The following is a 114,224-nucleotide window of genomic DNA, read 5'->3' on the forward strand; positions in this document are numbered from 1 at the left end:
CCTATCAAGATTGCTTTTGAATTCTATTTCTGCCTTCCAGGATGGTAGCTATCCTACCCATTTTTATGCCATTTGCAAGTTTGTTAAGTCTTCTCTGCACTTGCTCATCCAGCTGTTTAATAATAAGAGCATTGAAGAGCATTGGGCCCAGGACCGAACCCTGTGGAACCCCACTTGTTACCTTTTCTCCGGTCTGAGAAGGTGCCCTTGATGACTGCCCTTTCAGTCAATTCTGCCCCCAACTCTGCTTCCACTTGATATCCGTCTAGCTCACTTTTAGCTAATTTGCTCATCACTGTGCCTATAGCCTTCCCACAGTCCACCAGGTAGGTTACCAAATCAAAAAAATGACATCAGATATGATCTTGACAAATTCATGTTGGCTTCTAGTAATCACTGGTTTGTTTTCAAAGTGTTTGCAGATTGACTGCTTTATAATTCACTCCAGAATTTTTCCAGGGATTAATGTCAGATTGACTTATCTGTAGTTGCCAGATTCTTTTATCCCTTGATGGAGACAACATTAGTCCTTCATTAGACAACAGTTCCGAGAGTTCTTCTGCCAGTTCCTTTATTACTAGGATGGAGTTCATGAGGCCCTGGAGATTTGAACTCATTCAACCCAATTAGATGATCTTAGCCTATCAATCTTGAGCTGCCATCCTGCTCCTTCAGCTTGTACTTCCCCATCATCAAGGATGACTTGGATCTTATTTTGGGAAAAGACTGAGCCAAAGTAGGAATTGAGCACTTCTGCCTTTTCTGCGTCATCTGTTATTTTGTCTTCCACAAAGAATAGTTGAACAAGCATTCCCCCCTCTGTCTTTTACTATGGATGTATCTGAAGAAGGCTTGCTGCTTTTAGCATCCCTCACTAACCTCAGGTCATTCTCAGCTTTAGCATTCCTGATGCCATCCCTGCAATACCATGCTGCCTGCTTGTACTCTTCCTTTGTAGTCTGGCCTTCCTTCCATTTCCTATGAACATCCTTTTCTAAAAAATTAGAACATCTTTAAGCTTTCTGTAAAGCCACATGGGCCTCCTCTGTTGTCTTCTGTCCCTTTTTCCACCATGGAATCATAGAAAAGTAGAGTTGGAAGGGACCATGAAGGTCATCAGGTCCAAGCCCCTGCTGTTGCAGGGCACCAGTTTACACCAACTCACTCAGATGGCTGTCAAGTTTCTGTTTGAATGTCTCTAGTGTGGGAGAGCCCACAACCTCTCCAGGCAACAGGTTCCACTGTTGTATTGTTCTGACAGTGAGGAAATTTTCCTGATATCTAGTCTGAATCTGTGTTGTTGCAATTTCAATTGATTATTCTGTGTCCTACACTCTGGTATCAGAGAGAGGAGACAGCCTTTGTGACAGCCTTTGAGGTACTTATAGAGCGATATCATGCCCCCACTCAATCTTCTCAAGCTGAACATGGCCAATTCTTTCAATCTCTCCTCATAGGGCAGTGTTTTCAAACTCTGGATCATTTTTGTTGCTCTCCTCTGGACCCTTTCTAATTTTCCCGCATCTTTCTTAAATCTTCGTGCCCAGAACTTGACACAGTTTTCTAGATGAGGTCTGACTAGTGAGAAGTATAGAGGAATTACTACTTCTCATGATTTGCAAGTAATACTTCTATTAATGCATCCCAAAATAGCATTTGCCCTTTTTGCAGCTGCATCACATTGTTGGCTCATATTTAGCCTGTTGTCCACAATAACTCTGAGGTCTTTTTTTCCCCAGTTGTGTCAAGTATTATACATCTTGTATTGATGCATTTGGTTCCTTTTTCCTAGGTGAGGACATGGCACTTGTCCCTACTGAATTTCAGCCAAGCATTCAAGTTTATCAAGATCACCCTGGATCTTCATTCTGTTTTCTAGGGTGTTTGCTCTTCCAGAAATAACAAATCCATGTTATCTTTTATTAGTCACTGCATTTTCTTCAAGATCCTTACACACTGATTTTTAAGAATTTTGTCCTGAATTTTTCCAGGGATTGATGTGGGACTGACTGGTCTATCATTCCCAGGTTCATCTTTTTTCCCCTTTTTGAAGATGGGGACAATGCTTGCCCTTCTCCAGTTATCTGGCACTTCTCCTGTTTTCCAAGATTTATTTAGTTTAATTTAATTAACCCTAATTTAATTTAATTTAAACATTTCTACCTCATCCTTTGCACAACCCTCAGGACGGCTTACAAAAAATAAATTTATTGAAGATAATAGTCAATGGTTCTCAGAGTTCCTCTGCTAGCTCTTTTATGACTTTGGGATGGAGTTCATCTGACCCTGGAGATTTGAATATGGTGATTCCATAAATGAGCATGGCAGGCCGGATCTGGCCTGCGGGCCATAGTTTGAGGATCCATAGTCTAGTTCTTCTGCTTTTAACTGTCACCCTTTTCCAGGGAATTTCTTCCGCATTTCTCCTTAGCTCAGGATTCCCCTTTCTGCCCCAGCTTGCTATTGCTCTTCTAGCTCCTGCTGCATTTCCAATGCTCTGTCTAAAAACTCTTCATCTTCTCTTACTGCTTGAGGGTGAACACTCTCCTCTTCAGTGCCATTGCTACATTGGAACTAATGCATTTCACTTACTGATAAATGTAACTCATTGTCTCAATAGAGCTTTTGTGCTTCGAATCTGTTGGAAATTTCCCTTTGGCACCTTGCATGTTCTCTTTTTGCATTTTGTGCTATTAATGGAAGATAATCTGTCCTGCAATACCTGCATAGTATCATTTTTCCTCCAGGAAATTGCATGTTAATTTTATTAAAAGTTCTAAGGGTCCATCCAATGTGCATACCTATAGCCCTCTCACATAACATCCTATATCGTATCCTGCTCCCTCCCCTCTCCACCCCACCTCCTGAAACACCCACTCCACTCTGGCTCTGAGGTTGGCCACCTTCCATCCTCAAAGCCATGCCCACTGCAGTGGCAGAGGGACAGTGCTCCAAGATTGGAATTAAAAGCATGGCTTTGCAATGGCCACCTAGTATTTAGCGGTGATAAGATCATGCTCTAACAGTTGTAATGGTAAATTTTAAAGGGCTGTTGATGTAACTAGTATATGGACAGTTTCTTATAGTTGCAAAATTTATTGTACTTTGTTATGAGACATTAGTGTTGTGTTGTGTTGTGCTTTGTTATACTGTCCACCAATTTGTAATGGCCTTTGGCAAAATGCAGTAAATTACTAATTATCCCTTCTGCCCAAAAAATGGATAGTCTTGCTCTTGATGTTTGTAATTATAATAAAAATGTGCTTTACATTTATACAACACTTTTTTTCTGAATGTGTCATGTATATTCCCAGTCATTTATTTCCAAAACAGTCCTGTGCTAACTGAGACTAAACATGAATGATTAATTGCTCAAAGGCTGTCTGCGGAATTAATGGATGAGATGATCTTGCACTGGGTCTTTCCCAGATCACACTACATCAGTACTCATAAATTTCACAGTGATGGCAGGTTGTATAATTCTTCTATTTTATAAATAATGCACAGCACATTTAGGTTGCAATCCTATAAGCAGTTGGAAATAAGCCCCATTGAACTTTGCACATCTAGATATAGAAATGTGCTGCAAAATTATGTTTGTAAAATGTTAGTCCTATCCTACATTTTTGATAAGAAAATGGTAAACATAAAAAATTCAAGGTATATCTGCCTACAAGTTTAGACTTGCAAACTGTTATGTAGTTATGATTATATTGTGTGTGCATGTGTGCGCACATATTTATTTATTTATTAGATTTATATCCCACCTGTTTTCTTACAAATAACTCAAAGTAGCTCATATTATTCTCCTTCTCCTGTTCCCAATTTTATTCCCATGACAGCATCCCTGATAGTCTGTGACTGGCCTAAAGTCATCCAGTTGGCTCCATGACTGAGCAGGGACTAGAACCCAGATCGCCTGAGTCCCAGACCTGTACTCTTAACCACTACACCACACTGGCTCTTAGTGCATATAAATACACAATAAGTATATATAATATAAGTAAATATATACACTACTATATTTACATAGTAGTGCCTTGAAGCCACTATTATGGAACAGAACCCCTGTGGTGGTACATGTACAAGCACAACAAATTGACAGACTGTTTTTAAAGTGCACAGTCCTTGGCAATATATAAAAGTGAACTTCAGTGGAGAGATGCTGGAGAGCTGATGATCAATGTGAAAACACTGAAGTATGAGTCATTCCAGCACAGTTATTGTGTGTATGTGTGTATGTGTGTGTAAGAGAGAGAGAGAGAGAGATCATGCATATTTAAAACATTGCTATCATACAAAGGAACAATTGAAGAAAAGCTTGGCAAAAGACCAGCATGGTTTAACTTAGATAATAATAGCAATGGTTGCTTCAAACTTAATTGACTACAAATTGCATCATTGTCCGAAGCCACAACCCTCTTAATGTAGAATGCCTGCTTTTTATTGGGTCTCTGTAGTGAATGCATAACTGCATTTGTGTCTATAGCATTCCCTTCTTCAAATTACTTATGTATGACCAGATGTGTGCATGTGATCAGAATTCTGGGAATGAATGGGACATCCCTGAGACACAAATACCATGGGGAGAATAGCTTCCCTTCCACAACATCTTTGTGTATCACCTGGGTAGTCATATTTTAGCAAAAATGCAGCAAAAGGAAGGTTTACTTATCTGTCCCATATTGTCAAATAATTTCTTGTGTCCCAACATATCTGAAGCTTCACACTTCTTTCTCTGACTGAATTCATAAATACTCATCTATGCTCATCCATGACCACATGGAAGTATGGTCACTATCCTTGTTGGATTTTCTCCGTCCTTGCTGGGTTTTCTAAAACAATCTCTCCCCTACATCTCTCTTTAGTCTAATATATCTTCCTATAATTCCTGAATCCAACTTCCTACTGTGTCATCCCACTTAAAAGCCCTCAGTTCTTAGTCCTTTAGATCCGTAAGTGTAAGTTATATGGGGTTGCCATGCAAGCATTCTCTCTATTTGGACTTCACTGTGGGGCTGAGTCATATGTACATAACTCACGATAGGTTTTCAATAATATTGTAACTTTTAAGAATGAGTGCCTGATTGAATTTGTTTTCTCCTCATCTCTCCTCACACCTCTTTCCTTTATATCATGTTTTTTAGGATGTAAACTTACAAGGAGGGGTTGATACTTTTGCTCTCTGGAAGCATCTTTTTTGTCATACAAGATAAAAATGCTTAAAGCAAACAAAAATAAACATGTTTGGAACTGGACAACATAAAAATGCACATACTTTGCTGAACTGCATCCATTGCTATCTCAGAGTCAGAGCCATTGAAGAAAGGTAAAAGCGATTGAAGCTGAAAATTCCATCTTTTTTAGTCACTGTGTACTTAGCACAAATATACAGCTACAATTTCTTTCTGTATTAGATTTATACAGTATCCTGCTTTTTTTTTTGTATGAACTCAACGAGGCTTACATAATTGTTTTCCTCCTGCTCTCAATCTTATCCCCTACAACAACCCTGCAAGGTAGGCTGGGCTGAGACTGGTCTAAGTCACCCAGTTGGCTCTGTGATCAAGCATTGCTTGAGTCCCACTCCTGTGCTTTTAACCACTACACCACGCTGGTGATATCTGATGAACCAATGTAGAATACCACCTGCAACAGTTTTCCTGACTTGGCATCCTCCAGGTATTTGGATTTCAACTACCATCAGCCCCAGCCAGCATGGACAATAGCTTTGAACACTGGAAATTGTCATCCAAAATATCTGGAATGCACCAGGCTGGAGAAAGCTGCTCTAGAGTGCATGGCAATATATAAGCACACAGGATGTTTTGAGCTGTCCAGTCCTATATGCAAAAGGATACTCTTGTTAGTTTCTTGCAGGAAAAAAACCCGAGTTCTGTGGGATCTGAAAGATGGATACATGTATAAGACACTTATTGGATGTTATGTCATTATAGTACACGATTTGGGGGAGAGGAGTCCAGTTGATGCAGCGATACCCTGCGTGGTACAGTTGGGGTGGGTGAAGAACTGTAAACAGTGAAGTCTGAGCGAAAATGAAACGCTGAAAGTACGGACAGTGATCTATCACTAGTAAGCGAGTTGTAGTTCGGAGTTCGGCTTTACCTAAATACCCAAACTGCCCTCTCCTACGTGCCCACCTCTCCCAGATGCCTGTGTAGGGTTTCGCGCGGCGGGCTCCGGCTGGAGGTTCCCCAAAAGAAACGACGCCCTACGCTGTCCACCGCCATCCGCCCAAAGGAGCCCATCACGCGAGCCAACGGGGCTGCGAGGCGCCGCCGCTTTTAGCGCGCAGCCATGCGGTGGCCTGAGGAGGCTGGCCGGGCTTCGCGCTCGAGCCGCAGTGCAGTGCACTGCCTCTGGGGCCGGCCAGAGGGCGCTGCTTGCCGAAAGCTGAGGCGGCTTCGCAGCGAGCCAGTCCTGCTGTCGGGAACGGAGGGACGCGCGGGAGGCCGGGCAGGCGTCGTGCTGGCCTTTCCTTCGCTCGCCGCGTACAAGGCCCGCCCGGGAGCGGAGCGCTCGGCGCTTAGGGAGTCGCTCCGCCATGCAGGCCCGGGGGCGCCTGCTGCCTCCGCTGCCTTCTGAAGTGAGTAAGACGGCGGCCTCAGGTTTAGCGTCCCCGTTCCCTCCTCGCTTTCGATCCCTCTTCGTCGGGCCGCTGAGGCCGGGGCATCATTTTCCCAGGGCCCTATAGGGCGGCGTGAAGCTCCTGTGTTTGGGGGAGGGGGGCAGGGGCCGCTGCGAGGAGCCCGGGCAACGGGAGAGGCGGCGGCGGCAAGAGCCCTCGCTCCTCGGTGAGGTACGCGAAAGGGGTCTAGAAGGGGCTACGGACGCGACAGGCAGGAGCAACGTTTACTTCGGGAGGGGGAAACCTGGGAATTTGTCATCCTACAAGCAAGCGGAACTCCGTTTCGTAGTGACATGCGCTTCTGGGGCGCGGGGGGGGGGTGTCCCGGCCCTTCTGAGCTCGAGAAGAATAAGGTTGGCAGGAGCTTTTCGCCCAGGCTTATCTCTTTCTATGTTTGTCTGGCTTCTTCTCCTATTGTAAACCGCCCAGAGAGCTTCGGCTATTGGGCGGCATAGAAAATAAATAAACCACGAATTCTGTTGGAACAGATTCGTAAGAGCCTCCTTCCCTTTAATATAACTAGCCTGCCTTCTCAAAGAGTTTATGCCCCCCCTCCCGCTAGTTATAGTATCTTTCCCCTCCCAAGTTCTAGGATGCCAGAGAGAAGATCTGGCAACTCTCCTCAAAATAATCCCCTTTCACAGCAGCTAATTACTCTCATAGTCTTTTCGGTTAATTAGTGCGACACCCTCACCCCCTACAGCCAGGTCCCTTGTAGGAGTCTACCTCCTTTGTCACATTCCTTGCTTGGTTTTACACTTAGGGATTCTTGCACATTCTTCATTCTTTTCCTGCTTGTTTACAAGCAGCTACAAATGTTTATAATCCAAGTTTCTTTTACTAGAACTTAGAGGAATTCTGTATGGTGTTAAAATGGCTTGTTTTGTGCTGAAGTACCTTGATTACTGCCTTGCATTGATTTGGCTTCATTTGTAACAAATGGCCTGCCTTCTAATAAAATAATTTGAAATGTGTCATTGTTGCTGAAGGGGAGCACTTATCGGGAGGCAAGTTTATTTTAATCATGTTTCTGATTTTGCTTAATGAAATGACACTTATCTTGGTGATAAGATTGACTATCCAGGTTTCCAAACTATTTTTAATGCCTACAAATGTGGGTAAGTAGGTCTCTATGATGCATTACAAAAGGAGAACACTTGCTTACAATGTAACAGAGTTATTTTGATATTGAGATATTTTCATATAAGAAAAATGGCAATTGCCATGTGCTGAATTGGAAGCTTACATGAAGTCTGATTTCAGAATATTTTCATTAACATATTTTAGTAAGGTCAGGTTAAATACTAAAATTTCAAAGAAACTCTATAATGGTTTAGGTGGTGTTACTATTGATTTTACACTATGAACCTGCTATGAATTTGTGTGTCTTGAGACTGAGGAAGAAATTCAAACAGCTTAGTAGAGTGAGTAAGGGAAACACAGAGGTCATACTAAAGGTTATAAGGACAGCAGTTTGATTTTTTTTGTAGAGCATATATATTTAGAAGGACTGTAATGATTGATTTTTTAAAGTAACAAAGCAGAGATGTACAGCAATGGGTTTCAGGTTTGATGTCAAAAATTGTCAAGCTTGGTCTTACAAAATGGAAAAAACCCGCTTTATTGTTTGTTCAGCAGTGCAGTTATACAGTTGTTAGCAAGAGAATGGTTTTCTGATCTTACCTATTTTGAATAATTGTAATGCATTGATTTATAGTTTAGCAATACCAGCTCTCATTTAAAACAAAATTTAATGACCCAAATTTACCTGGGTAAAAAGTGTACTAGTTTGAGGTAGTTCAACCTAGTAGACACAAATGTTTAGATTTTGTATTCTGGCAGTTGTAGAGATGTACAGATCTCAAAAAAAAAAAAAAAAAAGGGGATTTTCTCACATGGCGTCAACATTTTTGGGAATTCTATATCTAATTTTGGTACTGTTAAGAGGGACTTACCTCTGTGATGTGGAAGCTATTCACAGAAAAATAGTAGGTTACAATGGTTTTTCAATGAACTCTATAATACTTATCTGGAGTAACTAATTGAAGTCAATGGACTTACTTCTGAGTAGATATGCATAAAATTCCACTAAGTGAAGGAGAGCTGATCAGTCAGTGTCCTTGTGTTTTGATTGGCTTTTTAAATAATAGTTCTATGCTTCCCTGTGACATTTATTTAAAAAATATACCATTCATTTTTATATAGGTTTTTCCTCAGGGCTCCCATGTAATGCTCATAAGGACCCTGATAGCTGCAGTAGGCTGTGGGTCCAATTCTGCAACTACCAGGGCTGTTATTCAGGCCTTTGTACAGAAGAGAGAGCCCTGAAGCTGCTTCAAATCCTGACATATATTCACAGCTTTTCTCTAGAGATAGTCATGGCTATTTCTAGGGAACTACAGAATATGTCTTGTGAGGTGTCTCTCAGTGGCCGCAGAGTTCCATAGAGATACAGTATTCAGAGCATTTTTGTTCTGTTGTGTCAGCTCAAGTGTACCCCAGTGTGTTTCAGGGCATATGTAGGGCCTTCTGGGTGAAACGGAACCATGGCAAAACAGTTTCTGGGAGGTGTAGAAGCAAAGGTGCCCAGGTGACTTCTCCCTCAGTTGTTGTCATCATCATCGTTGTCATCTTTTAAAAGTTTGAAATCCTGTTTTTATTCATAACTTCTTCATCCATGAGGTAACATGAAGCCTAACATTAACTGATGATGAAGATGTACCTGGTGCCTGGTTACAAGGGCAAATGCTAAAGGGTAACTAAATCAGTATTAGCATGCCCATGCTACAGATGGGGAAAGGATGCTGAATTGATGAGAGAGAGAACCTGTCAGAATAGAATTTGGCAGGCTTGATCCCCTCCAAAGTAGCTGACAGGCCTGCAAATATTACCCAATTCTATGAAAAGAAAGAAAATTAGTTCTAATTATTTTCTCTGTTTTGTTTTAGGCTTGGTTTTGTTTGGAACTGTGGCATTTTATTATTCTTATGGCTTATTGTAAATTAGCAGAGCAACTCAGAAATATATTCAGAAAATGAACAGATAAAAAGAACTAAGAGCATACAGTACTTTAAAGTGCTTGAAATGCTTAATATTAATGATCTTGTTATAATCTTTGCAAGAATGATAGTGAGCCAGCTTAACTAAGTTACTACTTTGAAAGAACATTCTAAACTGTTTTGAGAATGGTTTCTTATATTTGTTTTTTACAATACTGTATATCTACACACGTACAGATTCTCTCTCCCTCATTCTCTCTCTTCCCCGCAGTACCTGTAGTTACTTTATTATTACTGTATTATCTTTATTACAATGCTGTATTGTATTTATGATGTTTTAGTGAATATGGAAGTGTTTCTTAAGTGTTTTATATGCATAAAAAGGTAAAATATATACATATACTAAGACAAACATTTGACTTACTCATGATCCAACTTAAGGGTGTTCTCAAGAATGGCACTCGTTCCTGTACTACCTGTACATTGTTTTATGTAGTTATGAATGGTCCTGACTGAAGGGTTATCTTTTTGAATAATCCCTAACAATTAGGGGTACAGTCCAGTGGGATGGCCATAACCCCTGCACCTGGAGGATTATATACTTCCTATGTAGGGCAGGAGGAACATGGAGACAAAGATCACTTCCATGCTCTTCCTGCTGTGCAAAGCAGCTAGATGGCTAAGTACAGCTGTCCAACTGTGATAATTTGGATGCTGAGGCACCCCAGGATACTTTGCATCTGGATATCTTGGCACTGGTTTCCATCCCTCCCCTTCTCTGGAGTCATGTTTATGACATTGGAGAAGTAGCTGGCAAGGTTCTTTCTGTACCTGTGGGTGGGTAGAGCTTCAAGCATGGATTCTCAGCTCTGATGTCAGACATGGAGTTGGGATTATGAAAAATCCTCTGCCTCTGCCATACTGCAATCCTAAGGAGTAACCTAGGTAAATGCAGTGGAATTTACTTTTGAATAAATATGTGTAAGATTACATTGCTAGATGTATCCTAGGGTCAATTTGCCTCATCTTCCTTGATGTTATGTGGTTGTGACTGTCAAGGTCTGTGTCTATTATACTGGCATTTTTCAAGGTGCCTGTACAAAAGCAGCCTTGCAAACAAACACCTGACCATAGTTATTTAGCAATTTGTTACTTAAAAATCAAACAACCCAATCATTGTAAAAAAAAAAAATCTCTCCCTCCTCACCTGAGGGCAATTCCTACTTACCACAGGTGATCAGAAAAGTGGATCTTTAGAAGCCTATGCAAAAGTGTTGAAAATACAGTGTCAGCTAGTTTTAACTTCATAATGCTAAATGGCTCCTGAGAGTTGGGTGCAAGCAGTGTCTGAGCATGTAGCAAGAGTGCTACATTTGAGAACCATTTTGAATATTGGATAAAGAATAATTGTCTAAAGCAGTTGGATATATAGATGAGGTAGATAGAGCTAAAGTAGGTAACTTTGTCTTGTGTGCTGAATCACCATTTATTCCTTTAACAGAGATTTGTATTTGATAGTGTGATTGCAACCTTTCTGCATAGCTCATAATGTTGTGATTTTAAATTTGATAATATAGTTAAAATTCTAAAGGCCACACTCTGTATTTTTACCTAGCTTTCTGCTGCAACTCTTTACCTCCTCTTCAAAAGCTTCTAATAAGTTAGGTAGTCCTACAACACATCCAGATGACTTGCATTTAAAAAGGTAGATTGCAAGTACCTCTCCTATAAGAATTCCTTATTGGTTGCAAAGACAACCCTATGAATCCCAGCCTTATATCATGCTGTACTATACAACCTTAATTCTTGACTATTATGTGTAAGAATGATACACAGATACTGCAATAAGTTCCAAACTTTACACTTTCCAGATAAAATTACCAAAGTTCTTGTATTACATTGTGAACATTAGTTGATCCTTACAAAATGACTGGTATTTTATTTACCTTGTGGGTTTTGTTATAACATAGCCAACTAAACAAAAACAAGAATAAAAAAACCTGAACAACATACAAATTGAGATTGTTCTATTTTTTTCAGTGGAATCAATCGCACACACAATTCTTGGGTCTTTTCAAACTGTTAGATTGTATTCTGCATTGTAAGTCTCTTTTCCCCTGCCCCTCCCTTTCTGTTCACCAGTGTTTTTGTTCAAATATATGTTGAGTATTCTGTGCTTAATTTAAAGCTGGTGTGGCATGGTGATTAGAGTGTGGGACTGGGGAGATCTGAGTTTTAGTCCCCATTCATCTGTGAAACTCTTTGGGTACATTGGGTCATTCATTTACTGTCAGTGTAACCTACCTCATAGGGTTATTGTGAAGATAAAATGGAGCTATGTAGGCCACCCTGGGTTCTTCTCAAGAGGAAAAGAGGTGCCATGTAATAATAATAGTTAACTTGGACATGGAATACAAGAACATATTGTAGAAAAGGGATCTAATTGTGACATTTCCCCCCAAAATGTATTTATATATAATTCTACCGTAATAATTGAAATATGGTAATATACTTCTAACAATTAAGTATTGGATTTTTATCCCTTCTGTTTTCAGAAATAAAACCTCACCAGTAACAGTTATGTTTTAAGATTATACTAGATATAAGTTGTGGTCAGAGAACTGCAAGACTGGCAAGAAAGATAAATGTTAAAAATAATTGTTTAAGAAACTTGTTATGTAGAAAAAAATAAAGGAGACTGCTCAAGTAGTCATTTCAATACTACTATGTTCTGAAAGATAAATACATTAATCTTTTATGAATCTTAATTTTCATGTTAGAGCTAAATGACAGGAGTAAAGTGAAATTTAAGAGAGTAGCAATCTAGTCCTATGAATAGTCATGTTGCTGGAACATGATGAGGATCAGGCTTAAAAGTTCTATTGATATATTAAGGAATAAAAGTTGCTAGCAACTTCTGAGCTTGTTCCATTGACATGTCTAGTACATGTATTGCAAGAATATTTCAGTGTAGTATGTCAAAAGCTTCTGGAACATCCTAGGAGACAAACTGTCAGAACCATGTGATGCAGTTTTAACTGCTAGTAAAGTAGTCCAGGCAAAATACCTGGCTGCCCATTGTGGCAAGATACTTCCTGTGACCTAAAATAACATGATATATAATTATAATTAATCATAGTAAGTATATGGGAAAATTGTTGAGTCAGGTGTTCTATGACCTAGTCAGAGGATTTGTATCCTGCTGTTGTAAAATTGTGCGCACAGTAACTCACAGCATATTCAAAGTAACCACATCATATATTATTATTTATTACATTTCTGTACTGTCTGTAGGCAAAACTCTTTGGGCAGTTTACAACAGGATATAAAAACAAACAAAAACCACAATACATAAAACAGCATTTAAAACATTTAAAATTAATTAAAATATTTAAATATAATAGAAAAGGCCTGCCAAGAAGGAAGAAAAAAAGGTACCTGGATAAACCCATCAGAGAATCATCTCCCTGGATGATCAGGGAGATCTTTTAAAAGCCTCCCCAATGAGGGCTGTCTTAACTTGACATTGAAAAGATGGCAGATTTGGCACCAGATAGGCAATAGCAGGGAGGATGTTCCAAAGGTGGGGGGCCACGGTGAAAAAGGCCCTCCCCCAGTTGCCATCCTCCAAGCCTTTTAAAGGGTTGGCATTCATAGGAAGGCCTAGATTGCTTAGTTATTGAATACCATAATTTTTATTCTATTATTTTAAAGCAACTGTTTTACCATCCTTACATGTATTGATCCTGATTTTTTTCTCAATATCCAGTTTCCAATATCTTATTAAAAATTCTTAGAAGCCACCGAAATCAGGTGCAAGAAGCTGTAAAGGCTGTGTGATTTTTCTTGCTGTGACTGCAAGTCAGGTTAAAAAAAGTTGAAAGTTGGTTTTGCTGTCTGTTCTTCACATGACATAATACAAAGTAAATACCCACATAAGGTTCATTCTATCACAAAGAGCAGAATTGATAGCACTAACCAGAGACTGTGAACTGGTAAAAGATAAAACAGGGAATTTATACAGATCCCAATCATGGATTTAAAATAGGCAGATGATTTGAGGCAATTATACAAACAAAGAAGACTTCTCATCTCAAACATTCACATTTAGAAACATCTTTACGTAGGTGCATTATTAATAATTAGAATGGTTAGCTGTGTTTAAATCCATGGCTTAACAGATTAAAAACATAGGGGAGAAGGACCAAGTGGCTGAGTTGCTAAACCAGCAGTGGTTTCTGCTTCTCAGGATACCATTGTCCTTTTCAGTATAGCCTCGAAACACTAGACATTAAACAGGAAACATTGGAGACTTGGCACAGAACACAGAAAAGGGCAATTCAATAAACTTACCAGCCCAACAGGCCGAATTGCAGTTGGTTCAAAATAGAACTGTCAGCTTGCTGACTGGGACTGGTAGATGGGAACACATCACACTGGTCTTACACCAGATACAGTATATCACAGGAGTACACCCTTCACATTTTGTAAATATTTTATTATATCTTTTCATGTGACAACCCTGAAGAAATGACACTTTGCTACAATGTAAAGTAGTGAGTATACAGCTTGTATAACAGTGTAAATTTGCTGTCCCCTCAAAATAACTCGACACACAGCCATTAATGTCTAAACCGCTGGCAACAAAAGTGAGTACACCCCTAAGTGAAACTGTCCAAATTGGGCATTATTAGCCATTTTCTCTCCCCGGAGTCATGTGACGTTAGTGTTACAAGGTCTCAGGTGTGAATGGGGAGCAGGTGTGTTAAATTTGGTGTTATTGCTCTCACTCTCTCAAACTGATCACTGGAAGTTCAACATGGCACCTCATGGCAAAGAACTCTCTGAGGATCTGAAAAAAAGAACTGTTGCTCTACATAAAGATGGCCTAGGCTATAAGAAGATTGCCAAGATCCTGAAACTGAGCTGCAGCACGGTGGCCAAGACCATACAGCGGTTTAACAGGACAGGTTCCACTCAGAACAGGCCTCACCATGGTCGACCAAAGAAGTTGAGTGCATGTGCCCGGCGTCATTTCCAGAGGTTGGCTTTGGGAAATAGATGTATGAGTGCTGCCAGCATTGCTGTAGAGGTTGAAGGGGTGGTGGGTCAGCCTGTCAGTGCTCAGAGCATACGCCGCACACTGCATCAAATTGGTCTGCAGGGCTGTCGTCCCAGAAGGAAGCCTCTTCTAAAGATGATGCACAAGAAAGCCCCCAAACAGTTTGCTGAAGACAAGCAGACTAAGGACATGGATTAGTGGAACCATGTCCTGTGGTCTGATGAGACCAAGATAAACTTATTTGGTTCAGATGGTGTCAAGTGTGTGTGGCAACAACCAGGTGAGGAGTACAAAGACAAGTGTGTCTTGCCGACAGTCAAGCATGGTGGTGGGAGTGTCATGGTCTGGGGCTGCATGAGTGCTGCCGGTACTGGGGAGCTACAGTTCATTGAGGGAACCATGAATGCCAACATGTACTGTGACATACTGAAGCAGAGCATGATCCCCTCCCTTCAGAGACTGGGCCACAGGGTAGTATTCCAACATGATAACGACCCCAAACACACCTCCAAGACGACCACTGCCTTGCTAAAGAAACTGAGGGTAAAGGTGATGGACTGGCCAAGCATGTCTCCAGACCTAAACCCTATCGAGCCTCTGTGGGGCATCCTGAAACAGAAGGTGGAGGAGCGCAAGGTCTCTAACATCCACCAGCTCCGTGCTGTCGTCATGGAGGAGTGGAAGAGACTCCAGTGGCAACCTGTGAAGCTCTGGTGAACTCCTTGCCCAAGAGGGTTAAGGCAGTGCTGGAAAATAATGGTGGCCACACAAAATATTGACACTTTGGGCCCAATTTGGACAGTTTCACTTAGGGGTGTACTCACTTTTGTTGCCAGTGGTTTAGACATTAATGGCTGTGTGTTGAGTTATTTTGAGGGGACAGCAAATTTACACTGTTATACAAGCTGTATACTCACTACTTTACATTGTAGCAAAGTGTCATTTCTTCAGGGTTGTCACATGAAAAGATATAATACAATATTTACAAAATGTGAGGGGTGTACTCACTTCTGTGATATACTGTACACTGGCTATCAAATTAGAAGTCTAGGCCTGATTTAAGGTGCTGATGTAGGGCCTGGATAGCTAAAGGAGCATCTCCTTCTGTATGACCCTGCATGAAGATTATCTTCAGAGGTCCTTCTCTGAGAACATTCCTTGAAAGAAGTTAGGAGGGCTTGTTACAAGGAGAAGTGCCTTTACTGCAGTAGTGCCCCAATTGTGGAAGCCTCTGTTCAGAGCTGTGCACCTGGCACAGATGCTTTATTTGTTCTGGCACCAGGCCTAAACCTTTTTATTTGCCCAGTTTTTAAATTGTTTGACAGCATTTTTAATGGTTGTATTTAATATCAAGTATTGGCACTATGGGATGCCTTGAGATTCTTTGGAATAAATGATGGTACAGAAAAGCCTTCAATAAATAAAATGCCAGACAGAAACTTGTTAACTAGGTGTCAGAAAACTCTTAGAAATGGCATGAAATGAATCTCATTTAGGTAGCCTTCTTAGGCCTAAATGCAACTGCAGGGGAGGGTGTCTCCTACAGCCCAGCCACTTGCATCTCTGTCACTGGTGGAACACAAAAAAGTGTTTCCCCTGTAAATCTTGGGAAGCAGGCAGGCTTAGATAGGAGAGGCAAGATTCTTCAGGTTTCCAGGGCCCAAGCTATTTAGTCTTTAAAAGTGATAGCCAGCACTTTGATTTTACCTGGATATTAGGTGGAAGCCAGTGCAGCTGTTGTAATCTGGGTGTCACATGTTATGACCAATGCCTTATGGCAGCCCTCCCTAATTTGATTCCCTCCAGATGTGTTGGACTACAGTGCATCTGCAGGGCACCAGGTGGGGGAAGACTGCTCTGGTTTGTTTGTAAGGAAGATTGTAAGAGAACTGTTCCCAGCAGAGCATACTTTATCCTTTAATTCAGCAGTAAAACCATTTGAGGCTGACAATATCAATTATAAACAGGTGAAGCAAATTCCTGTCAATAGGACATAATTATCAATATTTAGGGTTGCTTCCTAGTTGCAAGTGAGTGTGTGAGTGTAGTAGAGCTGGACAAGGTGTAGGAAAGGGCAACAAAAATGATAAAGGGACTAGAAAGCTCTCCTATGAGGAAAGGTTACAAATGTTGGGCCTATCTAGCTTAGGAAAAATTAAGTAAAGAAGGCATGCTATGGAAAAGGTGGATAGAGAGAAGTTTTTCCCTGCTTTTTCCTAGAAGCTGGGGTCATCCCATGAAGCTGAATGGTGGGGGATTCAGGAGAGAAAAGGAAGAACTTTACATAATACTATTTAAATTCTGGAGCTTGCTGCCCCCCCCCCCCCCGATGTAGTGATAGCCACAAACATGGATAACTTTAAATGGAGTTAAAGAGATTCATGGAGGATAAGGTTATCACTACTAGTTAAATGGCTAAATATAAGTGTTATGCCAGTTAATGGGGTATACTCATTACTAACTTGTAGGCTTTCAGGGGCAGTTGGTGGCAACTGTGTGAACAGAATGTTGAACTAGAAAGGGTTTTAGTATGATCTAGCATGGTCTTATGGTTTATATTAAGAATTCACTGCATAGAAGACAATACCCATTTTGAATAATATGTAAAAATGCCATTTGTGGACCTCTATAGACCAACCCGCCCCCCCCCAAAAAAAACCACCTTGCTCACAGGCACAAGGCTGAGACTTGTCTTTTCATTCTGGTTTTGGCCAGTTTCTTCCTATGTTTAAAAAAATGGAAAATGAGCAAACCTGCACTGTCTTTCTCTTCTTCATACCAATTAAGTCAAAAGTAGAGTACAAGTTCTGTTTTAGTCGCAGCTCTCAGCTCCTGTGGTGACCTTGTAATTCATAAATAACTTTCTAAAAATGCAGATTAGGTTCTATACTTGAAAAAATGTATCAAGTAATATAGCAAAAGGCAGTGCAGCAGTTTTTGTTAGCTTTGTTTTGTGTTTTGCCTTAGAGCAAATGCCAAGATGCTGTCACATGAGCTGTTTCCTGGTGAGTGTACCTGAAGCAAATTTGTGCAGCAGAGGAAAGAGAAATCCAAACTTGTTTGGCTTATACTCTTATTTTTCAAATATATTATGGTTAAGAGGAATAACTAGCCTGCAAATGTTACTTTTCCTAAAGGCAGTATGAATGAACTTAAAGAGTGATCCAGTTGAAAATAATTTCATAAGATGTGCGTTTTTTCTGTTTAATGAGACACAATGTAAAAGTCCTAATTATATATTTATTTATTTATTCTGTTTGCAGACTAATCTGATTTTTTTAGATAACCCTTGATTACTTTTGAATTATCCAGTTCCACACTGGTAATATTGAAAATAATGGACCAGCCTTAAAGGGCAAGGGTTAAATGTATGCATGTCTCAAATACGGTAGATATTGTTTTGTCACAAGATTGGCAGATGGAAAGCCAGATCCTTTTACATTCCTATCTGCATTGATTACAGAGGCATCTATCATCAGCTGATAATATGTTGTAGTAACATTGGACTTTATTTGTGCCAGTGTTTCTTAAGTGTTGCGCAAGAAACACATTTAATGTGTTAATGAAACTTTAAACTGCTCTTTAATGTTGTATAAATGAGTTTTATACATTACACACATACTGAGCTAGTAATATAATGTGGTGTAGTTATCTTAGTCTAAAATGCTTAGAAGACACGAAGTAAAAGTATGATTGGGTCTGTTTTGACCTACACTATTCAAATATATAAATTTTCTGTATTTCTTCTGGTATATAACTAAGCTGTTTTGGAAAATCTTTAGCAGTCTTTCAAAAGCCTTTCTGCTGATTTCCATCCACCCTTAAGTAATATAGTGAGCATAAGAAACTGTATTATTCCATGTGAGAGGGAGATCAAAGTGCTTTCCAAATCCCTTAATAGCTGTTCTAGCTATGAATGACACTTTTATTGTTAGAAACTGTAAATTAAAGTTTGAAACAATTTCACAGTTTGTTTCATTTTGCTATGTCAACATTTTGCTTTGAACTCAATTCTAGCTGTGTATCACCGAGTTGTTTGTTCACTGTTTGATATAAAACATTCAGTGCAGGCTCAATAGGATAAAAGCTAATTTAGATGTTATGTTGCCATCTGTTTGCAATACTATTCATACCAACATTCTAACATTAACAAAATTGAAGTGAATTATTCTATAAGTCACTGTTCTCTTGTCAATCACTCCTTTATGCTCTATGATGTCAGTAAAAGGGAAAACACAGCTCTTATTTGCTTAGTAACATGTAGATCATCATTGACTGGTTTTCATATTTGTGCCAGGCCCATTGCTGTGAATGCCACAGCCTTGGTGTACCCAGACGTCTTGGACAGTTGGGTCAAAAGTCTGTACAGCGAATACTTTTGGAATACATCTGCTGTACATTGAAACATCAGATACAGTGCAACTACTGCTTCCTTTCTAGTAAACTGGCTCTTCACTATGAAATAAACACAGTTTTTGCCTTGTATTCACCCATACGTACCATCCATCAATCATTCTAACCTAATCTCCCTCCCCCTTTTCTATAATTGGCCTATTCGTTGATGAGAGAAAGAACACAGGGAAGATAATCTATATACCATGGATGGAAACAGGATCCAAAATACGCAATATTAAATATGTTACTAGCAATAGCAAAGGAGCATAAGAAAGGTGGTGGTGGTCCTGGTGATGGCGGAGGAGGAGAAAAAGGAAAAATTGGAATCAATGTGCATGTCTGTATCCTACTTAAACAAACTGAACTTTGAGGATCACTGTAGTTAACTGATTTACATTACGCCTCTTAAGCCTTAGAATACTGCTCTGTATGGAGGTGCTGAAAGAGTTGGGGTTTTTATTTATTTTCCAGTGGCTATAACTAATTACTTGTATGAAGTGCATTTTCTGCTTAGTAATCATGCTGGAGCCACAGATTCTGACTCTTATTCTCAGCTGCATCATCAAATGCATAGGAAGCAGCCCAGAAGGCTTAAGTGATGAGGTGATCTTTAAGACATACATTGTTTGCCACACTATAGGCACAGAAGAATTTTAGCAATGGGAATTTGGAGTGAACTTCCCCCACCCCCAGTTTGAAACTCAGCAATTCTTAAAGGGACTTAAACCCACTGTCTTTTTTTTCTTTGCTTATTGTACTTAGCATCAGTCCGTCCATCTTTCTTTCCCTCCTTATTGTATATATTGTTACCATATTGTGAGGAGTGGAGAAGACATCATCTCTTAAGCTGAAGGTTGTTTCCAGGCTGTTAGTGCAGACAACTCATTGGCCAGAAAGAATATAAAATGCACTTTAAAGTGATCCCTGGGCCACAAATGGTTATGCCACAATATGTGTTAGGTTTTGTTTTTTGTTTTTTTAACGAATACAAGATTTTTCACAGGCAATATTAGAAGTGTCTTAGACAAGTATAAAAGAAGAGAGAAATGTAGAAAAATAAATTAGCTTTTGCTAGTTCTTTTTATTTTTCCTCCTCTCTTCCTTTCCTGGCCACCTCTGATATAAGAAAAATATAAAATTGGCGAATGATGGCTGGGTCAGCCTGCAATTTTGGGGAATTCCTAGAAAATGCATGCATTTTTTCTGAGAACTCCCCCAAAAAGTTTAGAGCCATATTTTGAAATGAGCTGAATTTGGCTTTACTTATTTCTACTCATGCCTCCTTTATACTCTTTCCTGCAGACCACAGTCAATTTTTGCTTGAGGGTATTCTGTTCTTGTTCTGCCTCAAGTCAGTCTAGTCTTGTTTTGGAAAAAATGGCTTATGTCTTTGGTTTCCTGTCTGGGTATAATAAAGCCTTCCTTCCTCTGTGGAAGTTCCTGCATCCAGCTACTTATTTTTATTCCCTTTTAGTTCCTTAATAATTTTTTCAAGCCTATGCATTCCTGGACAGTATATTTCCTTCATCTGCTGTTCCAATGAATACCTATGTCTTTCCATTTCATGCAATATCACAATATTATAACCATTTTAAACATAGATATTAGTTTAGTCATACAGAATGGAGTTGTGCATTAATTCAGTTTCTGTTAGTAAACACATAACATTTTTTTAAAAAAAAACCCTTATTAACCTATGTACCCTTTTCATTATGTTTTTGTGTTTTTCTAATTTTAAGGTTGATCTTCACTGTCCTTGCATGTAATTATATTTTAATTAAAAGATGCAAAAGTATATTGCACTTGCAATATCCTTCATTTAGGACTCAAAGTTTTTTAGAACATTTAAATAAAAGCATCTTTTAAAAGGGAGTAATCTGCTATAATTAAATCATAACTTTTATTAACTTTGCCCCATTTTATGAATTAAGAATACAGTCTTATTGTCCTCAGGTTATGAGAGTATGTTGTATTGAACTTGTATTGAGCTTGGGTGTCCCAAAATTTTTGACATTATTTGAAATGTGAATATCTGAGTAACTACATGTTCTGGGCAAACAAAATTAAATAGGCTTCATGTTGAACAATAAAAGATTTATTTATCAAAATTCAAACAAGAGATTCAAAGGGATGTAGATTTTATAACCAATTTCACAAAGCTTCACAAATGTTCAATATGTGTACCGCCTGTGATACGACATACGTCAAGTCTGTAGTTCACCTCCTGCCAAACAGGCTGTAGCATGTCTTGCGTAACATTGAGTAACTAATATTAGTTAGTTTTTACCCATTTTGTTAAAATTTGAGATCATTTGAGCAAGTATTGGCTATGTTATTAAACTACAAAATGATGTCACTTTTTTTGGAACACCCTGTATATTGCACATATTCCAGCTATAATGTTGCCTTGTCATATCTAATGACAAGCTTGATCTTAAAAAAAAAAAAAAACTATTAGCATATCAAAATACTTGCTTTGTTCTTCTAAACTGCTAGTTCCTGCTAGGAACTTGAGAAGGGGAGAGGAATATATCATCCTGTCCTGATTTTTTCCACTGTCTTACTTCTACATATTTATTTTGGTATTGAATTAGACTTGAAAGTATTTGTTGTGACTTAAATGAGAATAAATGGAAATAGAGTTTGAATAGCTTGGATTCACCTTCCCTTTTAGATTTAGAGTCATCTGCAATCCCTGTTAGCATCAACTTGCACAAATAAGTTGATCAGTTCTACCATAACCTTTTTTCAGGGTTACTTGCCTATTTTCCTATATTTCCAAACTTGGATATTTATGCTAATAATCCAAATATTAACCCTATCTAAGAGACAGTCTAAGCACTTTTAAACAAGCATGCTTAACCTAAAGACTTTTATTTTGCTGAAAAAGCAGTAGCAGAACCCTGATCTGAAATGTGCCCTTGATCTGGATCAGGACGTGTTAACAGTACAGGCAGTCCCCGAGTTTAGGACCTTCCAAGTTACAAACAACCCATACTTACGAACAAACTGTCTCAAAATGTATTAAGAAAAATACTGCGTAAAATCATTTTCACCCTAGAGAAAGAGCAAAAGGAGAGGGAGGGAAGGCCTCCAAAACATGCCTTCCTGCCCCACCCATCTGGAGAGAGAAATCTCTCCTGCATTTCCTTGCTGCAAAGAGGCAGCACTGGTGAGTTTGGTCAGCAGGTTGGGACCTAGAGATATTTACGGTTTTTCCACTTGCATGGAGGTCCGGCACCCAACCCCTGTGAATGTGGAGGGCGTACTATATGTGATCTGACTTAGATACAAATTCAACTTAAAGACAAATTTCCATTTTCTCAGGAATGGAACTAGTTTGTAACCTGGGGACTGCTGTATTCTAATGAGAATTGCTTCCACTTGGCTGCTTTGTGATTCCAAAAATGCTGTTTACTTCAAGAACCAACTTTGGAGGAAATATTCAGGAGGCTGATGACTGCAAGAAATTGGCATAAGGTTTTTTTTTCCTGATTTGGGTTAAAAGCATGTTTTGGATCAGGGCCATGCAACTATTTTTACTGAAAATAAGTGACCAGGTTGAACATACTTTTTAAAGCAGATCACTAATGATACATATAGACTAGACTTACACAATCATGGAAGGGGAAATAAATCATGGTGGTTTATTTTCCTTATTGTGTATGCTGTGGAAATTGCAAAATCATCCTCATGCATATAGTTTGTTGTGTCATGCAAATGTCTAGGGTGGATTGATACCATTTTTGACAGGGCCCTCAGAACACATAGGCTCTTGTAGAATGCTTGGGTAGTTTGTTAATCATGGCAGGAAAACAGCCTTGCTGGGTTTGTATGATATGGCAAGCCACAATGATAATTATGCATATTCCTTTGCCATGCATGGCAAGAGAAATATACCACTGTAGTTTCTTTCCCCCTCTGTGATCATATCAACAGGCCTGACCCTGAAGTTCATGTTCGATATGGGGAAGGTACTTTCACCTTCATCTTAGGTAAGTGTTTTTGTGGATGGCTGAATACCTGAAAACAATCTAGAAAAAGGGATGGATTAAATTTCTGGCTTCCATATGTTATCGTTTCTCATGTACTTGTAACAAAACCTACTTGCTAGTACCCTCTTTCATCTATGGATTTATATTAGTTTCAAGCCAGCCAAAGAATAGTTAATCTTATCATAGAATACTAGATTTGCTTTAATTCATGGACTTAAGCAATCTAATGAAAATATGAGTCTACAAAAACTAAGTGCTATTAGACGCTCTAATGTTTATTGCAGTGTGACATTAAACAATATATCTTTGTACCATAGCTAAGGGCAGATCTCACTAGTAACTACTAAAAAAAATTACCTCTCCTTTCAGGTTTGCATGTTGCAGGATTGTATCATGATACCTTCATTATCTTAAAGCTTGGCTGTTCTCTAGCCGGAATGTTTTTTGACTCTGCTGCTGGCACTATATTACATATGGAAGTACTAGCTCACATAGGAATGAGATGCAATTCAGGATGATAATAATAAACTAATTTGACCCTATCCTTCCCCATTTTTCCTGTATCTCTTTACAAGGCTCTGTAAGTTCAAATGAGGGCCTTCTAGGCTTTAAAAGGGTATACTAAGAAAGCAAATATATGATGATAACCAATATGGTGTCCTTCCCTAGTGAATGTTGGTAGTGCTCATTTAGATATTTCTTTGAGTTTGCTTTTCTGGCTACCTGAACCAGTTTAGAGAAGGTTATGTTTATCAGGTAGTTTTAATGGGCTTTAAGAAAGAAATATTGCTATCTTATCTTAGTGAAAATTGACCAAAAACACCTACCTTTCCTATCACATTAGGAAATCTAATGTGTGGTGTTTGTTTCATTTTTAGGATCAAGAAGAACATATGGATTCAATTCAACCAGCTGATTGTGCAGTATATGCTATGGATAAGCATTGTCTCAGTTGTTTCTTAATGCATGTATAGGACAAAAAGGTACAGCGCTGTTTACTATTAAATCTATACAGGATTTGAATAAAGAGTCAGTCATGTAAGTTCTGTTCTTTATTCGTAACCTTAAAGTTTGTATCCTTGGGATGTCGGGATGTCACTAGCTAATGCAGTCCTATGCACGTTTATTTTCAATAAGTCTTATTAAGAAAAGTGGCACTTACAGCCAGGTAAGTGTTATAGGATCGAGCTTTCATCATCATCTTGTATTGACATTTTCCCTCTTGTGAGAAACCCAAGTCATTTTACATAGCCCTATTCTGCTTCATTTTATCCTCACAGCAGCAACCCTGTGATGTGAGGTTAGGCTGAGAGTGAATGACTGGCCTAAGGTGAGCTTCATGGTTGAGTGGGGACTAGAACCTGAATCCTCCAGATTCCCCAGTGCAAAGGTCTAACTACCACACCGCACTGGCTCTCTGGTTTTAGTAATCTTGCGTACCTTTTTCCTTAAACTGTGCTTAGTGATAATAAGATCATAGCTGCTGTGCAAAGCTGACTTAAAGAAATACTCCAGTGGAGTTGGCCCCTCCTCCCACCCAGGAAAGGAAAGGATAGTTCTGGAAAGAAATGTAAACTTGTTTGCTGGATTTTGGAAAAAATCCTGAGGAGTAATGGATCACGCAAATTCCTCAATTAAGGAATTTTCTGTATTCAATAATCATTTTTTCAATTAATTGAAGTGCTTGGAATCTGAAATGAAATGAAAATATAGCAAGGTTTAGTTTTGTTCCTTCATTTGGCAATATCAGGTTTACTCTTAATGCATGGAGTCCTCCAATAAGATTTACAATAAAAAATAATTTGTTTAAAATGTAGTAAATTAAAATATCTGAGCCTTTGCACTTGAAAATTATCTTTGAGATTATATTTGTCCCAGCCAAAACCCCCTTGTCCTGTCAAAACACCCTTTTAAAGGGGATCCTAGCTAGTAACCCGACAAAATTCTTTCCCCAGAAAAAGTATATGGTAAGCACTTTTGCTCTTTCCTGAGTTCCTAGACTCTAGTACCTAGGAAAAAGTACAAATTGTGCCTTACCCTCAGGACATTGGTGTGAAAAAGGGGGGGGGTGTAAATCATATTCCATTTTCATGGAATATGGAATCATATTCCATATTCATATTTCATGGAATCATATTCCATTCCATTTTCATGAGAAAAAATTACGGCATTGGTTTTTCTTAGCAGCTAACTTTTAAGAACTGTCAAAAGAAACCAAAAATGGGTGGTGGTGGGGAACTATTTGGAGCCTCTTTGGGGCTTTATCTAGGGCTGATACCTGCTACAACTTGAGCATTGGTCCATGTTGCCCTAGCCAAGGATTCAATTTCTAGCATTTGTGCAACTGTAAACCTCTGCATTTATGCAGGAATGACTAAAATAATTTTTACATATTTGCATAATATCATTGGGCCCCCCCAAAAATAAATATCCACTGACAGGCGAGATTCTGAAGGTTGACTATCAAGCTGGCTTTTGTGATTTCTGGTGGGGTGAAAGGAGTAAAAAGAGAAAAAGATATAGTGAGAGGAAAATGGTTATAAGCACAGCAGGGAGAGGAGAGACAAGTCAGTCTTGCCATGTTATCCCCTGGGTTACCTGTGGGAGTATCAAAGGAGAGAGAAGAGACCAAGAACACACTGGCTGTTTAGCTGGCCTTTATTTGACTATTTGTTTGCATAATAACCAGCCCATTGTGACTTATTGCTAAGAAGGATTATCATGATGGGCATTATGTCTCCAGTTAGCTGGATGGCTGAACTTGTCCTGATCCATAAAAGTGAAAACTATAAAAGCAAATTTCACTTGCCATGTTAAAGCTAGGAATGTCTCTGTGTTGTTGTAATATAATATATTTGCAGTGACATAGCTCCATCTATTTACTGTTGTGTGCATTCATGCACCTTTGGGTTCTTCCCCTACAACACATACACAATTGTATTTATATAAATATATCCACCTAATAGATGTTACTGGGCAGTATCTAGTGGGTGCAATGGCTAACTTACATTATGTTGAGCTAATAAAAATCCTAGCACTATGCCAATAGCCTTAGCTGACACGACAATTTCTCTGAGAAATAAAATCCTATGGCTGCTTGACTAAATCTAGAGAGGCATAGGATTTTTTGAAACCCCATTTCTCACCTTGGAAACTTGATCCACAGTTGGAGCTGGGACTCTGAACTCAGAACAACCCTCTCCCTGCCCTCACAGCCAGCACTACCCCCTCCTTGCACTTGAGCTGCAGTTTTGAGGTCATATCAGCAACCTCAGAGAGGCTTTTTTGGGTATCCTAGAGGAAAGGAGGAGCCAGGTGTTGTTACAATATGAAGTATCCAGGTCATGCCTCAGTTCTTCCTCCTTGCACTCTAAGATACAAAACTTGGATGTCATTTAAGCCGTTTAAGTGTTTTGCAGAGCAAGTGCAAAGGCAATCTTTGCTCCCTTCATAGGATGCCTATAAAGCTCAGAGTTTGGATGGTTATTGGTATTCATATTAGTTTGTACCCTAACTTTGTGTCTTTATCTTTATCTTCAATGGAATCTATGTTTTTATGTCAAATGTAAAATCATATTTATTTTAATATTTTTCTATTAATAATCCACTTTCTATTGCTTTTAGTCAGCTTTTGAACTTTATATACAAATATTGGCAGTATCAACTAACTCATATTTAATTGGCTGCTTTTAAAAGTAACTGGTTATATAAATCTCCCCCCAAATAATTTTTTAAAGAAAAATAAGTAACCAGCATTTAAATCAAACTTAAGCAGTTATGTATTAATTGCAAAAGTTATCAAATTTAATTTGTATCTGACTGATTCATACTGATGAGGAAATAAGGAATCGGAACTAACATGGTTTTATCACCTGACTTTTGAAATACTGTAACATGCTCTTGAATTTTTATTGAAAACAATTACAAGCTGGTTTAAATGTTAAGGTTGGGAGTAGTCTAAAAGTTGCACTCAAACTTCAGAATATTCAGAAGTTTGTAACTGGCTGTCTACTTGACAGGTTCAGACAAGGAGCTGGGTAGCATTTCCTGACAAATGGAGAACTATTTCCAGGCAGAAGCTTATAACCTTGATAAGGTTTTAGATGAGTTTGAACAAAATGAAGGTAAGTAACTTTTGACAGGGCTGAAGATTATCTGTGGCTCTAGTTGTATTTGTATTTTCTATTCCATTGTAGCTGCCATCTATGTACTTCCTAGGAAAAAATTGGAAAAGGACACTGAACAGGTTTAGACCCATGGATTAATTGCCCACTTTTAATCTTGAAATTCTAGAATTGCCCAAATACAGTCTAGTTAATGGCCAGCTAACATTGAATGAATATTGATTTGGATTTAGATATAGGCATGTACAACGAGGCTTAAGGAAGTGGATTTTCCTACCTCTTTTCCATGACAGTCCTTTGAAAAATGTTACACAGAGGGTCTGGCGATTCTGCTGACTGAGAGAGGCTGTGTTGTGGTGTAGGGATCTTGGTGGAGGGGGCGGGTTGCTTTCCTCTCAGTCCTATCTCCACCAGCCTGTACTTGTATCATTCAGCAGTGTCCTCAAACCATTTGTAACGTTTTCATGGGGCTAGAGGGGTTTCCATGGGGCTGAGCATTTAAGTAATATGCTTCTGTACTAATTAATAGTAAAATTAATTAGTACTATTTTATTAGTGCCAGAATAAAACAAACCCTGAATAATAAATAACTGGGTTTCAAAGTTTAATATAGAAACAGATATTACATGTGATGTGATCTTATACAGATTACTTGAGGGAGACATTGTGAACTCATTGTGCATACTGTGCATATGTATAGATTCTACACTGCAGAGCGAGGAATGGGGAAGCAAAAGTAATTGTTGTTAACTATGTTATGGTTGTAATTGTTATGAAGTGTCCAGAATGCTTAAGGTATTAGTATAGAAATGTAATAAGTTTTAAAAACTGTGTTTTTACTATATGCAGTTTTGCATCTGTTTTAGTAAAAACACAAATCACTAATATTAGATAGTTTATTTAATCATGTGACTGATGTCTTTATTAACTGTCTTGGTAGGTGAATCAAGAATTGCTCCAATATTATACTTCATTTCTAATTGAATTGTGCTTGGCCTCTTCACAGTACTTTAAGCTGGTGTTAAAAATGCAGCTTGTTCAAGATGTTTTTTTTCTTAAAGGGTATACATGGTTTCAGGTTCTTTTAAATGTTGATCTGCTTAAACTATGCAATACAAACTTTGTTTCTTCTGGTTGCATCTTTAAGCTGCTGGTAGTTGTGGCTGTTTCATAGCTATTTATGTTTAAATATATTGTAAATAATCTTATGAAAGCTGGGAGGGATAGACCATCAAAGTGACAACAAAAAACACCTAATACATCAAAATGCTCTTACAAGTTCCTTTTATAATAAAGATGTTAGCATGGGCAGGATGTATGTATTTATAAAGAGATAAAACCTTTTTCATATTACCGTTTGTGGAACTAGGGCATTCTGGTATATGAAAATAGTAACATTGGAAGTATACGAATCTAAATAGATCTGTGCTGGGATTAGGCAAAAGGTTAATCAAGTTCAACATCTTGTTTTCCACACTGGCCAGCCAGGTGCCTCTGGGAAGCCCATAAATAGAATATGAAGGCAATAGCTTGCATCTGCTTTGGCTTTCCAACAATTGATAGTGAGATATATACTTCTGAACCTGGTGGTTCCTTATTACTGTTGATGGCATTCTCTTCCACAAATTAGGCTAATCCTTTGTAAAGGCAGCTAAGCAGACACATTGTGGCAACAAACTTCATGCCTCTATGAAATTCAGTTTTTGGTATTTAATAAAACTGGAACTATGTAAGTGCTGTTAATTTGTCCTTTTTTGGTACTCTTTTGGGGGGTTAAAATTTATCCTTTTGTTTGACTAGTGTTAATTGTTAGGGCTTGGTCATAGAGTAGTTTTTCTTTCAATAACAAAAATATGGTTGACTTGTGGTAATACCTTGTAAGACCAATTGCTTCCCATCTGTTTTTTCCTCTTACAGTGCTAAAAGATGTTAATGCAAAAAGCATTTATAATGTCTGGTAACAATATGTGTCAAAGGAGAAAGTATAGCAGAAGCCTGAAAGGCAAGTGGTAGGGGAAGAGCTGTTGGAGAGAGAAAGAGAACAGAAGCTTGTAAGCAGAGGCACAGTGTGAGCACTGTGTTTGAGAGTGAACATTCTGTAGAATTGCTTTGCTGCTACTGCTATTGATTTATGTGTGCCAAGAAGAAAAACAGTGAAGACAGAAGAGATCTCCAGTTCTTTCCGTCATGGTCTCCAGTCTCATATTTTTTTGCTACCTTTCCCCAAGCATGCAGAACTCAGCAGCAGCAACAGGTAGCTTAGTGGGGTGAGCCTAGCCCTTTTATCCAGTTTTGTTTCTTTGTTTGACTGCTGTGACTCCCTGTACATTAAAGTTTCCCTGATCAAAACCACAACAAACAGTTCTTAAAGTGCCAGTCTTTTTTCCTCAAAGTGAAACAGAACTGCAAATTGACAAGTACGTACGTAGAACAATACTTTTAGGAAGATTGCTTTGACTGGTTTTGCTGTGTGTGGATAATAGCCCTTGGGTACACTTTGCCAAAATCTTGATATTTATGGCACTGTTGAAGATATGGAAGACTAAAAGTCCATTGATATTACACAAGAAATCTGTGTTTGCATTTCATACATCATAAAAAAGTAGTAGGAGCGTAGATTAGGATGGACTGCACAATGCACTCTTGATTGCAGGGAGGCTGACTGTTTCTCTGCAAACTGCAATATCATTGACTTACACCCTCCAGTTACTATTTGCCTTGGAAAAGGGCATTCTTATTGCAGTGAATAACAGCATCTTGGACTGGGGGTGATGGGTTTGGCCTGGTACTAATGAACAGGAGGGAGGGCTCCAATAACTGTAAGCAAACTTTCTTTTTTGCAGCCTGTCCATGTTTGAATGTGCGTCACAAAGTTTTGGCAACTATGCCAAAAACTGTACATTGATAATCAAAAACCATATTTATGCCAACGGCATGGAAAATCTATTTCTACAGATGTATATTACCCTGATGATGCTCAAGTGGCATCATACTGATTGCATTAAGTAAGCATATAATCATGCAGTAAAATGAAATTGGTAATGGATTACCTAAGATGTGTCAGAAATGCTAACTGTACAATCCTGTACACTTCTAATTTGAAGTAAAGCCATATTGACTTTACAGGGACTGGGTCCCAGGTAAGTGCATGCAGGATTGAAGCTTCAGCCATCAAATATGTTCTCAAAAGAAAATAAGCATGCTAGGCAGAACTCTTTTGACAACTTAAATTATTAAATAGACAAAAATGAACGGAAGGAAGTCGTTCAAGTAGCCTGCCTGTATGTTAGATTATTAATTATTGTCATAAAGGCTGTTGTTTAAATTATGTAAATACTTATTTAAATATTTGATGAGTTTGCTCTTATGTTTAATAATCAGGTATAATGTTTACAGATACTATGATCATTCATAAGTTACTGAGATTATAAACTGTTTCACATTTCATTAGTCTGCTTATTCAGTGAATACGCATTCATAGCTATTAATGAATTTATAATAAATACTGCACATTTATTTTATTTTCCCAATATTTTAACAGTTAACTGGTTTTATCTTTGATTTTATCATTATTTTTCAGATGCAGTATGTTGTTTGTTATATATGCGAGATTTGTTTTTTGGGGTGGTTTTTTTTTTTTTTGGTTTTGTTTTTTGTAAGCTGTCCAGAGACTTTAGTATTGGATGACATATAAAACTTTAAATAAATAAATAGTTATAATTGAATATTATACAAAGAACTATATAAATTATCCAATACATTGGCTTTACCTGCTATGACTTAAGCTGATTTTTTAGCTGTCATTTGTATCTAAACATGTAGGCTATCAAATCGAAACTTCATTTTCAACTCCTGATAAATAATTTTCAGCTAAGTATACATAGTCTGACATCTATGCATTTCTTTTCAAAAGTAACTTTAATAAAGAAAATGTAGAACCTATAGAAAACACAAGTAACATAGTTGTGCTAAATTTTTTGCATACTGATTTAGATAACTTATTTTTCAGATGAGGCTATTTCACCTACACTGTTGGATGCTAAGTGGAATCAGATCCTAGATCCTCCTTCTCATCGGCTGTCTTTTAACCCAGCTCTAGCCAATGTGAACGAAGCCACAATTCCTAATGAATGTCCACAGAAATTAAAGGCCTTCTCCTTGTCTCATTTAGTTGCTGCATCAGTAGGTGGAGGGGATTGTTGTTCTAACGGAAAGAATCTTAATATGAGCGAAGAAAGCCCAAACATGTGGATTGATGATCAAGCAGCAACAGATGATCAGCTAGTTAAGAGTAATAGTAATCAGAATGCTCAGTGTAATGCAGTGGGTGAAGAAGAAAAAAAATGTGGCAGTTTAGATAGTTTACCAGAGGGGAAAAATGTTCTGGTTGTAGCGGTCATGCATAACTGTGACAAAAAACCTTTGCAAAGTGATCTGTTGGACTGTAAAACTTACAGCATTCCCCCTATAATGGATACCGTTAGCTTTACACTGGATAACGAAACTGAACAAATTAATCACTTGGATGTTACTGTAAATGGGTCCACTGAGAAAGATACTGATACTGAAAAAGAAGCTGTACAAGCAAAGAAGCTGCATGTGGAAGAAGATTCTGTTCATCATTGTATTGTTGCCACTTCAGATGGTCTGTTCAGTGAAAATTCTTGTTCTCTGGTAAAGGACAAGGATAGTACAAATAAAGACTCTAATTTCTCAGAAACTGCAACAGCAGGAATAAATGCAGTTTCCTTGCAGAGACCACTTGACCCTGGCATGAAAGTACAAGAAAGATGTGCATCAGATGAGGGTTTTGATACAGATGCTGCTGCTCAGATGACAGAACTAGGAACTAAAAACTGTTTACCTAGACCACACAGTGGTGATTGTTCCACAGAGGCTTCTGTAGTAGAACAAACAGCCCACCAATTTGCGTCAGGGATACCCAAGCTCTCTGAAACTTGTCAGCTGAATACATTTGGAAGTGACAATTCTTGTGAACATTCTGGTGAACATTTGGCCTCTCAGGATGTTAGCACTGTTGAAAATGAAACTGACAAATGCGAGAAAGTTCTCAACACAACTGAATTGTTCAGTATGGCAGTTTGTTTATCAGACTCTCAGGAGATGACAAATGGGGAATTGACTAAACAAAATGAAAGGAGTAATAGGCAAACAAATGAGGACAATGAAGCTCAGTTGCATACAGCAAAGGATGAGGAAGCAAGTAATAATACTGAAGAAAGCCATGATGGAATGACAGAAGCAAGTCTTGACTTGAAGGGGACCACTTTAGAGGAGCTTGAAGACTCCTGTCTCACTGATGTCATGGATACATCAGCATCAAGTGGCCTGCCCAATTGTGATTCCTATGGAATACAGAACCCAATTCTTGCTCATATTCCAAAGACTTTACCCTCCAAGGAAGACTCTGTAACTGAGGAAAAGGAGATAGAGGAGAGCAAATCAGAATGTTATAGTAATACTTATGAACAAAGAGGAAATGAAGCCACAGACAGGAGTGGAGTCATTTTGAACTGCACTGGTGACTCAATTAAAAAAAAATATTTACATAATCTCTGCAGTCAGGTATCATCTGAACCAAGTCAAGCATCACAAAGTACAGCAGCTAACCTGCAACCACTTAGTGTTCCTTTTGGTGGTGCCCGACCCAAACAACCTACGAATCTTAAACTGCAAATCCCAAAGCCATTATCAGACCATTTACAAAATGACACGGTTCCCCCAAACTGTGGAGGTATCAGTAAAAATAAAAATGATATATCTGGAAAAGCAAAAATAGGTGAAAACATAGCAGCAAATGTATTTTCTGATGAAACATCCCTGAATGCCTTGGTGACAGATACTGGTGTGGAGCATTCAGAAGAGTTTGAGTCTGGGATTTCAAGTAGCTTGTGCCTTGCAGCAGCCTCGGACAATCCTGACAATGATCTTGGAGCTGGTCAGTTTGGAGTTCCTACTAGAAAGCCATTTACTACATTAGGCGAAGTGGCTCCAGTTTGGGTCCCAGATTCTCAAGCACCAAACTGCATGAAATGTGAGGCCAGATTTACATTCACTAAAAGGCGACACCATTGCAGAGCCTGTGGAAAGGTAAGTTTATTTTTAATGATAAATTCTCATAAATGATAGAAGTAATGGCCCAGGACTAAAATAGTTGATTAGTCATATCTAGCTCACAGGAGCTTTTAATGTTTTTTTCCTCAAAATGTTTGCAGGTTTTCTTATAAAACATATAAATCTCATACTTGCATTTTTAATAGTTATTGAGAGTAAAGGGTTACTATTAAAAGCAATAATTATTATTCTGTGTAGAGTATGTGTATGAAAATAAGGAATTGGTAGAATAGCTATATTGAGCTATATTAAGCCAATGAAAAGATCTCTTCATCAGGTAAGATGTCACAAAAAGCAGCATCTTTGGGAAGGAAAGGCAGGTGAGAGAAAAAAACTGTCTTGATGAAGTCACACTGTCTGCATGTTTAGAGTCTCAAGAAGTATAGGAGAAGAACTTTGTCAACCTTCAGATAAGAGTCTAATGGTTATGTTATGGTTAGGGTTTGGATCCAGAGTTTGCTTTAGGATTTCTGAAAGCAAGCAAGGGAAAAATGTTGGAATCCTCATTTTTGCAAAGATAAAATTCAAATGTTGCCAGAAATTAAAGAATTTCTTACATAGTAAGATTTGTGGTATATAAAAATTTTACCCATGTGTGGAAAGCCAGCTTACATAAATTATTGCGTTACTCGTATTTGTTAATCTATATGCTGGACTCAGATATATATTCCCAGTTTTCATTAATGAAAGTGCCTTATCACCATTATTCAATACCCGAGGATGTGTTTGCTGGTTACAACAGGTATGTTATGGTAAGCCTTTTCATTCTAGGAGGCATTTGGGAAGAGTCCCTGAGAGAAAACCAAGTGATGTTTTTGGTCACTGGTGTCTGAAGAACACTGGCGCCTGATAATGTCCCACACAGCAATAGCACACATTGCTTTACCTCTCCTACTGGAAAAGTTAGGAAGTATTTGGTCCCTGTTGCCTGTAGGTATGTGGAGTGCCTTCAGGTCTAACAGTGCATATTCCTTGCCTGTCCTCCTTGCCTGATTGGCATGGGAAGAGAAGGAGGCAATCTTGACCAATGGGAGTTTTTAGCTGGGCTAGCCAAAAAAAAAAAAAGCTCCTGAAAAACTGGTTTGCGCATGTTTGCATACATTGAGCATGTCAGTATTATGAAAAAGCAGTACCAGAATTCCTAGAAAAGTAACTGTTGGGAAGGATGTTTTGACATCCAAAAAGACACAGTGTGGATCATATGTAAAGCACTGATTTGTGTAATTATTCCATGCATGCTCGTTTGGCCTAGTGGTTAGAGCATTGGACTTAACCACGATGCTCACTGTGTGACTTTGGGCAAGTTACAGACTCTCAGCTTAACCTACCTCACAGTGGTGTTGTAAGGATAAAATGGAGAGTAGGAAGCCACCATGGGGACCTTGCAAGAGGAAGAAATGTAGGATGTAGATGTAAAACGACAACAGCAGCAACCTGTTGTCCTTTTACATCTGTAAACAGGTTCATAATAATTACATGCCCATAAAATATGGTCCAACTGCCTGCATATAAGTTATATGTAGTTTAAAGAAAACTATTATTTTGGAAAAGCTTTTCTGTCCATGTGTCTGGAATAAATTTTGTCTTGGCTCAGATAACCAGGCCAAAATCTATTCATGTGCTCTGTATGCAATTAAATTAAGATTTCAACTAAAAGTATGCCGAAGTTTGTTATCTGATGCAACCACTTTATTTATTTATTTATTTATTTATTTATTTCTGGACCATCCAATAGCCTAAGCTTTCTGGGCAGTTCGCAACAATATGGCAGACCTATTTCCTCAAAAAATGAATGTGTTTTAATGTTTTTATATATTAGCTCAAAATAAAATGTAAAATAAGATAGGTGTGGAAACTGTAGCAGAATACTGCATTTTAGAATGCTGCTGTTGGATACTCCATGGTGCTCCATTCCATTCCTCTACCCTTGCAGTTTTCCCTCAGTCAGTCAACATTTTATGCCCATCAAGCACATTCACACTTCATTGGGCTATTCTTGAGTTTGCCTCCTTAGGATTGTATTAGTTGATTTTTTGTAGTTTTGCAAACCTTGGGAGTAGCTCCCTCTTGTGCATAGCTGGTGCATAAGATTCATCACTTGGAGAATTGAATTGCATACATACAAACGCAGTAATAAATATATGATATGATAGCTTGAGGCCTAGTCCAAAATGCATACTTGTAAACTGTTTCCATCTTAGAAGAAAATAAATTCGGATGAAGAAAAGATTTGAAAACTATACAGCCCTGTGTAGTTTTGTCAAGGCTAAAATGTAATTTTATGTAGCTGTTAGCCATATTATTTACTGACAAGTTCTCATGCTTTCTTCTTTCAGTTGAATTCCTACTTTTACTAAAAGGCCTAGCCTTCTTTAACCATTGAAATGGTATATGCTTTGTGTGTGTGTTTCAAATTGATTTGTTTTATGTTTAATTTTTGAAAATTGTTTTGCACTTAAGGATGCTATCCACTATGGCTTCCCTTTACCTTCCACCTGTATAAATTTTGCTTTAATTTTTGTGAATATTTTTGATATTTTTTTGGAGTGGAAAATATATCCAAATATAATGACTGGGAAGTAAATGAAGTTCTCATACCTGCAGAAATGAAGCATTTAAGGCATGTGTGCAGATTTGCCCTGTGTATTGCCTTGACCAGCGGTTCTTGTGATCCCAAGGAAGTGAATATGCCAGCTTACAGGTGTACTTACAAGGAGACCCTTTTATTGTTACAACAAAATACAAATAAGCTAGCTAGCAAGTCACTTACACAGCAACCCCTGCAAGGTAGGCTTCCATCAGATGGGGTCAGTGGAGCCTCCTTGAAACAGTCCAAACAAGAGCTTCGGGAAATGGCTAGCCCATGCAGAGTACATGTTTACAGTAGCATAGCAGGCAAAGTTTATTGGGGGAGATCAGCCAAAAAGCATATGCTTAGCAGGGCCAATAAGGAGTTGGTTCAAGGAGATGAACATAGAGGGGTCATCAGTCTTTTGACCCATCTTATCAGGCCAAGAGAGTGCCCCCCCCCCCCACTATGAAGATACTCAGGTGGGTCCAGGAAAAGCTAATGAGGGCTTCATTTTAGACAGGCCAAACAAGGCCTACATTTTCAGGAGCTAGAGATCCAGGCCTTCAACTGGGGTACAGGTCAGCCACGCCCTACAGTTTTTCCCCCTGACCTTAGGTTTATGTAGAATTCCCCTGCTTTACTTCCCAAACTTTGCATTTATTCCTGCATTTTTATTAATTTTTAACAATTGTGATCACAGCAGTAACTCCTCCATAAAGGAGCCATGAAAGAATTGGTATCTCACCTTTCTGGAATAGTAGAGAGCCAGTGTGGACTGGGGACCTGGGAGATCTGGGCTCTAGTCCCCATTCAGCTGGTGGGGGGGGGGGGGATTGGGTCAGTAACTCATTCTCAGCCTAACCTATCTTACCGGGTTGTGTTGTGAGAATAAAATAGAGCTAAGTAAGTCTCTGAGTTCCTCATAAGAGGAAAAAAAGGTGAGATATAAATGAATAAAAATAATAGCGGTTTGGGGATTTGTTGAACAGGAAGAGGGTACTGAGACATATCAGTTCAATTCTGATACAAAAATGAGATGCTGAAATTACTAAGAGGGAGATATCACACTCTTCTTTCAGTGAACCTACTATTACCATGGTTTCTGACTTCCACTCCCCCCCGCACCCTGTGGTGTTTTTCAGTTGACAGTACTGCAGTTGGTTCAGTCTATACTGTCTTGCCTTGTTAATTTTCAAGTATGTTACTTAGTCCACTTCAGAGCTCCTTTTATGATAATTGAAATACACAAGCATATTGACCAGGCAACAGTATACATATCGGGTAGCTGTAAGAACACACTTCTGCAAAGCCAGGAAGCACATTTCTGAAATTTTCTGGGTCCATGGACATTTTTGAAGTTCTTCTTTGTTTAAAGCAGCAAATGAACAGGGGTAGTGGGTAGGGGGAGACAAGATGGGTTCTGCTGGGAAGGATGCTTTGATACCCATGGGGCACTACAAAGAGCCTATGCAGCATAATATATTTACAGGATGGCTTAGTGTGGCATGTGAATGTGCCTAGAGTTTTATTTTACAATGGGGGTTGTTGATATTCCACAACTGACTCCACCACCCTGGTGAATGTAGGCACGTCATAGAATAATTAAAATGTTGCTATATTATTAGGGTGTTTTAAATTTTCTGGTAAATTTTAGAATGTTGGTAAAATTTATACAGAATAGGCTGTTAGCTAATTTCTTATATTGCAAAGTCAGTAGTAAGTTCTACTTTATTATGCAGCAGCTTTTGGATGGATGTTTTCTGTGCTTGTGTGTACTTGCCTCTTTAAAAATAAAAAGTACAAGTATGAGTCTTTGTGGCCGTGAGACCTGTAAAATGTTGACCTCATTACTCAAGAAAACTGAGTAGCTATTAAAGAGTACATACAGACATCACACTGCTATTTTGCTTAAGTACAACTTTTCTGGCTTTTTATGATGTGTCAAAGTGATCAGGATGATCAAGATAGTAAGATTTTTATATTTGGCAATCAATGCTCACTCGTAAAATTAACCTGAGTGAATACTTAGACTTTTTGAATATAATCAAAGAATATGTTCAACACAAGAATGTGTGTTGAACACATCTGGAAGCCATCCAAAGACCCGCAACGTATTGGATGGGGTAAAAATACCCAACAAATAAAATAAATAAGGCTGTTTTTAGATCAGTTATAGCTCATCCCCATTTGCTGTAAAATAGGTTTGTGTCTCTTGTACTTTTTTTCTCTCCTCTACTATCCTATTGCATAGCACCAGTGGGGGTGAAACAAGCAAGGACCAGTTAACTGTTGAAAGATACATTTTATCAATTGGAATTTGACCATTCCCTTGACATGTCAGTCAAGAGCTAATGTCACTATTCAGTTTGAAACGTGTGTAATAATTTTCAGCTTGGTCTAAGCATCTAATTTTGCTTTGCATGCTGAAGCATTTTTTCCTGAAGAATTACAGGACTGGTTAGTTTTAGCTATATAGTTATGTAACTCAATCTGTTTGAATTATCTTAATCGTCAGAGAGTGCCAAGTGTCTCATTATATTTTTCCTGTTTTGCTTAAGGTCTTCTGTGCAGCCTGCTGTAGTCTAAAATGCAAACTGATATATATGGACAGAAAGGAAGCAAGAGTGTGTGTAATTTGCCACTCGGTGCTGATGAATGGTAAGTAATATGGAATGAAAAGTAAGGCCCACTGCCATTTTTAGACAGAGCTATTTGTGTGTGTGAGTCAGGGTGTTGGTGCTACCTATTGAAAATTTTAACTGGGAAGTATTTTAATAAATTACTTTCATAGAAAAATAATCGCAATCTAGTGTTAATGGTGCAGCTGTAGGACAGCCTTGAACTTCTTAAATTTCTTTAATTCCTGATTCATAGGAGAAAATTAGCAAGCCCTAGTGTGCGCACTTGGGAGATTTGCGTGTACAGTGGTGCCTTGTAGTTTGAACTTAATTCATTTCAGGAGGCCGTGTGAACTCTGAAAGTCTGAAGCAGTGTTCCCCATTAAAAATAATAGAAAGTTTAGAAAGAATAGATTTAATCCATTCCCAGGCCCTAAACTGTACGCATTTTGGTATGTAGGACACACACACACCAAAAAATAAAGTAAGAAAAGGCACTGAAAAGATCAAAAAGACACATGCTGAAAAGGCACTGAAAAAGCACTGAGAAAAGGCACACACTCTAAAGGCATGGAGAAGATAGAAAAGGCACTGAGAAGATGGAAAAGGCACTCAAAAGATTGAAAAGACATGCGCTGGTAAGACATGGAGATCCTTTTCCAGTGAGATACAATTTGGGCACACAACAGATGACGTTTCTGCAGAGACTGCATTTTTTTCACTTCGTCACAGTGAACTTAGAAGCACTTTTGAACTGCAAAGCTATTTTATTTCAACTCTAATGTTCAAACTCTGGATGATTCAAACTTAGGGTTGTTTGAGATACAAGGCACCACTGTATATGGATCACAGCAGAATTTTATTATAGCAAAGGACTTTAGTACAATTGTCTTGAACTTGTTTTCTCTGGTTAGAATCCATGAAACTCATGAACCAGTAATTGGTTGCTAAAACAGTCAAGTGTATTCTTTGCAATTTAATGGTGATCCTGGTTGGAAAAACTCATTTGAACAGACAATTTGTTTCAAAATCTGCTTTTGTGACCTAGAAGATCAAGGGGAATAAATGATTTATGTAAAACAGTGTCCTTTACCATAGCACTAGACATGTTTTGTCTCATTCCTTAGTTTTGAGGCCTCAAAATTTTGCTTGGCCTAAAAGGTAGAATATGTAAGTGCAGGGATATTTTTTAAATGGTGTCTAAATTGTGTATTGTGTTTTGGAAAAGGATTACTGCTGTATTAATAAGTTCTATTTAAAGCATTACTTATCAATATTCTGTCTATAAGCTGATACAAATATGTCAGTAGAGGGTGAGTTTACTACAGCTATACATGAAGTAGTGACTGAGGTGACATTAACTTTTTTGGAGGACAGGGAATGTTACTCTCTAATCTGTGGGGGAAGTAACATCTCTTCTGGATGTTCTGAATGTATATTGTGAAAGGTTCATGCTTTTGTAGTAAAGCTTAGCTGACTCCATTAGGTCAATTAAATAATACATTGGGGTAGTGTTTGGAAGGATGAAACCCGAGAGTGCTTCGCTGAAGAGATCTAATGAAGTGCATTGAACTACAAGATTTCCTCTAAAAGGAATTTCTGTTCCATTACTCACTAGTGCTAATGAGCAAAATTGTAACAGAGATCTGCGTGGTTTGAGATTTTATAACAGAGTTCTGAGAGGTTTTAGATTGTGACTTGAATCTGTTCTGCACTGCTAAATTTAAAGTGCCTAATAGTGTAGTACTCCTTCATGGATCACTGCCTTGTTGTGGCGAAGGGGCTAATGTAGCTCAATGAAGCTATGCGCTATACCATGCAGGGCCACCCAAGATGGACAGGTCATAGCAGAGAGCTCTGACAAAACGTGATCCACTGGAGAAGGAAATGGCAACCCACTCCAGTATCTTTGCCATGAAAACCCCATGGACAGTACCAAAAGGCAAAAAGATATGATGCCGGAAGATGAGCCCCTCAGGTCGGAAGGTGTCCAGTATGCTACTGGGGAAGAGCGGAGGGCTAGTACTAGTAGCGCCAGAAAGAATGAAGTGACTGGGTCAAAGCTGAAAGGACACTCAGTTGCCAATGTATCTGGTGGTGAAAGGAGAGTCCAATGCTGCAAAGATCTATACTCCGTAGGAACCTGGAATGTAAGATCCATGAATCAAGGCAAGCTGGACGTGGTCAAACAAGAGATGACAAGACTGTACATCGACATCTTAGGAATCAGGGAACTAAAATGGACAGGAATGGGTGAATTTAATTCAGATGACCATCAGGTATACTGAGGCAAGAATCCCTCAGAAGAAATGGAGTAGCCTTCATAGTCAATTAAAGAGTAGGAAAAGCAGTACTGGGATACAATCTCCAAAATGACAGAATGATCTCAGTTCGAATCCAGGGAAAACCATTCAGCATCACAATAGTCCCAAGTCTATGCCCCAACCACCGGTGCTTAAGAGGCTGAAGTTGACCAGTTTTATGAAGGCCTACAACACCTTCTAGAATTAACACCAAAAAATGATGTCCTTATCATCATGGGGGATTGGAAGCTAAAGTAGGAAACCAAAAGATAACCGGAATAACAGGCAAGTTTGGCCTTGGAGTACAAAATGAAGCAGGGCACAGGCTGGTAGAATTTTGTCAAGAGAATACGTGGTCATAGCAAACACACTCTTCTGACATCCCAAGAGACGACTCTACACATGGACATTACCAACACAGAAGTCAGATTGACTATGTGCTCTGCAGCCAAAGATAGAGAAGCTCTGTATAGAGCTTCTGTATAGACCGTATAGAGTCTATACAGTCAGTAAAAACTAGACCAGGAGCTGACTGTGGCTCAGATCATGAGCTTTTTGTTGCAAAATTTAGGCTTAAATTGAAGAAAGTAGGGGAAAGCACTAGGTCACTCAGGTATGACCTAAATCATATCCCTGATGAATATACAGTAGAGGTGACAAATAGATTTAAGGAATTAGATCTGATAGACAGAATGCCTGAAGAACTATGGATGGAGGTTTGCAACATTGTACAAGAGGCAGCAACTAACCATCCCAAAGAAAAAGAAATGCAAGAAAGCAAAATGACTGTCTGAGGAAGCTTTACAAATAGCTGAGGAAAGAAGGGAAGCGCGAAAGGCAAGGGAGAAAGAGAAAGATACACCCAATTGAATGCAAAATTCCAGAGAATAGCTAGAAGAGATAAGAATGCCTTCTTAAATGAACAGTGCAAAGAAATAGAAAAAAACAATAGAATAGGGAGGACCAGAGATCTCTTCAAGAAAATTGGGGATATGTAGGGAACGTTTCATGCAAAGATGGGCATGATAAAGGACCAAAATGGCAGGGACCTAGCAGAGGCAGAAGAGATTAAGAAGAGGTGGCAAGATTATACAGAAGAACTTAATGTCCCTGATAACCATGATGGGGTGGTCACTGAGCTTGAGCCAGACATCCTGGAATGTGAAGTCAAATGGGCCTTAGTCTGAGCAACAACGAAGCTAGTGGAGGTGACAGCATTCCAGCTGAGCTATTCAAAATCCTAAGAGACGATGCAGTAAAAGTGCTGCACTCAATATGCCAGCAAATTTGGAAAACTCAACAGTGGCCACAGGATTGGAAAAGGTCAGTTTACATTCCAGTCCCAAAGAAGGGCAATGCCAAAGAATGTTCAAACTACCGCACCATTGCACTCATTTCACATGCTAGCAAAGTTATGCTCAAAATCCTACAAGCTAGGCTCCAGCAGTATGTGGACCAAGAACTTCCAGAAGTACAGGCAGGATTTCGAAGAGGGAGAGGAACTAGAGATCAGACTGCCAACATACACTGGATCATAGAGAAAGCTAGGGCGTTCCAGAAAAACATCTACTTCTGCTTCATTGACTATGCTAAAGCCTTTGATTGTGTGGATCATAACAAATTGTGGCAAGTTCTTAAAGAGATGGGAGTACCAGACCATCTTCTTTGTCTCTTGAGAAATCTATATGTGGGTCAAGAAGCAACAGTGAGAACTGGACACGGAACCACTGATTGGTTCAAAATTGAGAAAGGAGTTCGGCAAGGCTGTATACTGTCGCCCTGCCTATTTAACTTGTATGCAGAGCACAACATGAGAAAGGCAGGGCTGGATGAATCACCAGTTGGAATTAAGATTGCTGGGAGAAATATCAACAACCTCAGATATGCAGATGATACCACTCTCATGGCAAAAAGTGAAGAGGAACTAAAGAGCCTCTTGATGAGGGTGAAGGAAGAGAGCGCAAAAGTTGGCTTGAAACTCAACATTAAGAAAACTAAGATCATGGCATCCAGTTCTTTCACTTCCTGGCAAATAGATGGGGAAGAAATGGAGGTAGTGACAGATTTTATTTTCCTGGGCTCCAAGATCACCTCAGACGGGGACTGCAGCCAAGAAATTAAAAGACGCCACTGGGGAGGCAAGCTATGGCAAATCTAGAGAGCATACTAAAAAGCAGAGACATCACCCTGCCAACAAAAGTGCGTATAGTCAAGGCCATGGTTTTTCCAGTTGCAATGTATGGCTGTGTAAGCTGGACCATAAGGAAGGCTGAGGGCGAAAGGATTGAGGCCTTTGAATTGTGGTGCTGGAGGAGACTCCTGCGAGTTCCTTGGACCGCAAGGCGATCAAACCGGTCAATGCTAGAGGAAACCAACCCTGACTGCTCTTTAGAAGGCCAGATCCTGAAGATGAAACTCAAATACTTTGGCCACCTAATGAGAAGGAAGGACTCCCTGGAGAAGAGCCTAATGCTGGGAACAATAGATGGCAAAAGAAGACGGGGATGGCAGAGAATGAGGTGGCTAGATGGAGTCACTGAAGCAGTTGGCGTGAGCTTGAGTGGACTCCGGGGGATGGTGGAGGACAGGAAGGCCTGGAGGAATGTTGTCCATGGGGTCGTGATGGGTTGGACACGACTTTGTGACTAACAACAACAATAGTGTAGTAACATCTTTCTTGTCACTTGTCAGATCATCCATATCATCTAATTCACTCAGTTATCTCGGTGTTTCAGTTTCCTTTGATACAGTGCAGCAAGTTCCTTATCATTCTTTTCTCAGAATGCTAATGCAGTAGAAGTAGTGATTATGCAGTTGGTAACTTATTGGCGTGCCTGTTAAATGGAGGTGGGAGTTTGTGTGTGTCCTAGCACTCATATATGAGTGCATATTTCCATACAGTTCCTGATACTTCCTTTGTTTATGTTCATTCCAAACAGTAGCTACTTTAGTTTATAAAGAGAAGTGAAGTTCATCTTTTTCAGATATTTTTCATGCCACTTAGGTCCAACTGGACAAAGAGTACTCAGGACTTACAAACATTTATGTATCTTCTTTTCAGATATGTATCATGTGAAGCCTTAGGCTGAATCCGTATTTGGGGAAAAATACTTTTTCAGTAACAACAAAAGTTACATCAGATCTGGTCCTAAGCAACCTTTGTCGTTATATTTGATTAATTGCTATTTATTAACTGAATTTGTTTGAGAGCTGCCCATCAGCATCACACTCTCTGATTGTTATAGGCCTTATCATTATTTTTTGCTTTTGGGCTTTGTTCAAGAGTGAAAGCCTAGTGCTATGCTTTCCTGAGCAGAGGGTCATGAGTTTCTGGCGCAGGTAAACATGTTTCCCAACTTGCTCTGATGCTGGGAGCCACCTCCATTCTCTGCCACACATCTAAAGAGCTATAGGAACTATCCTGTCCTAGTATTGCTGATAAAGAGAAATAGTGAGCCTGAAAGGATTTTATTAGGCATATGGGGTTGATGTGTCCACCTTGCCATCTATAGATTGCTATTTCAATTAGTGTAACCAAAGCAAGTGTTTGGGCCACAACAGTTAGATTGGATCAAAATATCAAGAAATGTTTAGTTGTGGAATGGAAAGCTTTGTTAACACAAACCTTTTCATAGTTGTTGAAGGGGGAAAATAATCTGGTAGCTGCTGGATCATAGCTTCTCTATTGTTAGTCTCTGCATTTTAGAACAAAACTTCTGTAGAGGCTTTGAAGATCAACACAAATTAAAGTTCTAATCATGATTCATGATTCAGCCATACTTTGTACATCAGTCTAGTTCAGAAAACCATAGATATGTTCAATACCTTTCTGACTGAAAGCTGGATGCAGCAAACTGTGTTTTGGTTGCATTGATGCAACTGGTATTTGCTACAGCCTAAAGGGTTTATTTTCTGTTGTACTGACTTCCCTTTTATTTTGGTAATAAATAAGGAAAAGACATTGACCTGGTAGGGAATTCCTAGAATTGCTGTATCTGCATGTATATATTCTGTATGGAGACTGGTAACCAATGGCTATTTTGTATTTCGTGTTTCCTTAGCACAAGCCTGGGAGAACATGATGAGTGCCTCAAGCCAAAGTCCTAATCCTAACAATCCTGCTGAGTATTGTTCTACCATTCCTCCCTTGCAGCAAGCCCAGGCTTCTGGAGCTCTGAACTCCCCACCACCTACTGTTATGGTACCTGTGGGAGTCTTAAAGCATCCAGGTGCAGAAGGTAGGGATTTTTGAATAGTTGTTATCTCCCTGGCTGATCATATTGGTTTTACCTGTTCGTGAAATAGTTTAATTCAATGGGTAAAGTTTTGGGCTTGGTGTAGAAGATAACGTATCAAATCTGTACTCAATTCTCTATTATCTCAGCCTCTCAGTTTGCCTTGGATAGTGGAGAGTATTCACAAAATCCAAATTGTGATTGACCACATGGAATTGTTTAGGGGTGAGTGTGTGCGTGTGTGTGAGAGAGAGATAAGCATAAATGTACTTCTGCATTCCAAAGGTGTTTAAAGCTGCAGATTAGTGTTTACTTGGGCTGCAATCCAAAGTAGTAACATGAACACATTGAGAAGAACTGTTTGCAGAGCCTGCACTTTGCTTGCTATTTTTGCTGCAAAGAGACAAGCTGATTAAGAAAACAACAATGTGGGAATGTTGCACTAGAATCAGCAAATGATATGGCTTTTGTCTGTGGCCTTGGAAGCACTTCTGCTTCCATGTCACTACCTCTTCTATTCTAATTTGCAACTCAACAAATTTATGTATCTCTTTTTAATATATAAAATTCAGCTATTTCCACCTTAACATGCATGTGTGTTTTTTGTGAAATCTTTCTCATCACTATCCCTAGTGGCTCAGCCTAGAGAACAAAGACGTGTTTGGTTTGCTGATGGCATCTTACCCAATGGAGAAGTTGCTGATGCAGCCAAATTGACAGTGTGTGGAACAACATCCACTGGAGCACTAGCAGTGTCCCATGATCCAAGCAAGCCCATGAGCAACAGCTCTTCACCAGCAGAGGTGAGAAAAATGCCCAGATTTACTAAACAGTATGTTGGACAATTCAAAGAGAACACAAATGCATTCATTATTGTAGTATGTGATGTAAATGATTGACAATATAAAACATGATTTGGATCCAAACATGTGTTTCCACAAATAGAAGGATTCCTTCTGATTGTGGAAGAGACTTAGATCCAGTAGAGGGGGCCTGCTGAAGCACCCCCCCAAAAAAACCCCAAACCTGCTCTAAAAGGCTTAAGGACTCTTCAGAACAACACGGGGAAAGGTGAGGAGCAGCAGGGAGAATGAGAAATTAGCAAAAAATCTCCTCACAACCCATATTCCAGTATGCTGTTCTATGAGAAGAACTGCATTCATGGAATGTCTCAATCACACTTGCATACATAAACATATATTGGAAAAAAATAGGTGCTTGTGTTTATCTGTGGTAGAAGAGTAGCATCTATAAAACAGATTACTCTTGTATCTTGTGTTTAAAAAGAAAAGCTTAGGGTATATCAAGTTAGATATTTACATCGTGTCATTTTTTTCAGACGGAAAACACACTGGCATTTTCAAGAAGTATAACTCAGGTTGGAAGTCCAGTAGGCAGTGCAATGAATCTTATTCCGGAAGATGGGCTTCCTCCAATTCTCATTTCTACTGGTGTAAAAGGAGGTGAGGGCTAAATTATAGCTTATCTGTAAATGGGTTTAAGAAATTATAGTACATCATTTAATGACCCATATTGAAACCCAAATCTCTGCTAGGTCAAGGTCAAGTAGTCTTGAGTAACAGTGGGTGTGAAGCCTAATGGAGGTGTAAGTATCTGTTAATCTCTTACAAGTGGTAATTCTGTGGTAGCACTCTATATTTAGAACTACTATTCAAAAGGCTGTTAAAAGATGAGCTGTCAGGCCAAAGCCAAGGTGCCAGTTGTTTGTGTTCTCAAAAGGGGTGACTGGATTTAAACCTCCATCATGGCAAAATCCTTTTTTCGGGGTGGGGGCAGGGAGGATACTGTCTTGACTATCCTAGGAAACTCTTATAAGAATACTCTTTATTTTTCCGCTTGATTCTGAGACTCTAGCTGCTTGGGAATCTAAAAAAGTGTGAGCCACTCCCCTTTTAATATGAACCAGCATTTGGATAGTTAGGTGACAAAACTCCAGCTTTTTTTAAAACAAAGACCTGGTTCTTTGTTGTTTTTTCACAGGGATACATGCCGGCCCAAACACTTTGAACAAAATGACCTTCTGATGAGAAGGGCAACCCATACTACATAGCTTATTCACAGCATGCCTTGACATGTTGTGTGGACTCACCTAGGGCCCTTGAAAGCAGCAGACAGTAGCATTCCTGACAGTTGCATTTTTTCAAAAAACCATGAAGTTAAAATAATAAAAATGACATTCATCTGGGATATTTGTTTGCAGAAATGTTTCAGCATAATAATTCACCTTTCTTAAATCTTTTCTGTTTGTTCTACTATATTCTACTATTCAATGGAACCAAAAACTAAGTTTCAGCATCCCATCATATTCTGTCAGGACCCTGGAACAAACCAAAGGGCAAGGAGGCTGGATTCTCAGTGGGGCATGTCACCTGTGCTGGGGAGCAAGCTAAGATCGTTCCCCAGTGATGTAGTATTTTCTTATAGAAATAAAGGATTCTCAGTTGCTTCCGTGGGAAAAAGTAAACTGCTCCACTTGGACAAAAAACCTGTTTTTCATCCATCATGGTGGTTACTGAAGCCTTGATTGGCAGGGGTACCACAGGGGTACCACAGGAATGTGTCTGTGAGCAAATCATCCAGATACATTGGCCCCATGGCTTCTTTTGAGTATTCAGGCTGGTTGTCCCAACAGAAACTCCAGTCTTTTTTTTTAACCCAAAACAGTAAGTCACTTGCTATTGTTGCATATTGGGAGATACTGAAATTTCAGAGCAGAAGGAAAACTAGTTTGGAAGTTGTGGTCAAGGCTAAAAGAGTTGTTTAGTCTAAAGCAGTGGGCTTGCTTTGGCCTAGTGGAAGTTCTGACACTTTTTCTTTGAACAGTTTGACAGCCTTCCATTCTGTAGCGCAAACTGCTTTTTAAAATTCAGTTTGACTCCATATGACAAGAAATACTGCAAGAAAATTAATTCCAAACCCTCTGGAACTCAGAGACTTAGTTGCACAGCTCTTTAGAGCCTAACACCTATGTTAACTGTCTTCCTGAACTAATACAGGGATTTTATTGCAAAGCATTTTTTGGGTGGAGGGCAAATTTGAAGAGTTGTTGGTTGGCTGAGTAGTTTTCATACAAAACAAGGAACAGTATGCAACTATTTCTTGATCTGAGTGCAGTTGTGAATTCAAGTTAAGTCTTTATCCTAGAAAGGGAAACAAGAGCTTAACCTAAAATGCAATGTTTGAGTTTCTAAAAGACATACTTAGATAAAATTTCCTGCTGCATCATCAAATTAATGCTTAGGAAGTCTTCGGATTGGCCCATGAAACAGCTCTCATAGGCTTTTTACTATGTTTACTTTTCTAGACTAGAGAACAGTATTCAGAAAATTAAATCAAATATTTGACTTTTAACAAGTCCACTATTGGTATTGTTGTGGATATGACTGATAAAATACTTTTTCAAAAGTTATCTAATCCCAGTGAAATTTTGAAAATTTGGTCATGATTTTAAAAAATGTCACCCATTTATTTGAATAAGATGCAAAATTTTATGAAGCTTAAATATTAGAATACGTTATTGCAAAATTGTATAGAAAACTGTACAGTAATTTGACTGCTGTTTTCCTTTTAGATTATGCTGTAGAAGAAAAACCATCCCATATATCAGTGATGCAGCAGCTAGAAGATGGTGGCCCAGACCCTCTTGTGTTCGTTTTAAATGCAAATTTGCTGTCCATGGTTAAAATTGTGAATTGTAAGTCCAGTATTTTTGGAGAAGATGGGAAAGATATAGTGCATTAAACCATGGGTTGGCAGTTTTTTGGGCCTACTGGCGCATTTTTTTTTAATAGTATTTTAAATCGTTTTATGGAGTCGTCCCTGGCCATGCTGCAGCTTATGTTTCCTGGGGAGCGCACCGGTGCCGCCATTGAGGTGGTTAGGGGCAATGGACGTAACAGCGGTGGGAGCTTAACGTGTCCGCATAGAAGAAGGAGGGACAGATGGCTGACACCTGTCCCTACTTCTGGTTTTGCTCCCAGCCAGAGGGTGCCAGGGAGTCTCGTCAGTCGCCCCTCGGGCCTGACGGTGCTGTTGCTTAATGCCAGGTCGGTCAATAACAAATCTGCCCTCATCCAGGATCTGATTGTGGATGAGGGGGCCGACCTGGTCTGCATAACGGAGACCTGGGTGGGAGGGGGGGGATGTTGCCCTCTCCCAAGTGTGCCTGCCCGGGTATTTGGTCCAGCACTGCTCACGGCCGGAGGGGAGGGGAGGGGGGGGTCACTTTGGTTTACCGAGCCTCCATCTATCTCATGGGACTTCCTGTCCCTTCGAGACCAAGGCTGGAGTGTCTCTACTTGGTGTTGGGCAACTGAGACAGACTGGGATTCTGTTGGTGTACCGTGCACCCTTCTGCCCAACAGTCTCCCTGCCTGAGCTGACGGAGACTGTCTCGGACCTGGTGTTGAGGACCCCCAGGATGTTGGTCCTGGGGGACTTCAATCTCCATGCCGAGGCTAGTCTGACCGGGGCGGCTCAGGACTTCATGGCCTCCATGACGGCGATGGGGCTGTCTCAACATGTCACCGGCCCGACCCATGAACGGGGACACACTCTGGACCTGGTTTTCTCGACGGGGCAGGAAGAGGGTGGTCTGAGGGTGAGTAATTTATGCTTGACTCCCCTGTCATGGTCAGATCACTTCCTGGTGAGGTTTGTGCTCGAGAGCGACTTCTCCCTCTGTAAGGGTGGGGACCCGATTGTGTGGGTCCGTCCCCGGAGCCGGATGGATCCGGAAGGATTCCTGAAGGCCCTGGGGGAGTTTCCGGCTGACAAGACGGGTGCTCCTGTCGAGGCTCTGGTCGAACTGTGGAATGGGGAGATGACCAGGGCTGTAGACACGATCGCTCCTAAGTGTCCTCTCCCACTGGGCACAGCCCGCTCTTCCCCTTGGTATACTCCTGAATTGAGGGCGATGAAGCAGGTTGGGAGATGACTAGAGCGTAGGTGGAGGAAATCTGACCAAACACACTTAAGAAACCACTATCGGGCCTATGCTGTGGCGGTGAGGGCGGCAAAAAAGAGATTCTTTTCCGCTTCCATTGCCTCCTCACAATGCCGTCCGGCGGAGCTCTTTCAAGTGGTGCAAGGCCTGGTTCGTCCAGGTCCGAAGGAAGACCTGATTCCACCCTCAAAGGCCCGCTGTGACGACTTCGCCAGGCATTTCAGGGAGCAAATCGCTCAGATTCGTCATGAGCTGGACACCACTATTGATTCAGAGGTTTCGAAGGAGACACCAACGCTGCCGTCTGGTCCAGATTTATTGGATGAATTTCAGTTACTGCGGCCCGATGACGTGGACAAGGTGCTTGGGCGAGTACGTCCAACCACTTGCCTTTTGGACCCTTGCCCGTCTTGGTTAATAAATGATTCCAAGCACGGGATTGGAACCTGGATCTTGGAAGTGGTTAACGCTTCTCTGAGGGAGGGTCGGGTGCCTGTCCCTTTAAAGGAGGCGGTAGTCCGACCGGTCCTGAAGAAGGCGTCACTGGATCCAGAGATGGCCACTAATTATAGACCAGTGGCCAACATCCTGTTTCTGGGCAAGGTGTTAGAGCGGGTGGTGGCGGGACAACTCCAAGCATTCTTGGATGAAACTGATTATCTGGACCCATTGCAGTCCGGCTTCAGACCCGGGTACGGTACTGAATCTGCCTTGGTCGCCCTGTACGATGACCTGTGCAGGGAGAAGGACAGGGGGAGTGCGTCCCTGTTGGTTCTTCTGGACCTCTCAGCGGCTTTCTATACCATCGACCATGGTATCCTTCTGGATAGGCTTGCGGGATTGGGGGTCGGAGGCACTGCTTTGCAGTGGTTCCGCTCCTATCTCAACGGCCGATTCCAGAAGGTGGTGCTGGGGGACTATGGCTCTGCGCCATGGCAGCTATGCCATGGAGTACCACAGGGGTCCATTTTGTCCCCTTTGCTGTTCAACATATACATGAAACCGCTGGGAGAGGTCATCAGGAGGTGTGGGCTGCGGAACCATCAGTACGCTGATGATACCCAGCTCTACCTCTCGTTTTCCACCAATCCAGGTGAGGCAGTGGCTGTGCTGAACCGGTGCCTGGCTGAGGTAATGGGCTGGATGAGGGCCAATAAACTGAAGCTCAATCCAGACAAGACGGAGGTCCTGTTGGTTGGCGGATCGGGCTTCGGAGAGGGTGAATTGAACCTTGTCCTGAACGGGGTTGCACTCCCTCTTAGGGACAAGGTCCGCAGCTTGGGAGTGCTCCTCGACCCGGAGCTTTCACTGGAAGCTCAGGTAACAGCAGTGGCGAGGAGCGCTTTCCTCCAGCTTCGGCTGATTCATCAGCTGCGCCCCTATCTGGAGAACGACTGCCTTGCGACAGTGACACATGCGTTGGTGACTTCCCGTCTTGACTTCTGTAACGCGCTCTACGTGGGGCTCCCCTTGAAGACGGTCCGGATACTTCAATTGGTTCAAAATAGAGCTGCCAGGCTGCTGACGGGGACTGGACGTTATGTTCACATGACTCCAGTTCTCCGTCAGCTTCACTGGCTTCCCATTGAAGTCCAGGCCCAATTCAAGGTGTTGGTGATGACCTATAAAGCCCTAAAAGGCTTGGGTCCTGGTTACCTGAAGGAGCGCTTACATCCATATATGCCCTGCCGCCCCCTGAGATCGGCGGGAGAGGCCCTTCTCCGGGAGCCCTCCGTGGAAGAAATTAGGAGGGTGGGTACTCGGAGGAGGGCTTTCTCAGCGGTGGCGCCTAAGTTGTGGAATGCGCTCCCCAGAGAGGTCCGCCTGGCGCCGTCGTTATTTGTTTTTCGGTGCCAGGCGAAGACCTTTTTATTTAAGCAGTATTTTAAATGTTCATATTATTGAATTTTATCTGGCCAGGGCGGCTTGTTTTATATTGTATGTTTTATATCATATATTTGTATTTTAATGTATATATTTTAAAATGTTATTTTAATTTATTGTTGTAAGCCGCCCCGAGGTTTCGGCGAATGGGGCAGCATAAAAATGTTTTAATAAATAAATAAAAATATAGAAACAGTTCTGGGTGCAACCCTAAGATGGTTGCAAAGCATGGCCTGTTACAGAAGGCAAGTAACTTGACCAGAGGCATGCATGGGAAAGTAAGCTGGATGCAGCTAGAGGCTCTGCTTACTTTGAAGCAATCTTAGCTGCCAGTAAAAGAATATAAATGAACTTTTAGAAAAATGTTGGAAGGAGTGCCATATCTTGATTGGTATCAAGCAAGGTGTCGGGGACACATTAGTGCCCATAAACATTGCATTGCTTACCCTTGCCTTAAACATATTCCCTTAGCTGTTATAAAACATTTGTCTATGAAAAATGTTTTCTTTGGTAGAAAACAATACTTCCGTAGTAGTGGTAGATTCACTTCCAAAATACAGAACAGACAGGTAATATCTGGAAAAGGTCAGGATTTTTAAAGAGTAATTACAGTATTACTTTTATAGAAATACCATTAATACTAATAGGGAAATTAAAATGTGTGCTAGTCTTGCTAGTTATCTCTTGATGCAAAAGGAACACAGCAATACATAATGTTAAATGTTCTGAATGATGGTATTAATAAAAACATGCTCCCTAGTGTCAATTAAAAGTGGAGCCAGATTTGATTCAGAAGAAGTGTGATTTATGCCAAGTGTAGCAGGAACCAAACTAGATCAAAATACTATACTATGTTCTATGGGATGTTCATTCTTGTGGGGCAAAAAGCTTTGGAGGGGTTTTAATTTTGACAGGGGAAAGGGTTTAACCCCTCCCTATTCACAGGACTGTGGTTTTAGTCCACACATACCCAATGCATGGCTGCTATTAATTATTTTAAAAATGCCAAATTACCTTGGAAGGTTGAGAGCTCTGCCCTGCTAGAGGCATTCAGTAAACAGATGGACAGCCATCTGAGAGGGGTGGTTTAACTTAGAGTTTTTAATTGAGCAGGAGGATGGACCCAGTGGCCTTCTTGGCCACTTTGAACTGTACCATGGTTCTAGTTTGGCTTTGACAAATGAGTAGTCTTCAGCTATGTCTGCTTTCACTTTACATTTGTTCCATTTGTCCATGTTTTGAAATTTCCAGTATGATTTCTTTTCTGCAGATGTGAATAGGAAATGTTGGTGCTTTACTACAAAGGGAATGCATGCAGTAGGCCAGTCAGAAATAGTAATTCTTCTACAGTGTTTACCTGATGAGAAATGTTTGCCCAAGGATATCTTCAATCACTTTGTGCAGCTTTATCGAGATGCCTTGGCAGGTGAGAGAACTACCATTTTGAAAACTCTGACTACTGGCACTTAATTTAAATTATTAAATAAACATATGTCGCAGTGGCTTTTAGATTCTTCCACTCTGTTAGTTTTATATAAGGGGTTCGATAGCAACTTGAGGTTGTCTGTCTCATCCCCAGAGCATACGTTAAGGACAACTAATTTAAGGGGATTAGGCAAGCTCATGGAGAGTAAGACTATCAGTAGCTATGTCATAATGGTCATGCATCAGGGGCACTATGCCAGTATCCATGAGCAGGAGGGTGCTGTTAGACTTAGGTCCTGCTTGTGAATTTTCCATGCTCATTTGGTTGGCCACTATGCAAACAGTCTGATGGACTTGATAGATCTGCTCTTACTTTTCTCTTTTATTCTTGTATTCTGTATTCTGTATTCTGATATCCTTTTCAATTCCAAAGGTTGTTGACTCAATCTGGCAATGAGGCAGTATATAATACGATATTAAGTAAAACAGTAAATGATTACCGTAAATGAGTAAAACGGTAAATGATTGCTTTTCTAAGTAAGTTTCCCTCCTTGTTCACAGCCTAGAATGAGCACAAAAGCCACCCATAACAATTGGACAATAACTGATGTCCCAATGCCTTGGAAATAAGTATGTGTTTGCCTAGTACTGTAAAGTTTGCACTGTTGGTTCCAGATCAGCTTCCTTCAGGAATATTGGACACAAAGAGCATGGTGGTCTGGGGCAATCATTCTCATGGACTGCTGGCTGCATCCCAAACTATTCTTTGGAATCAAAAAGAGAAATAGATTATGTTGGGTTTGAGGAGGATGGGCTAAGTCAAGATACACAGATGTAGGAGGAGAAGAGGATAATTATCTCAATGCCAGATGCTTTGCCTAGCCAGGCAGTTCCTGGAAATGGCCAAGATGTACAGCTGATAGGAAGGACCTCTGAGTATGAGGAGTTCTCAGATGCAGGCCAGGCACTTGCTTTTGACCGCATGGCAAGGCATCATTAGAGATGGGAGGTCCAACTGAATGAGCAGCACACATAGAGGACGGATGCTTGCTTTCAGAAAGCCCCTCCCATGGGGATGGGACTTAGGCATATTCTAGGGAATGGTCCTGTAGATAAAAAAAGATTGGGTTCAACAAACCGCTCTGTGCATGATCAGAGATTTGTTCTGGGTGATCTGTACTTAAGAGCGATAAAGAATATTTTGCAAGGAAAACAGCCTGTGGGTTTTGTCTGCTCAAAGGAGGAACTTTGGATCATGACGGGGAGAGCATTTCACAAACATGCGGTTACTGTAGAAAATCCTTGTTCCTGTACTGATTTCTCCCAAGCTTCTCTCAGAGCACATAGAAAAGGGCATTTGAAGTTGACCTCAGAAACTGGTTAGTTTTATATGGGAGGAGGCAGTCCTTGACATACTGGAGTCCCGAGCCATCTAGAGTTAAAGTTAAAACCAGTATTTTGACCTTGTGGAGTTTTCTGCAACTCTGCATGCCAAGATGTGCTACTTGTGATCACACCAGTGGAAGGACCCAAAATGGTGTGTTCCACTTAGTCTTCAGATGCTGATTGAACTTTGTTCCATCCTACCACATTCATATTCTCTGCAGTTTCACCATGGTGTAATTGACATAATTTGTTTATGGACACTGTTTTTGTACAGTGCAATATACTGCATTCTATTCGACTAGATATGACATTTAGGCAAAAGGAATATCTGTATATCATGAGGAGCAAAATATTTCTCAAACCACTTTCACCTTATAAAATACATTAATAAGACGAATACCTGAAAGCACTCAGCACATACTGCCTCAAAGTACTCTTTTGTATGTGTAAAGGTCTCATTTTTCAATTCACTAATTCTCCTGCAGGTCTTGTATCTGAATATACTGTAAGAAATTACAATTATGGGATTACTACTGAAATAACATATCCCTTTAATTTCAGTATAATAAAAGCTGCCCTTCCATAGGAAAGCCTTACAAGTCCAACAAGTTGAATATACCATACTTAATATATACGTGCCATTATAAAACCTTTTTTATTATCCACTTTCTCTGCAAGTATTATAAGTTGTTTGTTAAATACTTTTAGATCCTTGTACAGTTTCAACTTGTAGTCAAATTTCTCTAATGGCTTGGGCAGCTGCCGTAAAATTTAAACTTGTTTTATTAGATTGTGAGTCCTTACCTAAACTTTTAAAGTGGACCCAATAGATTCCCATGAATCAGTGTGGGATAAGTTAGTGGAGGATAAACTGCTGAGTCTAGGTTTTAATCTTCTTTGATCTTTCTCTTCTGATAGTTATAATATTAGAGAGAAGCCTTTGGGATCATTGAGGAGATTAGACCAGGTCTAGTAGATTCCAAGAGATGTTGCTCCCCACTTTGGGGGACTTCTCTGCCCCTTCTTTTCCTGTTCTAGCAAGTTGTTTTACCTTTTTCACTGTCCCATTTTTCACCAACTCTTTTCCTGGCTAAATGCCACTCACAGAATGGTTAGGCTGCTGCGAGGGTATTAGCCACTCTCAAAGACTCTGCCCTTATGGCAGAAGTGTAATAGAAATTTTACCACACTTTCTATTCAGTTGCCATTTGTATTCTTCTGCCTTTCCCTCACTGAGGGAAAGGCAGAGTAGGTTCCCTCACTGTTCATGAGATTTCTATCTGCCATACCTTTTGGCTGGCAGCAATAGATATGCCAATCTGTCTGTGGTTAAGTTTATATTCTGTGCTCTTAATACGAGACAGAAATATGTCATAAATTTTCAGGTTTAAGCATCAGTGAGTCTGTTGAAATATATCAGTATATTAATCTGTTTTGCCAAGGTGCCTTGGAGCATGTAGGCACTCTGATTTTGGAACAGGAACTTTATATGTTAATTGAGTTACATATTCTTGCAAACCTGTATGGTACCAAGAGGAGAAATACTTTATTCTGATTCCCTTGCAGGTTTTAGATGTTTAAAAAATTCTATTTTTTGACTAAAATCTAAAAATAGTCACATTACCAGATTAAATGGAACCATATTCTTCTTTCATCAGTTCATCATTTACAGTGTGTGATTTCACTGATATAGTTGAAAATGATGAAGTAATGCTTTAAATTAGTCTGTAGTGAAGTTTTCTAATGCAAGTTTGAAAAATAAAGTTTCATTTGCAATTGAGTAATGTTTTATTTTGGTATATTTCTGTCATATTTTAGGTGGTTTAAAATAAGTATGCTTTAATTTTAAAATGTTCTGCTTTATGACTAGCAGTACAATAGGAAATAGGTGCTATACACAATTCTGCCTTTAGAACTTCATGATATATACCCATTGAAATAACAATACCTTTTGGTTTTGCAGGTAATGTTGTGGGCAATTTAGGACACTCATTTTTTAGCCAGAGTTTCCTTGGTAGTAAGGAGCATGGTGGCTTTTTGTATGTTACTCCTGCGTTTCAGTCGCTGCAGGATTTGGTGCTCCCTGCCCCTCCATATTTATTTGGGATTCTTATCCAGAAATGGGAGACTCCTTGGGCCAAAGTATTTCCCATCCGATTGATGCTGAGACTTGGAGCTGAATATAGGTGTAAGTACTGTTTTTCTTAAATGATATATCTATTTATTTAAGAGGATAATTTTCTTTATTTAACAAGGATTCTCAAGTACAGTACCTATAAAATGGCTAAGGATATAACTTCCACTGATTTTACTATTTTGTAGGTGATGATATATTGGCTTAGAATCTTTCCACAAGCACAGATTTTTCAGGAAACATTAAATTCTTCCATTCGCTGAACAAAAAGTTATGATCCAAACTGTAATTCTTAAGATGTTTCTAATTGGCATACATACTATTGACCAAATTTCCTTATAGCTTAAGTATTTTCAAACTGAATGCATCTTAGAGAAAAGGAACAACTTAAGAATGAACAGCTTTTGAAAAATTAATTATGACATTTAAAGGTACTTATCAAATAACTGTGATTTATTCTTAAATATTGATACTGAGACTGAATAGATCAAAATTTGATAGTTAAAGAAACACAAAATATAAGAATATGTATTTCCATGGAGAGTTGGTAAACTGTTCAAATAGAGCTCATAGGCTCTTTGAAAATGGCTGAGAGAACTGCTATAAAATAATGATGAGATGGTATATTACTCCAGTAGTGCTAAATAAATATCCACCCACACACTGCCCATATGAAAGCTGAGGAGAAAACACAGGAGATTAATAGCAAATGTCTACCATATGTGGTAGGAATTTCACTTAGGAAGTTGGTGTACAAGACTAAGCTGTGCAAACTCACTCTAGCCACCATCAAAACCTGGCATCCAGGTTCACAGCAGCCTCCAGGAGTACACCAAAACTGCAAACCTGAGAGTAGAGAAGGAGTGTACATAGAAAGCATAGTTATCTTCTCCACTATACTTCTGTACCCAAGTAGAAAGGTAAAGATCTCATTCTGTCCCTAAAGGTCTTTGATCAGCTGGGCACCAGAATGGGTAAAAGGATTCCTCTCGTTAATGTTTACATATGTGAACACAGTCAAAGAACAGTAACGGATAACAACTCTGTCTTTTAGTCTTGCTTCTGCTGGTATTGTTCTAGGTCTGGTTGTCTAGTCCGATAAATATTTTGAGGAAACCTCAGAAGAGAAAATTGAGTCTGATTTTACTTTTATTTTCTTAGTGTACCCATGCCCACTTTTCAGTGTCAGATTTCGTAAGCCATTGTTTGGGGAGACTGGACACACAATTATGAATCTTCTCGCAGTAAGTGATGACTACAAGATGGCTTTTCTTCTCTAGTGATTAAATAATAAAAGGGTATAACCTATATTTTATTGTGAGCCACCTAGAGGACCCTTGGGCTGATTAGCAGAAAATAAGTCTAAAAATAAATAAATGCATAAAAGTTTTCAATTTATGTACATAGTAATTCCAGAAATATTATAGCAAATAGGTTTCTTCAGATGGGTATGGGATTATTTAGTGTAAACAGTAAAAATGTGGCCCTGGGGTCTATATTATTTGTGGAGACTTGAATTTGGTTTTCCTCAGGGAAGTAAGGTAGAAGGAGCTAAATAGTGAATTGGATTGGCTATCAGAGTCTGTATGTTTTAGGCAGGTCTTGTCTACTCTGTGCACATCCAGCTTGTGCCAATCACTTTCCAGGAAATGGAAAAGTTTAGGCCAAGAAGAGAGTACAACAAGTTCCTGACACCTGTGGAACAGATAATTGATTTTCAGTGTGAATGTAGATTCCAGTTTGTGGGTGACCAAGCCTTTTTGAAACATGGTAGAACTTTGTTTTACTGAAAGTCAAATATTCTACATGCCACAGTGATGCCCACTAAAATAAGACTTTATCTGACAGAATTCTGAATTATCTTCTTAAGTTGCTATGCTGGATGTTGTAGGCCTTTTCCTAACTAAACTTGAATAGGATTGTGCCCTTTAAAGTACACAAAGGTAAAAGTGTTAAACATGTGCTGTATTCTCAAGGGTTCAGGAAGGAAAGTTTTTGGAGCACAGGATTTTCAGGTGGGTACTCTCTTCTTGCTGCTGGTCTCTTCATTCAGCAGATGAAGTATCTCTAACATAATTGAAAGCATAGTTGCCAATAGGGAAAGCAGCTCCTTTGTGTAGTATTGATTCTCCCTACTTGCTATTGTTCACAGACCTTGCTACTTTGGTGTTTCAACTTACCTCTGAAAGAAAGTATATCCATCTATTTTCTTACTGCAGTACTAAGAAGATATTGTTTATTGCAAATTAAGTATATTTTAGTGTAGTATTTTTATATTAACTCATAGTTCTTGCCCTGTTAAAATGAAACTCTGTTGGTAATTATCACAGTTTTAGTTATTCTGTGCATTGACAGGACTTCAGAAATTACCAGTATACATTGCCAGTTGTCCAAGGCTTAGTGGTTGATATGGAAGTGAGGAAAACTAGCATCAAAATTCCCAGCAACAGGTACAATGAGGTATGTGCTATGAATACATGACACTCAGATTCCAGAAGCAGCAAAACAGCAATGATTTTATTAAATTATTTAATTAACTACAATTGAATTTGGGAGACTGGGTTTCAAATTATTGTTCAGCAAGAGACTTAGTGGCACCGAGCATACAGTGGTGTTTTTACTTTGGCTCCAATCTGAAAAAAATGACATCTTTTACAGTGTGTATATCACAGATTATTTTTGGCTGTTAAATATGCTTCAAGGACGAATAGTTTTGGAAGGGTAAAATCTTAGTGTGTGTTGAGGATGGGGGGAAGTTTTTAAACATAGCTTAGACATATACCTTTGAACATAGCTTCACTTGACCCCAGTACAGATGGCATGTTCTTCCACTATATCCGTGGAAAGTTTCCCACATGTCAAAAATGTTTCTTTTTTTTAGGTCATGGTCCAGTAGTGCATAGTAATGCTAGATGGTCTGTTTTGGTTTGGTTGCAGATGATGAAAGCCATGAACAAGTCCAATGAGCATGTTCTAGCAGGTGGTGCATGCTTCAATGAGCGGGCAGACTCTCATCTAGTGTGTGTGCAGAATGATGATGGGAACTATCAGACACAGGCCATCAGTATTCATAATCAGCCACGGAAGGGTGAGAACGGCAGACAGTATGTCACCTCCTCCCCCCCCCTCCATTCAGTGTCGTCTTCATTTCCTTAATGCGTTTTTCATTTCTCTCAGGCCCATTTCATTTTGCAAGTACATGGTCTCACCTTTCACTATAGATCTTCTGAGGAGTATCAGAGAGTGATGTAAACTGAGACTTGAAAGAGACATACTTTCTCAAATGTAGCACAATCACACCACTTTGTACAGGCATGCTAATCCTGTGGCTAAATTCCTCTTCACTCTTGTTTACTTCCATTCACCCTTCTATTTTAATGTTCATTTTAGGTAGGTTTATTTCACAGTTCAGACATAATACTAAACTAGCCATTTTGACTACAATTCCCACCATCAGCCAAGATAATGGGAACTATAATCCAGCACTTCTGGGGAAGACCATGATAACCCATGATTTCTGACTTGATTTATTTAAATTGGTTGGTTGCTAGAGTCTGGATGTAATGGTAAACTGTACTTTATTCAAAAGGAATGCCTCACACATGAAGGAGGAGGAGTGGGGGATGTGTGAAATTGGTTAGAGCTTAGTCTTGTAATACTGAACCATGGTTTACTGATACATCTGACTCAGGGCAATGGCTAAATCACCTCTGACAAGCTCCAGGATTGCCTTTATGGTCAGGGGAAAAATGCAGTAGTTAAAATGTGTTAATAGTAATTGGGTTTTCTTTGAATACTTAAATTTGCCAATGTGTTTGGCTAAAAAGGGGGAAGGTTCCATAAATTTGGTTTTTGAATTATTTGCTGCTCTGATGTTGATTGAATTCTAAAATCTAGCTCTTATGCACAACATGAGCTTTCTTCATATCTCAAATTGTTGCAGTGACTGGAGCCAGCTTCTTTGTCTTTAGTGGAGCTTTAAAATCATCTTCAGGCTATCTTGCCAAGTCCAGTATTGTAGAAGGTAAGATTTGTCAGCTTTCACCAAAGGCAGTAGGGGGGTTTTTGTTTTCTTTTTTGCTTGAAAGTATGGTGCAACTGTGTTAGAACTTAACATGTTGCTATTTTTAAACTTAAGTACTAGATTCCTGTAGAATTTTTGAGCAATGCAAGCCATAAGGAACAAGCTTAAATAAACAGAAAGGAGGATGAATCCAGGGAGATGTGAGAACAGGCCCTTGCACTAACATTGCCTAGCAGTACTGGAAAACCACTCTACAGCTGCTGTCTTAACTGCCGATTTTATTTTAGTTCTGTATTTTATGTTTTCAGCAAATAAAAGTGCAAGCATAAATTTTTGGTTTTGTTCCTGAGTGATAAAATATTTTTAGAGGCATCACAGTTATATAATTACAATTCAGTTTAAAAACTGTGGTGAAATTTGAATAGTAGACTGTGGGAGGGGGTCACAAGTGAATTCCATGACAAGACCATCATTAAAATTAAATTATAATTCAGGGAGCCTGGAACTGGCTTCGGGTGCAGAGAAAGTGAGCAGTCAAGAAGAACAAACTGAGTATTGGCCCTTGTGTTTTTGTCCAAATGTAAAGGGATTATTATGCCTGTTTGCTAGTGCTGGACTTACAGTTAGGACTGGAAATACCTGGCTTCCTGTGCTTGTCCAGAGGCCTGGAACTCGCCTCGATTGGGAAGAAATAATGGGCAAACAAGAGAATCTGAGTACTGCCTTTGTGCATGTTGTCTGATTGTTGTTGTGGTTACACCTAGGTGTTAGGGTTGGGGTTAAGCCTCAGTGTAGAGTTAAGGAACCAGAATGGGGAAATCTGGATCCTGAGACAAGGGGTGTGTATGTGTGTTTTAAATAGACTACCATATCTGGATAGGCTTCAGCTTGCTACATTTTTAAACTGCTTATGACATTTGCACCTGAAGACCATGTTACTGTACCATGACTTGTGCATAATTGGCCAGTTGGCACAAAGTATGATTGACGCAACATGTCACTGGTACAAATAGGCTGATTTTGCACAAATCAGAGTAAAGACACATATGTTTGGGGTGTTCAGTTACACAAATATTAGTACTTGAAGTACAAATTGAGACTCATTCTATAGAAAGAAGTCCACAAGCTGGCTCACCTTTTGCAAAAGTTCCTGAACAGCGCTAAAACAAGCCAGAATCTGGGTGCTGAATTGTAGAAATGTCTCTTCACCCTCATACCAGATTCCTCACACATCTCCACATGTTGGATAGTCAATATATATTGGGTGATAGGTGTGGGTGGATGGAGAGTTAGATTAGGGTAAGGTCTCATCTGCATAATCTTATACTTTGATTTTGTAGTCTAGATTATGTGATTTGACCTTTATGCCCCATAGAAGTGTGAAAGCCAGCCCTGCCATATGTACATTCAAAACTTGCACTTAGGATGTACACATTTGAAACATTAGTCTGATGCATGCATTTCTTCTCTGATTTGTGAAAAGTGCTGTGGGTATTTTCAACAGTTTGTCACATCTTTCCTAGATGGTGTTATGGTCCAGATAACAGCTGAAAATATGGACTCCCTAAGGCAGGCGCTGAGAGAGATGAAAGACTTCACTATTGCTTGTGGTAAAATGGATGCTGAAGAGCCCCAAGAGCATGTGCATGTTCAGTGGGTGGATGATGACAAAAACTTCAACAAAGGGTAAATATAGCAGTCTTTGTTTGAAAGCTTTTAAATTAGCTTATTTAGTTTTAAAACATAAGAGCCATCGGGATCACACAAATGGTCAGACCAGTAAGGTACTCTGTTCACACAGGGGCAAGCCAGACTAGTGGCTATTGAGAGCCTTCTCCTCCATGAATTTGTCCAGTTCTGTTTTAAAGGCATCCTGACTGGTGGCTATTGGTGTTACTTTGTTCATTCTCCGGTCCTCTGGTAAAGAGGCTGATCTTAGGAACATATTGCGTATTTTTGTAAGAAGGTCAGTAATTTCAAATTTGAGCTCTTTAAGAACTCTAGGTTATTTATTGACTTTGATTTTGTCAATAAGGTTGACATTGTTACCTTTTGTCACTTATTTGCCTTAATTCCTCCTACTCTTTCCTAAATGCTTAAGTTCAGGAACAGGTATCTGTTCTGTATCCTCCTGATTGCAGCTTCTCCTCATCCTCCTTTAATTCTGCTATCATCTAATAACCCAGCTGCCTCTCTGGGTAGTTTCTTTCTTCTGATAAAGAATTCTTTATTGTTGGCCTTGATGTTGTTAGTGAAAACATTTCAAAAGGTTTCTTTGCTTCTCTTATTGTTTGCTTGCATCTCCTATGTGCAAGCTTGTGCTTCCTTTTGCTTTCCTGATTTCGGCAAGATTTTCATTTCTTGAAGCAAGTCATCCCTTTTGACTCTGCTTATTAACCGTGTGGGTGACCTTTTGACCTTCATGTTACCTTTCCTAACTTGTGGTATGTATACTGTCTGTGGTTCTATTCTTGTGGTTTTGTATAATCTCCACGCATTTTGAAGGTATTTAACTTTCTTGCCTGTCCTGTTCAGCTGCTTCTTTAAAGCAGTTCCTTCATTTTAGTGACGGTCCCCACTTTGAATTTAAATGTGATTCCACTGAAACTCTTTAGCAATCTTCCACCTGCCCGTATATTAAGTCTGATAGCACTGTGGTTACATTGGTTCAACAACATTTACATCCAATACTATGTCCTTTGCAACGCTACCTTGGATTAAATCTAGGATTGCCTCCCCTCTGGTTTGTACCATGACCAGCTATACTAGGGCACAGTCATTTAGGATATCAGTGCTGGAATGAACTGAGTTTACATAACAGCTGTCAAAGGTTAAACTTAAGAGATACCAACTTATATATGGTTTTGATGCATGACTTCATACATTAGTATCTTTTTGGTGTATGAAATTGTGCATGCATCATTTTGTGGGGCAAATGCATTTGCTATGAAGAACTGCCAACAACTGGTACTCCTGCAATATGTAATAGATACACACATATATATGTGTGTGTATTAGAGACACAGAATGAACTGCATTGCCCAGAGCTCTTGTGGGATGCAATGGTGAGATACCATTGAAGAGAATGGAAAAATTTGGCTCACATGGGAGTTTCATGGGCATGTTAGTGCTGCTGAGAAGTGTTCATTTGAGCTTTGTGCCTCTACTTACTTAGTTCATGGAACAAATTGACCTTAAAATGTATCGCAACAGTACTGTCTTGTTTTTGGAGGCTGGCTTTTACTTTTTAATGGTAAAACTTGAAGCATTTTTAAAGCCTGTAAAATTTGGTTTGTCTAAACATGGTATGATGTACTGACATATGCTGCTTACTCCTCCTCTTTCAAGTGTTGTAAGCCCTATTGATGGAAAATCTATGGAATCTATCACAAGTGTCAAGATATTTCATGGCTCAGATTATAAAGCAAATGGGAAGGTCATTAGGTGGACAGAGGTAAGGAAACAAGATTGTTTTGCATTTTAAAGTCGAAATCTAGTGACTTTGCATAGTGTGTCTGTATTGACCATAAAAATGAAGCCTGATGAAAAACCAGAAAGGGCTCAGTTAACTTCCACTAAATATGCAGATACTGAACATGAAGACATGTTTCTGGTTGAGGGAGGCTAGAAAGATTCATTGTGTGGCTTCTGCCTGACTTGGAATGGCCTCAATACTTTGCTTACCTGTTAATTTTTGAAGGTAAAAACAGACTGGGCTGCTTCATATTTTACAGTAACCCATCATGGGTTAATTACCCCATAGGATTGTGTGAGCTGCACCAACTGCCATTTTGACTATGCAAGCTGTGGTGGGGTATGCCATGGCTTGTGATGTAGTATGAACCTGGGCATCATGGATTATTTTGCTTACACCTCAAATAATCCACAAAGGCCAGGTTTGTATGACATGACAAGCTGCTGCTTACTCCCACTGTGAGTTAATTCAAACCTAGGTGGCATACCATGAAATATGAATAAAATAATTCTTTTTTGTTCTAGAATAGTTCATATTCAGGAAGCATCTCTGTGTTTCATCAGTCTTATGGATCACTTTCTTTTCCCTGTAAGCAGTATTGGTGGTCAGCATGCACAAATTATCTTAGCTGATCTTTTTCAACTTTTCTTCATAGCAGTGGCATGAACTGGACACTAGTAGAATTAGGTCAAATTCTAAGTATTAAATAGTCAGAAGCTGAAAAGGATCTCATTGTGACAGCAGGACATCTAACAACCAACCTTTCCCATTGCAAGATGCCTAAACTAGTTCATCTACTTCCCTTAGACTTCAGGACCCACCATTAACTGAACAGATTAGAAAAATTGCTTGTGTCATGGTGTTCCTGAACTCTAAGACTAGTGTGACAATGCGGAAATATAGAGACGTAAATTTATTTGGGCTGTATATAGAACAATTATTTCTTTCTTTAGGTTTTCTTTCTGGAAAATGATGACCAACATAATGGCCTAAGTGACCCAGCAGATCACAGCAGGCTGACTGAGAATGTGGCTAAGGCTTTCTGCTTAGCCTTGTGCCCTCACTTGAAGCTGTTGAAAGAAGATGGAATGACCAAGTTGGGTCTACGAGTTACACTTGATGCTGATCAAGTAAGATAAAAGCAACTACTTTTGTCTGCTACTTTGGTGTGTGTAGTTAAGTAAGCCAAAGAAAGCATGAATAGTTCCTTTGCCTTCTTTTGGCATTTCTTTTGTTTGGTCATTGATGCGAATATTGGATTGGATCCAAATGGAAAATCATCTTCTGTTCAAACACGGTACTAGGATCAGTGATGGAGAAAGGGTGTAGGAACCCTCCACTTCTCTAGTTGCTCCAGGGGGCCACCAGCCTTTCACACAGTTTTATGAGGCACAGGCAAAGGAGAAATGATATGTATTCTTCTTTAGCCCTTTTAAATGGGAGTTTATAGGCACTTGCCGTCAATTATTCCACTGTTTGAACCAGTTAGTTGCAAGCCTCCAATCAGCCAAGACTCTCAAGCATCCAATGGCATGAGCAAGCCATAGCCGCCAGTAGCATTTGCCAACTTCACCTCATGCCCTGCATTTTATCTAGATAACTAAGTTCCTTTATTAGACATATCTAAATGTTGCCACACATATATAGGCATACTAGTTGTCAGATTCCATTTGGGACAGCTGTTGAGGTTGAAAAATGACTGGCTGGTAACCATAATTAAAACAATTTCTCCGGCAAATTTCTCTTCGTCTAGTATTCTGTGTGGCTGATATAAGTATTGAACCTCATTTCTGAAAGAAGAAAAATACTTGTTTCCATAACTTCTGCTTCCTTAATGTGAAGGTATGTGAACAGATGCTGTTGCACTGTTCATTCTTTGAAAAGGATTCTTCATGTTGTGCACTTAGCTATCCATTAATCTTAGAAAATACAAATTTCACACAGACCAGTTTATTTACTATTACTCTTCTTGCTTGCTTGTTTTTTCTATTGTGTTTCAGGAAACTTGAGCTTTCTTTTATTTCTACTGGGCAATGGTTATTTGAAGATCTCTGTATTAATGTACTCTGAATTATGATACATGTGATCTTAAAGGGTTACTTTAAGCACATGTGATTCAGATCCTGCTTATCTACCACCACTCCTCCATGAAGATGTCCCTTCTGAACCATATTTTTTTTAACTTTCTGAGGATACAGTCTCTTTCTTGTGCACATGCTCATTTCAAAACAAAGTAAAGGGTTCTTTTCTCCTTTTATTGTGTGTTTTGTAGGTTGGCTACCAGGCTGGAAGCAATAGCCAGCCACTGCCTGCTCAGTACATGAATGATCTGGACAGTGCCTTAGTTCCAGTGATTCATGGAGGAGCATGCCAGCTGAATGAAGGCCCCATCATCATGGAGCTTATCTTTTATATTCTGGAAAACATCTCATAAGAGGACTTCATTTTCTGTTCAGACCTGTTCCAGCAGCAGTTGAATCTGAATCATTTGCACTTTAAAACTGGAAAATTAAGCTTTTTGTTAACACTATTATGAAGGGGTGGGGGAGGGGTGGGGGTGAGAACAGTTGCTCCATAACTCTGAATTGTCTATGCATTTGTCAACAGGATCAGGGCAGCTTCTATAATACAAAACGGCTATGCTATCTTTGCAGCTAATACACTTCTGTTACAGATTAAAAACAAATAATGGTAATGTTTTAAGACAATTGCAGTCATGTATTCAATCCTCAAACGGGTGCAAAGATTACTTGGAAGTAAATAAAAAGGAAATGTAATGTTTATTGTTTGTAAAACTTGTGTTGAAGAAACAATCAAGACCTCCATTCTGACCTCATTATACTGCCGTTTATGGCTAACTTCTCTAGACATTTAAAAATTATCGTTTACATATTTTGACCAGATTATTGGTTGAAGTACCTCCAAGACATGTTGAGATATTCTATAGAGATGTACAGAAAGGAAGCCACATGACTGAGGGTACCTTTTATGTCTGCCCCAAACAAAGCAGCAATCTTTCTCTAAAAGCTGTATGTAAATTAAGCTTGCAGTTGTGTGTATAAATAGGATAGTTTTACATTTTTTCCACTTGTGGAACTTTCCTCCTCAGACTGGTAAATTGGCGAACATCTGCCATGATTTTGTTTATATGTCTGTGAATTTTGAAAGTGCCGTCACAGGCATGAGAATCGTTAGCTTTGAAGAGCCGTTACATGGAATTACTGTTCTCTTTCCAGCTGGTCCTTTTTTTCTTTTTTAAGGGAATGTCCTTTCTTGATTATCCTGATTGGTGTGCACTGTATTTACATTATCCCTACCATTAAGCCTGCACTTATCTAACACTTTATAGTAGCAGCACCATGTAACGCTAGCCTGTGAGAACTGTAAGAGTTTGGCTGCTGTTGCATGTTTTGCTTTCACTTCAGGCTGGACAATTTGTGCTCTGCCTCACCTGAGACACCCTTTGAGAGGAGACCAGCTTGAACCCTCTTGCTGCACCATACGAAACTAGCAATGAGAGTTAGCAAAGAAGGCGAACACATTCCTGTTATTTCTAATTTCTGTCCCTGAGAAATTGATAATTAGTGGGAAGAGCTGTCCCAAAGAGTGAGAAGACAAATACAGGCTTCAGCCATCCACAATTGCTGCCATCCATGTGCAAGGAGATAATGGACTGAACAAGCTCCACTTTTTCAATACAGATTTAAAACTGGATCAGCAGTAGTACGGATGAGCAGCAGTTGTTAAAGGTTGAGACACTTGCATTTTTTAAAAAAGCAAATGTATATAGCAATGACAGCTATGATAATTAACTTCTCTGTAAGTAGCAAAGTGTAATTGAATATACATAGAACTCATTTTCAAGCAAGCTGCCACTGCTTGCCTAAGATTAGTAAAAAAAAAAAAAAACCTTTCCTAATACAGCCTATTGCAAACTGCAACAGGACCCTGGAGGAGACAAGGGCGTTAGACCTGGTTTGCAAATTAAAGGATAGGAGAAGTTACTCTTATTTCTAAATATAGTTAGACTAAATTAATAGATGGCCATGCAATCTGCATTTACTTCTTAGGTCGTGCTGAGCTTACCAAAGGTGCTCAATATTCTGCTATGGGAGATGGGGCACAGCAGGCACTAATAGGCACCTGTGAAATCCTTTACAGAGCAAGGACCCTACTCAGCATTTCTAAGAAACTTATGGTTCCTGGTGTTTTCCTTGACTATAAAGTCAAATTGCTTTTAAGATTTGCTTCCTCCTGTGACAGCATTCAGTTTTACTGACAGAATTTCCAAAATCTATTCCAATTTACTACATAGCTGCTGTAGATTCCTACTTCAAGAAATGGCACCCCAGTTTCACCATAGAAGCAGCTTTCCCAGTAACTTCATGAATACTCCTATGCCTGTTAAGAGAGGAAAAAGTCGTGCAGCTCCCAGTATCACTCCAGGCAGGCATGCTGGGAATTGTTGGCCCTCTTCTGTCTAAACAGGCATAGGTTTGTGGCTTTGGTCTTACATTAGTAAGTTACTGACAGAGGGAGATGAAACTATTTTTCTTCCTCCTCCCCCAACAAAAAATAATTTGTCTGGGTTATGTTTGTGCAAAATGCTATTGACTGACTGGTTTGCTTCAACCATAGCCTTTAAAATATACCTTAAGATTACCATATTGTTAAGAAATGAGTACTTGTTTAAAGAAAAAAAATGTACTTTTAAAATTCAGTTAACACTGCAAAAGACTGCATATTATATTTTTATTTTCAACATGTAGTTTTGTATATTAAATTTATTAAAATTAAAAATTGAGCACTGTATTGTCTCTTTCTTCTTAAGACAGAAAAAAATGCTGCCTGCATGGCAGACTTAGATTTATGAAGTCACACACATACTGTGAAAATCATCTGCAACTGCCTTGTGTAGGCTATGCAAAGGGAAAACAGGCAACTTCAGACTCCTAGAATTGTGTGTGTTACATTCTTCAAAACAGGCAAGATCTCATGTTATTTTTTTCCCACCAAATTGTTAAAGTGTTCCTCCTTTCTGAATCAAAACTGAAATGCTGTTGAAATTCTTAAGATTTCATTCTGCCTCTGTCGAAGACTGAAGACAAGCAGAATAAAATGCAGGGAAGAAGAGCACTTTAAAAAGCAGCTGTTAGCCTTCTCACTTATGGTACAGGCCTCTTTCCAAAGGCTCATGCTAGTGTGCTCTCAAGCAAATGGTGTGACTGTGTGCTTTAAATAATGTGGGGAGAGAGATAACAATAGTTTAAAGAATTCCTTATTCCTGGCGATGTAAAGAGAATACACAAGTGGTTAACAGTAATAGCTACTGAACTCCTAGCATTTATTCTAGGGCTGGGAACAATCTTATTTGTAAATTCAGGATTAATTTCATCTGCAGCAGTATATTTAGTATACTGCTATACGTTAAGACAAAGCTTTTTGCCCACTCTGTAAAGACACCCTTCCTTTGTACAAGCCAGTCTGTTAACAGGTAACATTCATGTCGTACCAACAATATTAATCTCACCATGCTTAAGACAGGTCAGTCTGTCTTTGTGGATCAGTAATATTCAGTTCCAATAGTAGACTTACAAAGCTTACCAACTCATACTATATGATAGTTATGAAAATAAAGATGTTATGTTCAGTAGTGCATTCATTGAACATCTTTGGTGCTTGCAGAAGCTCTATGAATATAAAGTCCATCCTGCAGCTTTTTTCCTGGATCTGTGTTAATGTGAGGAAAAAATAAATGTAGTTTTAAAGATATAGAAGACAACATTGTGGCAATAGAGATCATTATAAATAGAAGCCTGACCTCTATTATAAAAGGTATTTTCAGTTTGCTTTCAAACACAGAATTCAAATGCAAATTCATACTACTTTTTAGTATAATGCTTTCTAAGGAATAGATTGCAAGCCTATGTAGAAGGGACTGCCTTTTTGTTAATTGATTGTAGACCATTCTGGGAAACTTTTTTGGAGGGAGACTGGGATAAATTATTTTAAATAAAATAATAGAACAGTTCACAACCTTGGCATAAATATTTGGTTTTGTGGCCGTAATATAATTATACTGCTGGTTGGCAATCCCCTTCTCTCTTACGACGTAACAACACTAAAAACGTCTGGTCTTAATTTTAAATTATCTTAGTTATTCTAGTGATAAATGTAGGATAGAAATGTTTTAAGCAAATGCAAAGCTGAAATACAGATCTTTGCAAGACAACCTACTTGTCACAATAACCAAACTGAGTAGCAGACTGAGATAGTTCTTGTAGGCATCTAACTAGGAGTTTACATAAAAAAATAGTTCCTACCTTATGCAGAACTAATGTTCAAGGACTAGCCAGTTTTCTGTAATTGTTTGAAGATCTTGCCCACTAAGTGGCTCCCTGAGTCTCACTTTTACTTCCAGTTTCCCTCCAGTAGGCTTCCTGCCATCCAAAACCTAAGACAGAGAGAAAAGCTATGTAAAAATCTTGCCTACAACAACAAAAATCCACAGAACTCTCTTCACTTGGCTGAACACTAAGCACAGCCTTCACTTCTTCTTGAGGAGCAGGCTTCCAAATACTAAAGCGAGGCCTCCAACAAAATGTTGCAGTGTAGAGCATCCCTGTTAAGTGTTCCAGTGAATCCGCCATGCCTTCCTCCCATCCAGTTTTTCATCCCATCCCTTCCAACACAAAAGCCAGTCAGCAGTTTGTCTGCTCCCATAGGCCATTTTCCAGGTTCTCTCCCCCACAGGATTTTTTTTCTTTTTTCTTTTTTTGCACTTCTGGGAACACTGGGAGTTCCCTAATCATGTTTGCCTTCTACATGGATGGTGCTGCTTTGGCTATAGGAAGAGTTACTCTCATGTATGAGTATCAGAAATAAAAGGAATCCTAGTCCAAAGAACAAGGAACCAAGAGCAGCACCATCTAGGAGGAGTTATAAAGCAAGAGGAGTTTCATGTTCTCAAGCACTCCTCCTTGCTGACAACCCTGAACCAGGCTCCCACATTTCAGGCTACAGAAGAAACATTCTTTTCAAAGTGGCATAATAGCACTTGCTTTTGAAATGTTGCACCCCATTAAAAAAATAAGACAACTGATTCCAAGGATCAACCAACCTATACCTATAAATGGTCTTGGCTCCAAAACTTGCCATATGCTTTGATATTGGCATATAACAAACACCATGAGAACAGAAGACCACAGCTATGTTAGCAGTGGAAATGATGCAGAGAAAGCCCATGCCATATATTTTAATACAACACTGTATATTGTTCAAAAAAGTAACTTCATAGTTTGCTTGAACAAAGTATGAACTGTACCTCAATTATTTCTCTGATTTCACATTCGGATTCCAGTTTGTCCAGTTTCAAGTGTGCTGTCCCCACCTGCTTGTCGCTCCTGAAAAATGATCTAGAGGAAACCAGCAGGGTGAGAATTAGTTTCTTTTCTCAGCAAACATTATGGGAAACAGCAACATCCAAATGTGTTCAGGATATCAAATAATTCTGTTATTCATTTGAGGTCAAGAATGGAGTATAAAGCCCTTGATCCTCTAAGAGCTCTATAGAACTACTATAAGAAAACAATAAAAAGGAGCCTTGCATCATAAGAATGAAAGAAAAGATATGTGTAGGGTACTATCAGTTATCACAAAGCTTAGACTCTGGCCTATTGGCACACACAATAAATTTTTAGCCTAAGAAATGAGCAAGGAAATTGCCTTTTGCAAAATAATCTTGTTGAGATGGGCCTAGCATTCCATGACTTTTAAAAAAGAGCTGAATGGACAATAGCATAAAATGCACTTTGGTAGGGGATTTCAGAGTCATTGAAGCAAACTGTACATACATACAGCAATAGCAGTGTGTTTTCTGCAAGCTCCAATTTTAAGAGAATACATTTTCACCTGAAATAGGGTGTGGTAAAACAATGTTCCTGGAGACTGTCAGAAGTGTGTTGAACCTAATAAACCATTTTCATGTGCATCAAAGCCACCCCTCAATAACGGAGAGGAACAACAAGCTTTGAGCTTGAATACACACTCATTTCTTTCCACATGCAAAAAGATGAGAGGGTTTTGTTTTAAGTATGCAGCAATCAGCTCTGTTCAGGCATTTACCTTGGGTTAAAGCTATGTGCAGGACTGTACATGCTTTATCAGGGTGGTTCCTGGCACAAGTTTCAGGGTCAGGTTGGCACAGATAGTGATGGCAGAGGCAGGCAGCTCATCTCAAGGCCACCATATCTAGGTATTCTGGCAGACCCTGGGAACAGCCAGAGTCTGCAAGCGCCAGGAGGGGGCAAGGGGCTGGAGTCAGATGAGCCTGTTATGATCCTTGAACCCATGGCACGGGACTGGGGGAGGGGCTAGCCAAGAAGGAGGGCTAGGAGGTTTGCCTGCTTTCAGAAGGGCTCTCCCAGAGGGGTAGGGTCCAGGGTTACTCAAAAGAAGGGTTCTTGGAAGTTGTTTCTAGTTTGGGTTCAGCAAACCACCTGCTACACTGGTCTGTATAACGTTAAAAGAGGCACTAGGAAGTGCTCCATGATGGGCTATAATTATATAGCATCTCTCCTTTAGCAAGTTCCTCTGGCTAAGAGGGGGCTCCTTTCAAGTTGCTGCTTTAATCCTAAGCAGGTTAACACTAATATCCACATTGCCATGAGGGCCATTGCCCTTACTGTAATTTACCCAATTAACTGTAAGATAAAGGTGTTAACTAATGACTGCCTACTGCACAGGTTGGCCTTTGCTTCGTTTCTATGGCTGAGTTAGTCCTGCAGTGGATCACAAAGACGACAGTTTTATTGCTGCAGCAGTCATCCAGTCTGAGCAGTGGCATAGCCTTCTATGGGCTTACTGGCACTGAATGCATTCAATCATTCTATTTGGCAAGGAGTATTCTGCCTTCTACAATAGCATTAACTAAGTTATTCATATTGTTTAGCTTATGCAAGCTATCCAAGTCACAGAATGTGGCCATTCATCTTCAAATCTAAAGTTTTCCTAGGCAGGGTACAAGGAATCAGTGCAACACTGGAGACACCTTTTCACACATACCCTTTGTGAAAAATTTCAAATTTTATTCCTTTGGCCTGAATGGCTCTTCGGAAGCCTCTGTGATTTCGGTTGATGTTCAACTTGAACAGCTGATCATACACTAGAAATGCCAGGAAAGATTCATGAGACACTCAAGACAAATTCAAGATCAAGCAGAGCATGTACTTTGTCCATCAGTAGGTACAGGTGGGTTATTTTGCCATAGAGGGCCTTTCAAGCAAGCAGTCACCCAAAAGGGTGTATGTTGTTCTGTGTTCTGCTTAATATCTGATTTGGATCTTGATCACCTTTCCTGAAATCAAAACACAATGCCTTGAATTCAGAGATTCTGCATACACATACCCTAGAAAGACTTCGTAACATTCTGCGGGTGGGGTGCAGAATAGGGATGTGTCAGGAATCCAGTTTGGGGGTAGGAATTCGTCAGATTTCCTTAGCTCAGCTCCTCAGGCTCCAGCCTACTTTCTCTCTTCCCCAAGTCCACCTCACATCAGGCATTTGCGTGGGTGAAAGGCAGGAAGTGAGTTCAAGAAGAGTTTTGCTTTCATAAGTGTGACCTGCGGACTTTACCTGCTTTGCGCAAAGACTCAGTCTTCACTCAGCTCACTTCCTGGCCAGGGCTAAGCATGGGAAAGAAGTCAAGCAAGTGCAAGGAGGACAGATTCTGGCCAGATTCTTTACATCCTAATGCAGAGTACTATATATAGAGTGTCCACCCACAGTTTCCCCATATCCAAGCCACATTTCCAGTTGCCTAATTCTCCTGATGTCTTGCTTGTCCCCCACAGTTGAACTTTCCATTTTGAGGGTCATTTCTCATCCAGTCTCTTTACTGGTTACCACTGTCAGCTCGGGCAATAGGGGTGATTGACAATGCATGGGCGTCCTGTTTAAATGCCTGTGAGCAATTTTGGACCGGCTTAGCCTTTGTTTCTACTGCACTTATTCCACCTTCTTAATCCAAAGTCTCTATTGCACCACCCAGGCAGAAACTAAGCCTAGAAAGCTATTTTAATATTTGCATTCATTCAGATCAACAGTTCTAACCATACGTAAAAAGCCAACACCGTAATTTTATACATTGGGCAATCAATTTCATATTTAATCATTTTGTTTTACAAGATCTTGAAAATATTAAGTGTCCCTTCAACTTACAAGAGAACAGTCAATTTGACCGGTCAGCTAAAGCCTTAGCCTTTTGCAAAGCATTCTCTTGGCTATCCTTAGTGCCAACTACTTTAAAAGAAAATTTCAACAAAAAGGCACTTGTTTTTTGTTCAACTCTGTAACACAATCCTCCATTTTATATAACAAGAGAAGAAGTTGCATATGGAATAAGAATCCTGATTAAATTCATCCACCATACACTGAAATCCACAGCTATTCCTTACTGATTTGATTACCAATTCTCAGAAATAAAAAGCACATATCGGCAGTGATCCCCACAAGTGCCCCACATGCATGCAGTGCACAGGCACCCATTAATTTTTTTTAAGTTCACACCTCATATTCTGCTGAACTGGCAAAGCACAGAGGAATTTACTAATTGTACAAGATGTGAAAAATTTGTTTTAAAGGAAGAAAACTCCTAGGAGCAAATGTTACGATCCCAAAGTAACATTTGGATCTTGGGTTTTTGCTCCAAGAGCAAAATGACCAGTTCAAAGCACAGAACAAAAGTGAGGCTCTGATTCAAAGAGCCACAGCAGGATCTCTGAAAATCTGCAACTGCATTACTTTCCTTGATCAGCTTTTTAAAATTTTTAGAGAACTTAAACTAATATCAGAGGGACAGTCTTTCTCATTTATTACAGCAAAGGCTGCTCCCCTCTGGAGGAGGTTACTGCCACTCAGGTGGCCAATACAAGGTTTATAGCCCAACTGTTTAACTCTGGAGGAGATAGTTTCATAGGCTCATACACAGAAATAATTCTACAAACAGGAAATTAAAATTAATCTAAAAACATAAAACAGATTTCACTTGTGTATCCTAGTTCTGAAATGACAATCTCAAAGAAGGCACCCCATCCGACCACCAACAATGTAAGAAGGAACATGCTCACCTGGACAGTTGTTATTTTTAATCACTGATGTTTTGCTTTTCTGTGCTTGCTCCTGTTTTAAGGAAAAAAAACACACACAAAGATATACTTTAAAGACAATTAAGCACTAGCAACAACACACCACTATTCAAGAGATATTTACTGCAAGGCATTATTTTGCTTTTGTCTGAAAAAATGACTCAAATGTAGATGAAGTCATCCCCAGGAATTACCTATACATAACTAACTGAAGATCCAATATGGTGTTCACATCTGAAGTAAAAACAAATACTGCATGGGGAACAGATAAATTGGACCCAGTACAAGCACGGAAAAACCCCAGCCTCCCTAATTTTGTTTTCCTGCAGAACAAAAGCCCTGATGGATGTGGTTTTCACTATTTGTTTGCCATTCTCATCCTCAAGAAAGAAACAAGTAGGGAATTTTGGAAAATTCATGAAGCATGCTCCAACAGATCATTTAACAAGCTTCTACACCATCACTATTTTTTAACATCCTCAGTCATATACAAAATATGTAAACTTCTGACACAAAAGCGAAGCAGAAGATATCCCTAGGGAATGAACAAGGACAAGGTTACCCAATCAATGTAGCCACTTCTAGAAGAGATTCTAGTTATCAAGCAATATAGACTTCCTATCTTCATAAGGAGACTCCTTACCTCCTGTTGACACACAAGTGTCAAATTACACAAGCTAGACGCACTATTTTTCTAACTTATTGTAGAAATAATACGTCTTGTACGAAGGCCAGTCTACACATTCATTTATCCAAAGCAAGAGCATGCAATTCAAATCACTCCCAAGGCCATGCTTGCAATTGCATTTTAAATTCTATTTTCTCCTCTTAGTCTTCTTTGTTAACCCCTGCCCCTTTCCTCCAATCCCTGTAACACAATTTCCTTCTGCACTTTTCTTCTTTTTCCCCACCCTAGAAGCCTCCCTGCACCCCAGGTTCATTAGCTCATGTAGAACAACCTTTTCTTTGTACCATCAATGTCTCTTTATACCCCCATCACCTTCATTCATTCATTCGCCCTAGACTTACTTGGTTTCCAGAGAAAGGGTGCAGGCAAGCCTTACTATATCGCCCTCCTTTTCTTACTCTTAGCCTCTTTATGTGCTGCTTCTATCAGGCCTGTTCTTTACTCTTCCACACTTAACTCAGCAACATAAGGTAGCCATTCTCCCAGTAGTTCAAATAAAATGTGTGCACTGGCCCAGAAGACTCAGAGCCAGACTGCATACAAAGGTTGTCCAGATGAACCTGGCTGGAGCACCTTTTAAAATTGGGAAAGACATGCTTCTGAACTGATAGAGAAGCAACAAAATACGAATATAAGCTTCCTTTCGTCATCACTGTTGACGATCTGCACAGCCCACCATTAATATCACAATTAGATGGAAACAGGCTGGAGATATCCATGATCATGGAGGGATCTGCAATTAGTCTGTGGGATTTACCTTGTGCAGGTCTGGTCCCACAGCAACTGAGAGGGGACTTAAATTATCTTTCTTGGGGACTTCAATGACCTTTCAAGTCATGGGGAAAGGGGTGGAGTGGTGGACTTAATGTCAACTGCAGCAGCTTACTGATTAAGAAGCTGAGTTATATGGAAGGAACTTCTTTAGAAGCACTTCCTTTTTGGCTTGATAATCTACCTCCCCTTTAGCCCCATTTGTAATATCAGTATATTATTTCTCATCAACTTTACATGCTTGGGATTTAAGGACTACTGAGATCATCCGAACTGCTTTGGGCCACTTAAGAGAAGCACTACATAAAACGTTCCTATGAGAAGCAGGCAGGGCTAAGATCTCCATAACACTCGCAGCTGCTTCAGTCACCTAAACTGTCTTCTCACCAGTAAGCCACCCAGCCTCGCGCTGATCAATTTTATTCAGTAACGCCAAAACAAAGCAACACGTTTGAAGCAAAGTTATTAAAATATTAAATCATAAATATTACACTGTCACTCGGGGATGTCAAGAAATGAATGCACACATTTTAGATTATAAATTTTTATGTGGAATGTAGGTCTTTGATGTGTACTTACAGTATTAGGGTAATGAAATTCAAATTTCACAAATGCATCCAAATCATTTGGTGCCACACCTAGGTAAAAAGATTAATTTAGTAACATAAACATTCTTTCTCAGGATCCATCAAGTCAGCGTTAGATGTAATGCACCTAAAGCATACACAGTGCTGGCACCAAACTGGCAAAGATCTCACAGGAACAAATAAGTAGCAGCCTATATTTAAAGGTACTCTTAAGAATCTAAGAAAAGGCATGCGGGATCAGAACAAAGGTCCATCTAGTCCAGCATTCGGTAACAGTGGTACACCTGCTGCCCACAGGATCCTTCAAGCAGGGTGGGAGCAAGACCTTTCCTGACCAGTTTCTCAGCAACTGGTGTATGCAGGCATGCCATCTCTGGTGAAGGAGGTGGTACATAGCCAACAAGGCTAGTAGCCACTGATAGCCTCTTCCCCGTGCGCCCATCCAATCCCCAGATTGGCAAGCATCACTACTCCCTGTGGCAGCGAATTCTACAGTTTAACTATATGCTGGGTGAAGAAATATATCCTTTCATATGTCTTAAACCTCCCACAATCAGCTTCAAGGGATGACCTGGTTATTGAATGTTATTTATTATGTTTATATACAACCCCATAGCCCAGAGAGCTCTCTGGGTGGATTACAATAAAATACAATAAGATCAACAGTATATCAATAAAACAGGTAATAATATAATAATGAATAATTGAAAAACAGTACAAAAATCTGTCAGTTAATGGCAAAAGAAGATAAAAAGCAAGGCATGGAGCAAATCAGAAATAAAAGCAGAGTTAAATCCAATTTAACTACAGTAACACCTGGGAAATAAAAAGGTCTTCACCTGGCGCCAAAAAGAGAGCACTGAGGGTGCCAGGCAAAACTCCCTGTGGCGCATATTCCACAGGTGGGAAGCGACCAAAGAGAAGACCCCCGTCCTGTCCCCTCTCTTTTCTTTGGAGGGCGGATCTCAGAAAAGGACTTCTGCTGGATAGGGACATTGGCAAAGGGGGTTCCTTAGGTAGCCTGTCCCCAAGTTCTGTTATGAGAGAGGGAGAAACATATCCCACCTCCCTCTACTTTATGCACACTGTGCACTGCATCCCAAACAGCTTGGTAAATCCTGTAATAATCCCATCCTGTACTGATGAACAGCCATCACGTTTTGCCTCTCGTGGTTACAGGGAAAATCACCGAACACCTCAGTGCATATGCAGGGCGGAAGTAGGAGCTGTGCGCCACCTCTGTAGTGGCTCCACATTGTTCTGCTCAATGCAAATGACAATAAGACATTGTACTGGTTCACCCATTTTGGTTCCTCGCTGCAAAGTATTCCCAGTGCTGTAACCTCATTAGGAAAGAAACACATGAACCAGGTCACTCAATTCAGTTCCTGGATGGCTCATTTTGAGAGCCTGGGGGGAAAACTGCAGAAGTTTCAGCATCACCGTAGTTCTTTCATACTGTAACTGTTCCTTACACAGAACCTGTGAGAGCCAATACGGTGTAGTGGTTAGACTACTGAACTGTGACCCTGGAAGATCTGGGTTATAGTCTCCACTCAGCCATGAAGCTCACTGAGTGACTTTGAGCCGATCACTCTCAACTGATCCTACCTCACAGAGTTGTAGTTAGAATGAAACAGAATGAAGGAAGGCTATGCAAGTCAACTTGGCTTCCTCACAAAATAGGCAAGATAAAATGCAGTGCATGAAGGCACCTCTTCCACCACACACCAAAGCAGAAACTGTTTAATACTCAACTGCCTCAGTGGCTTGGATCCTCAGCTGCCACTCCGTAAATGGAAAGGCTTCTTCTGTTCATGGAAGAGTTTCCAAAGCAGCAGAAGAGGGCTGCCTGAAGCTTGATTCTGCCAGTTTCTGCACTGAAGGTTCAGCAGCCCTCCGGGAATTCTCAGGGCAGGGGAGATCACCTTCCCCCATTTTTTACCAGCAAGAGTTCTGCTCTCATGGACTTAGGACCAAGCTAGGGCTCTCAGGGCCTGAATTGGGAGTTCAGAGTTTTAAAAGACCATGCCAAGTAAAATGGAAAGGTTTGGAAGGGCTCAAACAGCTGTGAAACATGCACATCTGATCATCATAAAATCCCAAAATCAGAACAATTCTAAGAAACAGTTAAATGGCAATTGTCAACTACCTGGTGGAGCTGGTAAATTTATTCCTCTGACAACAATGAGATGCATTTCAGTGCTACTGAGTTCAGAAAATATCCTACAGGGCAAACAAAGAGAACCACAGGTCACTCGAGCAATCAGAACTGAACAGAAAAGATGTAGGAAAAGTATTGTGGAGAAACATGCCATGTGACCATGTCAGAAGATATGCTAAGTCACTTAGACTTAATCAAGTTTTTCCATTTTGGTGGCAGCACCATATGCTCTTACAATGCTTACTTCTGTCACTTTTTCCTAAAATTGCTGAAAAACTTTTGCTATATTAGGGAATTCCAGCTTAGATAATCATAGCATTCTATGTTGTGTACTCTAAAACAGCTCAGAAGGAATTTGTAAAGCTCACCTGTCTGTGGGAACAAAAGATTTACAGCATTCCTCTCCATTCTGGGTTGATTAAGAATGGCCCTTGCCTTTTCATACCTTACTATTTTAAACGTTCTCTCTTCAAAGTGGTGGCTTGGGGGATCCAGCCCCTGGGCCTGTGCAAGCTGTAAGATGTCCAGATCTTTTTTACAATTCTGAGCCAGCTTTTCAAACCTAAATACAAGGCAAGGAAACACAGCATACAGGGTGAACAAGCTGCAGAAGTACACTGGCAGCACCTCCATTGGTCACAGCGAGTATCAATGTGCAAGAGAGGCCCAGCTGCCCACTGGAATAGCTTCATGCCAGAAAGTGGCCAGAACTGCAATTAGGAGCAGATACTGATGGCATCAGGCTGGCACAGAACATCCCAAAGGGTATAATTTCCATTGCTGATGCCTTTATCCATTGCTGAGCACAATATGCAAATCCAGTCATGGTTCCCAACCTCTGTGGCCCAGTGAGCACCTCTGAAATGTCCAAGAAGTGCCATGTGCATAAAATGGTCGCCATGGGGGAGCTTGCCCATTCAGAAAATGGCTAGAAAAGCTCTTTGGAGTGGCCACTCACTGAGAGGAACAGACTGGCCCGAGGACAGGAGGAGGGCACACAGGCTCTGGCACTCTTCCTGATCCACTGATGCAGGGGAGAACCCTGCCGCATGGGTCCCATGACACACTGGAAATACTGCATAGCTGCTCTCTCTTTTCCTTAACTGACAGGGAAAAGAACAAAGGAAAATACAGGAGGGCTACAAAAGCAAGACAAGGCTATCTGGGCAACACCTAACCCTTGGTACAGTTCCATGAATTAGGAAGGATCATTGCAATAAATGCAAAGACATGCAAATTGAGCTTGTGTCCTGAAGCGCAGCAGGGAGCATGGCGGAGGCTTCCCTGGTTTCTGTCATGGTGGGGCAGCAGTGAAGAGTCAAGATGTCAGTCCTGCCTGCTGCTTGAGATTGGATCTCATGCCACTGCCCCAAGCATGGGGCAGCAGTGCAGAGTGGTCATTAGCTGGAAGGCAGATCTCTCCAGCCAATAGTATGGGAAGGCCCAATCTGCTTTGTGCTGCTGTCCCACACTCTGGGTGGTGGTGTAGAACAGCCATCTGCTCCAGAAGAGACCTCTCCAGATGAAAGCCACAGAACACAGTTGGGACTCCAGGCAGTGGCAGCAGAAGTTGGCGAGAGGAAAAGTTTCCCTGACTCTAGCTCTGGCTTAGACCTAGAGAGTCATCAGTGAAATCTCTGCTGTGTACCATCCCCACTAATCCCCACTGGGTCTTACGGTAGTGGTGCATAGCTGAGCTGCTCCATGATCTGTTGCATGCTTCCAAAGAGATTGGAAACATTCCTGACAACTTCTGATCCTAAGTTTCACTTGGTCACTTTCAGGGTGGCTGTCTGGCACTTGCTGACCCAGCTGCACGTCAAGAAAGGCACGGTGATTTTGCTACTCTTAACAAGCGGCTGACTTGTGGTGGGGCTTGAGCCATGCTGGGTTGTGCCATCCAGTTTCAAGTGACATGCCAACCTATCATGAGTCAAGCAAACCCTACAACAAACCATTGGTTCTCATCATGACTGAACCAGTTGCTGTAACCACAAGTAGATTTGCAAGACATGACAACCAACCATCAACAGTCAACAGTTGGCTGTCATGTTGCATGAATCCAGTCAAAGTCTATCCCAAATGAACTTTGCTTAAGCCTCTGATTCATTAGTGCTACAGGCACAACAGAGTTATCTTGAACTATAAACCTACCGAGATGTTTCGGTTACATTTCCCAGATGCATGAACTGCTTGGAATACTGCACACATTTCTATTAAGAGAAAAAATACAATATCAACCACAAATTATCTTTGAAAATTATTTAAAGAGCATGGGAGGAAAGCATTGCATGCTATGCAGGATCTCTTGCACTTTACCCAGGGGAAAAATTGTAACTTTTAAATAGTTACAGACATGCTTTTTTAAAAGCAAAGCTGTTCAATCTCATAGTCAGTTAGAACATAAAATAAATAATTAAGAATTACCACACACACTCAGACACACGTAATAATAATCTGGAAATGGTAAAGGATATTTCAGGGTTAGGCACTGTTTCGCAGCCTGAGGGCATGCTTGCCAGTATGGGCAGCACCATAAAATGGCTCTCACAGGAAGCATGGCAAGTCACAAAGGACCTGCTCAAAAGACTGGGAAAAAAGGCAGAGGCCCAACGGATAAACAATCACTTCAAACTCAATTTCACCTAAGGCACCGTTTACCACTGGTAGCAGCCAACTCATTTCCCTCCACCACCCAATCTCCTTCTCTGAACCAACACTTATATCCTCTCTCTGAATCACTTGCTCACTCTATAGCTCCAGCCATCCACCCTCACCCCTTCCTTCTCTCCCTTACTGCAAGCATTCAAATAAACGCTTAGTCCAAAATCCTCCGCCATACAAGCACACAACTGGTCCCGCGACCCGCTGTTCTCTCTGCTGCTCAACTGGTTGTCCTGAACCCTTCACTGGTTTATGCTGCCCTTCCGAGTTTTCCCACTGGGCTCACCAGCCCCGACCCAACTTATGAGATAGTAGCCACCAGCCCCCTTCTCTTCCTTGTTGGCCAAGTCTGCAGCAGAAGGATGATTTGCACACAACTGCCATCTTCATTTTCCTCCACAGGTCTCGAAGTCCCATGTGCAGCCCAGAGACACTCATGGGAAACCAAGTGCTGTCATGTTTGAGGCCCACACTTTGCTTTGAGGAACCCTAGTTTGCTCTCTTTGTAGTTTATTTTAGAGATGGCATGAAATTGAAGATACTTAAAGAAGCGCCTTTCAAATTTGTTGTTGTTGTTTTTTAAAGCAAGCTCTCTGTATTAAACTTATTCTGTTTTCTGGCGGTCCCAACTGAGCACCCATCATGTATGCCTCAGGCAAGCATGAAGAACTCTGCAAACAGTGCAAAAAGATTGCTATTGCATGTCATTCTAACATTGCTTTTAGAAGAGGAGCAGCTTCCTAAAGTCATGTGAAGGGAAGATAAGAAAAGAGCAACTAGGCTTTCGAGCGCCTTTCTTCCCCAGTTTAGGATGATGAGGCATTAATGAGACCGTCACATGGATAAACACAATATGGGTGGCCGAGGATCATGTAAGGTAGCACACGATCTTGGATGACAGAGAATCTGTTGCCATAGGACAGACTCCCTCCCTAGACATTCATCCCTTCAGGATTTAGATCGGGTGACCGAAAATGAATGAAAAATCATCAGTCCATTCAAATAGGCTACAGATTCTCAGTGGATGACAGGATTTCGAATGCCATGCCAAACATATACGCTAAGCAACAGATAAAGGGGGCGGGAAGGCTCGATGGTCCATTTCAGAGAGAACATTAAAAACAGTTTAGCACTATTTGCCCAAACAGCAGCAATTCTCAAGCTCACAGAGTTTCCTCTCCTTGTCTGGTGTGATTGTGAGGAGGAAATCAAATGTCTGATTTTCAACTAATGGTCACCATGACGGCCGAACAGGGCAGTAAAACTCTGATGAGTTGATTATCTTGGCCTTTAACAGCCTGTTTAAACAAATTATATGTTAAGCCAACCAGAGCTCCATGTTTGGATTCAAGGGGAATCTTCAGTTAGTGAAAAAACAGAAACAGATGCATATATTTCTAGAAAACCCATGTTAGGGTGGAATGTCTCCTCCACACTGCTATACCAAAAGCAGCAGCAGAGCAGATGACCCCTGAGGTATGCTGCTGAACTACTGTTACAAATTACGTAGAAAATAGGTCAGTGTGAAGTATACAGACGCTCCTGCCTCAGGACTCTTGGAGACAGAAGCAGGAAAGAGTCACCCCTGCAGTCTCCACTCCTCCACCTACCTCATGCTGGTCTTTCAGTAGCTTGATGAGCTGGGCATACACCTCTTCTGCTTTCTGAGAGAGCCTGACATCCTCATGGTGTATGAAGATAAAGTCACCCTCATCATCTGTCGGTGGCGAAGGCAGCTGTACACCAACAGACAAAATATGTCAGAATTTTCCTGGAGAGAAAATGGTTGTTGCAAATAGAAAAACAGACCGGCCTCAACAGAATGAGACCCACACAGAGAGGATCAAAAGGGGTATGGGAGGAAATGAGCAAAGAGCATCAAGAGTCCTTTATCCAGAAGTGAAATTTTGATCTTAAGCTCTTTGGCATGCTGCACTGATGCGGCACAATGCTTATTTTCTTGAGCCTCCAGGTCATGGGGGACAGAGTCATACCCGACAGCCTTGATCTCTCAAGAGCATCCACCTATACAAAATGAAGGTAATCTGCCTGCTGATTGAGACTGTGGGAGGTCTTCAGCTTTCCAAGGCAAATTTAGGGTGAATTGCATGGCATAGCAACAGTCATTTCAACAGTAATCATCAATAGTCAGCAAGAAAATGAAAGACTAACATAACTTCAGGACAAGTGGATAATCAGCAAGAAAATGAAAGACCAACATAACTTCAGGACAAGTGGAAGAGCCAACGGGGGCCCAAGATAACATGTATATGAATACTCTAACACATTACATCCATGTTACTATCAGCACAGTCATTACCAAATATCTTGTGAACTTTTAGAGACATAAGGCAAATATATTTTTGGACTTGTGGACACTGAAATAAAGTTGAAGACCTCGAACTAGGCAAAAAGTGAGTTATAAATGCAATGTATTAATGATGACAGGAATAATAATCCAAACAGTATATTTAAATCTCCTCTTCACTTTCTCCTCCAAAGTGGCTTACAAAGCATAAATAAAGGATTAAAGTCACAAGTAGCATCCCCAAGGCTGAGAGCATAGTGTATTTCATAACATTCACCCAATGTCAGCAGGTGCATTGACAGATTATCTTACCGCTTGCTTCAGCAAATGGCATGCCCTGAGATATATCGAAAAGAAAACTGTTTCCTTAGGGTGAATCCACAGCAGCACTCATATTTTCAGCATTCAGCCTCCTGAGTTACCTTTTCAATACAATTTACCACACACATTGGTTATGTGATAAGAATGTTGTGCAAGCAAGATAGGACAAGAAGTGGCTGGGTTCTGGAATTGTCCAGAGGCCAGCTCCAGGAATTAGCTGAAGAAATGTTAAAAAATATCTCAGATGATTGTGATATTCTGAACAGAACCAGAATTGTAAAGGATAAATACAAAGAATAGGCTCCTATGGATCAAGGAGGAGTCATAGGGTAACAGCCAGGAAGATAGCAAAGTACCTCTAGACCAACCAGAGCATCTCAGATAAATCAACAAAGAGTGTGTTTAGCATCAGAAAGAGCAAAAGGTGATATGAAGTGGCACGGATTGTGTCTCCTCCAAAATATATCAGTCTTGATACACGCTTGAGAGTTCCTCTGCTAACCTTGGAAATGTCGATGGACTTGCCACTTTTTGCCAGCTCAATCTTTGGGTCAAAGCTCTTGGCTGTTCTCAGATACATCTTGGCTTGTTCAATATCATTTTTCTTCTTTGCCTGGATTGCAGCTTTTAAATACTGTTTCTTTCTATTCTCCAGAAATTCAACTTGCTCTCTAGCTGCAGAGAAACAAAACAATGCAACTGCTGAACAACATGCTTAGTACTCTCATGCTTCTGATTTCATCCTAAAAAGAAAATAAAGACAGAAGAAAACCCAAAGTGATGCAGTCAGACATGCATGTGATGTAGTACAAATCTAATGGGCTGTTTTGTGACAGGGAGAGGTTCACAGGGATCTACAGGGCTTCAGGACCATCCATGAATCATAGTATCCTCAAGTCATGTCGGCTATTATATGAGATCTGGGACCAGCGTGTCTGTATAGTGCCAAGCATACACTGTTGTGCCTAAGGTAATGTGACTTAGCATCAGGAAGAGAACCTGACAGAAAGGGGACACGGTCAAACAGAATGTCCACTGGGATGTCTTGGCGGACATTTGCTTTGACCCAGTAGGGTTCTTGCAATGTTCTGTAATGGTGATATTAAGTGATTGTTTGGAGTTAGGGAAAAAACCCCCGTGACCAGGTTTTTTCTCCTTGTACGGTGTACAGCTTTGAGATTACGGCGAGATTCCTTTCTGAATCTGAGACACTCCTCTTGCATAACGTGCTCCTTACGAACCTCCTAAGATCACTTGTGGTACCCTGACAGCTGAATTACATTAACCAATCTGGTGGGAAGACATTGCCTTTTGACAGATGCCTCTAGAAGGTGGCTCTTTTTCAACCCTTATTCCCTCTACCCAAATAAAACAAAATCTAAGGTCCTTCATAAAGCTTGACACCAAACTAATTTGATGAGATGGAAAAGACAATTCCCCATATTTTACACGGTAGCAAAGAAGAATGCACTCTCATTTTCTGTTTTCATGTATTCCCATGCTGCAGGCAGATGCGATAATGTTCTGCATACACAAAGTGATGGCATGAACAAAGATGCTCATGGGAGAAGCTTTTATAGTTACAGGGCTGCACAGAATAGGCTGTCAACAGCACAAAGAGACAAGTGTGATGATGGCACCTCCGAACCATCTTCAAGCGACAACTGGCAGAACTCAGCTCCTGGTGCCTTGCCATCCAAAACCCAGTCAATTATACATGCTTGTTTGTTTGTTAAAACTTTTATATACCATCCACATAAGTCAAATGGCTCTCTGAACAGTTTACAATAAAACTATTTATTTGCCAGGCTTTGACTCAACGGAAAAAGCTGAACTGTGTGAGGAAGCTCAACATTTGGTGGGGAACATAAAGAATGAAAAATGACACAAATCAAGAAGACAATTTCTTAAGAGCTAGTGTAAGCCTTAGTGTAATACCATCCTTAATATCTAATTAGCAGAGGACATGCACTGTCTCTTTCAAGCTCTGAAAAACAGGAGAAAGGCAAAACTAGTCAAAAGGGTTGTCCAATTTGGCTATTTTTCCCAAAATCAAAATGGCCAGCCAGCTTCATGCACTTACAATAATGCACATGGAATACCTTTCTGTAACACACAGTTAGTGCATATGAACTGCTAAGGAGGAAGATAAAATGCTAATTAGTTTGGACTAAGTAATAGTTTGCCTGCATTCTTCTGACACCAAAGGCTGGGCCCCAAAGGCTCCCACTGTTAAGTAGCTATTTCAAGGTAATCATTGCATGCCCATTAATTTTTGTCCTCTCATCCGATGGCTATCCATCACCCCACTTCCCTTTCTATATTTTTTAAGTTCCTAAAATGCCATCAAGTACTTTCACAATACTTTGTGTGAATGAATGAATGAATGAATGAATGAATGAATGAATGAATGAAAGAAACTGAGCAACAGCCAACTAGTTTTGGAGTCCTTACCAACTTGAGAGAGCTGCTCAAGGGTTGCAGATTTCTCTGGTGCTGTTATAGAGGTGGACAAAGAATTCTCTTTTTCCAAAACAGTCTCTTCCTGCATTACAGCAGATGGCACCGTTAGCGGATTAACAACTTGCACTGGTTTCTTGGGCAGTTGGGTGGGCTTCGTGACAGCTGGAGCCTGAACGGAAGACACATCCTAGTGGGATCAAAAAGGAATGGAATGCCTTCTGATTCTGCTAGTAAAGCCCACCCACATGTCGTGTTTCCATGCAAAATTGCCGTGGTCTTTGCCACTGCAGTTGCACATTTGGCTGTAGCAGAACACAGAGAGTCACAAACAAACCCTGCCATGAATTAAGTGGTATCCCTAGATTATTTATTTTAATAACATACCTCCTCATCTCCCTCATGCTCTTCCTCCTCTTCTTCCATTTTAACTAGCCTGTTCACATTTTCTAGTACTGCGGCAACTGTATCATCCTCATCTGCAGGAGCCATTCCAGGAATTGGAGGGAATCCTGAAAAGGCAAAAACACACTTATGCTTTTGTAAAAAGCACTTTCAGAATTCTAGTTCTAGTCAAAATGTCAAGATCCGAGAGTTCTGATTATGGATTACAAAAGTTCCCAACAGATTCCGCACAATGGAATGTCAAACTGTGGCTTTTGTAAGCAGACAAGCACACAGATACAAACATAAGCATTGACTGAAGCCTGCAGCTATTTATTTTCCCATGGTTGAGAAAGCAAAAGTTTGGGATAAATTAAACAGGAAAATATTCTCTGTATAAATCAGGAAGGATATCACATATCCATGGCTATCTATAAAGGGCAGCATCCTCCTACAAATGCAGTGAGTTTTGGTTGGCAGACAAAAAAATGCCTTTTCATTGCTTTTCATATTTGTCACCGAAATGTCTTATGCTTATGACCAATGATACCCTGCCCTTCTTTTCTTTTAAAATGCTAATATTGTAAATCCACCAGTTCAAACTTAGCAAAATGAAATATACAATGCAAAGGCATGTATCTTAAAATTTGTCTTGCAAAATTAATATGAAAAAGGGAGACATTTTTTATTCTGATCACAGAGGCAGAATTGTTTTGTTAGATGATTACTGTTAGCATAAAAACAGGAACTGTTGAACAGGAAGGGCTGACTGGGATAGTTTCATGAATTTCAAAATTCCTGCCATTAAATTAAGGCTAAGTATCCCTAGGCAAGCAAAAATGTAAAATGTTTCACTTTGTTAAAACAATTCATTTTAACTTGCCATACAAATTGTCTATCCTGGGAAAACAACACCCATCATTCTAGGATGCTAGAAGTTGCCAAGAACTAGAACTAGCTGCCAAATTATCTAGCAGTGGTCCATCTAGTTCAGTATGGGGATGCTGGAAATTGATCATCATGAAACTTCAAGAAAATTTATTGATAGTAACAGGCAGTTTTTAAAGCATCTTCTATAGTAGTGTCATGGATGCAACCCAGTCTTCTGATAGATCAGAGTAGGAGGCACTCTGGTGAAGCATTTCTGGCAAATGTACCTTTCCATTTCTGGAAAGTACCTTGTTAGGATATTTTGCATAAAAACACATAAACCTGACAGGCACACACCTACCTGGGGGAACTGGAAGTTCAGCGAAGTTTACTTTCCTTCCTGCTTTATGGGCTCTTATGGCATCCTGATATTGCTGTAACAAGAGATTTTAGGGAGCGTATCATATTTTATGAACACAACATTTTATAGCTAAGAAAATGCAAAGTTTTGTTCAGATAATGCATCCATCAGCATTGTATTTGTTCTGCAATATCTGTCATAATCTTTGCAAATTAAATTTTATGAGTATTAACATGAACCAGTGAAAAGCTTTATATAGTCAAGTCCCACTGAGTTCACTGAAGCTAATCTGGGTGCAAAAGTGCAGCCTGAGTGTGTAACCAAACTTTTGTATCTAAATAATATAGGCTATTTAATTTAGAAACTACCATCTAGCTGGCTTGTATTTGGCAACTTGAATAAAACCAAATTCTCCCACGGTGGTTATGAGATATCATGAAACTAGCCTATGAGACTACGATGCGCCATCAGAGCAGCTTTCCCTAATTTAGTTTCCTCTGAACATTTTATATTACAACTCACACCTGCCCCAGTCAGAATGGCCAATTGGCAGATTAGTTGTACTAGTCCAAAAAAATCAGAAAGGCACCAGGAAGGTGAAGGCTGCATTAGAAGCTCAACAAAAGGCAATTCTACCAAGGCAGCTTCCTTGGCAATTGTGCCAAGGCAAGTAGCTTTCTTTCTCCCTCTAACCTTGGCTATCCTCTCATGCATCCTACTTTTTCGACCGTCTCCACTTGCTTTGGCCTGAGCTGCTGCTGTTGTGTATTTCTCCAACCGCTGCTGCAAAGCCTCTAGCACTGTTTTTGGCTGCTGCAGAGAACCTTTGAAAGAGATTCAAAAAATGTAACAGATGAGTTCAATCACACAATATGTACCAGTTATTTTTCCTTTAACCCAGGAGTGAGGAACCTTTTGTGGGGTGAAGTCCAAACTAAGAAATCTCATGAGGGCAATATCCCACCAGCCATGCCCTGTGCTTCAAGTGGCTGATGCCACCCCACTCTCAAATGCATCATTCACAAAGACCATGCACACAACCCTGTTCCTTCCCAGTCTACCTCCTCAGCTGATGCACGTAGATCAAGTTGGGGTTGTGGAGAAATCTTCCCCAGCAGTGAGCAGGAAAAAGCCCTAAAAGCCAATCAGCTGTCGGGAGCTGGGGAGGAATCTGGCAGGACAGATAAGGAGTCCCTATCTGGTATAGGTTCCCCATCCCTGCTTTAATCCATCATTCATTTCTTGCAGGTTATATTTATTTATTTGGGTATTTTTACCCCGTCCAATATGTTACAAGTCAAATTCCAATAAATACATATATACCCAAATAATACAAAATAATCTACGACTGAGCATAAAACACAGTTAAAATATTAAACATTAAAATTACGGAAGAATAAAAAGGTCTTGACCTGGCATTGAAAAGCATATGTTGGCACCAGACAGACCTCTCTGGGGAGCACATTCCATAGCCGGGGTGCCACCGCAGAGAAGGCCCTCCTCTGAGTATGTTCTCTCCTAACCTCCTTCAAGAAGGGTTCCTGGAACAGGGACTCTGCAGATCTTAAGGGGCAGGTGGGCATGTAGGGAAAAAGATGTTCCTTTAGGTATCCTGGTTCCAAGCTGTTTAGAGCTTTATAGGTCAATACCAGCACCTTAAATTGGGTCCGAGTTTCAACTGGAATCCAGTGAAGCTGATAGAGGACCGGTGTTATATGAGAATAACGACCAGCTCTGGAAAGCAATCTGGCGTCTCTGTTCTGAACCAATGGAAGTAACCTGGACTGTCTTTAAGGGCAGCCCCAAGCAAAGCGCATTACAATAGTCCAACCGGGAAGTTACTAGAGCGTGTGCCACCATGGCTAGGCAGTGCTCATCCAGGTAAGGACACAGCTAATGGATCAGCCAAAGCTGAAGGAAAGTGCTCCTCACCACCACTACCACCTGGGCCTCCAAGGACAGCTCCAGATCAAGGAGCACTCCCAAGCTGTGGACCTTGTCCTTTAGAGGGAGTGCAACCCCATCCAGGACAGGGCCAAAATCACTTATCTGGAAACCTGAACCACCTACCAAAAGGACTTCTGTCTTATTTGGATTGAGTTTCAGTTTATTGGCCCTCATCCAGCCACTACCTCGGCCAGGCACCGGTTCAGGACAGCCACTGCCTCACCTGGATTAGTTATAAAAGAGAGGTAGAGCTGGGTATCATTAGCGTATTGGTGACTCCTCAGCCCCAACCTCCTGATGACCTCTCCCAGCAGTTTCATGCAAGGGAGACAAAATGGAACCCTATGGTACTTCATGGCAGAGTTGTCATGGCACAGAGCTATAGTCCCCTCAGCATCACCTTCTGGAATTAGCCAGCCAAATAGGAGTGGAACCACTGCCAAGCAGTGCTTCCTGCTCCCAAAGAGGCCAGCCTATCCAGAAGGATACCATGGTTGATGGTATCAAAAGCCGCTGAAAGGTCCAGAAGAACCAACAGGGACGTACTCCTCCTGTCCCTCTCCCTGCACAGGTGATCATACAGGGTGACCATGGCAGATTCAGTTCTACAACCAGGTCTGAAGCTGGACTGAAATGGGTCCAGATAATCAGTTTTATCCAAAAGTGCCAAGAGTTGTCTTGCCATCACCCACTCCAACACCTTGCCCAAGAATGGAATGTTGGCCACCGGTCTATAATTGGCGGCCACCTCTGGTTCCAAGGATGCCTTCTCCAGGATAAGCCTGATCACCGCCTCCTTCAAAGGGCAGGGACCTGACCCTCCCTCAGAGAAGCATTAATAACCTCATGGACCCAGGTACCAATTTTGTGTTTGGCTTTGGTAAGTAGCCAGGAAGGGCAAGGGTCGCGCAAGCAGGTAGTAGGGCGTACCAGTCCAAGCACCTTGTCCACTTCAGGCTGCAACAACTGGATCTCATCCAACAATGATGGACCAGAGGGGCTCTGGACACTTCCCGTAATGGAACCCTATCAACTGTGGAATCCAGCTCGTGACGAATCTGAGCGATTTTCTCCTTAAAGTATCTTCCCCTGCCCATTACCACACCAATGGTGGCATCCTCGCGCTTCTCAGACACATCCATAACAAAATTATATTAAAACCTAGCAATAAAATACAGCTCAGTCATGGCATACAATAAGATTAAAATACATTAACTTAAAATCCCCAAACCCCTCAACGATAAAAGAACAGAGTCCCTGGCCCAGCTCAGCCCCGCATGGCACCAAATGGCTCAGCGCCCTTAGGCCAACACCCTTCAGCCACAGGCCCAAGGCCGCCGGCCCTTGACTGTAGCCAGTAAGATACAGGCCGCGACCCCTCCCCCCCAGCCATTGCCAGTCCACCCCCGGTGCAGCTGCCCCCTATGCCAGGAGTCGAGCCAGTTGGAGCAGTGAGGGCAGGCCCACGGGGAGCTTGCCAGCAAGCAGCGAAGAGGAAGGAGGAGGAAAGGAAAATGGCGGCACGGCGGCAGCAGCAGCAGCAGCGTTGTCCTGGCCTTCACAGCGTCCCCGGCCTCACAGCAGTAAGTGGGGTCTGCAGCATCGTCTTTGGGGCAGCGAAGCTGGGGGCAGTGGTGAGGCCAGTCCCAGCTTATATAACCAAGCTCACCAGAGAGAAGCTCAGTATTAAATACATTTTCTCACCTGAAAATGTCATTACCTTGAGCATTTGATGAGGTTATAGGCTGGGACGTTTCCACAAGTATAACTGGAGTTGGTTTTGAAGGAAGCTGCATCTTTTCTGGGCTTTCAAGTTCTGAGAAGGTGGGGAAGAGAAGATAGTTTCTGACTATTTCATTAAAAAGGCAAGAACATGCCAAAGAAAAAGTCCTTCAGAATAGCTGCAACATAATTCAGCAAGATCTAAACAAAATTCTGATATAGTTAAGTGAGGCTGATATTTTTAGTGGGAATAGCATCAAAGGTCTAAGTCCTAGGATCCCTGAAGAAATGTCAACTGATCACACTAATATATCCTGTTCCTACAATTCCTCTAGCAATTTATTGATTCCTCAAGCAGGACCAACCTCTGCAAAAAACAAAAGGAAATATATCTAATTCATTCCACCACTGAGAAGTATAAGAGCTCCCAAGCAAAATCAGTTCACAAAATAGCATGGACATAGTATTGAGGTAGTGGTTCAAATCAAATTATTTACCAAGAAACAAATCAAGTAGTTTTGCATGACAATAACATAATCATCACAAACAGACTGTACATAACAAATACAACAGGAATGAAAGTATGGGCATGTAATGCATTTTTACAGGCACATGGTATTATACTCCTACATGCCTAAAACACAGCAACCCTGCCACAGAAGCTTAACTTAAGCAGGCAGGGACAGAAAAGGGATAAATGATTATGTATCATTGGAGGTGAAAGCAATAGTATCAAACAGCATTAATTCTAGGATCAAAAGTAAGGGCATAGGAGTCATAATACATGTCCTTGTTTTGAACAAAAAGTGAATGAAAAGTGATTTATTAAAAACAGAAGGAAAACAGAAGGAAAAAACAGTATTTATATAGAATCCTGCACAGATTCAACTTTCTAATGTTACAGCTGAGCTGTAAGTCATCAGAAAACTTAAGCCCTGTCCAGGGTTTTTATAATACATATGAAGTCAAGATAGTCCATCTTCATCATTTACATGTTACGAAGTGTCCTTTAGCTATGGTATAAAATAGACTAGATCATTGTTGATCTTACCCTGTGGTGCTGGAGGCATATTTCTAAGGTCTATTGGCCGCCCACTATCCAGTGCTTCCAGCAGCATGCTAAACTTCTGAAATACAATGGAAAAACAGGTATGAACTATTATCAGAGAATCTAGATCTCCTCAATTTCATGACAACTGAAACAATGTGAACAATGCTTCCAAGGGCACACCCCAGCAGGTTAAAAAGAATCCTTAAGGATCCATTTAAAATAACACATTTTCAAATTCTTAGTGGCAAAGAAAAACTAAGTCTGTATTAGAAGAGTGTTTATGATTTTAAAAAAATTTAAGAAGAGGAAAAGGAAACCCTCATCAGCATTCCCCTCCCACAGGATTTTATGAAGACAAGCTTATTATGAGACAGGACCATCATTCTGATGTTCTCCATCCCTGATTCAGCTATTTCCAACCCTTTGTGAAAGTCATTTAATAAGCTCAGTTTCAAAGGGAAATGTCTAGTCCTCAAGATTCTTACACACATTCTGGTTTACTGAAAGCTGCCTTGGCTTATGAAGAATGAAGTCTCACCTTCCCAGTCCTCATGAATTCTTTTGCCTTCTCCAAATTGCCTTTATGTTTGGCTTTCAGTGCTGCTAATTTATACTCTTTCTCCCTTGTCACAAGCAGTGCCCGTGTGCTTGGGGAAACTGTACAAGACAATAAAGTCAGACAGTAAAACACCCTTATAGATCCCATGAAGAACAATAGTTCCTTCCTCTCTAGTCTGGCCCACCTTCCAGGAATAGACAAGTAGCAAACTGGGTTATTTTCTTAATGGTTCTAAACTGGGGATGCTGCATAGGAAGGGGCCATGCCATAACTACTTACTGTTTTCAGAGGTGGTACCTATTGCCAGAGCATCTGTATCTGCATCCTGGCCCTGGAGAGCAGCTGGGCTCACTACTATGCCCACATCACAGGGGTCCTTTAATTCATGGTCTACAGGAGAGCCTCCCTTCTCTTCTTCCTCCTCAGGTACCATAATTTCATCAGGAACATCCAGCTTTTCAGGTAAGTCATCAGGAAGCACAGCTTTTGGCATAGTCAAAGAGCTTTTCCCTGATGCTACAGGAGGTGGCATTTCTTCCTCATTTACTTTCTTGCCTTTCTTCACTGCACTCAGCATGGCTTCCAATGTCTAGCAGTAACAAGAGACAATGTGACCTGATAAATGGGGAACTCATCAGGAAACTCAGCAAGCAAGTTCTTCATTCATTCTCACATTTATCATACATTACAACATAGGCAGAGCAAAAGCAGAAGCACACATTTTACTTTTATCTCTTAAAGTGATCTGGAACAACACTATTATTTTAACAACCAAGATATCTTTGCTTAAAAGGGGAACTGCTGGCAAAGGTATGTCTTACAATTGCTGTAACAGTCATTTTTAAAGAACTCAGACTACCACGAGAGCTTCCAAACCTTTTTATGGTGCTGCTACTAAGTCTCATTCATGGAATTTCATGTGGGAGGAGATATTTTCCACCAACCCTCATCTATTTTCATATTTTATTTATTTAAAACTTTTATATCCTGTCACCACATGTTTCGGCATAACAGGACAGCTTACAAACATAGAATTAAAAACAATAAAACAATAACAAATTCAATAAGATTATATAAAAACAAAAAAGCAACTGTTAATGATAAAATTAATTTTTAAAATGGCCATTAAATAAAAAAGTTTTAACCTGGTGCCAAAAATAATATAGACTTGGCGCCAAGCAGACCTCTCCAAGGAGTGCATTCCATAATCTGGGTGCCACCGCAGAGAAGGCCCTGCTCCGAATAGTTGCTCTTTTTTATCTCCTTTAAAGAGGACTCCTGGAGCAAAGCCTCTCCTGCAGATCTTCAGGGGTGTGAGGGCATGTAAGGGAAGAGGCGCTTCTTCAGGTACCCTGGTCCCAAGCCGTTCAGGGCTTTATAAGTTAAAACCAGCACCCTGAATTGGGCTTCAACTTCAACTTCTCCTATTTTTTCCCTCAGTGCAGAAATCCAGCCAAAAAGATGGAACTGCTGCATGATGCCTTTTGAGAGAAGGCTCCCAGACAAGATAGGCAAAAAGTTAATCTCCAGAAGATTTGGTCTTCAACTGCCAACATTTCTGACCATGCAGACAGGGACTTCCAGAAATTCATATCTAAAATATCTGGAAACCTTTCTTTTGCCCATGGAAGCATCCACTGCCTGGATTTGCTGAACAAGGAAATGAAAAGAAAGGTTCATTTCCTCTCCCCGCATATGCTAATTGCACACCACCTCATTTCCAGAATTTTCCACCTGGTATGAATTGCCATCTTGCTTGAACACAGCAAAGTGGCTATGGGGGTGGTTTCCATACCACACTGGAACCCTAGAACAAATCATGGGTAGCAGATGGGTTGCAGGATGATCTGGAAACCACTCCCTCTACCTACCTTGCTGGGTTCAGACAACATGGAAACCTAGGCCCTGCACAGATAATTATGGAAATACAGTAGTGTGCATCTGGCATGTTGGGAACAAGGAAAAGAAGCCACCATGGCTTCCCTTCCCCTCTTGATCACGTGAATCTGGTCATTATACAATTCAAAGATCACCTGGAAAAAGCTGACTTCAATTGCCTATATTATGATTCTTATGAACTAGCCAGCAATTCTGTGCATGACTACTCAGAAGTCAACCCCAATGAATACAAAGGAATGTCCTGACCGAAGAAATAAAATAATCAGACATATCTTGCGAATTAAGCATTACCATTACTTGAGCAACAACTGAGCATCCCTATTATCTGGCTAAAGGTGTTAACAGAAGAAACGAACCAAAATGAACACAAATGTGCCTAGGAGTTATATTTTCAATCACCAAATTATTTTAAGGGTGCTGTCCTAAAAATCATGCTTGAATGGCTGCTTGCAGACAGCTCTGTTGGATGGCTGAACTCTTATACCCTACCGTCTTCCAGGAAATAAGAGTTTTCAGTTCTCTGAGGTCAGTGAAAACAATCCCAGTACACACAGGGGAAAAATGTTATTATATCTGTGGCAAGTGCTTGGACTATAAAACACAGGCACAAATATACCTGCAGCTAAAGATAGAAAAAATCAATTCCTCCTTCATGAGACAGAACAGAGATCCAGTAACAGAACTCTAAACTATAAAAGAACATTCAGCAATGCATACACAACAGCAATGCACAAACAAAGGAAGTAAAAGTGTGGCCACCTTGCTCAGAAGCATAATAGATTCTCCAGAATTTTATGTCCTAAGAACAAATATGCAGATTTTCCAGCTCTCCCCTGAGGCACAAGTACAGTACTCTAATACAGCTTTATCCACAAAATATGGGCCATCCAACTTGAAAACATCAACCATAATAAAAATACCCTAAGGTAGAATGCCTCTTTTGGAAATAATGACATTCAACTGAAAATCCAAACAGATCCTGTTGAATATAGGTAGACTTAGGTTCTAGCACTTTTATCCTCTTGCATTTGTCAAATCTAGAGTTCACTTCATTACCCCCAAAATATTCACTCTCTGGGAACCAACAGAACTTTATATAATACACACAATAGATTTTAAAGTTTCAATATCAACAGTGGTTATTTATCACACTCTAGCAATTAATATAAATTTGAATGAATTATTGCTTGAGAATGCGCACTAGGAGTATGAAGATTTAATTGTTAGACAGGGAGGAAAGTAAGTCTGGAGAAATTAAAGAAATCTTAGTTGAAACTCGCACATATTAAAACAGCTTTTTTAAAATCTGTTTTTGGTTCTCATTATTTCAATAGAAGAAAAATAATTTTTTCTTTAAATAATTTTCTATTTATACTGAAATATAAAGTATAAATTTTCTATTTATACTAAAAAGTTTGACCAGGAATGATCAGCACTTATTTATACTGAAAATTAACAGAAATTAATAGAATGAATCAAAACTGAAAATAAATGGTATCGCTTTGCTCTTTTCTGCATGTCCTCTGTAAGGAGTTAACATGCAACATGCCTAGTTTGTTCTGAGCAATTTATCCACTAAAAGAAAGGGAAACAATCATTAATGAATCCAACACACCTTGAGGCCCCGCTCATACCGTCTCACTTTGGCACTCTCACCAGCCTCCTTCGCATTTGCCGTTGCTGACTTATAGTTAGCTATCCTTTCTTCAATTGTCTGCTGCAGTCCACTGGAAATAGCAGGAGTCATCTCAAAGGAGGAGGAGGAGGAGAAAATAAATCAGACAATGTTGGATCCGAAGAATCACACTCTGGTATGACATTTGAGCACCAGCACAAAATTATTTTCCGTAACATGCATCTAAAGAGTGCAAGACATAAGAGGTTGAACCGTTTTTCTTAAACAAGGAAGTGTCTGCTCTTCAGCAAAAATTCCACTGGCCACCTCTGGATTTCCTGCCAAAGCAGCAGAGAGGTAGGTGGAGTACCTCAGGAAACATTACGGCTGTAGGAGGATAACTGGAGATATTTGACCAGGGAAAAGATGAAGGAACATAGTCATTTCAGGGGGAAAAAAAGAGTATACAGATATTTTAGGCTATTAAATATTTGTTTCTCCTATTTTTTGAACATTCAATGACTTTCTTCATGTCCAGTTACAAAAGTCTCTGCTTTGATTTGAAGGCAGAAGCAGTATCAGGCAAATACTATATTCAAGCATACAAGGAAAGCTCTTGGCAGTAAACCACTAGCAAAATACTTTGCCAAGAGGATGCCAATGTAAGTAAATATTAGCATAATTGCTCATCAGGCCAGATCCTTCTGGCTAATAGGAATAATACAGAGAATTTACAGTGTATGTGTGCAACCAAATAAGCCCTTTATCCAGCCAAGGAGAATACCACTGTCTATTCTTGCAAAACCACATCTCTCAGAGTCACACTCAATTGCAACCATCCAAATCATAGTTCAGCTGTTTACATTACATGATATGCTCCAAAAACATTTAAAAAGATCAGGCAGTAAAGTTGCCTGTTATCACTGTTATAACAAGCTTCCAAATTCACTTAGAGCAAAAACAAAACACAGTGGGCTGGTTTCTGTGGCATGAGAAGCCATGATGAAATCTTATTGTGGTGATCTGTTGTACAATTGTCCAGACTCAGGATTGCCTGGTAAAAAAAGCACCATAGAGTCCAATTTCAAGAGCAGCAGTGGAAATGGTCCATTTTAGTCTTCAATCTCTACTGCCTTCAGCTCCCTAGCAACACATGCATTATTGCTTGCCTTATTCCTATTGGACAAGCAATGCGTTCATCTTCCTGTTTACCTTTGGAAACAGAGGACAGCATGAAAATATGTGGAGGGATAAGGGGGGAACTGTGTATTTTCATGTAATAAAAATTGGTGATGGCTTAAGCAGCTCAAAAGCACTGCAGACATGCAATTACACATGGGAGAGGGAAGGGGAAACCTGCCTCATAACTGTAGTGGACCAGTCAGGAGGTTTCTATGATCCATAGGGAAGAACAGGGAAAGGACATGGGGGCTGCCAGGATGCATGGCAAGGAGGATGTAACAAGGAGTGCAGGGCCATTGGATGGGGGGGTGGGGGGAGTCACGTGCCTCTTGGTTATTCACACTTGTAAAAATGAGGGTAGAAGCATTCCCCAAATTCTTACACTTTCAGATGCAAAGGGTCTTTTTATGGCCCTTTTCACATGCCTCCGAAACATATTTCTTAATGTGCTACTAATGTACTTTTGAGCATATATCCAGTATATCGGGCACCAAGTTTACATGCCACAATCCCTGTATGTCAAAAAGAATAGATTAATGTCCTGTTTTGACAGGAAAGTACACAGATACATAGACTTCAAATACCTATACACTTTTCTTACGCCCAATTGTAACCCCTTCCAAAGTGCATTGCAGATATGGAGCTCTCACTGTCCAAACTCTCTGCCAATTTTTGCAAAACAGAAAAGTCAGGTTGGAAAGGAAAATGTTTCCAAATTATTTGTTTACATTATTTTCTCAAAAGGAAGGAAGGAAGGACAGAAGGAAATAAAGAAAGAGGGGAAGCAGGGAAGAAAGTGGGGTGGGTGACCATGTACAGCTCCTCTAATATCCCACTGGGGATGTGGAGGAATATGAAAACTAGCTGTCCAGCTGGCTTTTATAATCTCCATTAAAAAGAACAAAGGCAGAAATAGCTGCTTCAGGCCAAAAATGTTTTGGTTTTGCGGTGGGGAGAAAAGGGGTGACTCATTCCTTCTGCAGTGTCCCCTGGGATGCCACCTGGAGAAACAAGGGGAGGAGAAGTGGAAGGAAGGAAGTGAAGCATCCAAGGTGAGCCCAGTTGTGTTAGGTTCATCATGACAGCTTTGTGCAACAACCAACTCATTGAGGCAAATCACCTTGATAGGTTGTTGTGATGCGCAAACCCTACCCATGCTTAGTCCTAGTACAGATGGCAGAAACCTTTTAAACTCAGGAATACAGTACTTGATGCTTTTCAGATGTTTTAGATTTTAATTTCCATCAGCCCTTACCAGCATGGGGGTGATATATGACATAGTCCAATATATTTGAAGGGCATCAAGTGGGGAAGTCTGCTGAAATGAATATAATGAAGGAGGTTTTAGGGAGTCGGGGAGAAACAACAGATTACTTTTATGGTCCTTTCCATGCCTTCACATCCCATTAGCCAGGCTAAAAGTAAGACCCTCCACCTACCTGTGTCTGCTGATCTGTATGTGTTACTGGGGCAACTGGAGATGCTTCCCTTGTTTCTGTCTCATGTTCACTGTCTCCTCCTCCATCTTCCTCTCCCAGGACCTCCTGCAACTCTGCCTATAGCAAGAACCAGCACAATTGTTGGTTGGAACAGATACTTCTATTTTTAGCTCTGTGTTAAAATGAGCCACAGCTTTCCACAGCTATCATTCAAAGACAGGGCCTTAAGGTCACTCACTCAAGGTGCTTTCAGATGATGTTTGTATTGCACAACTGCACAGACTCATACATGGAATTTTAGGGGTGTTCAAATGATTCAAGAATCATTTTTTGAAGACAGGAAAGCTGTACAATGCCTTTTGGTAGTTAGCACTAGGGACCCTATATATGGAACCACCCTCAGAATCAAAAAGGATTCTTGTTATGCCCAAGTAGCTGTAAAATTTTTTAACCAAGCATTATACATGGATGGAGGAACTGTCTTATCAGAGACAGAAAGTTGTTCCTCCATGAAAGAATTGTGTGCTCATCATGCAATATTCCAAGTATTACCTAATGTGAATTCGCAGAAAAGTAATACCAATCTGACTCTGAGGTGTGTCTTTTAGGAGTGAGAAACCTGTTCTTAAGTCACCTTCTCACACACTGAACTTTCAGCTAAACCACATCTTTTAAGGATCTATAATGTATTCTTGACAATTAAGTAATTGTGCTATTCTAATACATAATACACCATTATGTGAAGGACTTCACAGCCTGTCAAGCAAATAAACACCAACCTTACATACAATCATAGAGTTCATGCCTCAGTGAAACTGATGGGATTGCTCCTGCATAATTTTATACTTTCAGTGCAAATTCTTACATAGAAGCCTTCCTTGGAAGATATAGTTTCAATCTGTAGGCTCCAAAAGTTGCAAGTGGGAGAAGATACCAATTTTAAACAAATCAAAATGATATATCTGCCCCAGACTTTCAGTGATGATGGCACTGCATTAATTTCACTAGCATCTCCCTTTTTCATGCCTGTCCTGAAGAATATGAAAATACAATATGGTAGTTTCCCCCAACCTTACCCTACAAATGATTCAGAAAGGACAGCCAGTAGACAGGGATACAAGGAGTTGTAGTCCAAAACCTCTAGAGGGTGGTGTGTTAGAGAAATGTGTGTAATAGGCATGCTCACCTTAGGAAAACAGTTCTAAAATGAAGCTCTGAGAGAAATACTGCTAAGAAGTTCTCAGTTTCCTTTCGGCCCTCTGCATCCTTAAGCAACATTCACATGCATGGAAGGCTAGCTAAAACCCATTCACTTCCAAGAATATACTGTTTGTTTGACTAACGCTGGAAACTATCCCATGTCTAACTGCAGTACAATCCTGTTATCAGAAGCCCAATGCATTCAATGATACTTATTGCTAGGAAAGTCAGTATAGGACTGCAGCCTAAATCTACTACATACCACTGACTAAGAAGTGATCTGTAGCACAGTTCCAGCCTTAAGAATGATACCATTTCTTACTAAACATACACATGAGCAGATTGTGCCTTCTTACCTGGTTCCTACAGACATCCATTCCCACTTTATGCTCAATCTGAGGGATGGTGACCTCCACTCTTTACAGTACCCTAAGTTTAAGCATTAACTTAAACTATTAACTATACTGCAATCCCTGTCAATGTTCCAGCCTCCAAAATTGTTGGATACAACCACTTGGAATCCTCCCTGTAAGGTGATAATGCCTCTTCCTATTGAAAAACAACCTTCCAACAGAGTCCCATATATACCAAAAGTTCGGTATCTTCCTCCAGACCTTCATCATCTTCCTCATTCAGGTCCTTCATGCACTCAGAAGCCATCTTTTCAATTTGGTCCATAGGCAAAGGGGCTGGTGAAAATCAAAAAGGAAAAATCCTGAGGAAGGAAACCCTGACATTCAGAGAAAAAAATCACTGAGCATAAGCTCCAAACAGTGGCAAATAGATAAGTTCTTCTGCCTTGGCACACACTACATAGCAAATATTATACTCTGTCATGTTTTGCCTTCCTTCAATAGCAACTGTGGGATATTATGGAAAATGATAGATCAACTTAGGGAATAAGATTGGCCTCTAACTCACACATATATGTAGCTCCCTCAAATATCTGATTTCTACTGACTCAAAGGCAAAAAGTAAAAATATGCTGTATAAACATATAAATGAAATATGTTTATTATGCCTGAAGAAGAGTGCTAAGGGAAGCCTATTTTTTCTTTGTAATATTAAAAACTGTTGTTAGTCATTTTCCACTAGTAACTTTTTCCACTATTTATGCAGCAGATGAGATTATATTTAAATCAATGGAAAACCGCAACCCACCCCTACATTAAACCAGTATCAAATTAAATAGTTTTTACTTAAGAGCTTCCTTCCCTTCCCCAATGCCCACCAGCCGCTTTGGTTGCTGGGAGTTGCAATCTAAAACATTTGGTGTGCACCAGGTTGAGGGAAGAGTGCTCTAGAAGCTTGAGTGCTGTAGCTTTCCCAAGAAATGGCCAGCATGATCGCCCAGTAAGAGCTTGAAAATGAAGGATGCCCTATTCTGACCCAGATGCAGTCTTGTTCACACTGGATGCAGTCAACACTGCCACATATACCACTGACAGAATGTTGCTGCTGTGAGTAAATGGGGCTACATCAGAATACTTTCAATCTCATTTGCTTTTCATATTGAGTAAGCCAGTGATCTGCTAGTACAGCAGACCTAAAACCTGCCTCCAGAGGCACAGCGCAATTCTTTTTCATCAGGGACGTGCTTTTCAAGCAGTGCAGGCTACCTGTACTGCCTGCAGCCATAGCAAAATATATCTTGGAAATGACTACTACTAGGTTATTCTTATAATTCCTGTCTGGAAGACTGCTTTGCCCTTCTTAACTCCAGCTTCTTAACTACTAGTGGGATGGGTGCAGTGGAACAACTGTGTGCATTTTTTTGAAGAGGATAATCATTTATAAAGAACTCTTAATGTGAAACATATTATAGACCATGGGTTGCATTCAGAGTTCCACTAGGATGAATGGCCTATGAAAACAGGGAGTTTAAATTTTTACCAATTCTCCCCCTCTTCTTGCTACTTCCCATACTATTCTGGAGGGTTTCCCAGTCCTCTAGAGCAGATTATCTGGGGTCATAGGGGCTGCCACGGAAGGGGAGAAAGCAGAGAAAATAACTTCTTTCCCTATTAGATGAGCAGATTATAAGCATTTCACAGATGGAAGGTGCCTTTCTGTTCATAAGAAAGCAGGATCTGGCCCCAGGCCTCTCTTTCTTTTCAAGTCTAACATAAGTCTCAGATATAGTGATCTTAGTTTTGTTTTACACATGGACTACAAGGATCAGTAAGAAATTATCTAACGTATGTGGCTTTCAATTCTTATCTCAGTCCTTTATTTCCTAGCCTACTGGCTGAGCTGAACTATCACAATACCATCAACTCAGTGCTGGTCCATTCTCCTTCCATCATCTTTCTAAGCTCTAAATCATGAGTTCTAAACTTGTATTAGCTCATCTTCTCCTAAATTGGCATCACTGTTGTGTTCTACCATCTGACTAATGTTCCTTCTGAGCTGCTCCATTTCATTCCTTTTGCTAGCATCAATAAACAGGGTTGCTTCCATACCCTCTTTATCATTATAGAAATAAAATAAAATAAAATCTCGTAAGAAAAGCAGCCCAAGAAATACAGACAGCAATCCTACAACCCTTTAGCTGGGAGTAAGTTCTAATGAATTCCACTGGGCTTATTTCTGAGTAGGCGCACAGAGGATTATATTGTAAATTTTCCTTCTTGGTCTCAATTAACAAGACAAAATGTGCAGTGCAAGCCCATTTATGGTTGAAGTAAGTTCCATTTAGTTTAATGGGATTCCCTCTCAGGTTAAAAGTGTAGAGAATAGCAGCCCTAAATGCAAGTTCTTCTTCCATAAACAATCCACCTTGTCCAGTGAATGAGCTTACCTTTTCCCTTAGGTTTGTTTTTTCCAGTGGGCAAGGACTCTCCAGTGATAGCAGCCAGTTCAGCTTCCAGGTCCCCATTATCCTCCAGCTCTAATAGCATCTCTTCAGGATTGAATTCTACAAAGAGCCCCAACTGACACCATGAGAAAAAAAGGAAGAAGCTTAGGAGGAAGCTTATACCAGCAGCCACCAAGTCCATGTTACGTAAATGTTGATGCATTAGAAATGCAAAGAGTCTTCATTTGTTCTGATTCAAGCAACAAATTGAATCAGATTTGAATCAGAATCAACAAATTGACTCTCTTTGGTTTGGTTTGAAATTTAGGACCTGAAGAAACTGAAAAGACCTCATGGCCTTCATACATGCAAATATTTCCAGCTCACAAAAAATCAATACGTAAAGTTTTATACTTCAAGTTACCTAAAGGAGCGCTTGTGTCCATATACACCCTCCCACCCCCTGAGATCGGCGGCAGAGGCCCTTCTCCGGGAACCCTCCGTGAAGGATATTAGGAGGGCAAGTACTCGGAGGAGGGCTTTCTCTGTGGTGGTGCCCAACCTATGGAATGCGCTCCTTGTCCTTATTTGTTTTTCGGCACCAGGCCAAGACCTTTTTATTTAAACACTATTTTAACTGTTAATGGTTTATTTGTTGATTTTAAATTGACCAGGCTGTGTCCACTATTTTATTTTATGTATTTTAATTATTTGATTTTTTTTGTATTTTATGCGGGATTTTATGATTGTAAGCCGCCACGAGGCTCATGCGATGGGGCAGCATGTAAGTTGTTTAAATAAATAAAATTTAAATAAATAAGTTTTTAAAGGTGTCATTATTTTGACAAGCTGGAGTTACCATATTCAGTCCCTAATACTAATTATATGACAAGATTATATAAAATTAAGTAAATTTTGTGCTTCCAAATCATTTTAAAAATAGCTGTGTTCCTTAACACCAGCAAAAATTCAGCAGATAATTGGAGACTGTACTGATATTGCTGTCAAAACAATACAGTTTATGTACACATTTCACTAAGAATAACATATACTATGCTCATTTCAATCCTTTTCTCCAAGGATCCCAAGGTAGTAGACACAATTCTCCGCTCCAATTTTACATCCACAACAACCTTGTGAGGTTAGGCAGAAAGATAATGACTGACCAGAGAACACCGATGAACCTCATACCTAAGGACTGGCTTTAATCTGAGTGCCCCAGGTTTTTTGTGAGACATCTTAATTACAACAGGATGCAGAATTTTAAAAAATTGAATTTATAGGTTAAACAAACCCTTGAATTGGCATGGAAGCATACAGGCAGCCAATGCAAGAAATCAGAACTAATATTATCTGGCTGCTTCATTTTGTATCAGCTGAAGTTTATGAAGAATCTTCAAGGGCAGCCCTATGTGGAGTGCACTGGAGTAGTCTAGTTTACAGATTGTACTGAAGACAACATACTCCAACTCCTGCCCCCATGATTCTACTCAGTTATTTCATTTGGCTGTTGAATCGCAAGTAGGACAAGGCCAGCCCATAAAGAATACCCTAATATGCTTAGAAATGTTTGCCAAGTACCAATCCAAGTAGGCCTGGTGCCCCTCATTTCCATCTCTGCTGCCATGGCAGAGGTCAGTAGTCCATGAGCTGCTGAAAGATCCAGAAATATCTACAGGATGATACTCCCCTCACCTTTTTCCCAACAAGGTTATCATATAGATCAGAGATGGCAAATATTTTAGTGTGTCCAAACTGCTTAACTAAGTTACTAAGCATTAACTATGCTTAGTAGAAACAAACCAATCTCAAGTCATGGTTAATAAATCTGTTTTCTCTTCATTAATGTTAAGATTATCACTTTTTAGGATTTGGATGACATTCCTTTGTAGTTCACCAAAAATGATAATAAAAACTTTTGATGTCCCTGCAGTCACCCAAGCCTCATTTTCATGAATTAAATTTGGAATGCAGCCATTTCCTTAATATCAAGACTAATTCAACAGAAGGCTGCTATGCAATTATATTGCACACCTTATCAAAACTACAAAAAATCATAGTAATTAACAAACAGAACAAGATGCTTTCTGCTATCTCTCTTCTACCAGTAAGCACAAGGAAATTTCACTTAAGAAGTTTATACGTACATGCATACCAGCACATACAGAGTCCTATAGACCAGCATTTCCCAATCTTGTGCCTTCCAGACATGTTTGGACTGCGACACCCAAAATTCCCATACAATGGCCCCGCTAGATGGGAATTCTGGGAGTTGCTGTCCAAATGCCTCTGAAGGCCACCCGGTTGGGGAAGGCTGCTGTAATCCCTGAACTGTTTTGGAGAACATGGAACAGTACGCTTTTACAAATCAAGAATAAAGTTGTTGACCTAAATATTCTTGCCTGGCTCAAATATTGTGCAAAGTTAACATTCTTTTAGTTTCATCCTTTTAAAACTGTGTGTCTTAAACTCAAGCAAGAACACCACAAGTTTTATCAGCTCTTAGCATAAATAACCCATGCAAATTCAATTAAACTGAATTCAAGAGTTAATTAGGATGTTCAAACTGATTTCAATGCTTACATTTGCGTCCATCATATTTAGCCTATTATTGCCATATTTTCTGATTGTTTCCTTGTTTTGCAGTTTTACCCTCCAACATAACTTCTGTTGTCCAACTCAAACTGTAAAACTTTCATTTCTGAAGAGGTCAAATTCTTTTTCCTCTCTTACTATTAGATTGGAAATGTGGAACTTTTATTTATCTCACAGACTTCCTTTCATAGGGATCTTACTGTATGGAAACAGCCATTCCCACTTTTATAAAACCAGATTCATTAACAAGTTTATAACATTTTGCCTTCCCTTCCAGCATGCAGTGTTTCCCATATATGGAGATATTAGTTCTGTAATACACTGACGAAAGTTGCGAGTAAGTTGCTGATTGCCTTCACAATCTACATCGATGTCTTTTTGCTACAGGTAACCCAGCTATGGGTGTTACATGTAGCTTAGCTGGGGATGTTTAACAGAATGAATGAATGCAGCAAAACTAGTCAGTGCTCAGAAACAAATCATGGAAGTGAAACTGAACGGGACTACAAATATTGCTTAGGGCAATCTACTTGATGAAATGGGATCCACCAATTTCTTAAGGCCTGTGCAATCTATGGCAACAAAAAAGACCTGAAAACAAAGAAGAAAAAAATAGCTTCAACATTCTGACTTCTTCGCTCCTACCTTTCCTCTAAATTAGTGAACAAATTATCACAAGTTTTTCTGGCATCCAAAAGTTGGTAGAAAATTCTGACAGGAACCTAAGGTGCTAATAAGGCAATGACTCACAGATTTAAAAAATACAGCACCTTGCAGAGCACAAACTTTTTGTAAGAGGTGCCTGGGTAGGATCTAACAATATTGTTAATTTAAAGAAGTCAACCTTGTTAGATGCATGGAACTTGGAATTCAATTCCTCCTGGAGCAAAATCTGCAGGTGTACTTCTGACTGGTTATCAAAATAAGCAGGTAGGAGGCATCATTTCTCTAAAATTACTTGAGGCACTAAGTACACCACAATGTCTTTGAATCGTATTAACACAGCAGAAAAGTTGCATGAACCAGATGGGCAGGTCTAGTACACAAAAGGTTGACAGAACATGAATACCTGCTTTGCCGCTGCCTGACCCTTCACCTGGGGGCTTTTCCTAGGTCTTCTGCCAAGCATATTGGCTCATCAATGAACACCACAAATGATTTGCTGAGTCCACAAAAGTTACCTACAATGATATCCAGATATAAACAGACTGGAACAGCATGCAGACATTGCCAATTGGAGCATTCAAAGCAACCTGACTGGAAAACAAGTAAAAGGAGTAACAATATATTGCCATCTTGTGTTATGGGCTTTCACTTTAGGCCTCCCCTCCTTCAGTTCTTATTGCCACAGCACAATTATTATTTTATTATTCTTATTTTATTTGCACATCACTGCATAGCTAAAGCTCTCTGGGAAGTTTACAACAATGTGTAAAAAACAATACAACGCAATACAAGTGGAAGAGCAAGAAACATACTGCTTACAGTACCCTATATCCTACTAGAGGTGAAATTAAATCACCACTGCTTTTTAGATTATGACCACACAACACTTCATAAAATGAAATAGACCTGTACCCTGCAATTCAGAACATTCTAAAAACCTACCTGGGAATCCTGCCACCAGAATAATGCCAGTTTTGGAAAGATGGAAGGAAAGAATACATCAGTAGAAAACACTTTTGTAGCCCCAGCATATCCAGTTTTTTTTAAATTGCCTATTCAGATTTATGGATATGCCTTGGTGTTTATGCAAAGACATGCCATCCCCCCCACCCAGGAAGGAATACCCTATATGTTTACTTCAATGAGCACAGCATTCAAGTTCAGCTCCAAGACTCACCCTAGTTCTACACCTGCCACTCAAAGATGACAGCCGCTTACTTCCTGTTCCCCTGAGCAACTATCTTTATGGGGCACTAGTTGGGCTCAGCAAACCTAGATGTCTCCTCTTCTCCAACTACAATGAACTCATAAGGCACCAGAATGGTTTTCTATCATCCAGCGACTACAAGATGACTTGCATGTTATGAAGGAGTCATTAGAGACGCCCCCATGCAACAGAAGGCGCTTTTCCATCAGCTGAACATAAGGTACTTCCATGAAGGCAGTTCACACGAGTCGGCTGCGCTGCCAGGAATGTGCATACACGTATGAATCGACACACGTTAGGGTCTAACAAAAAACGGTCAGCAGTCAGCCAATGATCACCCCGCCCCACACACACTGCCAGCCGCCTGCTAGGGCTCTATCCTGCCGGGGAAGGGTGGAAACAGAAAGGAGCTGGGTTATGTTCCGGGTTAACAACAAACCTTCCTACAGGAGAGGAGGTGCAGAAGGAAGAAGGGGAGCCCCAGCGAGTGCCCACCTCCTGCTCAGGCTCTGGGCGAACGAAGGGCCTACCCAGGTATCCCGCCCACCAGCTAAGACGGGCGGTGCCCGAAGGCACGAGCTCACCTATTGCCGCAACCCGCGGACCACAACGCAGCAGCCGAGGAACGGCGGCCTCATCCCAGGAAAACCACACACATTTTTTTCCTCAGGCGGGTGCTGCATCAAGGGGCCTCGCAACGCGCAGGCGCGCGTATTTACTTGCTTAAACGGGGGGGGGGAGAGGAAGGCTGAAGTGGGTGGAGCCACGAGCGCGCGACGGCCCGTCAATTGGCTGAAAGGCGGACGGAAGCCCGCTTGAGCGAAACGTGTGAGGTCAGGCAACGCGCTCGTGTCGGTGCCGGCGGTGCTCTGGCGGAACGGCCTTTCTCGTACCTCTGCTAATGCAACCAGATACATCGGTATTTTTAAATGCCCCGTTTAAAACATTACTGGCCCTTTCTGAAATGTTCTTTTCTCTCTCATCTCATTTCGTAACAGCGTGTGAATAGTACCTCGTTTTCTTAAGAAGTGTTGGTAGAATAAAACGTCTAGGGTGTTCAAGAACCTCGATAACTAAGTCGGTGTCAGGTGCCCGCCATTTCTGTTCATTGAGTGCAATGGGATATGGTAAATGTCTGTCTATAACGATTGTAGTAAGCCAGCTCCAGGCTTTTCGGGATCAAGCCCCTTTACTCAAACAGGGATTAGCAAACTGTTTTGCACTCCAAAGTCGCAACATCTCTACTAGGCGTACTGGCTGTGATTGATAGGAGTAGCCCACCAGCTTGAATACATTCCTTTCAGGCCTGGTTTTGGAACAGAGCTTAAGCAAGTCCTGTGCAAGTTTGGACCAAAAAAAAATCCTACAATTTCCAGCATTCCCCAAGTAGAATGCTGGGATTTTTCTGTTTAAACATACAAAGGTCGTGCCATTAGCCACCCTGTTAGATGACCTTTGCTGAGAGATGGGTGAGAGAGTGTGGCTATGTTGATTTTCTTGCACCTGTTAGCTTTTCATACTACTGACTATATTATTCTTCAGGGTGGGCTGCCTGGATGAACTGTATTGCTGGAGTCTGACTCTTACTTGGTCAACTCTATGTAATAGTGTTGGGGGATTGTTTGTTGTTCTTTGCAAGTTGTACAGAGCTCCCCTCTCCATGCCATTCAATATCTACTTTAAACTTGAAGAAACTGTGATTGAGAAACAGAGAGGAAAACAACCAAGCCATGAAGCCTGTCTGAAAGAATGCGGAGGGGAGAGAAGATAATGATGACTTGAAAGAAAGTGTGCTACTTCCTATCTCATCCTCCTAGTAGTTTTATGAGAAAGGGGGTCATAGGGCAAGGTGAACTACGGAGAATGAACTTATAAGCATGCAGGTGTAATAGGTTGATGAATATTAACTCACACACCTTGATAATGCACATGTGATGTATGTAGATGTATGTAGTGGGATGAGATGGGGATGTGAAATAGGATGGAAAGACTGTAACCTCCTTGTACCTTACCCAATGAGGGAAAAGGGGAGGACTGTGGCGGATGGGTTGAGGGGTATAAAAGGAGCTGTTTTGTGTGTTTGTTCTTTGGAGAGATTCTGATAGAGTGGGCTCTTGCTGTCTATTGCAATAAATGAAGTAAATGCCTCACTGTTGGTAGTCTTGGTTATTTAACTTGAGAAGAATTTTTGCAGCTCTTTGTATAACAAACTGTTGGAAGAGATCAGTCACTGAGATGGGCTGGGTTACCAATACTCTGATAATACTCAGATCTGGCTTTCCTTTTCCTCAAATCCAGGTGATGGAATGGATGATCTGTATCAGAATTTTGTGTATTATATCTGACTGAATGCAGCCTGATCAATTAAGACTCATTCCAGACCAGAAAACCCTTTTCAATAGTAGCTCTTCAATTGTGGAATTCCTTTTCCAAAGGGTCTTTTAGTGCTTTATTTGTTACTACATTTTTATACCACTCCCATAGCCCACAAGGCTCTCTGGGTGGTTTACACATCAAAAACAAATATTCAACAATAAAAACTGATACACAACAATAAATTACCTACCATACAACAATACAATGCAGTAAAATCAAACATTAACGATACTAAAAAACCCCAAGGGGAAACAACCACAGCAGCCTGATAAATTAATCACTGGAACAGCAGTACAATAAAACAATAGTAAAAAATGTGTGTGTGTATGATTCAGTTCTTAAAATGTCTGGTAAATAAGCAGGTTTTCACCTGGTGCTGGAAAGAAAAAGAAGGCACTAGGCCTATTTCTCAGGGGAGCATGTTCCAAAGATGGGTACAATGACCAAAAAGGCACTGGGCAAGGGTTGAGCATATCAATGGTAGGTTGAACCTGACCGAACACCTTGTCCTCATCTGCATGCATCTGTAACTGAAACTCATGCATCAAAACTGGAATAGATGGTGCTCTGGATGGCTCTGTTAATGGGACTAGAGTAACTGTAGAGTCCAAATCACAACTAGTGCCTGAGTTGTGGTTTTTTTCAGCAACAGGTGGGCTTTAAAAAAAATCCCAGGCTTAGTTTTTACTACTGAGCAGCAGTAGTGAAGTCAGAAATTCAGGATTTTTAAAAACTTACTGCAACTGTAGTATTTTTGATGTTACCGAATTCTGCATAGCATCCTTTTGTTTTATACAGCTGCATTTTTCAAAGGATGGAAGCACCCAAGGACTTGCTTGCTACCTCATTCCACTTGTTTTTCATCAAAGTTTGCTCTTATATTTGAACTGGCAAGCTTATTTTAGCATCTTGGCTTTAACCAAACCGGTTCTCCTGGACCTCTCAGTGGCTTTCGATACCATCAACCTTGTTATCCTTATGGATAGGCTGGCCAGATTGGGAGTTGGGAGGCACCATTTTGCAGTGGTTCCACTCCTACCTGTCTTGCCATTTCCAGAAGGTGCTGCTGGGGGATTATGGTTCTGTGCCATGGCAGCTTTGCCGTGGAGTTCCGCAGGGTTCCATTCTATTCCCCCATGCTTTTTAACTTCTACATGAAACCACTGGAAGAGGTCATCTGGGTGTGGGCTGCAGAGTCATTAGTACCCAGCTCTACCTCTCTTTTACATCTAGTCCAGGTGAGGCAGTGACTGTCCTTAACCGGTACCTGGCTGGGGTCATGGGGTGAATGAGGGCCAATAAATTGAGACTTAATCCAGACAAGATGGAGGTCCTGTTGGTGGGTGGTTCTGCCTTCCAGGTAAGTGATTTTAACTCTGTCCTAGACAGGGTTGGACTCCCCCTAAAGAATAGGGGGCACAGTTTGGGAGTGCTCCTCAATCCAGAGATGTCCCTGGAGTCTGAGGTGGCAGTGGTGGTGAGGAGTGCTTTCCTTCAGCTTATCTATCAACTGCACCCTTACCTGAATGAGCAATGGCTAGCAACTCATGCTCTGGTAACTTCCTGATTAGATTAGCGTAACACGCTATGTGGGGCTGCCCTTGGAGACAGTCCAGATACTTCAACTGGTCCAGAATAGAGCTGCCAAGATATTACAGTGGTACCTCGGCTCACAAATGCCTCAGTTCACAACCAGATCAGGTCGCAAACAAAACTTTCATAAGCATTTTTACTCAGATTGCGAACTCCACATTGGGTGGCAACTGCGATCGCAGCCATCTCCCCACCCCCCGAGTGGGGAGATGGCCGCGATCGTGCTGGGGGTGGTGGGGAGATGGCCAAGATCACACCTGTCTTTCCTGCACAAGCACAACCTTGATCTCGGCCATCTCCCCCCTAGCACGATCGCACCTGTCTCCCCCAGCACACCTGTGTTCATGCCCATCTCTTCTCCCAGCACACCCCCGATCGTGCCTGTCTCCCCCCCAATCACGCCCATGATCGCACTCGTCTCTCCCCCCCACAGTGCGCTGGGATAATGGGCGCATGCAGGGATGATGGGCACGATCGCAGTCATGCTGCGGGGGGGGGGGAGTGGAAGATGGCAGCGCTCATGCTTGGGGTGGGGAGAGAGATGGCTGCAATCTTTGTTCTTGTCACTTTGCTTCACATTTTTCTGATTAAAAAAATAGTTACAGAACAGATTAACCTCATTTACAATGAAACTTATTGGGAAATTTAACTTGGCTCACAACCAATTTGGGTCATGACTAGAGTCCTGGAACGGATTAAGTTCATGAGCCAAGGTGCCTGTGTAATGGGGACTGGCAGGTACTCACATATAACATGGTCCTCTATGAATTACACTGGCTGCCAATTGAAGTCCAGGCCCAATTTAAGGTGCTGGTGGTAACCTATAAAACCCTTAAAGGCTTGGGTCCTGGATACCTGAAAGAGTGCCTTCTTCCATATGTGCCCTCCCCACCCTTGAGATCTGAGGTGGAGGCCCTGCTCCGGGAGCCCTCCTTGGAGATTAGGAGAGTGGCTACCCAGAGAAGGGCCTTCTCTGCAGTGGTGCCCATCTGTGGAATATGCTCCCCAGAGAGGTTTGCCCAGTGCCAATGGTTTATTCTTTTTGGCGTCAGATGAAAACTTTTTTATTTTCCTACTATTTTAATGTTTAGTTTGTTTTAACTGGGGCTTATCTTAATTGCTGGATGCTGTATTGTTTTGCTGTTTTATTGTTCTTTGTTGTAAGCTGTCCTGGGATGTCAAATGGTGGATGGGGTTATAAAAGCTTTAAACAAACAAACAAACAAACAAATTCCAAAACATGATTTGCCAATTTGGATGTCACAGGGGTTTA

General features: G+C 40.4%; 2 protein-coding genes across 15 annotated transcripts; one reads left to right on the forward strand and one right to left on the reverse strand.

Moving 5' to 3' along the window:
• Positions 1-6,522: 6,522 nt before the first annotated feature.
• Positions 6,523-67,003, forward strand: ZFYVE9 (zinc finger FYVE-type containing 9). 7 transcript variants are annotated; one of them, XM_044429912.1, is made up of 19 exons: positions 6,523-6,607; positions 23,979-24,138; positions 27,120-27,224; positions 31,234-33,335; positions 38,490-38,589; positions 44,914-45,090; positions 45,721-45,890; positions 46,427-46,550; positions 48,680-48,802; positions 53,208-53,363; positions 56,712-56,936; positions 58,044-58,126; positions 59,238-59,342; positions 59,820-59,970; positions 60,826-60,906; positions 62,430-62,592; positions 64,255-64,360; positions 65,335-65,511; positions 66,654-67,003. In XM_044429912.1, exons 3-19 carry the CDS (start codon positions 27,155-27,157, stop codon positions 66,813-66,815), a joined length of 4,275 nt encoding a protein of 1,424 aa, XP_044285847.1. In that variant the 5' UTR covers positions 6,523-6,607; positions 23,979-24,138; positions 27,120-27,154; the 3' UTR covers positions 66,816-67,003. The 7 variants fall into 7 exon arrangements, with proteins under 7 accessions (XP_044285847.1, XP_044285845.1, XP_044285850.1 ...); XM_044429910.1 differs by having other exon boundaries at positions 23,979-24,083; XM_044429913.1 differs by lacking the exon at positions 6,523-6,607 and adding an exon at positions 22,824-23,100 and having other exon boundaries at positions 23,979-24,083.
• A 135-nt stretch (positions 67,004-67,138) lies between these two features.
• On the reverse strand, positions 67,139-109,697 carry CC2D1B (coiled-coil and C2 domain containing 1B). 8 transcript variants are annotated; one of them, XM_044429923.1, is made up of 25 exons: positions 109,567-109,697; positions 108,179-108,290; positions 104,518-104,650; positions 102,306-102,406; positions 100,518-100,634; positions 97,897-98,028; positions 94,680-94,971; positions 94,362-94,480; positions 93,824-93,899; positions 92,771-92,866; positions 89,797-89,927; positions 89,104-89,176; positions 87,876-88,000; positions 87,483-87,678; positions 85,531-85,703; positions 84,010-84,135; positions 81,890-81,948; positions 80,181-80,297; positions 79,724-79,797; positions 77,564-77,622; positions 75,508-75,559; positions 73,445-73,544; positions 71,706-71,796; positions 70,705-70,835; positions 67,139-70,111 (listed from the first exon to the last, which is right to left on the reverse strand). In XM_044429923.1, exons 2-24 carry the CDS (start codon positions 108,236-108,238, stop codon positions 70,716-70,718), a joined length of 2,622 nt encoding a protein of 873 aa, XP_044285858.1. In that variant the 5' UTR covers positions 108,239-108,290; positions 109,567-109,697; the 3' UTR covers positions 67,139-70,111; positions 70,705-70,715. The 8 variants fall into 8 exon arrangements, 7 of the variants coding, with proteins under 7 accessions (XP_044285858.1, XP_044285857.1, XP_044285853.1 ...); XM_044429922.1 differs by having other exon boundaries at positions 87,483-87,660; positions 94,662-94,971; XM_044429918.1 differs by having other exon boundaries at positions 94,662-94,971.
• Positions 109,698-114,224: the final 4,527 nt, after the last annotated feature.

This window comes from Varanus komodoensis, unplaced genomic scaffold (assembly GCF_004798865.1).
Source record: "Varanus komodoensis strain SLA01 unplaced genomic scaffold, ASM479886v1 scaffold20_1, whole genome shotgun sequence".
NCBI lineage: Eukaryota > Metazoa > Chordata > Lepidosauria > Squamata > Varanidae > Varanus > Varanus komodoensis.

Coding starts and splice junctions, on each gene's coding strand:
- ZFYVE9 (XM_044429912.1), top strand. CDS start 27,155: ATGGAGAACTATTTCCAGGCAGAAGCTTATAACCTTGATAAGGTTTTA. Junction 45,891..46,426: donor ACAGCTCTTCACCAGCAGAG/GTGAGAAAAATG, acceptor CATTTTTTTCAG/ACGGAAAACACACTGGCATT. Junction 53,364..56,711: donor TTATCGAGATGCCTTGGCAG/GTGAGAGAACTA, acceptor TTGGTTTTGCAG/GTAATGTTGTGGGCAATTTA.
- CC2D1B (XM_044429918.1), bottom strand. CDS start 108,238: ATGCTTGGCAGAAGACCTAGGAAAAGCCCCCAGGTGAAGGGTCAGGCA. Junction 80,298..81,889: donor AATGTAACCGAAACATCTCG/GTAGGTTTATAG, acceptor CCTTGTATTTAG/GTTTGAAAAGCTGGCTCAGA. Junction 73,545..75,507: donor TAAAAATAACAACTGTCCAG/GTGAGCATGTTC, acceptor TGGCATTTCTAG/TGTATGATCAGCTGTTCAAG.